This window comes from Panicum virgatum, chromosome 2K (genome assembly GCF_016808335.1).
Source record: "Panicum virgatum strain AP13 chromosome 2K, P.virgatum_v5, whole genome shotgun sequence".
Classification (NCBI taxonomy): Eukaryota; Viridiplantae; Streptophyta; class Magnoliopsida; order Poales; family Poaceae; genus Panicum; species Panicum virgatum.
Window position 1 is genome coordinate 55,497,567 of NC_053137.1, and position 118,420 is coordinate 55,615,986.

At 47.3% G+C, this 118,420-nt stretch overlaps 15 protein-coding genes, 1 non-coding gene and 2 pseudogenes across 21 annotated transcripts; 10 read left to right on the forward strand and 8 right to left on the reverse strand.

Moving 5' to 3' along the window:
• Positions 1-10,103: 10,103 nt before the first annotated feature.
• On the reverse strand, positions 10,104-13,766 carry LOC120686872 (probable purine permease 5). 2 transcript variants are annotated; one of them, XM_039969068.1, is made up of 3 exons: positions 13,433-13,766; positions 12,087-12,161; positions 10,104-11,356 (listed from the first exon to the last, which is right to left on the reverse strand). In XM_039969068.1, exons 1-3 carry the CDS (start codon positions 13,494-13,496, stop codon positions 10,275-10,277), a joined length of 1,221 nt encoding a protein of 406 aa, XP_039825002.1. In that variant the 5' UTR covers positions 13,497-13,766; the 3' UTR covers positions 10,104-10,274. The 2 variants fall into 2 exon arrangements, with proteins under 2 accessions (XP_039825002.1, XP_039825011.1); XM_039969077.1 differs by lacking the exon at positions 12,087-12,161 and having other exon boundaries at positions 13,433-13,761.
• A 1,062-nt stretch (positions 13,767-14,828) lies between these two features.
• On the reverse strand, positions 14,829-18,140 carry LOC120686790 (cytochrome b561, DM13 and DOMON domain-containing protein At5g54830-like). Its single transcript, XM_039968997.1, has one exon. It carries the CDS (start codon positions 17,881-17,883, stop codon positions 15,214-15,216), a length of 2,670 nt encoding a protein of 889 aa, XP_039824931.1. The 5' UTR covers positions 17,884-18,140; the 3' UTR covers positions 14,829-15,213.
• Positions 18,141-20,499: 2,359 nt separating this feature from the next.
• On the forward strand, positions 20,500-24,097 carry LOC120686830 (transmembrane 9 superfamily member 8-like). Its single transcript, XM_039969035.1, has 7 exons — positions 20,500-20,770; positions 21,420-21,584; positions 21,684-21,793; positions 21,875-21,980; positions 22,098-22,210; positions 22,297-22,450; positions 22,584-24,097. Exons 1-7 carry the CDS (start codon positions 20,657-20,659, stop codon positions 23,739-23,741), a joined length of 1,920 nt encoding a protein of 639 aa, XP_039824969.1. The 5' UTR covers positions 20,500-20,656; the 3' UTR covers positions 23,742-24,097.
• Positions 24,098-24,590: 493 nt separating this feature from the next.
• Positions 24,591-25,549, forward strand: LOC120686916 (mavicyanin-like). Its single transcript, XM_039969116.1, has 2 exons — positions 24,591-24,944; positions 25,046-25,549. Exons 1-2 carry the CDS (start codon positions 24,788-24,790, stop codon positions 25,375-25,377), a joined length of 489 nt encoding a protein of 162 aa, XP_039825050.1. The 5' UTR covers positions 24,591-24,787; the 3' UTR covers positions 25,378-25,549.
• LOC120686884 (probable protein phosphatase 2C 70) lies at positions 25,540-31,244 on the reverse strand. 2 transcript variants are annotated; one of them, XM_039969088.1, is made up of 12 exons: positions 31,065-31,244; positions 30,703-30,853; positions 30,192-30,255; positions 29,478-29,586; positions 29,227-29,380; positions 27,926-28,051; positions 27,720-27,843; positions 27,564-27,640; positions 27,431-27,483; positions 26,224-26,278; positions 25,963-26,141; positions 25,540-25,848 (listed from the first exon to the last, which is right to left on the reverse strand). In XM_039969088.1, exons 2-12 carry the CDS (start codon positions 30,817-30,819, stop codon positions 25,815-25,817), a joined length of 1,092 nt encoding a protein of 363 aa, XP_039825022.1. In that variant the 5' UTR covers positions 30,820-30,853; positions 31,065-31,244; the 3' UTR covers positions 25,540-25,814. The 2 variants fall into 2 exon arrangements, with proteins under 2 accessions (XP_039825022.1, XP_039825016.1); XM_039969082.1 differs by having other exon boundaries at positions 25,540-25,875; positions 31,065-31,238.
• Positions 31,245-35,140: 3,896 nt separating this feature from the next.
• LOC120686924 (hydrophobic protein OSR8-like) lies at positions 35,141-36,525 on the forward strand. The gene is made up of 2 exons (XM_039969126.1): positions 35,141-35,383; positions 36,089-36,525. The coding sequence occupies exons 1-2, from the start codon at positions 35,297-35,299 to the stop codon at positions 36,212-36,214; spliced, it is 213 nt and encodes a 70-aa protein (XP_039825060.1). The 5' UTR covers positions 35,141-35,296; the 3' UTR covers positions 36,215-36,525.
• Positions 36,526-41,898: 5,373 nt separating this feature from the next.
• On the forward strand, positions 41,899-45,660 carry LOC120686902 (trihelix transcription factor ASIL1-like). Its single transcript, XM_039969095.1, has 2 exons — positions 41,899-43,684; positions 45,216-45,660. The coding sequence occupies exons 1-2, from the start codon at positions 42,688-42,690 to the stop codon at positions 45,224-45,226; spliced, it is 1,008 nt and encodes a 335-aa protein (XP_039825029.1). The 5' UTR covers positions 41,899-42,687; the 3' UTR covers positions 45,227-45,660.
• Positions 45,661-47,142: 1,482 nt separating this feature from the next.
• LOC120686798 (cyclic nucleotide-gated ion channel 17-like) lies at positions 47,143-54,511 on the forward strand. 2 transcript variants are annotated; one of them, XM_039969009.1, is made up of 8 exons: positions 47,175-47,495; positions 50,236-50,740; positions 51,207-51,419; positions 51,769-52,058; positions 52,180-52,291; positions 52,589-52,630; positions 53,175-53,411; positions 53,605-54,511. In XM_039969009.1, exons 1-8 carry the CDS (start codon positions 47,440-47,442, stop codon positions 54,310-54,312), a joined length of 2,163 nt encoding a protein of 720 aa, XP_039824943.1. In that variant the 5' UTR covers positions 47,175-47,439; the 3' UTR covers positions 54,313-54,511. The 2 variants fall into 2 exon arrangements, with proteins under 2 accessions (XP_039824950.1, XP_039824943.1); XM_039969016.1 differs by lacking the exon at positions 52,589-52,630 and having other exon boundaries at positions 47,143-47,495.
• Positions 54,512-54,661: 150 nt separating this feature from the next.
• Positions 54,662-57,094, forward strand: LOC120686855 (BTB/POZ domain-containing protein At3g05675-like). 2 transcript variants are annotated; one of them, XM_039969052.1, is made up of 2 exons: positions 54,662-54,818; positions 54,963-57,094. In XM_039969052.1, exon 2 carries the CDS (start codon positions 54,970-54,972, stop codon positions 56,269-56,271), a length of 1,302 nt encoding a protein of 433 aa, XP_039824986.1. In that variant the 5' UTR covers positions 54,662-54,818; positions 54,963-54,969; the 3' UTR covers positions 56,272-57,094. The 2 variants fall into 2 exon arrangements, with proteins under 2 accessions (XP_039824986.1, XP_039824992.1); XM_039969058.1 differs by having other exon boundaries at positions 54,663-54,818; positions 54,966-57,094.
• A 126-nt stretch (positions 57,095-57,220) lies between these two features.
• TRNAR-UCU lies at positions 57,221-57,293 on the forward strand. The gene has a single exon. It is a non-coding gene; the product is annotated as a tRNA-Arg (tRNA).
• A 4,907-nt stretch (positions 57,294-62,200) lies between these two features.
• Positions 62,201-63,276, reverse strand: LOC120686907. Its single transcript, XM_039969108.1, has one exon. It carries the CDS (start codon positions 63,124-63,126, stop codon positions 62,614-62,616), a length of 513 nt encoding a protein of 170 aa, XP_039825042.1. The 5' UTR covers positions 63,127-63,276; the 3' UTR covers positions 62,201-62,613.
• Positions 63,277-64,233: 957 nt separating this feature from the next.
• Positions 64,234-68,402, forward strand: LOC120686930 (annotated as a pseudogene).
• Positions 68,403-68,533: 131 nt separating this feature from the next.
• On the reverse strand, positions 68,534-75,008 carry LOC120686814 (NADPH--cytochrome P450 reductase 3). Of its 2 annotated transcripts, XM_039969028.1 has the most exons (18): positions 74,624-75,006; positions 74,431-74,490; positions 74,256-74,332; positions 73,821-73,878; positions 73,648-73,731; positions 73,512-73,548; positions 72,954-73,023; positions 72,586-72,780; positions 72,411-72,503; positions 72,078-72,306; positions 71,916-71,999; positions 71,684-71,835; positions 71,495-71,591; positions 71,149-71,298; positions 70,980-71,057; positions 70,590-70,712; positions 70,269-70,382; positions 69,280-69,630 (listed from the first exon to the last, which is right to left on the reverse strand). In XM_039969028.1, the coding sequence occupies exons 1-18, from the start codon at positions 74,957-74,959 to the stop codon at positions 69,550-69,552; spliced, it is 2,118 nt and encodes a 705-aa protein (XP_039824962.1). In that variant the 5' UTR covers positions 74,960-75,006; the 3' UTR covers positions 69,280-69,549. The 2 variants fall into 2 exon arrangements, with proteins under 2 accessions (XP_039824958.1, XP_039824962.1); XM_039969024.1 differs by lacking the exons at positions 69,280-69,630; positions 70,269-70,382 and adding an exon at positions 68,534-68,767 and having other exon boundaries at positions 74,624-75,008.
• Positions 75,009-83,520: 8,512 nt separating this feature from the next.
• On the reverse strand, positions 83,521-85,375 carry LOC120696151 (probable E3 ubiquitin-protein ligase ARI5). Its single transcript, XM_039979293.1, has one exon. It carries the CDS (start codon positions 85,225-85,227, stop codon positions 83,620-83,622), a length of 1,608 nt encoding a protein of 535 aa, XP_039835227.1. The 5' UTR covers positions 85,228-85,375; the 3' UTR covers positions 83,521-83,619.
• Positions 85,376-85,506: 131 nt separating this feature from the next.
• Positions 85,507-87,282, reverse strand: LOC120696152. Its single transcript, XM_039979294.1, has 2 exons — positions 86,450-87,282; positions 85,507-86,310 (listed from the first exon to the last, which is right to left on the reverse strand). The coding sequence occupies exons 1-2, from the start codon at positions 87,173-87,175 to the stop codon at positions 85,705-85,707; spliced, it is 1,332 nt and encodes a 443-aa protein (XP_039835228.1). The 5' UTR covers positions 87,176-87,282; the 3' UTR covers positions 85,507-85,704.
• A 2,003-nt stretch (positions 87,283-89,285) lies between these two features.
• On the reverse strand, positions 89,286-90,139 carry LOC120696153. The gene is made up of 2 exons (XM_039979295.1): positions 89,792-90,139; positions 89,286-89,662 (listed from the first exon to the last, which is right to left on the reverse strand). The coding sequence occupies exons 1-2, from the start codon at positions 90,131-90,133 to the stop codon at positions 89,393-89,395; spliced, it is 612 nt and encodes a 203-aa protein (XP_039835229.1). The 5' UTR covers positions 90,134-90,139; the 3' UTR covers positions 89,286-89,392.
• Positions 90,140-92,004: 1,865 nt separating this feature from the next.
• LOC120686941 (mediator of RNA polymerase II transcription subunit 8-like) lies at positions 92,005-97,847 on the forward strand. Its single transcript, XM_039969141.1, has 12 exons — positions 92,005-92,389; positions 92,528-92,652; positions 93,444-93,568; positions 93,671-93,854; positions 93,981-94,085; positions 94,285-94,352; positions 95,116-95,373; positions 95,530-95,583; positions 95,707-95,913; positions 96,127-96,180; positions 96,754-96,814; positions 97,329-97,847. Exons 1-12 carry the CDS (start codon positions 92,151-92,153, stop codon positions 97,499-97,501), a joined length of 1,653 nt encoding a protein of 550 aa, XP_039825075.1. The 5' UTR covers positions 92,005-92,150; the 3' UTR covers positions 97,502-97,847.
• A 12,408-nt stretch (positions 97,848-110,255) lies between these two features.
• On the forward strand, positions 110,256-112,951 carry LOC120686953 (annotated as a pseudogene).
• The last annotated feature ends 5,469 nt before the right edge of the window (positions 112,952-118,420 follow it).

The following is a 118,420-nucleotide window of genomic DNA, read 5'->3' on the forward strand; positions in this document are numbered from 1 at the left end:
CAGAATCATAATAAGCTAGGTGTTTGTTGCAAGTTTTTGCTGTATAAATGGTTTTGTGCCACTAGGTAAATAAATACTAAATGTTTTATCTTTTTCTTATCTGATGATTAAAAGCTTGTCTTGCTCTGAAATTTTTATGGTAGTTTACACATGTGACACTAGCTTTGCTATAAAAATTTCATGATCAGTTCTATTGTGTAACTTTTTCTTTGATTTAAACTTTGTTTAGTACACTTTAATTATGGTAAATAGTTTCTGTTCATAATAAATCATGAAAATATTTCTGCATGTTCTTCTTGATTATCTTAGCTTGTCCAGGAAGTTTGAGCCTCAGTTCAGTGGCTATAACAGGAGCTAAAAATGAATCTTGCTAAACTGATGTCTGTTTTGTTTATTTTCTCAGAATAAATTCTGTGTAGTTAAACTCATGAAAAATTCACAGTAGCTAGATCATCCCTGTGTAGATCTCATGTTAAATTTTGAGCTTCTGATCTGCTCTAGTTTGAACTGTGTAATTCTTGCTTGTTCTAGATGTTATCTGAGTAAATGAATTATTCTGACTAAATGGTTAAATGTTTTGGCATGATTTTTACAGGGTAGATTACTTTGTTCATGTTCTGTTTAGTGTAATTTTGGTAGAATTTATTACTATTTGTACTCTGAGTTGTTGATTTATTTACAAACCATGACTTAATTGTATAGGAAATCACCACCCCTCATTCTATGAAGTTAGTTAACTTCTTTTGTACTGTTGATCATGATGCCTTGTGTAGTTAAATTTGGTATTTAACTACTCTATAAACGATTGCCCATGTATGTTTATAATGTTGTTCTTGCATTACATATAGACACGACTGCCTTATCGGACGGAACGTACAAGCTGATCCCGGAATCTGTCGGAGGTGATCTCGAAGCTCAAGCGAACACTGCTGAACTAACTGAAGCCCCGAACCAAAGTTCGGAAGAGCCTAGAGCTGAAATAGTTAGCAACTACCGAGAAGGCAAGCCCCGGACATAACCTATATTTCAAATTATTATCATTTACTGTTTTTATTTACTTGTGCATTTACAGTTCTTAGGATTTGAATTGAAACCCTAGATGCATGATCCTAGGAACCTATGTACTGAATACTAGACTTGAGTTCGACTACTTGCTAAGCTTATAGGACCGGTAAAAGTCGAGTGATTGCCTGTCACTCGCGAGCTTTATAGGATTTGCTTGTTTACTTTCTGTTATCAATATAAGGACGACGGACGGGGTTGTGTTCGATATCATGACCTTATGTGAGACCCCGTCTGTGTTGATGAACTTGCTAAGGTCGCGGTGTGTGGTAGCGGTGGTTAAGTTTTTGAAAGTACTAGCCACATGCCGTAAATATGGTACGCGGCAAGCCTAGTAGCCGATTGGACCGGGGAGTGGATATACCTGACACTCTCTCTTAGAGATAGGTTTTATTTTTATATTGTGCAACACTACGACTTCGAGGGACAAGGGTGGACCGGGCACGGGTGGACCTTGGAGCCCTGTAGTCGGGGAGAGTGTTCCTATCCACAAGCCGGAAAGAAAGGTCAACGGTTGTTTGGAAACGACCCGACGGTGTTCCAAACGTGTGTGTTAGGTTTGCCTTGCAAGGTTGAATTTCGATTCAGAATCGTCCGCCTCTCACGATGAAATGAGACTGCTTGATCCCTTTGCCACACAGAGTAATAAGAGCAACAATATTATTTATTAATCTTGATGTTTGCTTAGTTTTCTACCATGTTTGGATAGAAGTTGCTTACATAGAATGGTTAATCTACTAGAATCTTGAAGGCTAAAACTTGAAAGTAAGGATCTACTCTTTATTGCTTTTCAGCAAAAAAAGAAAACCAGAGCCTCACAAACCTTGCATAGTCTAGCTATAGTGGGCTACTTATACCCGTTGACGGTTAAGTCTTGCTGAGTATTAGAATACTCAGCCTTGCTGTTGAAACCCTTTTTCAGGTACGAGTCTTGAGGACCAGGTCGCTAGTTTGACCTATCCCTGCTCTTTGCCTCCTGGCTGGTCCGTAGAGTGGGACACGTCTTCGGCCGGCAATGACCATGACGAGTGATACCTTGCTTGGGCTAGCTTGGTATACTTTTGCGACGTGTTGTAGCTATCGTTGTCTCTTTCCGCTTGCTTTCAAACTCTGAAGTTAAAGTTATGGTTTGTATAACTGCTTTTTAAAGTTTGTACTTGTAATAATGTTTTAGAACTAGTTTGTAATAACTTTTATACCTGTGATGCAAAACTTGTGGTTGTAATATCTCTGGACTCGCCTTCGTGCGGGGTATGCTTGTTCGATCCTAGAATCGGTGGTTGTATCGGGACGTTACCCGACAGACCAAAAATTGTTCCGTTTGAAGTGCGTTTAAGCTAATGTTGCCTTTATGGTGATGGCCTGCGCACTTGAGCCGGGATAATTTAAGCGGTTCTGCCACAGCTGGTATCAGAGCTGCAAGTGTACACCAGGGGTGTTGGAACCTTGAAAACCATTTTTTCCGTATAAAATTGGAACAATAAAGAATTTCGGAAAACTACGTTGGATTCGTTAAGAGTTGTGCATAGAACGTAAAGTCCTAGGGAATTTATGGGAATTACTAGGTGGTTATTTCTGTATGGTTATGTATCTGACTTCCAGCACTTTACTTTTTGTCAAACCATACTCACAAGCAACTCTTAATTCCTGTAACGACGCACCTACGTTGAGGTAAGATGGTAAGGAACCTCAGTCAGCTGAGGGAGTCTGACCTTCCCGTCGGTGATGCGAGCCGAACGCTGCCCTCAAGCAGTGGCTTACTTGAGGTGCTTCCAATATATCGACGATTAGTTGACTATATTGGAAGTAAAGTGTGCTCAGTCAGCTGAGGGAGTCTGACCTTCCCGTCGGCGATGCGAACCGAACGCTGCGCTCAAGCAGTGACTTACTTGAGCTGCTGCCAATATACCGATCTCGGTCGACTATATTGGGAGTAAAGGGACTCGTGAATACGCCACTAAGTAGCGTATGTTAACGTTGGCCATACGGCGGAAATTGTATGGCTGCCACTTCTATAGTGAGCGGTAATGTTTGGGAACGCTTTCATGAGTGCTGGCATGAAAGGTTCATTGGATATATATATGTTTTGTCAATCTTCTGCAGGTACACTAACCACGATTCGATAAGTTAAGAACGGTTAGAATGTATCGACTAGTTATATAGGGAGAGCCGTATTTATGTATGCCACCGTGCTAACCACGTAAGCCCAACGATAGTTGGCAATTGTTTATCTTGTGAGGACGGTTAGGACGTGCATGCATATTGGTTGATGTTTACTTTGGTTCCTAGTCTGTGAAGTTGTTACATAAGCTTTGTAAGGAATTTCTAGTATGAATCCTCATAGATAAGTGTTAGTGTGCTTAAAACATGAGTGAGTGAAATTTTGATTTTAGGAGCATGCTTGTTAAATGCTTAGACTTTCTTGGTTGAAAAAGATGGTTTTTAGTCATGCCTTCATCCGAAGCCCCATCTTGATGTCTAGTGATCTTTTCATTCCTTAGAATCTCAAATGATGAAACAGTACCACTTGGACTACCAGTTTGGAAGATCTTAATCCTTTTCTACTTGCCAAATCTCTTTATTTGTGCATTTCTACGCTGTTTGATGAATACTAAAAATGTTGCAAATTTTGTGACATGGGTGCTCATCAAATTTTAGCCTATTGAATCTGTGAGACTATATTTTTAGTCCAATCACTTCTTTGATCTCTGCTGATTAGCAGCGTAGCACCAGAACCCTGTCTATTCAATCACCGAAGATCTATCTAGAAATCTGCCTTTCTATTGTATCTGGGAAAAACAAAATTAATTGGCCTAGTTTGTGACCTGATCTATAGTTGATCATGTGGAAAGTTATTCGAAAATGTGTTCCCTGGCTGCTACTAAATTTTTTTCCTAGTTAATGAAAGAATTACGCATTGCAGATGGTGCAAGGGACACACAATGCTCCTGCAGGGTTGGGAAGTGCTGGTGTTAGCGGACAGCCACTACTGTCCAACCTGGTTGAACTCGTGGCTACTCAGACCAAACTACTCCAGCAACTTGCTCAGAGACAGCAAGAGATTTATCAACTCCTACAGCAACAACACCAGCTAGGGGAAGGGTATGATGTCCCCCAAACTCTGGTTGCAGAATCTCAAGAGCTCAATGAAGGAATAAAGGAGATGAGGGATGTTTACTTAGACTCCCTAACGCCACCATCGCGACCTCCGATGGAACTTAAGGCTCGACAAGCAAAGCGTCGAACTCTCAAGCATGACCAAAGCGACATAGACTTGACTGGGTGGGAAATTACCTGCACGGATTTCATCCCACGTGGTGGTTCAGGCAAAATAAAATGTTGCTTCAATTGTGGGAATCCTAACCACTTCGCTCGACACTGCTCCCAGCCTAGACGACCAAAACAGGGTCAAGATTCTATGCAGAACAACAAAAATAAGGGAAAGAGACAGGATAGTTCACAAGGAAAGGTTGGAGGTACCCCACTATCCGATCTTCTTGAAGGTGCACCGGTTATGACGGGTATATTCTCTATTCTCAAACCGTCTAGCCCTTACTTTGCATATCAAAGGGAAATCTCATTACCCTCCTTGCTCGTATAACTCTCCTTGAAAACTAAAAAGAGTGGCAATCAAGAATACTAGAATAACACGCAGGATCATTACTAGCATGGTTGTTGCATGGCCATTACTTAAACATGTGCATCATGGGGCTCAATTACAATTAACATCATATGCATCTGGGAAGGGTTTGCGTTTATCACCTAACCCTCCGTCTTTCTTTCTAGCCATGCACATTATTTAGGTTGCAATATTTTTACATTGTCGTGTTGTCTGTCACTGACCAATGGTGCCGCGACGGGATCTAGGGCCTCGTGTGTGCTGCAGCCATACGTTTGTGCCACTAGAAGCGCGCTGGTATCTTGGTACGTGTAAGCAATACCCCGACAATCCATTTTTCGCGACCTGAATATTGTGTTAACTTGGGGTTTTGATTCGGCCAAAAAAAAACCGTGAGTTTTGGTATATCCTTCTGGGTAACTAACCAGCATTGCAATCATACATCTTGAGGATGCATCTTTCTCATGGTCATCGAGCATATGCATCTCGCATCATATTGTTTAATTTAATCAACAGTTTGAGCAAGAATGTCCTTGAGCAAAAACTCACCTTGTTATCTTTTCAATTAGATTCACCACCAGGTTGAGACCTTGACTCTCCCAGAACTTAGGTACTCTCTTCTTTGCAAAATCCTACTGTATGTTAGTACTAGAATAATCCACCGGTCTTTTCCAGCCGACTTTGATGGTGATTGTGATCTCATGTTTTATCCACCGACTCTTGCAGCAAAGAATGAAATCCTAGAGCCTTTAGTGTGGAAAAACGATTGATTAGTTCACACAATCGCATAGTAATTCCTCTCGCTCATAATATCATACCTTGTTTCTTGAACTTTCTCTAAGTTCTCAATCCTTATCTACAAAAGATCATATCGTCAACATCAACCTTCTCTATTGTGACTTAGTTCTGTTGGCTTTGATGGTTAGTCTACTCCTCTTCCCTTGAGAGTTTTTCGTTCGGAATCTCGGGACGAGATTCTTTTTAAGGGGGGTAGGCTGTAACGGCCCAGGGTTTTAAATAGCCAATTTTAGGGTAATTAGAATCAAATTATGCATCATGTGCTTGAATTGCTTGAAAAAGGATCTTTTTGTAAATATAAAGGTTATATGTGTAATTATGATTTTATGCAAGGTCCTTTCTATAGTTAATTTGAATAGGGTGTGCAATTATCGCTTTTGTGGAGGGTGTTTTTGTAAAATTCAGTGCATTTATTACATGGCAGCAAATTTTGCTTTTAAATCTAAAGTTAAAGTGAAATTATCTTGAATTTGACAAAATTCCTGGAATTCAAAATCCTTTCCATGTTTTCAAAATTAGCTCTTTATCCTTTGATCAAATAAATTTTTGCACAACATCAAAGTTGTAGATCTTGAAAAATGGAACAACTTTCATGTTGAACACTTTTTCATTTGAGCCCTATATTAAAAGTTATCACTAGTTTACATTCAGGTCCCTGGAATTTTCTGAAATTGCAAACTAATCCTCTTTCTCCTTCCTCCTGCTTGTTTCTCTGTTTCACCCCCGCCGACCGATAGCGCGGCGCCGCCCGCCGTGGAGGGCCGCCCCCGCGCCACCTCCTGCTCCTCGTGGCTTCCACGCGTCGCGCCTGAGTTCCCCGCTGCTCTACCCCTCGCGCTGGAGCTCCCTTCCCTCGCCACGCCTCCGCTGAAGCTTCGCGCGGCTGCCACCTCGCCGGCCGCCCACGGGAGCACGTCGCCGTCCCCAATTTCGCCTTCTCCTCGGCCGAGCTCATCCCCGAGCCCTTTTCCTTGCTATTCCTTCCACTCTCGGCCTAACGAATCGCTCAGCAGAACCTTGCTTCAGCATCTCGCCGCCCCTTCCCTCCATTTGCGTCGCCGCTCGTCGGCCCCCGTGGAGCGCCCACCTCGAACCTCCACTTCCCCAGTTAGACCCTTGAATCGAACCCCCTTGGTCCCCTGAGTCTCCTCGGCCCCACCCCTTCCACTCTCCCTCACCGGACCACCGCCCCCGGCCACAACTCGCCGCCGGCGTGCGCTGGCCGCCGCGGACAGCCCGCTATGGGCTACCCCTACCCCAACTTCGGGCACCTTCTGGTGCGCCAGGAGCCGCTCTAGCTCCCCAGCCCTTTCTCCCCGCCAATCCGTCGCCGGAGCGCCGCCTCCACTATCTCCGACCACTACCGGCCTCCGGAGCCCGCGGACCCGCCGCCATAGGCCATCCCGAGCCGTCCCGAAGCCACCTAGAGGTGCGCCTGGTCCCCCTCTTGCTTTCCCACCCCGATCCCCTCGCCGCCGGCGAGCCTAGCCGCCGGTAATGGCCGGAGCCTTTTCCCCTGTTCTTCTCTGCGGCCAAGGACCCCGTGTTAGAAGGAACAAAAGTTCCAGGGGGCTTTCTGCAAACCCCGTGACTCATATGAATAGTAGTAGCAAGGGCCCCTTTGTAATTTTTGCAGTGAACTTTGAAATTCCATAGAAAATCATAGGAAATTCAGAAAAATGTAAACTCAGATGTTTTGGAATCCTTGAAAGTAGCTCTTTGCAGCAGAATCATAATAAGCTAGGTGTTTGTTGCAAGTTTTTGCTGTATAAATGGTTTTGTGCCACTAGGTAAATAAATACTAAATGTTTTATCTTTTTCTTATCTGATGATTAAAAGCTTGTCTTGCTCTGAAATTTTTATGGTAGTTTACACATGTGACACTAGCTTTGCTATAAAAATTTCATGATCAGTTCTATTGTGTAACTTTTTCTTTGATTTAAACTTTGTTTAGTACACTTTAATTATGGTAAATAGTTTCTGTTCATAATAAATCATGAAAATATTTCTGCATGTTCTTCTTGATTATCTTAGCTTGTCCAGGAAGTTTGAGCCTCAGTTCATGGCTAGAACAGGAGCTAAAAATGAATCTTGCTAAACTGATGTCTGTTTTGTTTATTTTCTCAGAATAAATTCTGTGTAGTTAAACTCATGAAAAATTCACAGTAGCTAGATCATCCCTGTGTAGATCTCATGTTAAATTTTGAGCTTCTGATCTGCTCTAGTTTGAACTGTGTAATTCTTGCTTGTTCTAGATGTTATCTGAGTAAATGAATTATTCTGACTAAATGGTTAAATGTTTTGGCATGATTTTTACAGGGTAGATTACTTTGTTCATGTTCTGTTTATTGTAATTTTGGTAGAATTTATTACTATTTTTACTCTGAGTTGTTGATTTATTTACAAACCATGACTTAATTGTATAGGAAATCACCACCCCTCATTCTATGAAGTTAGTTAACTTCTTTTGTACTGTTGATCATGATGCCTTGTGTAGTTAAATTTGGTATTTAACTACTCTATAAACGATTGCCCATGTATGTTTATAATGTTGTTCTTGCATTACATATAGACACGACTGCCTTATCGGACGGAACGTACAAGCTGATCCCGGAATCTGTCGGAGGTGATCTCGAAGCTCAAGCGAACACTGCTGAACTAACTGAAGCCCCGAACCAAAGTTCGGAAGAGCCTAGAGCTGAAATAGTTAGCAACTACCGAGAAGGCAAGCCCCGGACATAACCTATATTTCAAATTATTATCATTTACTGTTTTTATTTACTTGTGCATTTACAGTTCTTAGGATTTGAATTGAAACCCTAGATGCATGATCCTAGGAACCTATGTACTGAATACTAGACTTGAGTTCGACTACTTGCTAAGCTTATAGGACCGGTAAAAGTCGAGTGATTGCCTGTCACTCGCGAGCTTTATAGGATTTGCTTGTTTACTTTCTGTTATCAATATAAGGACGACGGACGGGGTTGTGTTCGATATCATGACCTTATGTGAGACCCCGTCTGTGTTGATGAACTTGCTAAGGTCGCGGTGTGTGGTAGCGGTGGTTAAGTTTTTGAAAGTACTAGCCACATGCCGTAAATATGGTACGCGGCAAGCCTAGTAGCCGATTGGACCGGGGAGTGGATATACCTGACACTCTCTCTTAGAGATAGGTTTTATTTTTATATTGTGCAACACTACGACTTCGAGGGACAAGGGTGGACCGGGCACGAGTGGACCTTGGAGCCCTGTAGTCGGGGAGAGTGTTCCTATCCACAAGCCGGAAAGAAAGGTCAACGGTTGTTTGGAAACGACCCGACGGTGTTCCAAACGTGTGTGTTAGGTTTGCCTTGCAAGGTTGAATTTCGATTCAGAATCGCCCGCCTCTCACGATGAAATGAGACTGCTTGATCCCTTTGCCACACAGAGTAATAAGAGCAACAATATTATTTATTAATCTTGATGTTTGCTTAGTTTTCTACCATGTTTGGATAGAAGTTGCTTACATAGAATGGTTAATCTACTAGAATCTTGAAGGCTAAAACTTGAAAGTAAGGATCTACTCTTTATTGCTTTTCAGCAAAAAAAGAAAACCAGAGCCTCACAAACCTTGCATAGTCTAGCTATAGTGGGCTACTTATACCCGTTGACGGTTAAGTCTTGCTGAGTATTAGAATACTCAGCCTTGCTGTTGAAACCCTTTTTCAGGTACGAGTCTTGAGGACCAGGTCGCTAGTTTGACCTATCCCTGCTCTTTGCCTCCTGGCTGGTCCGTAGAGTGGGATACGTCTTCGGCCGGCAATGACCATGACGAGTGATACCTTGCTTGGGCTAGCTTGGTATACTTTTGCGACGTGTTGTAGCTATCGTTGTCTCTTTCCGCTGCTTTCAAACTCTGAAGTTAAAGTTATGGTTTGTATAACTGCTTTTTAAAGTTTGTACTTGTAATAATGTTTTAGAACTAGTTTGTAATAACTTTTATACCTGTGATGCAAAACTTGTGGTTGTAATATCTCTGGACTCGACTTCGTGCGGGGTATGCTTGTTCGATCCTAGAATCGGTGGTTGTATCGGGACGTTACCCGACAGACCAAAAATTGTTCCGTTTGAAGTGCGTTTAAGCTAATGTTGCCTTTATGGTGATGGCCTGCGCACTTGAGCCGGGATAATTTAGGCGGTTCTGCCACAGATACTCTGGGCATTCACTTTTGCGGTATTAAAAATGAGTTAGTGCAAGTAAAAGGTACTAACCTCGTTCAACAAATTGAAGACCATGCTCCCATAAGTTTTACTCGGATCATTCGAAGGGTTCGCTGTCATTGGCATTATGTTCTACCAGCACAAGGATTGTACTATGGTCCTCCCTCTTCTCCACAGTAAAGATTGTGGCCTAAATACGCTTTGTGGTGTACGTATGACCGTAGATGCACACTTTTGACAAGTTCATGCATCTATTTGTGTATTTTATAATTTATTGGACTAAAGTGATACAACCGCACAAGGATGGGTTGTTCCCGACTCCCAGAGCAATGTGCTTTGTTTGGTGTCAGTCTAACATCAGCTCGCTGCGCAGCGAAACCCCGTTTCCAATTGCCATCGCAAACCCTGCACAGTGTACTGATGCTTCGGGTCCTAATGGAGTCTTGATTGATTTACTTGATCAGGCCCTTTAGGTTCAATGGTTGTTCTTACTAGTAGCTGGTTGTGATGGTTACAAAGTGTACAACCTTTGCGCATTCGCAAAGGGAAAAAAGAATGTTCTGCAGCGAGCCTTCAACTAACGAAGTTTATGATATCAACTTGCTGACGTTTTCTTGACAGAGGTGTGCCCAACCATGTAGGACGCGAACCCCCACACCGTGATCACCAGAGCCAAGATCTTGAACCCGCTCATCGGGTCATGGAACCAGATCACCGCGGCGACGCTCGTCAGGGGCACCCTGACGGCGTTCAGCACGCCGGCGAGGACGGTCGACGCCAGGAACAGCGCGCCGGTGCCGCCGAGCACGCCTAGCTGGAACGTGACGGCCGTCCACACCATCACGTTGGCGTACGCGGCCTCGCCGCCGCGCGCGAACCGCGCCGCCTCGCGCCGCATCGCCGGGAAGCCCTCGGCGGCGGCGAGCCCCGCCGAGGTGAAGGCGAACGCGCAGAGCGACACCGCCGCCTGCTGCTCCAGCACCACGTGGAAGGACCGCCGGCCGAGGACCCTGGCGAAGACGAGCTCCGAGAGCGCGAAGATGAGGCCGTGGAGCGCCGACCCGAGCACGTCCAGGGCGAAGCCGAGCGCGTACTGCCGCGCCGTCACGCCGGGCGGCCTGTCCGACCCGGAGTCCAGCGCGACGATCGCCACGCCGGCGGTGATCACGACGACGGCGTTGAGGGAGGACAGGCTCAGCCTGTTCTTGGCGACGGCGCGGCCGAAGAGCGCGGAGAAGGCGAGCGACGACGCGGCGACGAGCGAGGCCGTGGACGCTGGGAGGTACGCGTACGCCCACGCGTACATGAGGTTGTCGGCGGCGCTGAGGAAGCCGAGGAGCGCGTACCAGGAGCACAGCGCCGGCGAGAGCGGCGTCGGCGACGCCTTGCCGAGGAGGTACAGGGGCAGCAGGACCAGCGCGGGCAGGGGCCAGCCGGCGACGGCCGCCCACGACAGGATCCACTTGCTCTGCCCTCCGTCGCTGTAGTAGAGCCGCGAGAGGAGGCTCGACGCCGGGAACGCGGTGAGCATCGCGCCGCTGCTCAGGCATAGAAGCAGCCAGAAGGAGAAAGGCCTGCTCCGGTAGGTCTCCAGCGAGGCGGCGATCACCTCGGCCGCTTTCTGCCTCAGCGACGGTGGGTCATCTGGCTTCGTGTTCTCCTCCTCAATCGCAACTTCTGTTGCACGCAGCAATGGAATTAGAAATTCAGATAGGCTAGCGCAAACAGCTTGGTGGTATGCAAAATGAAAAGAAAAGCAAGCTGGAGACTTGATGCTCATTGTAGTTACTGAACTGATGACATCTATGGAGTCGTTGCGAAGAGTTTGAAACAGAGCAAATCGAGATAATTGGGCGTGAACAGAGCAAACGATGACTACATAGTACATTACTTACAAATATGGCCAGAAGCCCAGGATTTCATAAGCAAACACTATCTGGGCTCTGGAGAACTACCGTACCATCTGCTTTCACATGAATATGTATTGTTCCATCCACGTGTTTTTTTTGGGGGCTTTGGTGTTTCTACTCTCGTTTTTAGCTCCAATGGTGATTTTCCCTTTTTTTTAACTTTGTATTTTTACCCTCACTTTTTCAAAACGAATGGAGAGTCTACCCCTCGTCTGTTAAGTGCACCTAACGGTGTTAACTTTTATACAAAAGGACAAGTCTACCTTATCTGCTTCCCTCTCTCTACCTTCACTAACATGTGGGCCTAGGGGGTCAGCGCAGCCCAAGCCGGGTCAAGGTAGGCCGGCGCCTTGACCCAGGACGAGGACGCGCCCACGGCGCAGTCCCGCACGCGCGACGCGGCGGCGACGGCGCGGCGAACGGCAGCACGGCCAGGCGAGGTCGGAGCAGGGCGGGAGGCGCGCGCACGACGTGTTCCAAGGCGAGGCGAAGCTCACCACGGCGGCGAACGGCAATGGACGACGCGCGCGGCGACGGTAGGCGGCGCCGGCGGGAGGGGCTCGCCGAGGCTCCTGCACAGCAAGGGAGGAGGCCGGTTAAGGGGCGGAATCGGCCAAGAGGAGGGAGGAGAAGCTCCCCACAGGAGGAATCGAGCCACGGCTCACCGCAGGTGACTAATCGCGGCGGCGCCGGAGCTCCAGGCGGCGGCGGCAATGGAGATTAAAGAAGTTAGGGAGAAGTTAGAAAGAAGTCACAGCAGGGGAGGGGCGCGCCGGCGCCTCGGCGGTGGCCTTGCACGCGGGCTGGCGCCGCGGGGAGGTCGCGCGCAGGCGGGGGTGGGCGCGCCGGCGCCTGGGCGGCGGCCCCACGCGCGCAACTGCGCCAAGGGATGGGCGCGACGCCGCCTGGGCGGCTGCCCCGCGCGCGACGGCGCCAAGGGGTATGCGCGCCGGGCGACACAGCCGAGACGGCACTTGGCGGCGGTGGGATGGGCGCGATGGGCCTGGGGAGGGAGGCGACGACAGCCTCCAATGGTGACGGGTTCGTTTCTTCCACCAAGTGAAAGAAGATAAGGTAAGGGGTAGTATTGTCTTTTCTCGTATGTGTTTTTTTTTTCCATTTTTTCCTCCCATTTAATCCTTGCAAATCTAATGACGCTACAGACCAGGGGTAAACGTTCCCATTTAATCCTTGCAAACCAAATGACGCTACAGACCAGGGGTAAACGTCTCGTTTATTTCAAAGTTACAGGGGTAAAATCATAAAGTTTAAAAAAAAGGGGTAAAATCACCATTGACATTTGGAATAGGGGCAGAAACGTTGGGTGGGTGGGTGGGTGGAGACCGAACCACTCCCACTCATCCTTGTACGGCCATGACCAACCAATTCTTTCGCTGAACAACTTATTTGCGGGGTCTACCATTAAATAAAGCAAAAAAAAACTTCCATCACTGTGCTCTACCCTACAGGTTCCTAGTGCTGCTGACTTTTTTTTTTTTGAAAACTGGAGCTGCTGATTGCAAAAGGAACCAATGGGAGACACGAGGTGATTAGTAACCACTTCTTTTTACCATACGCTTAGGTTTCACAGAGAAATTCAAGAAACCCAGATCAAAGACGCGGCGGGGGGCAGCAGAATCCGCCCGTCCTTCACTCTTTCAGCCTCGCTACTTGGCTAGCCAGTGAAGGCCCCCAGACCCTTGTGCGCAATTTCGGGGGGAGGCACCGTGGATCGTACTGGATGAACGGTGAGAAGGGGAGGAGGAGGAGGAAACCGACCGAATTTTCGCTGGGAGGAAGAAGCGGGTAGTGAAGAGGAGACGTGGGGGGGTCGGAATCGGACCTGGGGAGGACGACGCGACGACCCGGATGGCGTGGGGGCGGTGGCCGCTGTCTTCCTCGTCCATCCTCCGCCCGGCCGCGACTGCCCCCGGGGCGGGGAGATGAGATCTGAGAGAGAGAGGCTAGCTCCACCAACTGCGAGCGAGGCCACAGTCTTCCTTCCCGCCGATAGCGACGGCGACCCGCGCCGCCCGATTTTGCATCCCTAGCTAAGCTCTGACAGCGACCCTGCAACGGAGGCGGCTGTTTGGCGTTGGTGGGGGGCGTGCGCGTATCGGACGGCGCACGGGACCAGTTTGTTGTGTGGATCCTGATGTCTCCACGCCTGCTGCTGGGGTAGGAGTACCGCGCGAAATATACTAGCGCTCTCTTGTCCTTCCGGGACACGCGCCAGCATCTCGAGCTCGTAACGCCATATCATATGGGAGTATCATTCTCCCGGCGTGCGCTGCGTTTCGTCGACGGCTCCGGCGAGTTGTTTTGGGCCGCCACGAGCAGGGGCGGTAGGTGGCGCACGCGGAAGCCGTTGCGCGCCATCCTCGGCGCGGCGGGGTCCCCGCGCCACCGCACGCGAGTCCTCTCGCTCGTGTGCGCCGCACGGTACGCGCGGGACGGCGGGAGCCCAACCCAATTCGGCCGAATTGGCTCCGGAAGTAGGCACCAGGGCATGCCGCGCGCGCACGAACTACGATGGCCCTGCCACGACAAGAAGCTTCTACACTGACGCACATCAGAATTGAAGGAACGCAGGAATCTGTTACAAGGCTGCGTTTAGATGAGGTGAAAAGGGGAGAAAAAATCACATCAGTCACTGTAGCATACTGTAGCACTTTTCGTTTGTTTGTGGTAAATATTGTCCTACCATGACCTAACTAGGCTCAAAAGATTCGTCTCGCAACGTACACCAAAACTATGCAATTAGTTTTTTTATTTAACTACTACATTTAGTACTCCATACATGGATTATTTGCTATATTTAATGTTTCGATGTGATAGTAGATGTGATGGATGTGATGGAAAGTTTGGAAATTTGGTGGGAACTAAACACACCCCAAGTTGCAGATACAGTAAATATTTGCTAATGATGGATTGATAAGGTTTAATAAATTCTCTCGCAGTTTACATTCGGAATTTATAATTTGTTTTATTATTAATCTGCTTCAAATATGTGTCCGTATACTTCAAAGAGTATACACCAAAAGAACTAAACAGTGCACCCCTGTGATCACGGGATCGCGCTTCACTGACAACTTGCAAGTTGTAACTGACCTAACATGCAACAATCATCTAACACTTTCCAATGCTTGTGGAGAAGAATGGAAGCACTTTCGAGTACGCTACATCTAGGGGTAATCTATGGACACACTGAGCACAAGCAATCAGCACACATTTCAGGATGAAAATAAATATGACCTCAGATGGACATGGTACAAAATTCATGGCATTCTTTGGATGCTCGCACACATATCGCTGCTGTGAATCGAATGGGCACCTCAATTAATTCTTTTCCTCTATAGTAAAAAAATAATCACTAGGACAATGTGGCAAATCATACCTGTCTATTGTGAAAGAATGTACACTATACAGTGTGATGCACAAAATTAAGACAGAATTTGAACACCTTGTCTAGCCTGGAACCATTCTGCCCTAGTAGAACAACCATGAAAACTCCAGTCCAGACTTCTATGAAGCAGAAAATTGCCACACTGGTGGGACCTCACCATCCATATAAGAGAATTTTGAATGAACAGGTGTATTTGTATCTGACAGATTTGATCTACATCATCTAGTGAGAGGTTCAAGCTGCACCTCCATCACGGCAGAAGAACCAGACTCTGATGAATTCCTGGCTGTACCATCAGGATGCAAAAGATCAACTGAATCATCTTCCTCGGTGTTACCTAATACCCAGTGCCCTCTGACACTTCTGTCGCTGCTCCTTCGTTTGACCTCCTTGTATTCCAAGCACAGCACAATAACTATAACCGAAAGCACCCACAGCATTAAGGCCCAAGTGAGCTCCTCTACATTCTCACTGTCATACCTATGGCCTAAATGCTTCATTCCCGTGAACAGCGCCACGATCCCAACAATAATCGCCGACCTGCCTGTGATAACATGCAGGTACTCCCACAGGATCCGATTCCGAGATGGAACCTCCACATTAGCTGGTTTACTAGGCCGGAATTTAGCATTCAGTGGCTGCAAAACTGCCAATAATAGGGCCAGCACACCAAACTTAACATGCACTGAGCTGACAAAGAAGCCACGGAGCTCGGCTGCAGCGAAAAGGACGCCAAGAAACATTATAGCTATTCCTGAGTACTGCAGGTAGACATGTATTTGGTACCACCCATCACCTTTCAAGCTCTTCAAATACCGGGCAGCCATTATTCCACCAGGAAGCAAGATGCCCCAGGCAACAAACATCATAAACCCATGAACAGCCAGAACAGGACGCAAATCCTGTTCTGCCTCAGCCGAACCTCCCAACAACAAAACTCGTATAGGCCGACTGCTTGTGACTGAATGCATGTTACTGTCTGTTAGATCATCTCCTGACCAGCTTGCACCCATGGCCCAAACAACCTTAAGGGGTGTGGTTGGATCAATTATGTTCTTGCATTCTACCTTTCCGCTACAAGAAGGTTTAAGAGGGCGGGTAAATTCAAATGTAATAATGCCATTCTCTGACTTGCACCGGACATATGTTATATTCTCAGATGTTGGGTGGATACCTGCAGCGCTCTTCCCATCAATCCAATAGGTTTGTACTCGCCCAACCCCATCGTTGCCAATCCAAGCAACATAGGTGTAGCTATTCACCATCCCACTCCCAAACCCAATAGCAAGGTATCCACTTTTCTTCTCGCCTCGAGCTGCAATAGATATAGAATCCGCCGACAGTTTCCAAAACAAAGTAACCTGTTGATCATCTAAAAGAACGCTGTTATTATACATGTCACTAAGGCCTCCATCAACCACTTGAACCTTCCATCCCATCTTCTGTTCATACAGTGACTGATAATAGACTAGATCAGGTGTATTCCGATCAGGCAGCCAAACCAGCTCTTTTGGAGTCGCTAGTACACCATGAGCATCAGGTCCACCAGCATATATGACCTCAGTTTTATTCCTCAATGTAGCATTCCCACCAATTGGATCTGAAGTGATATAGAGTGCCACATCATGCCCAGCCTGCACTGAGAACTTCACTGGCACACCCCTCTCGACCTTCAGCAGTGGCGCCTCCTTCTTGTTGATGTAAATCACCTTGTCGGGGTTTGGTGGGTTTGGGTAGCGCACTGCTGGAGCAGATGTCACCACAAGTGGTGTTTTCCGATCTGCGATGATCCTCTCCTGATCCTCCTTATTGTCCGCATCCAACGGTCCAAGGCAATTGTCCACTGTCTCCGATAAATTCAACCGGACAAATCCAAAGTTTGTGTCCTTAGGACCCCCATGGTTCTGTGGGAGGTAGTGCTGCCGCAGTGTGTCCGGCGGCCGCAGCTTCCCAATGGCCCAAAGCACATCCATTTCCTCCGTGGCACCCACTGGCAAGTCATACTTTGTATCCTCAGAATCAAGCTTCCTCACATACCTCACGAAGGACACTCCATCCCGGCGGTGTCCATACACCAGGATTGAATCATTCTTCCCGTCCTCGTAAACCTTGTCTGGGCAAACCCCAGACACCGGCGAGTCATCCTTCCCCAGTGTGCACTCGGTGTAGTCGCTTATGTAGTAGTCCTCGGCAAATGGTGTACCTTCCTCTGTGAAGCCGGACACAACTACATCGGCGTGGATCATGGCGGGGGCGTTGGCCTTGGGGTCCGCCCACCCAAATGCCATGTAGTACTCGGAGCCGATGGCCGCCTCGAGGCCGATCTCGACGGTTCCGGCGGAGGCGTTGAGCGTCCAGCGGAGGCGGTAGGTCTCCGTCTCCGAGAGCGGGATGCAGTTGTCGAACATGGTGGGCGCCCGCTCGATTGCAGCGGCGGCGGAGGTGGCGAGCTCGGAGGCGGTGCCGTTGGGGAGGAAGACGTGGCCGAAGTCGGAGGAGGTTTCGGGGTCGTAGAGCGCGAGGAGGCGCGGGAGCGGGCGCGCGAAGGGAAGCTCGAGGGAGGCGTTCCGGAAGGTGCGGTTGAGCGGGAGCGGCGAGAAGGCGCGGCCGGCGGCGAGGTCGGCCATGGAGTGGCCGTCGGCGGCCCAGAAGCGCGCGGAGGGGGAGGCGGCGAGGAGGTCGAAGCGGGTGAGCTCGAGCGCGCAGGTGCCGTTGGCGGCCAGGCGCACCGTGCCGCGGAGCTGGTGCTGCAGCATGGTGAGGTCCGCGGAGAAGTTGGCCGTGAGGTTGGTGTGCGGGCACGACGCGGCCCCCGCTGCCGGGGCGGCGAGCGCCGCGGCCAGCAGCGCGCCCGCGAGGAGCGCGAGCAGGGGGGGATCGGCCGCCATGGCCGCGGCCGGGGCGGCGGATCGGGATCTGGGGGGGCGGCAGGTGGCGGAGGGATCTGGAAGCGGAGGGGGTTTCTGGGGAGGGGGCGCGAGGCGGGCGGGCGGCGATGTGGTGCGGCTCGGTGCGCGCGAGGCGTCCGGCGGATCTTGGCGGTCGCAGGGGGTGGTCCGGTCGCAGGAGGTGGGCGGCTCGCCGGCTGGCCGAGATCCACTTGGGTTTTGGGTGGTCAGGTCGGGACAGGGTCGGGCGCGGCGGCGGCGGCAGCGACTGGTGCGGGTGCGTCCGAAGGTGCGATGCCGGCGGGCAGGCAAGCACAAAGACACCGCACTGCAACTGCAAGGTGCAGGCTAGAAAATTCGTGGCACAAATCTTGTTAGTTTCTTCCCTTCCTTCAAATGGAGGCTTTAGAGACTGTATGGTTTGAATATCAAAACCTATCATTCCAAATATAGGTATACCTGTCCTTTTTATCCAAATTTTGATAACTTTGTAATAACATTTATTCAGTAATAGGTAGGCTATTTTTAATTCGAACCAAACAAGTGCCAAAATTTATAGACTTTGATTGGGCAGACCAGCCCAAAAAATACTCCTATCAGCTTTGGGACTTAGGCAGTTTTATACTTCCAGAGATTAAGGTAGAAGGACTTGTGAAACATTTGCTTAGACTACATGTAAGGCAAACAAAGGCGCCGATGCTTGGTGGGTTAGCTACCTGTATTTTGGCTGGCTAAAGGCATTCTTTGCTTGATCAGGAGGTAAGGAGGGTATTAAGAAACTTCTAGAGGATTGATGTCTTTGACTTTGACTATTTTCCTATTTCACTATAAGTTTCTTTTGACTGTTACAACAAGAAATTTTTGCTGGTTCTTCCACCATTATTAATTAGTAAAACAGTATTAAATACTCGAAACAATTTTCATTTATTAGCCAATTGTAATCGGATACGATTTTATTTAGGAGCAATCCGTAATTTTAGTATCGGTTTGGCACTCAAAGGTGTGAACCTTCCTCAGCACTGATAGTGGACACTTTCGGACTCGAGACACTTGGTGGTATGAGGATAAATTATCCTTTTACTATATGTTTGTTTGGGAAGTTGTTGATTGGTGTTTTTTTATAGATGTTGACGTTGTTGTTGTTGTTGGAGAAGTAGGACAAATAAACTACCTTGTAACACCCAGGTCATGTAAAAATGGCTAGAAAGGTGATGGACAAGCACTGCCATAAAAAAGAGAGGGGAGAGGAAAAAGGAGATGAGAGGAAAAAAGATACTCTATGCGCCTTCTACAGAGTAAAAACACATTAAACCTTTTGTTTCAAAATACTCTTTGTAGTACTTATATTTTCTTGCCACCTCCGCATGCCATTAACTACCTTAGTCTGTTCTTTTCTTTTTTTTCTAAAAAAAACAAAAGACTAATTCTATGACACGGATGTAATATATTCTTTCAATTTCATATGAATGAAGTCAGTGAATAGTACAATTTGGGAAAGTTACATATAGCTTTGAAGAGAATCATTCTCCTTTTGTTTTACCTCTTCTTCTACATTTTTATTAGGGAAATAAATGGTTCATATTTGGCAATATTGCTTGACAGAAAACTATGATATACTAGAACATCTAGTAGAACAAAAACTACGCACAAACAGACAAATGGCATGCCCCCCCCCCCCCACCCCAAAACACACACACACACACACACACACACACACACACACACACACCGTGCATTGTTCAAAAAATTCACTAGCATCTGGTTCCAATCAATTAGCACAAAGCAACAAGCAAGCATTATAGCACTAGGAGCTTGCAGCACATCACTTAACTCGCCACGTAGGATACGGTGTAATGTTCCTTTATTTGCTGTTTTTCTTGGCTGCATACTTTGCATTGCAATTCTAAGGGCTAGCTACTAGGCAAGCAAGAACACCAATCGGAACGTCATAAGATGTAGTCAACTAGATGGTCTACTAACTTTCCTTTTGGTAGAGGACTACGAGATGCTAGTTTGTTTCTAAAATAGCAATCCTCCACTTTGCATATTACTCAGCTAACTATGTATGTAATTTCTACGAAAATATTGATCGTAACCCCCTCCTGTTGGATCTGTGTCTGGCTCCGCCACTGTTACCATGAAGAAATAAGAAAACCGTGTAACATTTGAATCTATAGATTATGTATGTAAGGATAAAATACACAAACGAGCATGAAAAGGCCCACAGTTGGATTCATTAAATTAGTACTACATTTTTTTCAATCCAAAGTTCACTTATTAGAAAAAAAAAATTCGGAAGCAAGAACTAATGGGAAAAAACGTATTAGCACGTCTCAATAGAAGTGTAGATAAAACGCACTCACGGAATCTGTACAAGCGACACCAAATTACAGTCCATGTACCAGACCTAGTGTACACGTACGGGCAAACACCATGAACCCATCATCGCCGGGTCAAACAAGCATCACGCCCCTCGCACGTGCCACGGCATACGAGGTCAATTTTCGAACCAAACGAACCGACACTATCCGTGTAATTACATTTTTCTCCAGGGGTCTAGTCGTAAAACCTATTTGCCGATAAAAACCCCGGGAAGACCCACCGGTCGCCCGAAGCTTCTTCCTCGCAGCGCGCCGCGCGTCGTCGTCTCCACCCACCCGACCTCGCGCGCCACGCCGAGCCCGCGAGCCCACCACCCACCCACCCACCGCCTCGCCTCGCAGATCTCGGGAGCCCGATCCCCCGGGCGGTGACTCCCCCCGCCTCCTCATCGATGCGGGCGCCGGCGATGCTCCGGTGCGCCGCGGCGCTCGCGGTCCTGCTCGCCGTCGCCGCGCCGGCCGCCGGGTTCTACCTCCCCGGCGTCGCCCCGAGCGATTTCGCGAAGGTTAGTTGGGTCCCTGCGACTTGCCTTCTCCCACGTTGTGCTCCTGGGAATGGTTGTGTAACGGTGCTCGTGTTCGGAGGTGGATCTGGTCAACGCGGTGCCGCTACCGGGGCTGGGATCCAAGATCCAGCTGACCAGCTCGAGTGTTCGTCTGTTGTGTGCGGCTTCCACGATTGGTGATCCGGTTCAATTAGTTTCGTTCCGTACTTCCATAGGCGGGCATGCGATTCACATGTTTTACGTCAATTCGCATACTAGCGCAACCGTTCAATTTAGTTTGCTGGTCTGATTTTTCGTCCTGATATGAAATATAACACCTAGATTTTGATGTGATCAAAGCTATAACCTGCGTGGAAAAGTCAACATTGCGATCTTGTATCCGTACACTAACATAACCTAAGTGGGAACTGGAGTTTGGTGTTGTTTTTGCACTACAGTAAAAAAATAGATAAGGGAAATTTATTTAATTACATCTACTGTGAAATATTTGAATGAAGCATCCACTCACAAATCCGTAAATGAGGTGCTACATTATATAATCTGATATCTTGAAGAGGATTACTCATTGTAAAGAAGTGCCATTCATTGTGTCATCATACCATTTTATTTTGCCAGCATTTGCTAAATTGGTCTCATAATTTGTGCACAGGGTGATCCGCTTCAAGTGAAGGTGAATAAGTTGACATCGATCAAGACTCAACTCCCGTATACGTATTACTCCCTTCCATTCTGTAAGCCAGCTACCATAGTCGACAGTGCCGAAAATCTTGGTGAGGTTCTTCGTGGTGATCGAATTGAGAACTCTCCTTACGTGGTTAGTACTGCATGACGTAATAGATTAATTGAGGTTTTATGTCCTTGGGTAAGGTTCCTAACGGAGATTTTATCATTCTGCTTGTTATTTGGGATATAGTTCCAAATGAGAGAGCCCAAGATGTGTCAGATTGTCTGCAAAGCAACCATTGATGAGAAAGCAGCCAAGGAGTTCAAGGAAAAGATAGAGGATGAATACCGTGTGAACATGTAAGGACTATGATCTATTTGGGTAACATTACAATCGAGTTAACACAGTAATTTTCTAAAGCTGTATAAGTTGCCTCACAGGATTCTGGACAACCTCCCTCTAGTTGTACCTATTGCAAGGCAAAATAGGAACAGTATTGCTTATCAAGGTGGATATCATGTTGGTGCTAAAGGCCAGTATGCTGGAGTAAGTCTTTATGCCAGTTAATGCTTACTTTATTATGCGATCTTTATCTTTTATTAAAAACCTGTGTCTATTCAATATTTATTGGACTAATAAATTCCCATACAAATGTTTTTTCAGAGTAAAGATGAGAAATACTTCATTCACAACCACTTGTCATTTACAGTGAAGTATCACAGGGATGATGATTCGGAACTTTCAAGAATAGTGGGATTTGAGGTCCACCCATACAGGTTTACTTTCAACTTTGCTTGCAGGCATCTATTTGTCTTGTGCTTTATGAAATGTACCTAAGGTATTTTGGTACATATTTGGCCAGTGTCAAGCATCAGTTCGACGATAAATGGAACGGTGCAGACACTCGCTTGAGTACATGTGATCCTCATGCGAGCAAATTTGTAACGAACTCAGATTCTCCTCAGGAGGTTGAAGCTGGAAAGGAGATCATATTCACATATGATGTTCGTTTTGAGGTACTAGAGTGGGGGATTCAGAAGTTGCTTAGCTTAAATTTGTTTAGCTGCTTTAGCGTAAGCAGTTTCCTACAAGTACTGTTTGAATGCTTATCCATGCTGATCTAATTGGAACGTTCTACTACTTTTGCAGGATAGTGAAATCAAGTGGGCCTCCCGTTGGGACACCTACTTGTTGATGACTGATGATCAGATTCATTGGTTTTCTATTGTGAACTCTCTCATGATTGTGCTTTTCCTATCTGGTATGGTGGCCATGATAATGCTTCGCACTCTCTATAGAGATATCTCTAGATACAATCAGCTTGAAACTCAAGAAGAAGCACAAGAGGAAACTGGCTGGAAGCTTGTTCACGGAGATGTGTTCCGCCCTCCAACCAACTCTGACTTACTCTGTGTTTATGTTGGCACTGGTGTGCAATTCTTTGGCATGCTGCTAGTTACAATGATCTTCGCTGTGTTGGGTTTCCTCTCTCCATCAAACCGGGGAGGACTGATGACTGCAATGCTTCTAGTCTGGGTTTTGATGGGACTGCTTGCTGGTTATACTTCTTCACGTCTCTACAAGATGTTCAAGGGTTCAGAGTGGAAGAAGATTACCCTGCAAACGGCTTTCCTGTTTCCAGGGGTTGCATTTGTTATTTTCTTCATCTTGAATGCTCTTATATGGGGGGAGAAGTCATCTGGTGCTGTTCCTTTCACCACAATGTTTGCCTTGGTCCTCCTCTGGTTTGGCATCTCAGTACCTCTTGTCTTTGTTGGGAGCTATCTTGGGTTCAAGAAACCTGCCATGGAACCTCCTGTGAAGACGAACAAGATTCCACGACAGATACCTGAGCAAGCTTGGTACATGAATCCAATCTTCACCATTCTGATCGGTGGCATTCTCCCATTTGGAGCAGTTTTCATTGAACTATTCTTCATCCTCACCTCCATCTGGCTGCACCAGTTCTACTACATCTTCGGCTTCCTCTTCCTCGTATTTGTTATCCTCATCATCACCTGTGCCGAGATCACAATCGTGCTCTGCTATTTCCAGCTTTGCAGTGAGGACTACATGTGGTGGTGGAGGTCTTACCTCACCTCAGGATCCTCTGCTCTGTATCTCTTCCTGTACGCCGCTTTCTACTTCTTCACAAAGCTGCAGATAACTAAGGTGGTGTCTGGCATCTTGTACTTCGGGTACATGCTCCTCGCCTCCTATGCCTTCTTTGTGCTGACCGGCACTATAGGTTTCTGTGCCTGCTTCTGGTTCACAAGATTGATTTACTCGTCAGTGAAGATCGATTAGGTGCAAACACGACAGACAATGCTCATGTTTCAGTGATCGAGTCAAGAGAACTGTATGATTAATGTGGAGTGGGGAGTAATCCCCCTTTTTGTTAAGGTTTTCAGGAAAAGTTGCTTTTTAGGATTTAGTTTATGAATGATTGTGTTTGGTTGTTGTCAGATGATACACCTTAGTGATTTGAAACTGAGACGAATATAAGGGAGCACACATTGTGATGGAGTTGTACCTTTTGAAATTTTTGTGGGCCACTATATAAATTCAATTCATTATATTCGGTATGCTTGGTCCTGGTTGAATTACTTGTAAGGTTCCAGCAGCATCAGTATGAAATACCCTGATGGCAATCAGTTTGCTTCCAATCTTGTTTCCAGCAATGCGCATTTGTTGCGCTGTAAATCTAGTGTTTGACATTTTTGTAAGTGCGGTGTGTTGTCATCAAGTCATTATGCTGCTTCCAGAGTTTGCTCGTAGCATCAGTAATTCGTTATCAAACTGCCCTGCATGATTCAACAACGGGTGTAGCGCACCAAGGGGGAAATGAAATTCTGGGGGTGCTATAGTTGTTTTGTTGTTCAAGAGTAGGATCGCAAGAGAGAGACCATCGGATGGAGAAACTTAGCAGAGCCGCATCCCTTTTGGCGGACACCTGCTGTTTTCCATTCATCCAGCTGGGAGAATCGCCAGAAAATGGAGGCCAAAGCGGGTGGCCGCTGGGCGCTGGCTCTGGCGCCGGGGCATATGGGAGGCTGGTAGCCAGCCGTGGCGCGAAAAAGATTCAGTTCCCGCCAACTGTGCTGAAATCCCGTGGTGTCCCGGCAAAATAAGTGGGCCACAATCCACAGAAAAATCATACACATTCATTCATTCATACTACTCGAGACTGACACCGGCAATCTCATTGGTGCTGCTGCTGTCTTCTCTCCTCCTTGCACAGGCACTGAGGCACAGCGCTCCAACTTGCTCTTTCTCCTCCTCGTCGCTCTCGCTCCTATTCTGAACACACCACCAAGGCCGTCTTCCTGACGGTGAGGTCGCCCACAGCCACAATGTCGTGGCTCCTGGTCGTCGCCGTGCTCGCCGGATTCGCGGTCGATCCGTCGGCGGCGACGGACCACATCGTGGGCGCCAACCACGGGTGGAACCCCAACATCAACTACTCCCTCTGGTCCGGCAACCAGACCTTCTACGTCGGCGGCCTCATCTGTAAGTCCACTCCTTCGCCCTCGCCCTGGCGGAGCAAAGTGTAGATCCGCTTCAGCTCCCATTCGAGGCCTCACTGCTGACGACGCGACGTGGCTGTGCAGCGTTCCGGTACCAGAAGGGGACGCACAACGTGTTCGAGGTGAACGAGACGGGGTACGACAACTGCACCATGGACGGGGTCGCCGGCAACTGGACCTCCGGCAAGGACTTCATCCCCCTCCCCGAGGCCCGCCGCTACTACTTCATCTGCGGCAACGGCTTCTGCATGCAAGGCATGAAGGTCGCCATCACCGTCCACCCGCTCCGGCACAACGCCTCCTCTAATGGCTCCGGCGCGCAGGGAGAGGCCTCCGCGGCAGCGCTCAGGACGAGGAGCGCCGCGTGGCTGGCGGCAACCGCTGTCGCCGTGGCTGCCTTTGGTGCATTCTGCTAGGACTTTGATTCCCAGATTTCTCTGAACATTTTTTATTTGTTCTATTTTTTATTTGTTCTATTTGTGTGCTATGCTCCCGTTTCATGGGTCTTCATCAACTTCTCTGCAAGCGAAACTGCCTGTGTCTCGAGTAACGTTGAGCTGAACGAGAACTGCTACAGATTCAGCAAAATATGGAATTATCCGGTCCCAATGCCATCTTTTTTGAGAGCAATGCTTATCTACTGACAACTCATCCATGCATTTCACAAAACCCGGTTTAAGAAACAACACGCCATGTATTACAGATTGCGACGACTCTGAACACTAGAAAGAAGGAACAAACCCTATAGAGATTGTCGAATAGAATCCCTTTTCTTATGTACACCACTCACTATCCTTTTCGTTGTCTATTACCCACCGGTTAGAGCTCCACCAGCATGGTGTGCTACTTGATCCTACTTCTGGGGGTCGTCTGGGCCGCCGAGCTCGCTGTTCACAAAGGCAAGGACTCAAATTCTGAAAGAGGAACTTTGGATTTTACAACACTGAGGCTTCAATGACTGTTGTGTATGATGTAGTTGTGTCAGTCCAAGGAAAACTTACTTTGGCCGCATCTCTTCTGCAGTTGCTGCAGGCTGCTCGGTACTAGTAGTAGCAGCTGAAGAGAGTGGTTTATTAAACTGAACAATGATAACAGTCATGTTATCACATCCTTCGCCACCAGATGTAGGTGCCACACAGCGGTTGAGCAACTTCTCACACACATCCGATAGCTTATCCTCCTGTGGAATATTTTTGGGGGGTGGATGAGGGAACGAATTTTAAACTTAATGGTACCCAAACACAGTTATGTGCTAAACTTACAGTGTTCAAATGCTTATGTACAAAATCAACCACTTCTTGACTTGTCATACAGTCCCTGTCATAAGGGAAATCAGGTTACAAATCAATAACAATAATACAAAAAAGTGCCAATTAAATTTAATGCAGAAGTGTTAATGCCAAACTTACCTCAAGCTAGCAGGATGGAAAGCAAATGAACCAAAATATCAGGACTACAGCCTCAAGATGATTATGCTTGTCTATCTAGGGTGCTAGCTTTATTTTGTGGAACCACTAATGCCTTACGGACAACTGCGATAGAGCTCCAGTACCATCTACCTAAATTTCTCTAACGCCGCCTGTTCAATGCATATTATGCATAATATTTGGCCCTGATGAAAGTTTGAGATGATTGCCTTGTTTAACAAATGCCCTCGTATCGGTCTAGGCATATAGCTCACGTAGGTTGAACAAATAAGGACCCCAATACAAATTAAATTAATACTGCCTCCGTTCGAAATTATAAATCATTTTAGCATTTCTAGATACATAGTTTTTTATATATATCTAGATATAGTGTATATCTAGGTGCATAGCAAAAATTATGTATTTGGAAATGACAAAATGACCTATAATTGGAACGGAGGAAGTAGTGTACAATATGGATACATCCATTATCCATCCATCTAACTATGCTAGAAAATTGCAGTTACATATCAGTAGCTGCAAATCCTGGTGCAACCTACCTCCCAAGAGATATTTGCTCACATCTATGTATGATCTGAAGATGGTGTAAAAAATGTAGATTAAATATACATGTAGTGATATTTTGCTTTTAATGTTCACATCTACTCATGCACTAAACTTTGCTTGTCTAATTTTCAAAAGCAGCATTTGTTTGAACAATAACATTTTCAAGGTAATAGGTTCATAAACACTTTTGCCAGACAAATCATTCTCTAGTTATGGGCTTCTCACAAATCTTCATGATAAGTGTGCTAGGAATGATCCCTGTGATGATCATTGTAATATGTGTTCAAACAAAGTCATGGCAACAGAATGATTGCATTATCTTTCTTCTCTGGAGTTATGATACAATGAGAACTGGTCAAGATTGATTATGGCATTCTCTCAAGGATTTTATTATCGCAAGCAGACAGTGCACGCAAATAAAATGGATGTAAATGTATATAACAAAGTAACTGAGTTATAGTTCCAAAGCTGCATTGGGTAGAGACTGAAATCATACCATATGCCATCACATGCTAAAACAATGAATTCATCATCCTCAGAAAGCTTGACCTGATCAGAAGCCAAGCAATCCTGAGTAAATTTTATTTAAGAAAAGGAAGTATTGATAGAAAGGGACCGACAAAACTCACTGTTTTCAACTCAGGTTCAGCAGTCACAATCTGTCTCTCAGCTGGCAAAACCTCATTTTGCTTCAGTTCCATGTCACCTAGAGGAAAATCCAAAAATAAATAAACATGATGTATGTGAAGACAAAGCATTTCATGCTTGTGAAAGAGAAGAGACACCTATCGCCCTTGACAAGTTCAGACTTCCATTGACCCGCCCAGCAACAACAAATCCACCGGCACTCAAAATCCTCTCCTTTTCTCCCTCAAGATCCGGCTTGTGATCCGTGGACAAATTGAACGCCTGCACAACAGATGAGAACAGAACTCATAATCTGGTATTTATACTTTATGTTTGGAGATTAGAACGTGGAAATCTAACATACCTGACCTTTACGCGAGATAACACACCGGGAATCCCCAGCATTTGCAACAATGAGTTGATCATTTCTTATGACAGCCACACAAGCTGTGCTTCCAGATGTTGGCCCAGGAAAATTTGAATTCGGACCCTGATATAGTAACTTTGTTAAAAGGGTTAAGATATGCCCTAAGTTTAACAGAACTAAAAAAAACATAGGGAAAAAATAAGGGTAGGTAAAGGTCCACTGGCCTGGCAGTGCAAATCTTGCGATTAATGCAATCAATGGTTTACAGTCGTCTAGTCGGACCTAGTCGCCATGGCACCGATAAGGTGATTAGTCGAGATTAGTCGTCGATCAGGACGATTAGTCGAGCCTAGTCGTCTGTATAGTCGTCCTATCATGCTAGGACCGAAATGATATGTATACTATACATTACATAGTGTATATCAAGCATGAACACCGCAATGATGGTCAGTTCATCACTCACTTGTGAGATTTGGGTGACAGCGAGTCTGAGGCACATGCATTTGTGCATATATACCTAAAACCTAATGAGCCTAATGCCAGCCTAGCAGCCCAACCACACAGTTGACGCGGCCCATTACTGCAAATCTGGTCGTTTTCCTACCTAGTCGAACGACTAATCTGACGACTAGAATTCTAGTCGCTCATACCTAGTCGTTGCTCCTTATCGGTGCCAAGGGAACGATAAGCCCGACTAATCGCGACTAATCGCGATTAGTCGGACGACTGTAAAACATTGAATGCAAGTAACATCCATGCTACAAAAATATATTAATTTTATTATATGAAAGGACTTTGTATTGGAACATCACGGTGCATGAAATTTTTAAATAAAAGTACAAAAAATTTCTCTACTGTAGTTGTTAAGTCTGTCGCCGAATGACCTAAGCTCATCAGATGTTCAGCACTTCAGCCAGCTGAAAAGATGGAATATTATCCACTCATGTTTAACCTTGGATCCAAGTCTGAGAAGCAAAGATCTTCAGCAATGAATCAATTTGATTTGTTCCTATTGTTTTCAGGATATCCACTTGAGAAAGGTATCCTATCAGTCAATAGGGCAATGATATTAAGGGCTTACCAATCAGTTTGGGTGATGAACACTGAAAGTACCAGCACAATTCAAAATATTGGTTCCATTAATAAGCACCAGAGAAGATTTTGTAGTGGTACCATGAAATATGTATTCTAAGATAAACTACTTCAAAGCTTCGCGCAAAAAAAAAAAGGTAATGACCACAAATCCACACACCAGAGAAGTAATGCTTCTTGATGAAAAAACAGAAGAGCCATTTTACCTCCTCGGTTTCCCATCCATCCCCTAGATTATCTGAATCTCCACCCTTGGGGGACCATATTATGCCCTCTAGCATACCCGAAATCTTGTTCCCCTTTTCTCCGAGCTCAGTCAATTCTCTCCACCCCCTCTGACCTTTCATCATCTCATCCATTCTGAAAGATCAAAATGTTGTTAAGGTTCACTACAACAACAGAAATATGTCAATTTTCTAAAACTGACTGCATTCTAAACAAGGAGCCTGAAACTTACCTTAAGAAAGCTTTATAGACAGAAGCAGGTAGATCACCCGATGAATTTGCATCATTTATGAGGACTTGTTTATGCAAATGTCTTGCGCAGAATTTAGATGCAGCTTTTCCTGAAATAAAAAGGGGGTGCTACGTCATGCGACCAGAGAAAACAATTGCTCATCTGATGCATAACTACACGATAGAGTACACAAAGATTATTGACCTGAATTAACATGTGATATTTACAGTTTGACTACTTCCAAGTTACAAGTACTCATTAAAACGGAAATGCAGAACAGTTGGATTGTTGGTTTGTAGAGCCACAATAGGAGCTTAATATTTTGTACAACCAAAGTTCAGAACAGAAACAAACCAGTGCTATGTTGTTAACAGGTTTAATTGAGATCATCCACTCATTAACATTTTAATTATTTAAGAAAATCTATTGTTTTCATCAATGAATTTCACAGGCAGTGTCTTCAGTTAGAGCGATAGGGCACCTAGCACAATTGACAGGCTAGCCAGCAAATACAAAGCTTCTATGCGGGTGGATTTTTCAAACAGTATGGGAACGGTACTTTAGAAAATTTCACTCTCCTTCAGTTAACTGGACATAATTAGAAAATCCAGTGTACCATATTCTCAAGGAAACTCAAACCAATACAGATTTATCTAGTAATAAATGCAACTGAAAACAGTATCATAACCTTGATAGGAAACGATTGGGACTTACCTCCATGGCCATCATAAACACCAAAAAAGGAAGTGCAGTCATCAAGGTCCGGCAAAGCAGCATGCTGTGACGCATTATACAGTGGATCAGTTTTCAAAGCAGAGTGGACATGCTTATGAAGAGTGACGCAAACTCGTAAACAACTCATATCGCAAGCGGGCTAGCGCGTGCCAGCTTTCATCATAACAGCTATCTCAAGCTTTTCGCTCAGATGGGAGGCGCCATTGGCCGATCAAATCACGACAGATTGCTTCTAGGTTGTCGCGTTCCCGGAAGATGGAGAACACCAATTGGGGACTCAATTCATTGGGAAAGACCAATTCATAATGCAAATTTACACATAATAACAACAGGTCGCAACCTCTAATGTAAGCAGCCGCGAGCATCAACACCTACAGATCCCATCTCGCCCAAAATCGCCCCCCAACCCAGTGGCGTCAGCATCGAACGGAGCAGTAGGGAGGCAAATCCCACCCAATAGGAGACCGCGAGGGGATCAGACGCAACTCACCGCGTCCTCCATGGTGGCCCGCCACCCCTGCATGGAGGAGAGGCCGAACCGTACGCGGTCGTTCTCCCCATCGGCGGAGACCTTGTCGGTCTTGGGCGTGCTGAGGTACACCCCCATCCGCGCCTCCCCGTCCCGACCCTGCGCAGCAACCCTGCAACCGCAGCAAAACGCAGGGACCCGTCGTCAGTCGCCACCGCCCGACACGCATTCCGCCCGCGGCGGTTGATCCGCGAAGCAAGCCCAACCGCCCGGGCTGCCGCCGCGCGGGACGGGACCGCCCCGACCCTGCGCAGCAGCGCGATTCGGAGGGGGAGGGGACGGGCCGCGCGGTTCGGGGGGGGGAGGAGCCGGGATCAACTTACGAGGATGACGGGCGGTGGCGCGAGACGACGTCGGCAACGGCGACGAGGAGGAGGAGGAGGGGGAGGGAGCCGAGCGGCGCGGCGATGCGAGAAAGAGACGGTCGAGGTGGGGTGGGTCGCGTATTTGTAAGCGGTGTGGTGTGGGGGAGGGAGGAGATGCGTTTCGGTGCGGTGCGGTGCGGGGGCTGCGGTGGGGGCGGCCGCCCGCAGGAAAAGAGAGAGAGAGGAGAGGAGGGAGAGGGAAGCGAGGAGGGACGGGGCCGGGCCGCCGGGGTGGGGTGGCCGGGTGGGGGATTCGGGGAAGATTGCGTATCTCGTTTTTCTATTCACCGCCAGCTCCCAACTTATCTCGCTGCCCCCTCCCTCCCTCCCTCCCTCCCTCCTTCCTCCCACCCTGCCACCGCCACCGGCTCCATTCCATCCACCACACGCCCTGGCCGTCCATATGGGCTGATCATCTCTCGATCTCCCGCTCCTTCCATGTGATTTGGAGGTGTACGGCGGCCTTTTTTCCCTTTTTCGCATGATGCGTCGTGTTCAGAGTCATTTGAATCTTGTAATGTTGATAGATTCCGCACATACAGTTGGATTTGTGGTCGTGTTTGGAAGTACGTCCTGTGTGCTTGGCAAGCGCAATGAAGAGAAGGCTTCCTCTAAAGAAGCTGTATCCAAGTGGAATGATCAAGAGATAGGAGTCCCGCGCATCGCTTTGATCGGAAGAACTAAAAAACAATCTACCAGAATGACCCGCGTTGAATCCGCGCCACTGGACCTCACGTCGAGCAAAACGTGAGCTTCTAATGGGTGTCAAGCAGACACGAGAAACAGCTTCTGAGTAGCGTTTCACTATGAAATACGTGTTAAGACACGTTTTTAAAAAAGTAGTGTTTCACTTTCTCACGCTATGTTTATGAGAGACGTAGATCCAAACAGAACTTGCGTGTAGAAAGGAAGCGTGTGTTTCTATTCACCGTGTTCGGCTGCACCACTTTAGGCTGTTGGGTTGATTCCGGCTGGGCTGAGCAGCCCAAGCCGTTCCGCTGCCCTCCACCATCCGTTCGGCTGGTCAACTAGCACAGTCCCCTCCACTTTTGGTGCAACGAAGCACTGCAGCTGCCAGCTTGAACCAGGCAGCGGGGCTGCTGCGGGGCTACTGCTGGCTGCAACAGCTCCATCCCAAAGCAGCCCAGCGAAGATCAGCCGAACAGAGTGATTTTCTGGTTCTTTCTCTAACCTTTATATTTTAATAAGTCGGAAACCTCTCCTACCTTTTCATGTTCATTTCTCCATCCCCTAGCAAAGCTTATATGTCCACCATTAAGCTAGCCACCATATATTGTCACCAAGTGGCACCCACATCCTCCTAGTTGTGCCCAATAGTAGTAATGTAGCGCTGACATGTTATTGCTTAATTAACACCTTGTATTTTGGACCAGAACAAAGGTTGCCAATCCTGTGTTTTGATAGCGTGCCAGCCGAGCGATTCAGTGAAGTTTGAATATCTAGCATATTTCGGACCGAGCCTATCAACCAACAGTTTGGCTGGCCCGAGCCAAGCATGTCGAATCTGGAATTTTGGGAATGGGTCAGATTTTAGTTCAATATTGGAGCCCAAGGTGGCGTAATGCACTTTTTTCATATACATGAAGCGTGAGTTTAAACATTTGGTACTAGATTCCACATCGAATTTTGGAGGACAATTTGAATCAGTGGAGTTGGAATTCAATTTTGTGATACATTCTTAAAGTTCCATGCAATTCTCCCCCAACAACTCATGTATGGATGCGGACATTGCCAAGGACACGTAATAGAAAAAGGAAACGCAACGCAACGCAACGCAACGATCACAGCGATCAGGGTGTCAGCACACCAATCCCTGAACCACATGGAAAAAGATCTCGTGCCCTCGGGTCGATGGCAGCAGCCTCCGATCGGGACCTCGCACGCCTCGCGAAATCTGGACCACCGAGAGATCTCACCGAGACCGTACTCCCGAGATAATTCCACACAGGCCAGCAGGATCCTGCCCCGTCGCCGTCAGACTTCCGCGCCCCAGGTGGCCGGAGCCCCGACGACCACATGCCACGCCGGAGATCTTTCTTCTTGCCTCCTTTTCTTCACCGTGACCGGAAAAGGCAGCAGGCTGTGCACGGCGGAACGGAGATCAAAACAGCCGCAGGTCCTTTCCGTGGCACCTTCGGTGAGGCCACGTCCTATTCCATCCGCAGCAGACCTTTCTACTTTCTAGACGGGGAGAAAAAAAAAGGGGGGGAAAGGGCTAAGCGTACGCAGTTGGTGGACAGCGCGACGAGGTCGTCGACGTCGACACCTGGCAGCGGCGCGCCGAGATATAAAGTTATAAACGGCGGCGGCGGCGGCGGCGGCGGCTTGGCTGGGCTGTACGAGCGCCGCTCCGGGGACGGCACCAAAGCCAGCATCCGGTGTTCTTAACTCGCCATAGAAGATTGGGGAAGAAAGGAGCACGTCAGCTGCTCCCCAACAGTATTCTACGAGCAAAGTTGGTGCACCCGTGGCATCAAACTAGCAACAGAATCTGCCGCGGACACGTCGACGCCCCGAGGGGGACGGTTTGGAGCTCGAATTCTATCAACATCTCCGGGCCGGCGGTGCCCGCTGCTCGTCGCGGATAATTTAATTTGGACCCTCAACTTGGCCATACAAGTCAGTGCAGAGCAAGAATCTTTGTGAACACCACGCCGTCGCCGCCTCCAAATCCTTCGGCGCCGGCTCTCTCTCTCGTGGCATGCTCGGATCCTGGGGGCTTGGCTTGTCGCCACGCCATGTGTGCGCCACCAGCGGCCGGGAGATCCATCGATCAATGGGGGTCGACCGGCCATGGGCGATCACGCAGGTCGCGTTGCCGAGCTAAAAAAAAAATAAGGTGGCCACGCGACGCGACCTGACACCATGATTCGGCGATAGATATCGGATCAGTATCACCATGGGCTGAACTGCTAGGCCCGGCCGGACCAGGACCGGGAGCGGGAGCGGGGAGCCCACCCACGCGGGGGGGTCCAGATTCCGCTGGATTTGCCTTGCCAAATCCGGTAACTCGCGCCCCCAGCATGCGGATTAGTTAAATCCATTCATTAGTTAGTTGGGGGCTGTGTGTGACAGTAGGTGCGGGTTCGGTAGGCTGCTGGTCCCCCAGATTCTCCTCCCCACCCCGGCGAACCGGAATGTGGGCTTGTTGTACGACGCATTCCTGGCCGAATCGTCCGGAGAAAAGGCCAAGGCTACCACCGGAGGCTGTAAACATTCGCTCCCAGCGTGCGTGCGGGGCTCATGTGCGCGCAAGCTGCTGTTAATTAAATTTAACAAAGGAGAGGGCAAAGGGCAGATGGGTATCCGTACGCGATCAGGTACACGGTACACTAGGCGTCTCGCGCTCGTGATCGTGCATGCTTTTTTTAAAAAAAGATGGGGGTGCAAGCGTCTACTGTTTCTTTTTTTGAAGGTTTAAATAACAATCATGTAGTGCTTCTCTTCATTGGATAATAACACCATTACACCACAATATCACTTCCTCTTCCGCTTGAGTGCTTGACATATCGCTCAATACTTAAGTCTAGGCCCTGTTTAGTTCCCTTCAAAATTTCAAAATTTTACAAGATTCATATCACATCAAATGTTTTAACACATGTATAAAGTATTAAATGTAGTTAAACAAAATAACTAATTACACAATTTGTCTATAATTTACGAGACGAATCTTTTGAGACTAGTTAACCCATAGTGGGACAATAATTACCAAATACAAACGAAAGTGCTACAATATTTTACACCTAAAAGTTTACGCATCTAAACAAGGCCCTAGTAATCCTCTACCGTGAGGATTAACTTATTGGTCCTTTCAATTCTTTAGCCTACTGGTCCTCAAACGGCTCTGCCACTGGTGCTTCCCACGGAAAATGAGGTGAAAGTTCGGAAAAGAAAGGCTTTCAGATTCTGTCCAACCTCCCCAAAGTCGGCCCAGAGCCCACCTGCGCGGCCCATTCCCGCAGCACCGGCCGGCAACGCTGCCGACACGTGTCGGTGCACGGTAGAGTCAGCGCCTCAGCGGCATCCCCATCCCAAATTCCCAATTCCCTGCCCGACCGGCGACCGACCAAGGAAACGGAGACGAAACGAAACCAGGGGTGACGGGAGGGGAGCAGATCTCCGGTCTCCATCTCCATCCCGCTTCCGATCCGATCAGCTCCGAGGCCGCCATGGCGAACGGCTGCACGTTCCTGGAGGTCCTCCTCGCCATCGTCCTCCCGCCGCTCGGCGTCTTCCTCCGATTCGGCTGCTGCAGCGTAAGCCTCCCTCCCCTCCTCTGCCCCTCCCCCATGTTCCTATGCCCCGCCTCTGTCTCTGCGTGCGTACCGTGGGCTCGTGGCCCTGATTCGCGCTACGGTTCCTATCTGGCTGGTCCGAGATCGAGAACCCGTCCCCCGCGTCTGGCTACCTTCGAGCTAGGTTTGGTTTGCTAGGCGACTTTTGCGATTCGAAGCTGCTGGGACGGTGCCTGGTCTGAAATCCAAGCACAGGAGCGTCAGACGCTGTGCTGCGTTTGAATCTTGTGCCTCGTCCTCGCAGATCTCCTGCTTTCGTTTCATTCCTGTAGCATAGCGCCATAACGGCGAATCACCTCTTGGGGATTCAGTTTGGTTCACTGCTGATGTTAGGACTGGAGCATGGGTTCGTGTTTAATGCCCCCATCATTCTACTCCACTGCTGTAACAATGTTACGGTCAGTTTCTTCAAAAAAAAAACAATGTTACGGTCTGTGTCTAAGACTAGTCAATGCCTCAATGGCATTTCATCGCACTGCTACGTTCTTCCTATTCGAAGAGTGAGCACATCTAGTAGTGCCCTAATTTGACTAATATGAATCATCATTAAACCCTTTGGAAAGAAGTGTTGACATGGATTTCTGCATTATCGCGATAGCAATATTGATTTTACCAATCCCTTTATTATTAACATACTAATAGCGAGCCTTTTTTGCATTTCAACAGATGGAGTTCTGCATCTGCTTGCTGCTCACAATCCTTGGCTATGTCCCTGGAATCATCTACGCCATTTATGTCCTTGTTGCCCTCGACTCTGACAGGCACGAGAGGGAATACTATACCCTTGCGTAGCCCGTTTGTGTGTGCGTCAGGCCTAAGAATTTCACAGAATCACAGTGCACAGTGGAGTCGAGTTGCTGTTTTCATGTGAATTATTATCTGATAGTTCATTACTGGTGTAACCAAGTGGTCCTGTCTGGAGTCTGGTGGTGAATCTTTCTTACCCATCTTGAGGTCTCTCGACGTTGTATTTCAGTCTGTTAAGTACTTGAACTGCGGTCCAGTTTATCCATTCTGTAATTGTGATATACTGTACGAAAGAATAAGATGGACTCCTATTTCTGGGAGCATTTATGATTTATGATCGGTGCTTTTCATTGATATAATGGCTGATAATTTTCTTATTACTTGAGTTGAGATGGATGGTGTCTACGTGAGCGGTGAGCCAATGTTCACGCTTTGTCAGTCTAATTTCATTGTCTAGGAAAATGTCCTATACTCTGTAAATCATGATTTGCTGGACTGCATTGTTGGGTTAAAGTTGAGTGTTAAACCTTATCGCATATTGGCACTCGTATCATTGCTAAAGTTTTTGAGTCTTGGCTAAAATTAGCATGGCAAACACCGCAGCACTGGTTTTACTTTTAGAGCTGTAATCAACATTTTACGCTTGACGGGCATTCAAATTTGAGGTTATATTCTGCCGTGGTGTATCATGTATGGTGAGCCAATGGCAGTAAATTTTACTCCGTTCTTAATAGATGAAGATAATAACTGAGTTAGAACGATTGACCACTGAACTAATTAGGTTGTCCTGAACGTCGTATATATAAGAACGGAATGAGTAGAATTTTCACAAAAAAAGTACTAACCAAGAATGCTCGTTACCAACACCTCGAATGAGTATATATGCCGAAAGACACATGTGCTGTGCAGAAATTCGGGTTCGTCTGCTGCTCCGACACCCTTGACTTTGCGCACATATCATCACTGGCATAAACTATCAAGGGTCGTGCCTCGTCTCAACGGATCATATCTTGTGGCTGATACGGTTCATGATCCGTGCGTGTGCTGCGAATGCGAGCCGCGTGCTTTTTCTGAACGACATCTCCGTGCTGACGATGGCTGGACGCGCAGCCTGAAGATAAGAATTGATCGAGCCGGAACGCCTCGTTCCCGGTGCTGAACGCTGGCGCCCATGTGCCACCCGGCGACGGGCGATCCCACTAGATCCGCCAGCAGCCGTTGTAGATTGTGTGCGGCCGCTGCGGGAGCTTTGTTTAGAGCATGGTTAATAATCTAGCCGGCAGCCGGCTGCAAGCTCATGCCATATCATCTATAGCCGGCTACTTAGCCTGTTAGTATTATGGATAGTTTAACAAGCTGCAGCAGAGATGATGAGTATTTAATATTTTCATCTCATTTGTATTCAGCCTACTAGTATTATGGTTTCTCGCTAGTACGGAGGCTGGGAGAGTAGCTTTTTTCTCGTATCTTGTGCACAGGGTTTGAAATTTCGGCGAAATTCGCCGAAAAATTTCGTATTTTTCGGGAAATTTCGGTATTTTCCGGAAAATTTCGGTTTTGAAATTCAAAATTAAAAAAAAATCGGATAAAATTCACCGAAATTTCGGAACGGAATTTCGTTACCGCCGATCACTGGGATTCGGAAAAAAAACGAAATTGTAAACCCTGCTTGTGCATCAGCTCGGCGAGAAGGAAATCGCCCGCTCCGGACTCTCTCTCCAACGTGGCCCTTTTTCTATTGACGTGTCCTTTTTCGCCGGCTCCCACCCTTTGGGCTGTGTTTAGATCCGTAAAATAGTGGTAAAAAGGATGACATCGGATATTGTAGCACTTTTCGTTTGTTTATGGTAATTATTATCCTACCATGACCTAACTAGGCTCAAAAGATTCGTCTCGTCGTGTACATCAAAACTATACAATTAGTTTTTTTATTTACCTACATTTAATGCTCCATGCATGAGGCAAGAGATTTGATGTGATAGGTGAATAGTGAAGTTTGGAGAGAGAAATTTTGAAACTAAACACAGCCTTAGACCCTGTTTGGTTTCCATAAGTCTCTAGCCCATCCAAAAGACCCTGGGTCTAAACAAAAGTCACATCTTGTTTGTTTTCAATAATTAAAGGGACTAAACCTCATTAAATGGTGTGTTCAAAAGACATTTTTACCTCTTCTCCCTACATGCATGCGGATAGGGTAGGGGGCAGTAGGTGGAATTGTAACCCAAAAATTCCTAAAAGCTCCTCATGAGGATCTTCTTCAAAAAAAAATTACCCTAAAAAATCTCTAAAAATCCCACCTGTTTGGTTTTAAAGTCCCATAAATCCTAGGGACTCCAACCAAAGTCCCCCAAATCAAAGAGAGCCTTACCATACTATGCTCTTACCGAGGCTTCGGATTGCAAGGATCCTGTCTGCGTCGCTGTACGGAGAGGGGATGCCCCTGTCAGGCTGGCACTCACCTTGATAATCTGCTACGGTGATATGCTGGTCGATTCAGGTGGACAATACTGTCACACTGTTTCGCTGCATTCAACCAACAATATTTTTTTTCTTACACCAAACCAACAGCAGCCACCAGCCACCAGTCAACTAGCAGTATTTTTCTCTCACAACAAATCAGCACCAGCCACCAGCCACAGCACAGCGAACACAAGCAGTATACATCACGCCTGATTCTCTCCTGCATTCTTTTAAACAGCAACGCCACTGATTCGGATTTTGTTTTCGGCATTTGGGGCTGGACTGGCGTCACCGGTGACCTAGTAGAGGTTGAGGGGAGATCGTCGAGGAGATTCGCTCGCCCTGGTTGGTAGCACGAACCACAGAGCCACCGGGCTTGTCGTCCCAACAAGGCAACAAACCCCAAGGACGGTCAATTTGCAGCCTAATTATGTTAGCTACCAGCATCCGTCTTACAGTACATCTCTATTGTAAATTTGTAATCCACCGCGATGCCACCGGCCGCGATGCTGCTGATTCGTCCCCGAACCAGCCAAAGCCTGGCTCCTGCGTCTGCGCCATTGCTCTGCCGGCAGGGTGCGTTGGGGCGGGACACCGAGACATGGAGCCAGCCGGACGGAGGGAAGACGAGGAGTCAGAGCGCTGGGAGGAGAAACATGCCCCCCCGCGGGCCCCGAGCGAGCTCTGCAGAACGAAACGTGCTGGGCTTTTTGCAGCGATGCCGGACCCAGCCCAAAACTTCCACTTGGTTTCTCAGGCGGCTAGAGGCCCAACCAGATCGCCATCTACCCGCGGTGCGGATCAATAGGATTTCGGGAAGTTGAGTGGAAAATCCCGCTGGATTTTGAGTAGGGCGGGCCGTCGCGGTCGGCATCTCATCCCGGGGTCGTCGATTGCGGCGTGGAGGGCGCGCATCTGCTCTGATTGGGTCCGCCAGGCTACGGGTTTCGAGTTTGACGGTCACCAACGCCCCGCGCGGTCAGCAGTTAGGTCCCGTATGTCACCAGCGAGCGACCACATGAAAAAGGCCGCGTTGTGCGGGTACCATGACTCCATGAGTAGCAGCACCTCTGACAGGGTCACAGATGCCACGCGCAGGATAGTAGCAGGCCATTCCATTCCATCCATGGCATCGTCGCGTCCGATGTTCCGCGCAGCGAGCACTTGATCATTCAGTGGAAGTAGGGCAAAAGGACCGGAAAACGCTCGATGGGAAGGGAACAAAGTGCCGCTACTGTTCGGTGCCTTTTTAAAGGACGGTCGGGATCGGTGCTCTCCGTAGCTTTTGCTCGTCAGGCGCTGCCCTAGATGGCGCCACGCTAGCGTGGTCGGCGGGTTGTCTGGGGCGGTGCCTTGTGCCGCTGCCCGTCGCCCGCCGGAGTGGAGCTCGACATGGACTTGGCGGGCAGCAGAGCGCAGAGGCGTGTGGTGGCTGCCGCTCAGGCTTTGTTTCCGCGGATTTTTTTAAGTCTCTCTCATATTAAAAGTAATTTTAATATTTTGGAGTATTAAATAAAATTAATTTATAATTTTTTTGGCAGCTGAGTGCTAATTCCCCAGACGAATCTAATGAACCTAATTAATCTATAATTTGCTATAGTAATGCTACAAAAACCATCCGCTAATCATGAATTAATATACCTCATTAGATTCGTCTCGCAGTTTAGCCCAAGGATTCTACAGTTAGTTTTATAATTAAATTTTATTTAATGCTTCTAAATACTAAGATTCTCTTTAATATGAGATGAAATAAAATTTAGCTCCCGAACCAAAAAACCCTACTCAGCCGCTCAGGTCGGGCAGCCTGCTGCCACTGTCCGTCTTGGAAGAGAATGAGTGTGTTTTGATTGTGCAGCAGCAGCACAGTCGCTCCAGTATTAAGCAGTAGCATCCTGTTAGTGTTTTACCTAACATAATCGGCCACAAGGCCACTTCCATGTCCCGCAGCGCAATTCCCGTGGTCAAGGCGGACAGGCGCGGGCGCGGCCGCGGCCGGCGGGCTGGGGGAGAAGAAAAAAGATGCCGAGGCGCCGTGCCACGCCAGCGGCCACCAACCGCGGGCAAGTGGAAACCGAAAGCGAGGTGGGCGTGGCCGCGTGGACGGCCGGGCGGGCGGGATCATGGATGGAGGTCGCTACCACCAACCGCGCGCGGCCCGCTGGCTGCCGTGGAAAACGACCTCTCCCCCGCACGCGGTGGGTTCCACCACGGTGACGGCCCCCACCCGCCACCCCCGCTCCTGCGGCGCGGCACGGTAGATCAGTCCACCGCGCTGCCGGCCAGCGCCAAAAGCCGCCGGCTAGGAGCCGCCGCGGCGCTGTGATTCGTGAGCCGCGACACGGGATCCCCTCCCGTGATCTCCCCTGCCCGCGCCGCGGACGCGTTCGCTCCCCTTCCCACTCCCACGATGGCGCACGATTCCTTACCCGCCCCGGGGCCCGGCCGCCCCGCGCGCCCGCGGTCTCCGCGCCGCTGCGCTGCGCCGTGTCCGGCGGATCCGGTCAGCGCTGGCGTCACGCCCCACTCCGCGACCGCCCCGCCCGGCCCCCTGCCTAACCCAGATGCGGTCCGACGCGCGCCTCCACTGCCCCCCGCGCCGCCTCGCTGACGCGCGGGGCCCGGCGGCGCCCACAGCTGGCGCGGGGCGGCAGTTGGCGCGCCGGGCGCGCGCCGGCGGTGGGAGGCGGCCGCCCGCGCCTGGAAGAGGACGACGGGCCGACCCTACGGTTGAAAACGACCCAAATATTACCGTTCCGACTCGTTCATTTTTCTATTTTTGTCTGTTCATTTCTGTATTTGTGGGATTCTGTTTCCGTATTTACAAAAATAAAAATGAGGTTTCTTCGTCCGTTTCCGAAGAATCCCGTTTTTACATGAAATTAACCCGTATTTATTTCATTTTTCATCACGTTTTAATCTACATAAAATATGTCTAAAAAGTAAAAATTGATATGTTCAAAAACATGCCAATCATTAACTATGCATGTTAACATGTTAACATATGGCATACTAGTGAATATTGGACTAATAACTTCGTATATGTATATTATTTTGTGATTTTGTTAATGTATACTCGAGAATATTTGATCGTGTTATTCTTTCCGGCTCAACATCCGTATTGGTTCGTTTTTTATTTTTGCGTAACCCGATCCCGTTTCCGTACCCGTATTTTTCGAAACTGATCTCGTTTCCGCCAAAAAAAAAAAAAACATAGAAACGGAAGTACATCCGTTTTCATCGCTAGCCGAGCCGGGCGGGGGCCCGCCGCCTCCCCCGTTCCGGTCTCCCACTTTCCGCGGCCGCGCTCCCCCACCTCGTGCTCCCTCCCTTTCCTCCGCCCCGCACCCGCCAAGACGATTCCCTCTCCTCTCCTCCTACCCAACCGCGGAGGGAGGGAGCCTGCGACGAGCACAGGCAGCGCACTCCCGTGCATTTGGAAGCTCGGATCCCGCCGCTCCCGTCCAGGTCCATCCACCCTGCCCCCTCTCGTTCCGGGCCCCGACTGTTCTCGAGCGTCCCCCGTCCCCAGCTCGGTCAGCTCACCAGCTCGGTCTCCTCTTCCTCCCCGTGTTCCGTCCGGTCGGTCCTCGGCTTGCTTACCTTACAACTTGTTCGTCCCGCTTGCTCGCTGAATCTCTCTGCCGTGGTCAGCCCACCTCCGTGTCCCGGGCAATTCCCGCTCGAGCGCGCCATCTGCTGCCAGCGTGCGCGGTGGGAACAGACGGGCCTTGCCTTTCTGGTGTAAGCAAGTTTTCACCTCCCGGAATTTGCTTCTTTTGGTCAATCTTTCCTGGGCTTTCAGGTCTCAGCATCACCTTTTGCCGCGATCTTTCCGTCTGATCGGGCAGTTTAAGGTTGGAGTGCCTCCTTTTTCTGCGAATTCAGTCTGTGGCGCAGCTGTTTGATCTCATGCGGCAGTAGCTTCAGCAAAGATCCCCGCATGCCGCGATCTCCCTCCGAGCCGTTCGCCACGGCGTAGCTACAGCCTCTCGGTCGCTCAATCATTTGGCCTGCGCGGGCTGCGAGATTCGGGTTTCCTTCTCGGCTTCCACGCCGCCATGGACGGGCACGGGCTCCCCGACGCCGACGCGGCGCCGCTGGCGGCCGCCGCGCCGCCGCAGAAGCGCGACGAGTGGAGCGAGAGCGGGATCGTGCGCCTGCTCGAGGCCTACGAGGCCAAGTGGCTGCTGCGGAACCGCGCCAAGCTCAAGTGGAGCGACTGGCTCGACATCGCCCGCGAGGTGTCCGTGCATTGCGCCGACGACGCCGCCGCCGCGGGGAAGCCGCCCGGCGGCGGCAACAGCGCCAAGACCCCCAACCAGTGCAAGAACAAGATCGAGTCCATGAAGAAGCGGTACCGGGCGGAGTCCGCCGCGGTGGCGCGCGCAGGCCCCGCCGCCGCCGGCCCGTCCTGGCGGTTCTTTGCCCGCATGGACGGGCTGCTCAAAGGGCCGGCCGTCTGCTCCGGTCAGGTGCAACAGGCAGACTTGAGTAACAGTATAGACCTGCGAGCTCCGGCCAAAGCAGAGGCCGAGGTAGAAGCAGATTTTGCCGTGCAGTTGACGGATGCGGGTCCAGGTGCATTCTCTGATCTGATGAACATTGACACAAATGGCGCTGCCCCGGAGAAAGCCGAGAAAGTTGGCAACAGCGTGCAGAAGGAGAGCAGGGCTGCAGATAGCGACGCCAACGTGAGCTCTCCAAGGAGTAAGGTGGCGAACGAGGACGTCGAGGAGGTGGACAAGGTCTGGGACCGGCCCAAGAAGAGAAAGAGCACAGAGTTTGATATAGCAAAGAGCATCGAGCTGCTGGCTAGCTCATACTTGAAGATTGAGCACGCCAGAATGGAGATGTACAGGGAGACGGAGAGGATGAGGGTTGAAGCTGAGATTAAGAAGGGGGAGATGGAGCTCAAGGGAACAGAAATCATGGCAAAAACGCACTTGCAGATCGCTAAGCTTTTTGCAAAGAGGTTGAAGGAGGGCAGTGGCAAGACTGGTGGCAGTTCGTCAGTAACAGCTGAAGTGGACACCCATACAAAGAAAGGCGAGAATGGTTAGTGTCGACACAACATCCTGATAACATGTTTATATTTCTTCAAAAATTCCTAAAATTGGACCAGTGTGTAGTTTTCTCTCTGTGAGAGTGCTCCATTTGCTAAGTCTGTACTTCTACGTCTGTTCCTGAAATTCATGGATAGGATGGAAACTTCAGCCTAAATTAATTATGGCAGTTTTCTCTGGGAGAAGTTGATTATTATGTAAAATTGTAGGACACCTTGAGAGTTTATGTAGTGGTAGGACTGTAACATTTCTATTTCACTGTTGTTACCTGCCTTTTCTTATTCTTATATCTGAGTGTTAGCAATCCATTTGTGGGTCATCATTTCTCCATCAAAGACTCAAACTATCCGTACAAAATATCATCGTGTCTGTAAATAGTTGGGCAGGCATATTAAGCCGCTGCAATATGCACGGAGCCTGATTGGTATTTTGAGTTGAGACCAGCATAGTACTTGGACATATGTGCTAAGTTTAAATCTTGTTCCGGGACCGCATTTTCTTTACTTGTGATGAAGGGATTGATTGCAGACTGATATAATGGGTGCATGCAATTTTGTTTCAGAATGAAGATTAAGTGTAATGCATGGAATAGAATACAATTTTACCTCCTTCACAGCCCTAAGAACAACTTGACCTATTATCACATATGTTCCAAACACATGGTTCCAATAAAATGATCTTGCAAATCCATATTTTTTATTCTGCGAAGTAAAATGTAAATGTGGAATACCATCTACTTACTTCGTATACATGCTTTAGCACACTTGATTGTTAATGATTTGTATTCAAGTGCAATTCTGTACATCCCGAAAGTATAATTGCAAGCGTGATCCCATCATTCTGACAACATTCTGGGGCTATTAATAGACTGAACTTAGTGGCTGTGTACTCTAGGAACCATTGATGTGTCGATAATGGGCTTAAAACATTGAAATTTCGGATTACTTTTTGTTTCCTCTACATTCAGATGAAAATTTTAACTTTCTAAGAAGAATCCTCTGATCCTCTATGTAAACAAGATTGACCTCATAAAAGTTGAGCCATACTTCTTTTTTGATGAAGCTGTGCATTTGCTAGCCGATATGCAGAATCAGCCACAAATGTCATATTGATAGCCTTGTGCTAGCGCTATGATGTTTTACTGTGTTTCGATATAGCAAACATAGGGGCTTCCAAGTTCCTGACGGATTTGCATTGAGAAGTTGAAACTGCCCTGAGTGGTTTTTGTTCTTGTGTGCCTCAGTCATTGTTGTGTTGTATCAGGGACTCTGCATTTTTTATATCACAACTCTTTTACTGTTATATATGTATTCAGATTTCAATTTGGATGAAAAGAAATAAAGAATTCTACAGGTGTGCTTGTTTCGTCATAGAACAAATTTTGTTTGTACCAGAAGCAATATAGTACTCTGCTTTTCAAAAGAAAAAGAAGCAATATACTGGAATTGTGTAGCTGCATTGTTCCCTTATATTATTTTGCTGTGGCCAATTATCTTCTCACCCTTGGGCTTATGAATTTTCAGGTTCAGGGTGATGTGCTTTGAGAAGCACACCTAATATTCAGGTTCAGGGTCATGCTCAGCAGCTGATTCTATTGCAGGCCTTAGGTGTCCTTCGTACTGCACTATTTCTGGGCACCAAATGTATGTGTCTGATTGATCCAACTGGGTGGAGAAATAGTTAGCTCTAGAATTAAACTACAGGTGCAATAATGGGAGCGACGATATGGTTGTTACCCCATTAGTGGGACTACAAAAGCAAAATTTTGAATCAGTGATTTACATGTCTGAAAGCTATCTATCCCCTTCTGTCCCTGAAGTAAGCTACTGACAACCGCCATTTGACAAGCCCATCCCCATATTGTGAAGAGATGAAGCAGCATTCGCGTGATAACCTGTATCTTGCTGAGACTTCCCCCCTTGACTATTATTAACTAGTTTTTCGGAGAGTTTGACTATGCGGATCCAATTCAAAAGGTCGGCTTAATGAAGAACAAAACTAAACATGAACCGGACTGTGTTTTTGTGTGCGTGTGAAAGTTTGAAAAATGATGTCTTTGTTGCTGCAACATAAAGAACTGCTTCCTACCTCCGTTCCAGAAAATAGTTGCTGTCCGATCTTCTCCGAGGGGGATCATGGATCCAAGCAGGGGCCAGAAAGCTCGCTGCTCTCGGCTGGCATTGTAGCGTGACGACTAGAAGAATCCTTTCTAGCTAGGGCCTCGGTGCTTTCTTTAGGTTGTAATCTTGTGCTGTTTAGTCCCCCGTGAGCCATCTAGTGGTGTGTGCGCGTCCCATATGGCCCGCCTTGTAAAAATAATTATCATTCTCTTTTTAATGGAATTATACATAGTACTCCTACGTATTTTCAAAAAAAAAAAGTTGCTGTCCAATAACATAGAGGATAATCTTTTACTCTCTTGAGTAAACTTCAATTGCTCTCAGGTGTCCCTTTGGAGGTTGTCACCTAAACTCATGAACTTTTAGTGTCATCGTCTTTCGGTGATTACATAGCTTCTTCTCCGCGCGCCCGACGATGTTAACAGTTGTCTTTAGAGGTAAGACCGCTACAGAAAACTAGCCTGGCACCGGTGGCAGGACTCAGGAGAGCCGATGATCGGTCACTCTATTCCACTAGCTGCTTCTGTAGTCAGCCAATAGTATTTATCTCTCACACCAAATCAGCACCAGCCAATTAGTAATAATTTTTTCTCACAACAAACCAACACCAGCTACAAGCCGCAGCCAACAAAATAGAGTATGCAAGCAGCATGATTGAGACAAGGCGGTGACAAAGAAGCTGCCGTGCAGGGTAGGGCCTCACAATCGTTAAAGGCCGTGTTTGGTTCAGGGGAGAAAAAGTTTTCATGAAAACTTTTCGCCCCTTTGACCATTAATTAGAGGTATTAAATGAAATCTAATTACAAAATAACCTCCACAAGTATGTTACTGTAGCATGTGTTGTAGTTAATAAGGTCTTTGACCGCATGATTAGAGGATAATTAGGCACGGTTACTGTAGCATCACTGTAATCAACACATGGTGGAACTTGACTCATTAGATTTGTCTCGAAAAGTTACACTCATCTGTAAAAAGATTTCGCAAATAAATTTCGTTTAATACTCCATGCATGCATTCGTCTTTTTTGAATTTTTTTTCACCCTATGAACCAAACATGGCCAAAGAACAGAGAAGCAGCAGTTAGCAGGAAGAACACAAAGGAAAAAAAATAAGGCTGGCCATTCAACAGCCGAATAAAAACTAGAGTGCTTGGATGGGTAAACGAATTTTGTCTCGAATTTATGTACGTATATTAGGATTCTCCCCCCAGAAATAATATTGCTACTGTAATGGGAATATTAGTAAACTAGACACACCTGTCCCCACATGTCAGTGGCCGCGTTGCACAGCCTGTGTGGGCTTCTTGTGTGGCCCAAGCTTTTGACAGCCGGATGTACAGGCAGCATGCGAACTGCAGAGTCGCAGCGGCAGTCACCACTTGGTCCAACCCCCCTTTGGGCTCTGGCTAAAGAACTGCAAAAAGATCGCATTTTTCTTTTCTATATCTCCGTCCTTCTACTCGAGTTCTTCCGTTCTTCGGAATCGTCAAATTGAGTGTCTCGAGTTTGCCATGGTGGTGATTTGGAACCGGAAGCGCTGCGCTCCCCCTCTGATCCCCTGACCGGCCTCGCTGCAGTTCGGCGCCAGATTTGCGCGGGTGGAGGGTGGGAGAGCAGACGCGGCCGCCATGTTTGGGTCCAAGGTACAGGATGAGGTGGAGATGCAGAGGAGGCCTAACAACAGGTGAGTTTCTTGATTCCGCGCGGCTTCCTGTTCCTCTGCGAGTATTTGAATTTTGACCTTGTGCATCGGCCTGCCGGAGTCGATGAGTAGCTGTTACAATTTTGCTGAATGGGTTGACTTTGGGTTGATTTTTGGGGAGCAAGAGAGTGGAGGCGGGAAGATTTATGCTCGATTCCAACCGAGAGGGGATACGAGGTGCTGGCGTATAGCTTGTGCGATATGTCCTCTCTACCTCGAGGAGTGGGAGAGGACTAATTGAAACTTTGATCCGATTTGACTCTGGATTCTAGTTGCTTTACTGAATAGAGGGTAGAGATAAGTCTTAAGATTGAAAGCAAGAGGGGTTTGTTGGAGATCAAACCAAAGTTCAGAAGAGCCCTTTGATGCTAATTGGATTCGATGGTTTTGTTGGGCATGGCAGAATTATATGTGAAAAGTGACAGTACAAATTGAAAGTGATGTAGTTCTTTCTCCTTTTCAAGGAGAGTTACTACGGTTATTTGTTTTTAAAGATTCATGTGGGAGTTTCTAGCCCTTAAAGGGAAGGAAGTGCATTTAATTCGACCAATCTTTTGTGAATATGTAGATGTAGCAATATGAACAAATGGTTATAGCCAATAAGGAATGCTGTCTTCAGATGCTTCATCAGCTGTTAGTCTCAATACAAGCAGGATGCCCATGCGTTTCCACAGAATACGAAACCAATTGCAACCATGAAAAAAATGATAACAGAGCTTTCCATTGCAATAGACAGCATTAGTTATCACATATAAAACTCCGATTTTGTTGTAATCTACATGCATTGCATAAGCATTCAGGACGAAGTTCCATGATACTTGAAACATTTTTTTTTTTGAGGAACAGAAACATCGCATCGAATTTAGGCAAAAATCAAAACATATTTTCAGAAATGCCTACCACAACAAGGTAAGCACTATTGTATTTGATTGTTACAGTCTCCGCAACCGAACATGGAATCATTACCTTCGCCACAATTAACAGTGTTCGCCTGATAATTAGATGCCTGAATGCCTGATTCATAGGAATCTGGTAAAAGCTGATGGCATGTAAATTGCATCCAATGAAAAGAGAACTACCCTGTTACAGAATACAAATCAGGACATTAGCTCATTGGCCTTTTTGGCCAACCCAACTAAATGTCACAGACTGGCATATTGAATTTGCTGAACACCGACCATAGACAAAGGACAGATCACTGGCTTAGCTTGAAAGCAGATGTGAATCACCATCCAGGTTGGAGTGTGCCAACCATGGAATGTTGCCAGCAGTCTGCTTATATGCCCATGCGCCGCTCGATCCAATCACCGTCGCAAGGCCAAATCTTGCGGCATCCCGGATTAGCCCGCATTTGTGCTGGAGAGAGGTGGTGGCGATGTGATTTGTTGCTTCACTGCAGCGGAGATGTGCATTGCCGTGGTGGTGACTCCAGTGAGGTAAATGGGAAAAGGCAATGGCATTGGTTTTGGTTTTGGTTTTGGTTTTGGTGGGCGGTGCATGGTGGAGATGGCGATTATCAGAGTTGGCGGTGGATGAGGTGAAGGAGCTAAGGTGGGCACCAAGAGAAGTCGGCACTCTGATTGAGTGGGCTGCAAGATGGGAGCGGAGGACAAAGCAGAATAGCAGATGGTGAGGCTTGGCTGTGGCATCGAATAGATGATCACCACCTCTCAGTGGCTGCGGAGATGAATGGGACCGGGCATTTGGACCCACCTAGGACTGGTAGAAAAGCTCGTGACTTGTTAGCTGGCTCGGCTCGTTCATAGGTTCATCTTAGTTCAGCTCGGCTCGAGCTCTCAAACAAACCAAGCCAAGCCTGGATTTCAGCTTGTTTTCTTAATGAGCCAGCTATTGAGTTGCATGCACCAACCAATTCAACTCAAAAGCTTAACCTGATAGGGAGAGGTGGGCAATTCACTTATACTTCAACACCAGCTCGTAAACCACTCGTGACCTATTTGATTGGCACATTAGACTTACTAAATGTGATACTGTTTATCAACACAGTGGTATTGTTATTTGGCTAAAAATTGTCATTCAACTTAAAGTCAAATCTAGTGCTAATTAAGTCTATTTTGAGTCTCCACACATCTATTTATCTCAATTTATTGATTTGTGATATTTATTTCTGTAATGTCATCATCATGAGCTGCACTTTTGGATATTATTAGCATCCTGAAATTATCATATGTTTATTAATGTCACCTTTGATCTTACCATTAGTATTGAACAATGCTCTGCTCGTGAGCCGGCTCGAGCTTTTCGAACGAACCAAGCCAAACTCGATTTCAGCTCGTTAGCCTTAACGAGCTGACTCGTTATCAGGGGCGAAGCCAACTGAAAATGGCGGCTGGGCCTTTCCTATGGCATGCTGAGGTCTTCGCCTTTAGAGAACAGTGCCAAACAGCGATTCTCACTGATTTTCACAGATCCATCAAGGTCAGCTGACCCCGACATCCAAGCCTAGCTCTGCCCGTAGTCGTTATCAAATGAGTCCTAAAGAGCCGAGCTGGCTCGTCAGCCACCCACTCACCTGTTTGCATATCTGAGAGGGTTGGAGATGGATGAGGATGACGTACCATCATCACCAACACAAAATGAAAATTTTAAAGCAGTGAAGATTTGAAGCACATGTATTTTTTTTCAAAATTATGGGTCTTCATGTGTTAATCATTTTGACACTTCGCTTATTCTTCTGACTAAGTTTCTATCCTGCCTTTAGGATCTTTCCTGACGAGAGACAAAATCAATCTAAGCCATTATATCAAGCTGCACGTGCTGACAGATTTGGTGCAAATAGACTAGATGTGAAGAATCCTGAGAAGCTTAAGGTGTTAAATGAAGGCAACATACCATGGCACCAGCGTATTCTAGATCCTGGAAGTAATATTTTACTGAGATGGAACAGGGTGTACCTTATGGCATGTTTGTTTGCTCTTTTCATCGACCCATTTTTCTATTACCTTCCATTGGTTAGAAAAAATGATAATGGATCTTCATGTGTCGCCAAGGATCAGGGACTGAGCATAGGAATCACTGTCCTACGATCACTTGCTGATTTGTTTTATATGTTGAACATAGCTATCAAGTTTCACACTGCATATGTGGATCCGAAGTCCCGGGTCCTTGGTAAGGGAGAGCTTGTTGTGGATATTAAGAAGATTCGACGAAGATATATCAGAACTGATTTCTTTGTAGACATACTTGCAGCTGTGCCACTTCCACAGGTAAGGACCTCACAGAGTTATGTTGCTGCAGTTCTCGCTGTATAATTTAAATGCTTATATTACAGCCATTTTTAGTGGTACCACAATCAGCTCAGTTCATGTCAGTAACTATAACAAATCCCGCTAGCATTGTAAGGGCTAGCTCGTGACTTCAAAAAGGTGGACCCAGCTAACATTCAACCTGGAAGAGCAAAAAAGATAGTTGCCTTGACGTTTCAAAACTCAGAAGTATTCATGTCTGATATCATCTGAGCTAATTCAAATCCACTTTAGATCATAAGCAAACATTCAAAAACAAAATTCAATTGTGATCAGCAAATTAGCTTAACTAAATTCTTGTAGAGCAATGTTGCCTGTGCAGCTAAATGTTTTTTGAACAATGGTTAGCCCTAATGTTGAATAAACATACAGCGCAACACTTCTGTAGTGATGACTTGAATCTTTCTGGGGTGCCTTTGTTTTGCAGGTTACTGTGTGGTTAATTATGCCTGCGATCAAAAGGTCAGATGACAATGTCCGGAACACTACATTTGCTCTCATAATTGTGATTCAATATGTCATAAGAATGTATCTCATCGTTCCTCTAAGCAATCAGATTATCAAAGCTGTTGGAGTAGTTGCAAAGTCAGCTTGGGGAGGTGCAGCATACAATCTTCTGCTCTACATGCTCGCAAGCCACGTATGGTCATCATATTTGCCTTTTAAAATTATTTTATAAAATTTATGGGGACGCTAATTTGCACATCACAAGCCATGATTTCTTTGCTTCTGATGTTGTTGCCTTGTCTTCTCTTCATATGGGATCTAAAATATTTCTTTCTGATTTGACAAATATATCCATTGTCCTGGAATGCACTAAAATTCAGACTTATGATGTGCATAAAGAAACAGTACTGTTTCAAGTAGGACATTCATGTGAGCTCAACTATGTGAAACAATGCTATTACTAAAATCTTGAATCGTTTCATTACACTTTGTATGTTTGATACTAATATAATGTTACTTATGACCTGTGTGCATCGCTGCAGATTACTGGTGCAATATATTATCTTCTCTCCGTTGAACGGCAGATTACATGTTGGGATCAGCAGTGCTCCAACAATACATCTTGCAGCCTTAGATTTATAAGTTGTGAGAATATTGATTCGAATGGTTATCAAGAGTGGCGAAATAATACAGAGATATTTAACAAGTGTGATGCCAATAATGATACATTTAACTACGGAATGTTTTCTAGTGCACTGACTAAAGGCGCTGTCTCATCTCCACTCGCTGAGAAATATTTTTTTTGTCTATGGTGGGGCTTGCTGCAGCTTAGGTAGTGACCATCATGTTACCTTGTGTTCTTTCAGTTGCCTCTTAGATAGGGATGGGTTTGTATGTCTCTTAATACAATTACTAATGTTAATCTTATTCTGTGTCTGTTGTCACCTTTTCAGTTCAAGTGGAAATCCTCTACAGACAAGTGCATTTATTGTAGAGAACACATTTGCAATAGCAATTGGTGCTATCAGTCTTATACTATTTGCTCAGTTGATTGGCAATATGCAGGTAGTTTGATAAATTCTTTCTTCTGAACTGCAATAGGAAGTTTTTGAGTTGATAGTTCTTACGTATGCTTGTCTTACCTTGTTAATCCTAGGATGAACTTGACATGAGTAATTGCACTACTTCCTAAGTCCCAAAAAACAAGTCACTCTAGGATTCGAAATTTGTCCCAAAAAACAAGTCATCTTACCCGATTTGGAAAGTGCTTGTGGGTGCAAGAATCAAATAGCACCAAATATGGATAATAAATAGGGGCAAACATGGTCATTTTACCTTGTTAATTTGTCCTAAAATTTGTAGGATGACTTGTTTCTTGGGATGGAGGGAGTATGTGATAAACTGGTAAGCAAATTTTAAAAGTGAACTAGTTTGGCAAAATTACCATGTTATAAGTTTCATTGTGCACAACAAGTGTTATGCTATCGTAGCTTGATGTGCTCACTGGTTGACCGGTGCTCCAAGTATAGAGAAATAGCCAAATAGGGAGATATGAGAGAGGAGCTAGAGCTTCTGGTTCATCCCAGCTTTTACTCCAGCTTTCTTTCTGTTTTGCTTGTGCTTTGTGTTTGTGTTGTTTTTATTTCTTTCCTTTTTTGTTAGCTACTTTGGTTCCCTGTATACTTTCAACTTTATTCCTTCTTAATATAGTGACGGGCAGTTCTCCTTTCGAGGAAAAAAAAGGTGCCAGGCTATCATATTTTTTCTGTCATTTGCACAATGGATGCATCAAATATATGAAGTATGAATATCCATATTATGGTTTGAAAATCTGATAATAAAAATAATAAATCGATTGCTATTTTTTTGTTCAGTAAGCCACTTTCCACATTGATAACAGCCCACTTAGATTGCGGAGATCACTTACTTCCTATTCTTCTTCATTCAGACATACCTGCAGTCTGTCAGTAAAAGGCTTGAAGAGTGGAGACTGAGGCAAAGGGACACGGATGAGTGGATGAGGCATCATCAACTCCCAGCTCACCTTCAAGAACGTGTCAGGCGGTTTGTTCAAGTTAAATGGCTTGCAACACGAGGAGTAGAAGAGGAGTCCATCTTGCAAGCTTTGCCTGCTGATATACGTCGGGATGTGCAGCGCCATCTTTGTTTGGACCTTGTTCGACGTGTAAGTTGTGGTTATACTCTCTCTTCCCAGCTGAATAAGTATAATTTTTAGTTTCTGAAAGTTTCTGATGGAATACTTACTGTATTTGGATGGAAAGAAACAAAATGACGCTCTATTTGCTGTTGCTTCTACTGCTAGTTGAAACTTTATATCCAATTCCCCGGCATGTTTTTTACTCCTTTCTGCGATGCAGGTCCCTTTTTTCTCTGAGATGGATGACCAACTTCTTGATGCCATCTGTGAGCGGCTGGTGTCATTCCTGTGCCCCGAGAATACATATATCTCTCGTGAGGGTGATCCGGTGAACGAGATGCTTTTCATCATTCGTGGCAAACTAGAGAGTTCAACAACCAACGGTGGCCGTAGCAACTTCTTCAACTCCATCATCCTGCGCCCAGGTGATTTCGCAGGTGAAGAGCTGCTGACATGGGCTCTGCTTCCGAAGACCAATGTCCACTTCCCGCTTTCGACAAGGACCGTACGGAGCCTCACAGAGGTTGAAGCCTTCGCCCTGCGAGCTGAGGACCTCAAATTTGTGGCAAACCAGTTCCGGAGACTTCACAGCAAGAAGCTCCAGCACACATTCCGGTTCTATTCGCACCACTGGAGAACTTGGGCTGCCTGCTTCATCCAGGCAGCGTGGCGGCAGCACCAGAGGAGAAAGCTTGCTGAAAGCCTCAGCCGATGGGAGTCATACTCATGGTGGTCAGAGGATCACCAAGTTGCCAATAAACCCAGACATGAAGGCACCTCAAGCGGTGGTACGACGATTGCTGAGGGTGCCATTGCCCATATGCATAAGCTCGCATCTGCTTCCAGAAGGTTCCGTGCTGATGACACAGCTATTCGCAGGCTGCAGAAGCCTGATGAGCCCGACTTCTCGGCAGACCATTTCGATTGAACCTGATGCTTTGCAACTGGAAATACATGTTGTACAATTACAACCTTAGTACTCTACTGTAATTTTGAATTTTTACTGCACAAGAATTTTAGTGGTGTTAATTGTGATAGAAAAGTTGTATCTACATCCTTAACTCCAGAATCTACCCTGATAATGTATAGACTTTATCTTTGCAGTGCATACTAACTTTGAGAGTTCTGAAGCCTCATATGCTCAGTTTCAGAGATGCCACTACTTCAGTTCAAATTTTCCAAAAAAAAAAACCCTACTTCAGTTCAGGGACAGCATCAATGACTTTTCAGTACTTGGACAGCACCGAGTGACAAAAGGTTTAGCTCAAGCACCGTCCAATGTCCATAGAGATTCGTGATCCTGAGGCTCTTGTGCATTTTGGCTTTGCTCTCTGCCCCCGTCTTGCTCACCTGCCCTATCCGCTCCGTCGGCGTCGCGCCGGCAAAGCCTCGCTTTCGTTGGAGTTCTTCCTCGCTCAGTCTTCACAGCGGAAAGTGAGATTGAAATGAGCTTAAGCTGCTAATCTCCTCCCTCTTCGTTCGATTCCGATTTTGTTTTGCGTTTTTCTCTTGGCAAAGTTGTGTGCTCCGATAGCTGAGCTACGCTGTTGGTGATGGTCGTTTCGCTCCCCAATCCAGCAGTGGCATGAGGGCGGGGCGGCCCAAGATCGGCGACCAGGCGACCAGCGACGTGGTGGTGCGGCTACGGACACCGGAGGGCCGCGACGAGTGGCTCTACTGCCACTCCGCCGTCCTCGCCGCGGGCAGCACCTACTTCGCCGACCGCCTCTCCGATGCCTGGCCGACGTGCCAGATCCTCGGCTCGCGCTACTGCGTCGAGGTCTACTGCCAGGAGCTCGACCTCAGCTCCCATGTCACCGCGCTCCGCTTCCTGTACGCCGCCGAGCCCTGCTCCCGATTCGGCGTCCGCGGCGCGCTCGGTGTGCTCCAGGCCGCGGTGAGCCTCGGCTGCGCCCAGATCGCCGCCGCCTGCGCCGGCTACATCGAGTCCGCCCCCTGGGACGAGGCCGACGAGGAGGAGATCCTGAGGACCGTGCCCTGCCTCGGCGCGCAGTACGAGTGCATCCTTGCGCGTCTCCGGCCGATCGATCCGGCTCCGGTGGCCCGCATCTTCCTCTCGGCGTTCCGGCACGCCACGCGCTCGTCGGCGGCTGGTCCGGCGCGGGAGCTCAAGTCTGCGGCTCAGGAGCAGCTTGAGTATATGCTCACCGAAGACGACGACGCGCCATTGATAGCCCTTGACAACGTCAATGTCAAGTCTCAGGTGAAGGATTGTGTCACTGGTCTGCTGAGCAGGTTCAGTGATTTCCTGGCTTCTGTACTGACGAAACATAAGGAGACGTCTCTTGCTGGTGACATCGGCGAACTTCAGCAGGAGCTGCATACTTTTGTTTGTGACATCTCCTGGGTCTGTCAGATCTTGAGCAAGCTGGAGATGATGAAATGCATCGTTCTCTACTGGGTTGGAGTGTCGTCTGATGTGGTTGAAGCTGTCGGAGCAGTATGCCCTGGGTACGACTATCTGAAGACCAGTCTGAAGGTGGTAGAGGTGTCTGCAAAGGTACTGGAGGCTGTTGCGTTTGGCAATATTGTTCTTCCAACTGAGAAACGTCAGCATATGGTGAATGTCTGGATTAGCTTTGCAAGGACTACAAAGTCTTTGATTGTCCAGACCGATCACGATGATGACGACGAGACACCAAAGGCAAACCTGGACAACGAGGTCTGGCAGGGCCTGGAGTCAGCAATCGTTTCAATTGTGCTGACACTGCCGTCAAATAGTCAAGCTGAGATTTTATCAGAATGGCTGCAGTCGAAGCATGTCCGATATCCTGACTTGACGGAGGCATTTGAAGCCTGGTGTTATAGATCGAAGGTTGCCAAAAGAAGGCTCTCTTTCTTGAGCAACATTGATGGGGTGTCTTGATTCTTGACTTGTTGAGTCGCTCTGTAGAAAATGCCTTTTTGTTCATACTCCTGCCATCTGACCGTCAGACTTGTCCCCCTGAAAGGATTGAGTGTCTGCCTTTCACTGAAACAATCATCATGGAGTTCCATTGTTATGATTCCAACTCACCACTGATGATCAGATTTGTTGTCAGTTAATTTTTGGTGGATTGTCTCCCCTTATGAACTTACATTGAGCATGTCTGACGGAGTGCACACCAGTATAGAGATGACAGAATATCCTGGTCAGCATTCCGAAGTCATGGTCTATGTCTACGTGTGATTGAAGCTATGCTGCAAAACCGGAACAGACACTACTGTGATTGACAAATGGCCACAGCAAACCAGATATACCTGAACTGAACGAGTTCATATGCTTTCGCCAATCGCCATTTTTGTTAGAAGACCAACCAGTTGATGCGCCCTTCGCTCAGATTTCAAGCGAGATGTTGAGGCAGAGCTGCATGTGCTGTGCAGAAAAGGGTTCTTGCTGGCGGAATGGGATATCTGTGGTCACTGTTGGGATTGGCAATATCAGTATATCACAGTGTATGACCTGAATCTTGATAACATCAGGTGGCCGACTCTTTGAGTCTTGACAACGCGGGAGGGCAGCCATATAGGAGATTACACAGAGTCCCTTGCTGGACTATGCAACAGTCCGTGATTGATAGGGCATCATTTCCTGCTCTTGGAAACGAAGCTTGTAATAAGTTGGTGTGATCAGTTAACCTGTCTGTGAGAAAGGATCGGGTGTTAATCCTGAACTATTGACATGCATCCATGTGTCTGCCTCTTTTGTTCGTGAGGGCTTCTTTTGTTCAGTCACCACTTAACAGCATGTCCTAGGCGTAGTGTTAGCACTCTGCAGCGGGATTGACGGAAACAACATAATGTAACAAATTTAACGAGCCGTACTGCAAGTAATAGCGCCCATGGCCTAATGGATAAGGCGTCTGACTTCTAATCAGGCGATTGTGGGTTCGAGTCCCACTGGGCGTGAATTACATTTTAATTTTCGTTTTTTTTTTGCCCAAGCGAAACTTCACAAGTCACAACGGACTCGTGTGTTGCTACTAGTACCAGGAATGAGCTCGCGTCGTGGTCGTGAACTCACAACTGCAGCGCGGCGGCGCCGGACGGCGACGGCGAGAAACGCGGCCGGCGGGCGTAGCTGCCTAGCTGGTGTCCCTTTTTTGTTCTTTTTGGGAGGGGGAGCTGGTGCCTGGTGGAGGCCACAGCCCACAGGCCACGTTTTCTGCTCCATAAGCGCGGTATTCGGCCCATACACGAGCCCATTATACTCCTCTCTCTAGTGGACCATTTCCTTTTTTTTTTTGAGAGAGAGCGAGAGAGGAAGGGGGCGCGGTTAGGGCGTGGCTATCCATCGCTTCGGCAAATCATCACCTTAAGCGGACTGTAGGCGTCGGCATAATGGGCTATAATTAGGCTCATGCTAGGATGTACTATTTCTGCAGTCAACACTACTCAAAGGAAGAAATCAAACGAGAAAGATTCCATACATGCAAAAAGGACAATGATGTCACGCAACTCGGATGTATACAAATTCAAAACTAAAAAAAGTTATAAATATTAAACCAAACATCCAAATTAAATTTGGATTGCACCATTTTTTTATGACAAGATCTTCAAAATAAGACTACACTTGCTTATGTTTGCATGATATTTTTTTTTAAAAATTATACTCAATAATGTATTTTGGCTACTGGGAACAAATATTTTAACAACACGAACAAATAACTATTTTCTACGAACAAATAATAATATATAACGAACAAAATATTATACATTACAAACATTTAATTTTATAGAACAAGTAATAAAAAATAAATATCACGAACAAATAAACCAATATCACATAATACTTTTAATATACAAAGCGAACATATAATTTGGCGTTGCGAACAAATTAGTTACACACAGATAAATATTGTATATGAAGAAAAAATGTATAGTGAATAAATGAATCATCATAGTAAATAAAATCAGCAATAACTAGTCATCATATTGAATAAAAGAGAAGAACCGAAAGAAAGAAGAAAAGAGGAGAGGAGTGACTGCAGCTGCCAACACATGTGTACAGAGGTAGCCTAGTAGCAAAGGATGATCAGTCGATGTTCCAGCGCACCCCAAATTAAGCAGTGATCGATCACCTCTGCAATCAACAAACACAATGGATGATGGATCTGCGACTGAACCAATTAATCCTCCGATGATCAATCAATCGTCAGCCATTCATCTAGATATGTCCCCGACGACCCCGATCGACCAAACCAGCAGGTAGATACACCGTGAACAGAGAGAGAGGAGCCTGCGCGCGCACGGCACGCTCATCATCGCTCATCGCTGCGCGCGGCGCCCCCCACTGTACTGCAGCTGGGTTTTCCTTTGCCTCGTCTGGCTCCAACACGATGTCCTCCCTGAGATTTCCGTCTCCTGAACCCATCGCCGCTCGAGCTGCCGGCCGAGACATCGCGACGGCACGGTTCGGCAGACGGCAGCGCAGATACGACGCACGATGCTTGCCCGAGCGTGTGCTAAGCAAGCTCATGTCTCGTCGCGGATCGCCCTGCTGGATCTGTAGCGCCGCCTTCGATTGACTTTTCCAGCTGCCGTGCTCGGGATGGGGAACGTACGTGTGTGTGCTAGCTCTCACCTGGATAACCAGGAGGCAATTAAACATCAAGGACGTACGGGTTGCTGCTAGTGCTAGCTGCCAGCGAGTCGATCTGCTGCAGACGACCAATCAGCGGCGGCGGTTTTGGAGTCTTGCTCTGCCTGGAGAAGCTGCCGGTGGTGGCTTTAGCAGGTAGGTGTGTCTTCGATCAGGACTGTGATTTTCTCTCTTGTGTTTGTGTTAGTCACATGCACTAGGATTAGGCTATGATTGTGATTGTTCAGCAGAGGGAGGAAAATAATCAAGCGAGATTAGAGCAGCAGCTGCAGCTGCAGCTGGGCGCTAACACATGCCATTGTCGCCATCTTATAGCCACCTAGATAGCTAGCTACATGCGTAGTCCAACTCCAAGAAGGCAACATTGTGCTTTGATTAAGCTATGTGCTAGCTTAATTATTAGGGGCAGTTGTCAGCTGCTTGCAAGCATGCATGCATAGGTTACTTAATTACTTTGCACCAGCGTAGTACTAGTACGTGCACTACCTGGTGGCTAGCTAGTTTAATATGCATACGCCAACAGGGAAATCTTTTCGGAAACGGCTTAGGTCCAGTTTAGTTTCCACTCATAAACACAAAAAAACCATCACATCGAATGTTTCGACACATGCATGGAGTACTAAATGAAGTCTATTTACAAAACTTTTTGTATAAATGGGTTGTAAATCACGAGACGAATCAAATGAGCCTACTTAATTTACGATATGCAACAGTGATGCTACAGTAATCATCCACTAATTATTGATTAATCATGGATTAATTAGTATCATTAGATTCGTCTCGCGATTTACAACCCATCTGTGCAAAAAAAAATTTGTAAATAGACTTCATTTATTACTTCAAATTAGTAAGATTCCAACGAATTTTTTTTTGCACTCGAACTAAACAAGGCCTTAACCTATTGCAAATTACAACACATTATTGACAAGTTGAAGGCGACTAACTGTTTACTGTTGATTCATTCCAAGTTTCAAGTGTTTTCTTTTTGACGAATCAGTTTGATGGCCTGATGATCATCAGCTGGTGATAGATGCATCAGGCTGCTATTACTCTATTACTGCACTGTTCTGAGAGATTTTTTCGTTATATAATGTGTTCCGAGAGATTGTTGACGCTATATATACGTGATTAATCTGAACTGAAAAAAAAATGTGAACTCGCATTGGTGCGGTGCTGATATGGCTGGGCATTCGGTAACCGAAAATTTCGGATCGGGTTTTTGGGTTTTCGAAATTTCGGGTTTTGATAATTGATACCCGAAATTTATCCGAAAATATAGAAAACCGACATTTCGGGTACCCGAAAATTCGGGTTCGGGTAACCCCGAACTACCCGATTTCGAGCCGGAGCATTGCAGCCTGCAGCAAGAGCGGTGGCGCCGGATCCGTCAAGGCGCCCCGCGCGGCAGGAGGCGGGGGCGTCGGCGGTGCGACGAGGGCGGGGGCGAGGAAGCGCTGCGGCGCGGAGACCGGCGGCGGCAGCGGCGCGGCGGGGTCGGGGGCGAGGAGGCGCAGAGACTGACGGGGCGGGGGCGGCGGGGCCGATTGCTGCGGCCGGTCGGGGGCAGGGGGGCGTCGCCACGTCGAGGATGCTCCGCGGCGGGGCTCGAGCGCCGTCACGCCCTGCCGCAGTGCTGCACGGGCATGGGGCACCCGCCGCTCGGGGCGGCGCGTGGACGGTGGCGTGGTCAGGCTGGGCGTGGTGGAGATCCAGCCATGAGCCATCCAGGACCAGGTTGGGGCTCGCGGCCGCCCTCCTCACCTCGCTGCTCCTGCTGGGTCTTGGGCACCTGCTGCTCGGGGCCTAGGGGGCGCCTGGAGAGCCCTGGACGGTGGCGTGGTGATGGAGAATGGAGATCTAGGGGGCATGGTGGACTGGTCACTGGTGGGTTGGTGGCGGCTGTGGGGAGGGGGTAGGGGTGTTGCCGTGTTGGGCTGGTGGGCTGCTTTTAGAGTTAGGGTTGAGGGGTTTGGTGGGCTGGGCTGTAACAAAATAAATTTGGACTGGGCTATTTCGGGTAGTTCGGGTACCGTGGTCCGATACTCGAATTACCCGTAATAATTTCGGGTACCGTGGGTTGGAACCCGAATTAGTGTTCGGTTTTTTCGGGCTCGAGTTTTTTGAGTTCGGGTTCGGGTTTTTCGGATACGGGTTTCGGATTTCGGGTTTAGGGTATTTTGCCCACCCCATAGGTGCTGACATCTAGTTTCCTACTTGGGCGGTACAAAGGGCTTCAAGTGAAACTACTTTCTTGCCAGGCACTCAAACACTCTGAAGATGTACAGATAAGCAGCTCTCAATCGACCGTTTACTAACTTTTTTTTTCTTTGCGGCCGCATTAGTCTGTAGTCTGTACTTGTCATCACACTGCCATGGCAAATCAACTTTCAGAAAAGGAACACCAAAGTCTTGCTATCCAGCTTCGTTTCTCTGTGACAGGCCACATGCTAACCTTGTCCGAAAACGTCAAATTTCCACTGTCCATGTCCCCCCAAAGTGGTGGGTGTTCCAATATGGCTCATCACCCTGGATGCGTGCGGGGTCACAACTTGTGCAGAACGAGTAAGCCCTTCTGCTTCAACATCCACTCATGCATGTAATAAGCTTACTATGCGTATACTCCATAGCTTGTGTGTGTTCAGTAAACATCTAATCGGCCGATGCGTCTACACGCATCGTGCAACAGCATTGCAGTGTGATCTCATCTAGGTCCTGTAACTACTGAAAGATCCTGAACCCCGGCCGGCCCTGCTGTGCGTTTTCCATTCAGAGTTGGCGAGCTATCAAAGACTCTTGCAGTCTGGCAAAAGCAAGTTCCGAGATGAAACCTATAGCTGGCCACAACTTTACCAAAGACCCAAGCAAAGGCAAGAACAGCACTACCAAACCAACAGCAATTATAAATGGAGCTGCTTATACTTGTTTGGTCGTAGCCTTGAGACTTTGACATATTGAGTGATTTCTTTACTTGGTTAGTTTTTTTACAGCACAAGAAAAACAAAAATAGAAGTGGAGCATATTTAACTTGTTAATTCGCCCTGTAATAGCCATTTGATACATTTTTCTTCTTCTGGGTTTTGGCATCTGCTTAAACCAGCCGACAGCTGCACTTTTCCAAACATTTGTGCTCTTTTAGTACTTGTATAATAATGACGTGCAAAGCTTTCATCATTTCGGAAAACAAATGAATTGTCTCGAGATACATTTTCGTGGCTTATTCTCAATTATTAATTGATAGCTTTATCTGAGGACCATATAATAATATATGCTAGCCCATCAACTGTTAACACAGGTATGCAAACAATTTTGAGCATATGCAGGAAACATAGAAGCATGATGTCCATGATACCTATAGGTAGATAAATATAAATATAAATGAGACCATATATATGGAGAGGCCTAGCTATATATAGATTGAGGATTATCAGCAAGTCGACTATATATGCTAGCTTAGCTAGTCAAAGCTTAGAGCACCTGATCATCAAAGAGTGGGGTAGCAAGCAATTAATTAGCTAAGGCGACTTGCAGCGAATTGGCCGGAGAGAGAGATTAATTGGGCGGCTTACGACAGATGCAACAACTAATGAAGCAAGCAGCATCTGATCTGAATTGAATATATCTAATCGATCAGAGCTTGAGCGACAGGTCGATCTCCTCGCCGTTCCGGCCGTGGCCGAGGCCGAGGCCGAGGCGTCCGCAGCCGCCGTCGGCCGCCTCCGCCCCCCAGCCTGCCATGTCCATCACGACGCTCTGTGCCGCCGGTGGCGCCGCCTGCAGCGCCGTGGCGTCCTCCGCGCCCACGGACGACCACGTGGTGGCGCCGTACGCCGTCGGCAGCGGGAAGCCGTCCCTGCTGCTGCATTCCGGCGTTGCGGGGCGGAAGACGACGGCGGGCGGCGGCGCGGGGGCGGCGAGGATGTCCCGGCTGCGCTTGGCGAGGGTGCGCTCGAGCTTGTGCGCGTTCTGGTGGCCGCCCAGCGCCTGCGAGCTGTAGAACCGGCGGTGGCAGTAGTTGCAGGCGAAGGCCTCCCCCGGCGGGCGGCGGTCGTCGGCGGCGGGGGCGGGGGAGGAGCGGCGGCGGCGCGGGGAGAGGTCGTCGAGGCTGACGCCGCCAGGCGCCGGCGGCGGCTCGTTCTCCATCGACCGGCCGGCGGAGGAAGCGCCGCCGCCCAAGCCTCTCTCTCCGCTGTGGCGTTGGGAAGGGATCGGAGGCGAGGACGGGGGAGAGCTAGTAGCTAGTATCGGGAGTTCGGAGGCTCGAAGCCGATGAGAGGAACGCAGCAGCGTGTGGCCGCGTGCGAGCCCCGGCCCCGGTATATGAAGGCCAGCGGCGGCCGGGGTCCGATCAGCTACTACTCTACGCGTACGCGCGCGGCTGTACGTACGTGGCGTACTCGGAGGTGTACGTCTTCCTCCCTCGTATACGCATGCACACGTTGGAGGTCGAGGTCCGCGCGGTCAACTCGGGCGGGCCGACGTGCAGGTGCAGGCCGGTGAAGTGAAAGAGGCCGGCGCACGTGCGTGAATGCGTGGCGCGTCGAGCCAGTAGGCGCCCGACACCGCATCCGTGTATCTCCCAGATATTCATTCAGGTGTGGGGGCTACGGCTACCCTGCTTCCCTGATGACTGAGAAAGACGTACGAGTGGTCACTGGTCAGTCACCTCACCCGTCAGTGATCGCCGCTGGCACGGGTCGTCGATACGAGCCCGTGCCCTGCCTGCCGTGCTCTCCCTAGCATAGCAGCGCTAGTGTACGTGTTGGCTGACCACTCGGTCCTTTTTCAGCTGCACCGTTTTCCCGATCGATCGCATGCGAGAAACTGAAACGCGCCTGGGATTTACTGCATCATCCATCGATGAACAAAGAACGATCCATTGAATGCCTAGATCAGTTGGGCGCGCCCAATAATTATATTTATTATAAAATATAATAATACTAGTATGAGCTGTGCTGATGCTGTTCGGTGTAGTTTGGTGCCGGTGCCGACACACAGCCGACGCGGTTTCTTCCTCCTCCCTCTGCCCTCCGAGTTCACCGTGTCGGATTGGATCATGGGGTCCCAGTCGAAATTCACCAAGGGGATGATGGCGCTACCGGGATTGGGCTGAGCTCCTTTTGGGTTCCCAAATCCCAAACCAATCCCGGCCCTAACCACTAAACCCTCCACCGCGAATAAATAAATAAATATAAGGGGGAGGCAGAGAGAGCATTGGGAGATTGATTGTTGCAAGAGCAGATGAGATCTGATTCCGGAGAAAGGTGAGACAGGCGTGGGCCTCCTGAATCTCACGCGCCACACGTCCATGGAGCGGCAGCCGGACAGCCGGCGTCGGCAAGTCCAAGCCCCTGGTTAGCAGCAGCCCCCCTCCTTCTGTTCATGCCCAGCCGCAGTGGCTTTGTTGCAGTCTTAATTACTAATCTCTTAGCCAACCATTACTCCATAGTATGGAGAACAAAAAAATGTCTTTTTGTATCAGGCTCGCTGTTTAGTGGTTTCATGATGGATTGGCCAATGCCAATTACTACTAATTGTTTGAGTAGGCTAGGTTCTCTGCCTATCTTTTTTTTTTTTTGAAAAATTTGCAGGAGCACTGCTTTGTCATTTAAGATAGGAGAAGCAAATTCGAGTTCCTACAAGTTCGATATTACATGAAATGAGATGAACTCAAACTCTAGGAAAACAAACTTAAACATTAAACGAGACCGATAACTCTGGGCCCCCGCAGGCTTGCTTCCTATCATTGACTTCGCGCTTTACTTCCTGCAAGACCTCCTGTGGTGTGCCATACTTCTGATTAAACACCCGGCGATTCCTCTCTTTCCAAATATTCCATGCGGCATAAATCATCAAGGCTGCTTTTAATTTCCTTGTCTTCTTTGGCAATTGAGCTAGCTCCTTCTCCCACCATTCGGTGATCTGAATTCCCTGTGCTGGCTGTCGAACTAGGTTCCCTGTCCACCCTTCCATTTGACTCCAGACTTGCTGAGCGAAGTTGCAGTGTAGGATTAAGTGTGCTGCTGTTTCTTGCTCCTGATTACACAGTGAGCAGCTCGGATTGCAGGGCCATTGCCTGACCAATAACTTGTCAGCTGTCAGAATCTTGCTTTGCACTAACAACCAGGCGAAGAGGTTCTCTGCCTATCCCCTTGTTGTTTCGATGTGAATCTAGAAAAATAAAGTCTTCCTAAGTAAAACCTGAGATGAGCCTTGTGAGTGACGAGATGAGAGGCGGTATATCTAGGGTATGTTGATCGATCGCACTGGCTGATGGTTTCCACTGTTTTGTTCCATTGGCTTGAACTAGATGGACGAGATCTGGGAGAGGCTGCTATGCTCTGCAAATAGTATGTGTCAAACAAGTTAAACAAATTGAGCGTGCTGTTCAACGAAGTGAAACAAGAGACAAATGGATTCCTCTCTATGTGTTGCTTGGCTTGTTGCACTGCTTTGTGCCTTTCCTAACCATGAATGGTGTTCTGTAGATGGGTTGATTGCTTCACGGGCTAAAACAATGGGCTCACACTGCTCGCAAGATGACGACTCTCAGAGCGGTGAAATACAAATATATTCATGTCCAAGCCTTCCAGAGGTATGGCATGGCATTTTGATAATGAGAGACTTTGTGCAAGTGTGTCTATCTATTTCTTTAAAAAACTATTTGTCTATTTCGCGATGGCTGCTGGAACTGCAGGAATCAATTAACCCGTGCTTGCTAAATAATAGATTATGGTCTTATATTTTGGTGCTGTGATCTCCTTCAGTCATGCTGCACTGATGATAACTTCGTTTTTTTTGCAACTGTGTGTATTAAATTTCCAGTACAGATGGTTTTCTCTAAAGCATAATAATGTTGCAACCTTCTTCTGGCCTTCAATGCATATAAAAGATGGAAATTCTTGGAGTTTGTAAAAATTACCATCAATGATGAGGACTTGCAGTTAATCTCCATATCATCTATGTGTTCCTTCGACTGAACTACAAAAGTATTGTCTTCTAGGCTGGTGATTGTTCATGTTTTTCAAGGCCAGTCATAGTTCATGTCTTGTGTTATCGTTTAGTTCTACTTCCCATGAAGTCTAACAAGTGACACTTTTGTCTGCATTAGACCTCGCAGACAATACATTGTAACTTAGAGCTGTATATCCTAGTAGGATGGCATGTTTTCAACCAATCAGTTTATTAAGATTTATGTCACATTTCTTTTAGCTTTCAAAGCTGTTCAATTCTACTATATGACTGCATTTGCTGTTAAAATTCTGATGCACTATTGTTACCCTGTCCAGAAGTGCATGTTCTTTCTGTCAAATCTACCGTCAACTAGCACACTAGTGTACAACATGACATCATCCCATCCATCTTAGTTGGCACAAAGCAAAGAAACCAGTATTGTTGGGCCCTACATGCCTGATTTGGGTAGTAACACATTCTATAGTAAGGAAAAAGGTATGGATGGATTTTGTAGCAGCTAATCAGCTCTGACTTCTGATGTTTTTTTAAGTAGCCACCAAGAACACTTTATGTAATAATGTGCATATCAGTTGGATTACAGTGTTATATTTTGTTGTTTACCTCCTTCATTTGAAGTAACTGTTTGCCTTTACAGTTCTAACTAATGCTGAGCTTCTCTCCCATGGCTTCTGCGTGCAGGATATCTTGTGTTATATACACTCCCTGATGCCAATGCGAGATGCTTCCCAAGCCGCCTGTGTTTCTCGTGCTTTTCTACATTCCTGGAGAAGCCATCCCAACCTCGATTTCAGTAAGACAACATTGGGATTGAATAAAAAACCATATGGAAATGATGAGATCGCCATAGATTTCTCTAGTAAAGTTGACCACATTCTGAGAAAGCACTCGGCCATTGGAGCGAAGAAACTCAAGATTCACATGTTCAAATTTTGCAATGCAAAAGGACTCGTGCCATCTCAACAGTTGGCTTCAGATTGCTGTTACACCGGGAATCGAGGAACTCACACTAGCACTGCCATGGAAGGCAAAATACAACTTCTCGTACTCACTTTTATCTAATGGGTGTGGAGACTCAATACGATGTCTTCACCTTGTCAGTTGCTCCTTCCATCCTGTATCTGAACTTGGTTGGTTAAGAAGCCTAACAAGACTGCATCTTTCTCATGTCTCTATCAAGGGGGGTGAGTTATGGTCCCTTCTTTCTACTTCTTTGGCTTTGGAGCAATTGGAAATCATGTATTGTGGTGGGATAGTTTGCCTGAAGGTACCTTGCATGCTGCAGCGTCTCAGCCACCTAAAGGTGTATGAATGCAGCAGGCTTCGAGTGATAGACTGCGAAGCTCCAAATATATCCAGCTTTTCCTTTACTGGGGGTCATAGCATTAAATTCACCGTGTTCGGCTGGTGGGTAGGGCTCCAGCCCTACAGTAATTCCCTCTCACACCACTTCAGCTCCAGCCTGCTGAATGCGGTGATTATCACTTGGAGAAACATTGCAAATGAAGAACCTATACATGTCCTTCTCCGGCGCAGTCCTTTACACTCGTGCTGAACTTCCATCCAGCATGCCAAACCTTGAAACTGCTACCGTACATTCGCGAAGTGAGGTATACTCTAAACTTTTGACTGGACTACTGATATCCATATACTACAGCATGCAGTCATACCTTGGAACTAATTTGACATCTTTATGCAGATAGCCAATACACCAATGCTCCATAGCAAATATGTCCACCTCAAGAATCTAAGTATTGATCTCGCCACTGTAACATTTCCTCCGACCTATGATTATTTTTCTCTGGCCTCCTTTTTTGATGCTTGTCCCTCCTTGGAGACTTTCTTGTTGGATGTAAGTTGTCGCTATTCATACCTCGTGACATTTGTAGCTACCACAGCGAAACCATGACTAAGAATTTTTCTCTTGATCCTAGGTCTCGCAGCGGAGGATGGAGCATTTCTCAATTCTTGAAGATCCGTCAGACCTGAGGCAGATGCGAGAGCAGCACCACCACAAGCTCAAGAGTGTAAAGATACTCGGGTTCACGTCTTCAAAGAGCCTGATTGAGTTGACATGCCATGTTGCTGAGAATTTAACATCTCTTGAGCGTCTTACGTTGGAGGCCCATCAGAGTTCTTTTAGGTGCTATTTGCCTGACCACAACTGCAGCAAGTGCTCTCCATTGCCCATTGATGTTCTCATGGAAGCTCAGCGGGCACTCTTCGCCATCAGTGCGTACGTTGAGCCCAGAGTCCCCTCCACAGTGAAGTTGGACATCGTGGAGCCTTGCCGCCGGTGCCATGCTTCAGAACTCACTTGTTTAGGATGATTGACTAGTAGTTTTCAGACATGCCGTGGCTCCTTGAATACATCTGTCCACAGCGACTTGTGCTGCTGTCGTGCCGTGGCGGCACGCGACAAGCGATCGAGCTGGCTAGTGGGGTTATTCTGTTCGCTCAGACCACTCCGTCCTTTTTCAGCTGCACCGATCGATCGGGCCCCATGCACGGCGACGAACGCGTCTGAATTTACGGCATCCATCGATGAGCAAACAATCCATTGATTGGCTAGCGGGCGGCCTCTGCATCTGAATCACTGAAATGCATCGATGCTGGTGGCAGGCTGGCAGCAATTACGGCATGGTACATTGGGACTGCCCCTGCACTGTTCCCCACTGAGATTTGTCCGTGGCATTCTCTCATCCTCCGAAGCAAGCACGAGCCTGATGACTTCACGGGCTTCCACCGATGCGGCCAAAAGACGAAGCATGGCAGGGTTAAAACGTGGGCTTTCCGCTCCCCTCCTGTCCGCCTCGACATAGCTAAGTTAGGGGCTACAGGGTGCCATGCCGTGCCGGATTCTGTCTGGGTTCTTGCAGTCTGTCTCGACCGCACGCGTGTGCCAGGCCAGGCCAGGCCTCCTGCGCCCGCATCACGTTTGTCAGGACAAAGATTGAACAGCGAAGATCTGATGGCTTCTGATGACACGTCAGAACGCGAAGTCATCTTCATTCTACGCATCAATCAACATTCAGCGTCCAGTTTTTATACAGCACAGCCCAGCGTCTGTCAGTATCTTTTGTCCATGTCTCCTAACAGCCCCATACCGTTACCTCCGTTCACCAATCGCACTTGTGCTTGACGCACCGTACATTACAATTTCACCGCTCCAAAACTTTTCCATGAGATTCACATACATCTTTCATCAGCAGTTTGTTTCCTTTCTGTATGTAATAGGGAAATTCGAAACAAGCAACTACATACAGGAACACGGTCCACAGCTACACAAGTCTGCAGATCAAAGAGTTAACCGCGATGCCCAAGGAGACAACATGATAATATGATGGCTGTTTTATTTAGTATCAGAAATCACAACAGTGATTCCTTGAATAAATAATAGCTCCCTGCACTCCTATACATAGACAACCCTGCTATGCTTCATATTAGTGATGATTAATCTGTATATTTCAGATCCTTGTATACCCCCTACTGAAATGGATCCCAGTTGGCACCACTAGCTTCCTACACGAACACATTCTTTTGTATTTGTGGGGAAACTCGCAACTACAGGCTAGTTTCTGTGTGTGCAGCACGTCACCAGACATCTCTCAAGTATCTCCCTTCCGTCTGTAGGCTCTTCACGTAGCTTTCTGTCTTTGAGTTATCCAGTGACCCCTGCAGAGCACACCAAGGTAGCACGTTCAGCAGAAAATAAAAGCGCTGCACTGTACATGTTGTGAAACAATAGCAGTAGCAAAGATTCATCGAGGTGTTACACGACAAAAGTCAAGCAAGCACATGTTCAAGACCAGTGAGGTAACCTGGCACCCCACTGTATTTGAGTCAACAGCACCAAAAATCGCAATTAAGAGGCTGGGGGCTCAGCAGATGAGTTGGCACTACTCAAAGCGAACGAAATCTCAGGATTTTTTTAAAATTAATTGGCCAGAAACCACAGCTTTCTACATGATTTGATTACCCTTACTTTGATGTTACTTTCAGGGAAGGTCTGTGAACAAGGGATAAACCATCAGTAAAAAATCCCTATGCATGTTATGTGTAAGCCTTTAAATCATACTTAGTTATATATAGAAACTAAGAGTAATTACATGGTAGACCTAAAACAGCAATACTCTGACATTAATATGCTAACATTTGTCAGCCATGCTTTGCAGTACACATGTGTGGTGGTGGTTCCAAAAGCTTGAATACCAGAGTGAGCAGTCTAGCTGCCAACTTCTTAGGCCCTTGGTAAATCTAGAAAGCACCAGGCACCAGTGATACAATGACAAACTTTGTGAAACTAGACATACCTGCTCCTGGATGATGGTATGTAGTGTGCGGTGCACATCTCTAGCCATGCCCTTTGCATCACCACAGACATAAATATAACCACCCTGAGAAATGATGCTCCAAAGCTCGGCAGCCTGGGAAGATACAGGAAAGGTAAAAAAGGGGGAAGTATACTAGCCTTTTTGTTCTGTTGGGACTTAATATCCTTGTAAACCTGCTGTATATATTCTTTTTTATATTTATATAATATGAAAAGATCATGCTGTGGGATACTCCCCCACAGTTTCCGGTCAATAGTATTCTTTTGAACAAAACAGGATTCAGCAGTGAAATCAGTTTACCTTCTGTGCCATTTTGTGCTGAACATACTCTTTTGTAGGACCCTCGCGGGAAAAGGCTACAATCAACTCAGAAAGGGCACCAGTATCAACAAAGTTATTAAGCTCATCCTCATATATGAAGTCCTGAAAAAAAAACATGAATCAGTAAAATTTTGAAGAGGCTAGGAAGTACATCCAAGTCGAACATGTAAGATCTGCATCTATGTATGCAACAGCAATGCGGAAAAATTCTTGGCAGATAAGGATCTTTGAAAGAGGAACAGTAATCACATGATGGCTTGGTGTTTTCTATGTAAGAAGCGAGACTGAAAGATTTCAGCAATTATAGACATCTGCAAGCTAACTGTCAACGGAGATGAATAGTGTTTAAACTTGAAACACAAGCCATACCATCTTCCGATTTCTGCACCCAAAGAAGAGGATAGCACGGCCTAGTTCCACCCCTGCCTCTTTTAAAGCTAATCGTTCCTGCCAGTGCAAAAAACATCAGCATAAAAAACTTAAAGAAAGACATAGCTTGAAGAACAATGAACAATGGCAACTTAAGACAAAAACAAACCTGTAAGAACCCCCTAAAAGGTGCCAGGCCAGTCCCAGGGCCAATCATTACAATGGGCACATTAGGATCAGCAGGCAGTTTGAAGTTTGACTGCCTGACAAAAATTGGTGCCCAACTACATTCTTGGCTCTCTTCTAAGGGAGTTGAACGCTGTAAGTAGGATTATCAGACCAAATGTTTACTGGATGACATGATGAGTGATACAAATAACTTCAAAGGATTCGTAATTTATGCTTGAATACGTGCATAAAATTATACTAAAAATATTTATATCCTCACTTCAGGATTCACCTACGAAGAAAGAGAAGAAATGCCATCTAAACATGAAAGAATATATAACATGTACCTTCATCCAAGTAGAACAAACTCCTTTGTGGATTCTTCCAGTAGGGGTTGGCCCATATACTAGTGCACACGTCACATGAATCCTTGTTGGTGCCATTCTGCAGCAATATAGTAGCATCAGTCCTAACTGATTAATTAACTTGCCCAGGTTAAATGAGGTATTATATAAAAGCAATGGCCCAAAGGGTACCTCGGTGAGGAAGATATCGAGTAATATCTTGGCTGCAGGCGAGGAGAAATAGCTGCAAAGAAGACACCAAGTGGAGGCTTTGCTGATGGAAACTCCGACATAACTTCTAATAGACTTCTTTGGCTCGTGACTACCCATTGTGAATACTCCTTCTGCCAATGAAAGTCATGTGAGAAACTGTGAATTAGAACACCAATGTCAGAAAGTATATTGATCTATATCAGAAACCAACCTTTCCAGCAGGAGATGCAAGGTGTCTAAGCCGCTCAGCTTCTTTGGGATCAGATGCATGAGTGGCCAAAGCAAGCAAAGCACTCTGCAGCAACCATTGATGAATAATATGAATGTGAACAAAAACATCAGATATGGATGAAAACAAAAAACACAATTTTACCTTCTTAGGCGAATTCAATAGATCTGCATATCTGGTAAGTGCAGTCCTGACTGTGCAGGGGGATGGGAAAGGAGGTGGCAAAGAACCCCCACAAAGCGGGGTACCATCCTCTTGGTCAGCATAAATTGAGAATAAAGTATCCGGTGAATAACCTAGCAGCTTTTCTGCCTCTTCAACAATTTCAATGCAGTTTTCAGCGTAGACACCAACATGGTCTCCAGTCTCGTATCTAGTAAGGCAAAATAGGACTTATTAGCGTATGTCCATCTAACAATAACATATGTCTACTCTTATTTTCAGAATTAATGAATCCAGTTTATTGAATATACTTACTTGAGTCCAGTTCCAGAAATATCGAATTCTAAATGAATGCAGGATCTGTCAGAAGCTGGTGTATGAAGCTCTCGCCGCACAGCCACATTTGCCCTGCAAGGAAAGCATTGTTGGCATTAGCTCACCCTATGGGCAGCTCAAATTTCCAGGCATTTGAAAGCAAATAAAAAATAACCTGCAAGGATGTTGAATGTCATAGACAGCATGACCATTACTGAGACTTAAAGACTTGTTGATGTTTGTGGCATCCTCTGGTTTGACAAACACAACTCTATATTCCGGAATAGCAGCTGTGTAAGTAGTTGCTGCTGCTGAAGAATCATCTTCCTGGCGGAGCAATTTATCCAATTCTGGCCATAGAAGTTCCTTCCTTTAATCGAAGGAACCAACAGAAGGCATCAGCTTCAGTGTGCAAGTATTAGTTTATTGTTGAAATCAAGTTGACGTGTCCATAAACAAAAGCAATATACGCAAGATAAGCCAGATGAATCATCAGAAAAGGGAAAAAAACATCCATGCAACTAAGTTCATTGCAACTCATACCATGCATTGAAGTCATCCTCAATGCATTGATCGTCATCTCCAAGACCAACAGGAACAATACGTTTGCCACCTAGAACAGATGTGAAAATGGACATGAGTTAATTACACTCGAGTGTATCAAGAACACAAGAAAACTCGGAAAAGCATAATGCATGATGTAGAAGATTCAATGCATCTCACTGAGAAAAAATAATATTGTGAAACAATTACTCAGTACTTCATGAAACTGAGAGCCGATTTGGCTTATATTTATATAAAGTTTAAAAGTTTGACTCAGGCAGCAAAAAAAATTGATGGCGTTCAAGCATTATTACCAAATAACATAACACCAATAAAAAAATGCAAAGCGCTTATAGTGCAGATGGATGTCCACATATGTATTTAAGATAAGATGCAGCACTTAATATGCATTCTAAAAGAAGAAGTTCTGCCCTATGAAGGAGTGGCGTGCAGAACAACTCAGTGAGAATACACATAAATACTGTATGCAAGGTCAAAAGCTTCAAATCAATCTGAATTGAGATAGAATCAGTGGTGTGGCCACTCTAATTTAGTTACCTTGTTCTGCAAGGAGCTGATCAACCACCTTTCCAATCTTCAGCACAAACAAATTGACAAACAGAAAATGAACAAAATTAGTATGCGCTGTGCAAACCAGTATACACATTCAAGCAATGTAGACGCACCAACAAACCTTGTTAAAGTGCTCGTACTGTCTATTTCCAAGGCCAAACACCCCAAACCGAAGATTACTCAACCACTCACCTCTCTCATTCCCCTGCAGACCAACCAGACAATGAGACAATCAATAAGAGGGAATTGGACCCATACATAAGTGCATTCATAAAAGTACATTTGCATTCCAACCTCCGAGAACCATTTATAAAACCTCGCCACGTTGTCAGTTGGCTCCCCATCACCATAACTACAAAGGCCACAAGAAGACATGGGCTGTGTTTAGATGAGGTGAAAAAGGGGAGAAAAAGTCACATCAGTCACTGTAGCACACTGTAACACTTTTCGTTTGTTTGTGGTAAATATTGTCCTACCATGACCTAACTAGGCTCAAAAGATTCGTCTCGCAACGTACATCAAAACTATGCAATTAGTTTATTTATTTAACTACATTTAGTACTCCATGTATGAATTATTTGCTATATTTAATGTTTCGATGTAATAGGAGATGTGATGGAAAGTTTGGAAATTTGGTGGGAACTAAACACACCCATGTTAACAATTAACTAAAAATACACTTCCTCCTGTCTTTGATCGACAAGTAAGGTAGGTACTGGCAGTTCTTACGTCGCCAGGAAGAACAACGCAATGTTCTCCTTCTTGAGCTTCTCCTCGTACTCCTCGTCCTCGGCGGCGTAGTCCTCCTATTCCCAACGAAGCACGCAATCAATCATAACAGTTGAGCTGCTAGAAGCACGGAATTTATAAGCAGCAGCGCAAGGATGAAGCCTCTGCAGCATACCAGATCGACCACCTTGAAGACGGCCCTGTCGTACCTCGCCTTGGCCTCTTCCGCGAGCGCCTACAAATCCACGCCAAACGCGCCATCAACTCCAATCCAACCAGCAGCGGAAGCAAGAGCAGAGCACCGAGCTCTGCTTGTGTCAAAAAAAAAACAATGAAAAAAAAAGCTAACAGCACAGTTGAGTGGGAACCTTGGCGAAGCCCTCGGCGGTGCCGGTCTGCGTCCCGAAGAAGATGACGACCCTCTGCCTGCCGTCGTCGGGGTCCGGCTCGTCCCTGGGCTTCGCGGCGAGGGGCCGAGCCGCCGCCGCGGCGCGGGGGGCCGCCGCGGCGGAGCGGCGGGCGAGCAGCGCGACCCCGCAGCCGACGAGCACGGCGAGGGAGGTGGTGAGCAGCACGAGCAGGTGGCGGTTCTCGGCGAGCGAGAACGCCCAGGGCGCCCCGCCCCCCTCGGGGCCCCGCCCCGTCAGCAGCGCCGCCAGCAGGTCCAGCGCCGAGGGCTTCAGCCCCGCCGACGCCGAGTCCATCGCGCGGGGCGGGCGGGGGTTGCGAAGGGGAGGGGGGGAACCCGAGACGTGCCCCGCCTCGATGGGATCGAGGCGGTGGAGTGGAGATGCGCGCACGCGAGAGGGCCACAGAGATTTGCTGCTCCCTGTCGGGTCGGGACCAGGGTTAACGTATCCGACCGGTGACCGGTAACCGCCGGCCTCCGGTTCCGGTATACCGGTCCGGTTTGGCCGGTTACCGGTCGGAACCGGTGGAATTCAAATTTGAATTCAAACTTCCTCGTTCAACCGGTTCCTACCGGTATACCGGTCGGTTAGACCGGTATACCGGCCGGTTTGGCCGGTATACCGGTCGGTTTGGATGATAACCGGCCGGTTTGACTGGTAACCGGTCAAATTCAAATTTTTTTCTTTTTTTGTTTAAATTCAAATGCCCACAAAGTATACTAAATAAATGTTTGTACAACATATTTTAGTCTAAATGAACCATCCAACTCTTTTTTATACTACTTTTACATTGTATTTGTATACTTTCGTAAGCACATTTTTTTATTTAACTTATAAATTCCGCAAACCATACTAAATAAACGAATTTTTGAGAAAATTTGACACCATTAGATTCTTTGCATCTTGAAATATTTTTAGGAATTTTTTGGGAATTTTTTATTTTTTTGAATTTAAATTTAAATTTTGAATTTGGACCGGTTTCATACCGGACCGAACCGGAACCGGTCCGGACCGGTTTGACCGGTAGTTACCGACGGTTCGGTTAACCCTGGTCGGGACAGCTCGCGGCCGCCGGCCGGGCACGGGGCGGAGGATTTTTTAGGGCGTGATTGGTTGCCTGGACGGAGCAGAACCAGGCTCATCGCATGCACCGAGCGCTAGTTTTCTTTTTTTTTTGAGTGGAAGGTAGGAAATATATTAATTGTGATTCAAAATGTTTACATCCAAGAATACAGGAGGAGCACCAAGCCAAAGATGACGACCAGGTTCAAGAGTACAAGCATGTTTGGCAAGATAATGAGCCTCCCAGTTGCATTCCCTACCTTCATGTGCAAACCGCACACTATTGAAATATCTCGATCTTACATTAATGTCCTGAAGAATCATCATATAAGGACATCTAGACATTTCCCTGATGTTCTTAATGACACTTAAGCAATCAGAGGCCACTGTGATTTTCCTTAATCCACAATCTTCAGCAAGAGCTAATGCTTCTGAACATGCCATTGCTTCCAAAGTTTCTGGTTCAATTATATTGGGTAGCACCAAAGCACTTGCTGCAATGAAATCACCATGATCATCTCGACATACTACTCCAACAGTGCCTTTGCCGGCGGTGTGGTTGACAGCTGCATCTGCATTTATTTTGCATCGTCCATTTTCAGGTGCTAACCAATGTCTAGATTTTACTTTTTGTTGTTGTTGGCACTTCCCTTTCTTTTGAAATCCCTCCATAATTTCTCATTCTTCTATCAGCCTATTGACCATTGCCATTGTAGATAAAGGGCTCTGATATATCCCATCATAGATTGCTTTCCTTCTTGCCTGCCAAATAGCCCAACAGGTGACAAGAATGCGTATAGAATCAGCTTGCGAAATATTGCTGCACATAAAGAAAATCCAATGCTTTGGGTCTGAAATATGTAAACTAGCGATCAGCTCTGTTACTTCCTCATCTAGCTGAGCCCAAACACATTTAGACATTGAGCAATGCAGCAATGCATGGTCCCATGTGTCCTCATCTGCACCGCAGAGTTTGCATTCAGCTGTATCACACATATTCCTACCTTTGAGCATACTGGCAGTTGGAATTGAATTCAAAGCAAGACGCCAACAGAATATTTTGACTTTAGATGGCAATTTCATATTCCATAGTTGTTTCCATTCCTTTTGTCTTTTAACAAAATCAGAGCATGATGCCGTTCCTTCAAAGTAGTCATCTCTACTCTTCTTTGCTTCAATCATCATTCGATATGCTGAGCGCACAGAAAATATACCATTTCTTTCATGGTGCCAAGCCCAACAGTCTTCTTGTTTACTCATACTTAATGGGATCTGCAATATTGCTTCACTGTCCATTTGATTGAAAAAATGTTGCACTACTTCTGTTTTCCAAGTCATAGAAGTATGATCAATCAATTCAGAAACAAAAGTTGGAGGGTTTCTTTTTTCAGAATAGAGAGGCCTAAACATCCCAGTTCTTGGAATCCAATTACATCCCCATATTAGTGTGCTTTTACCATCACCAATGCGTTTGATCAATCCTTGTTTCAGCACCTCTATTCCATCACATATGGCTCTCCAGGTCTTGGATGGATTATTCCCAATAGGAGCACTGAGGATATCACTAGAGGGACAATAAACTGATTTTAGTACTTTGAAACATAAAGATTCCGATCTGATCAGCATGCGCCAAGCCTGTCTTGCAAGCAATGCAAGGTTAAAAATTTCTATGTCTCTAAACCCCAAGCCTCCCATGTATTTTGGCTGGATGATTTTATCCCAAGCTACCCAACATGATTTCCTTTTCCCACTATCACTCCCCCACCAGAATTTTCGAATCAACGAATTTAAATGCTCACAAAGCCCTCTCGGCAATTTGAAACAACCCATGGTATAAGTAGGGATAGCTTGTGCAACAGATTTTATCAAAACTTCTTTTCTTCCAGCTGATAATGTTTGCTCTATCCATCCTTGAATTTTATTCCACACCTTATCTTTTAGATATTTGAATGCATTGTTTGTTGACCTACCAACCTCAGTGGGTAAACCCAGATATTTTTCATTCAACGATTCATTCTCTACCTGAGTAATAGTTTTGATATTATCACGTAAAGTTTGTTTGCACCCTCTATTGAAAAATATAGATGATTTTGCAAGATTTACCTTTTGGCCTGAAGCGTCACAATATTTGGTGAGGGACTCTTGCACTAACTGAGCATTGCTTGCATCTGCTTTCAGAAATAGAAGACAATCGTCAGCGAACAAAAGATGATTAATCTTTGGTGCTGTGCGCGCGATCTGAATGCCGTTGATAGATTGATCTGCTCCTACCCCTTTAAGTACACATGACAAGCCTTCAGCACATAGCAAGAATAAATAAGGGGAAATAGGATCACCTTGTCTAATACCTCGAGTTGGCTTGAATTCTTGTAGTCGTTCTCCATTAAACAGGATAGAGAAGGAGGCTGTCGTTACACATTTCATAATTTTATCCACCCAAAGTCGGTCGAACCCCAATTTTAGCATTATTGCTTCCAGATAGCTCCACTCCACTCTATCATATGCCTTCATCATATCCAATTTCAAAGCACAATAAGCATTACTTTTTGAACGGTTCGTGCGCATGAAGTGTAGACATTCATAAGCAACCAGAATATTGTCACTAATAATTCTTCCAGGGATAAATGCTGATTGCTCTTCGGAGATGATATTTGGAAGGACCCTTTTCAACCTATTTGCCAATGCCTTAGAAATTATTTTGTAAACCACATTACAAAGGCTGATAGGCCGAAACTGGTTCAAACTTACTGGATTCTGAACTTTTGGTATTAGAACAATGAACGTGCTATTGATTTCAGTAGGTATCTCATCACCATTGAGCACCCTCAGCACCATCCTTGTTAGATCCTCACCACAAACATCCCAGTTGCGCTGAAAAAAATGTGCAGGAAAACCATCCGGACCCGGCGCCTTAGTTGGGAACATTTGGAATAGAGCATCCTTAACTTCACTTTCATCAAAAGGAGCACAAAGAAACTTATTCATCTCATTTGTGATCTTACGGGGAACATGATCAAGAACCATGTGCATGTTGGATGTGCCCTCCGACTTAAACAGATTGCTGTAGAAATCCGTTGCCATTGCATGCATCTCCTCCACCTGTGTGCACTCAGAACCGTCGGGTCGATTTAGCTTAATAATTCTGTTCCTGGACCTTCTTCTACTTGCTCTTTGATGGAAAAATCTGGTGTTACTATCCCCTTCTCGTAGCCATGTAATACGAGATCGTTGTCTCCACATTATCTCCTCTTGGTAATTCAGTAAAATAATGCGTTGCACCACCTTCTGTTCCTCCTCCGAAACATTGTTCCTTGCTGGGTCAGATCGCAATTGCTCCAGCCTTTTCTTCTGTTCCCGTATCTCCTTCCTCACAGCACCAAAGCTTCTTTGACCCCAAGACCTAAACTCTTCTCCAAGATGGCAGAGCTTGATTCTCATATCTTTAACTGAATTACAAGGTTGCCCCTCTTTCCAAACTTGCTGAATTAGAGAGGGCAGGCCATCATTTGTTTCCCACATAAGTTCATATCTGAAAGGCCTTCCCAACCCATGAATATTCTCACTCTTTTTCTCTGGCTCAACGGATAAAAGAATAGGACAGTGATCAGATTTAATTGCCATGAGATGATGAACCTCCGCAAGAGGAAAGCGAGCACACCAATTAGCTGAGGCTAGCACCCTGTCAAGGCGAACACGAACAAAGTGTCCTCCTGTTACTTTTTTCTCAAATGTCCAGTCCAAACCAATGTACCCTAAATCACAAAGCTGACACACATCAACAGCCTCTCGAAAACCTGCCATAAGGTATTCTTCCCTAATGTTAGGTCCCAACTGTTCTTCCCTTTTGAGAACTTCATTAAAATCACCTATACACACCCACGGCAAATCTGTATCACTTTTCATCTGCTTCATGATATCCCAAGTACGGAATCTTAGCGACCTATTTGGTTCCCCATAGATAAATGACATGCGCCTTTCCCATGTTCACTAACTATTGAATCAATATGGTAATTTGAATATTTTTTAACTGATAGAATCACATCATTGTTCCAGAACAGACCAAGGCCACCGCTCCTCCCATCACTTTTGACTGCAAAACTATTATCAAAACCCAAAGAAAAGCGCAGATTCTCCACTCGATATTTATCAATTTGAGTTTCCATGATGAATAATACCGAGGGGGCATAATTCTTCGCTAGATCGCGAAGTTCCCTTACTGTCGCGGGGTTGCCAATCCCGCGACAGTTCCAACTTAAGGTTCTCATTGCTCTCGGCGGTACTCCTCAAGGGAGCCCGCCGTTTTCATTTCAGTGTCACCTGAGTCATTATTTTCATTTTGCATCTTCAGCCGTTTATTGACTCTCCCTTTCAACTGGCCATCCCTCTCAAGTTCACTTTGATAGGCATCTGATTTCTGCCAAAGATCAGAATTGTTTCCAGAAAAATCCAGGACATCATCCACTTGTTCAGAAACTGAAACAGAAACCAAAGCCAAATTGTTACTATCTCTAACATTCCCTATTGAAAGGCGCTTACGAGCCCCATTTCCATCTATACTTGTATGCTGGTAACCATCTATTTCTATTGTACTTCTTGCATCATCTTTCAGCTCAGAACGGTTATCAACAAAAGCAACTTGATTGTTATCTCCACTCCTAGCCTCAGGTCTTATTGATGGGACCAAGCTCTTATCAGGCTCCTTAGAATCTGACCCCTTAGTGTCAGCCAAATTTGATGGTCTAAATCCCTTCACTCTTCCTTTCCTCTCAGTACTAGCAACCAACCAATCCCCATATTGATAGGCCGCCTTGTCATGCACTCCATCACCACACTCAGAATCCACATGACCCAATAATCCACAAACTGCACAAAACTTTGGCAATTTCTCATATTTAACACGAAAAGCTAAGCGATTTCCTTTTCCTCCAGCAGACACATAGACAATCCTTGTCAAAGGCTTCTCAACATCTAGCTTTATTCTAATGCGTAGATAATCACGCCACCCATTGGTTTCGTCATTCAAATCCACTTTCAAAAAATGACCAATTTTATTCCCAATTTGGCGCCCAATATTCTCAGTTCTGAAACCGGTTGGCAGATCATAAACACGCACCCAAACAGATAGATCCTTGAATTTCACTGTCGAGGGCTTTGTGATACCATCATACTCTTCTAATAAGACAGCATTCCCCCTAAATAGCCAAGGCCCATCATCTAGCACCTTTCTCCAATCCCCTAGACATGAGAATTGGAATACAAAAAGATTTTCATCTATGGCCTTAAAAATGACATCCTTTGCCAAACTCCAAGCATACTTCATATTGGCTAAAAAAGCTGCATGGCTGAAAGGATTTGGAGACATAACCTTGGCCAGAACAGTCCATCGAGCCTCAGCCTTTAACTCCTCTAGGTTCTCTTCCAACACAATGCCTTCATCCTCATCCTCACGTATCTTCAGATGTTGAAGCAGTCTATCTAACTCGGGATCCATAGAATGCAAACTTGGGTTGTATTCAGCCATCTCCCCAAACTAATCAACAGACCGCTCACAAGTGCCCCCAAATCGCAACCAAGGCCGAGAAACAAACCCAATGTTTGCCCTTTAGCCAGCCCGAATCGCGATTGGGAGACCAGAGCAAGAATAAATCAGATTAGATTAGAAGGGGAGAATGAGAACTCACACTGGATTCAAGTGCGAGTACGAAGAACCCTAGAATCGCCCAGGGGAAGCTTCTCGAGCCACACACACACGTTACCGAGCGCTAGTTTGGTTAGGTGCACTAGCCATCAGGCCAGGCCCATCGCATGCAAAAGCAGCACCGCGGCCAGGCTCCAGGGAAACGCGGAAATCGGCCGTTTCCGGCGGGCCTGGCTCACGCGGGCGCAGCGAGAGCACATGCATGTACAAAAACTGCATCCACATGAGCCCATCCATGCAACCAATCGCCGTCTCCTCCAACCAGGTTGCGCCGGCTCAATCAACCAAACATGCTAGCTGTGCACGCGTTGGGCCTGGCCAACCGCGGCCTGGCTGTGTCGTGCGAGCCTGGCTCGGCGCAGATGTGAACCAATCAGCCCCTTATGTGGCGCGGGCGTGCGCCGCGGCGGCGGCGTGCGCAAGGCAGCAGAGGCCTCACGAGCGGCCGAGCGGGGGGTGCTCCGGTTCTCCTCGTGCGTTTTTTTTTTTTTGATGAACTCCTCGTGCGTTTTGGCCGCGCGATCGGGGCAAAAGAAACTTTGGGGGTTTTGTTTGGTTGGTGGCGACTGGCGAGCGATGGCGAGTGGTGGTGGGCGGTGGCCTTTGCCTGCCTTTGGCTCGCGTTGTGGCTGGCGTTAGGCCACGGGTCTCTGTGCCCGGACCGGTGCCGCCGCGCGGTGACACGCCGAGTGCCCGAGTCGAGCCAAGTCCATCGCGACCGTCACGTTAGCCAGCTTCGACGCGCCCCCCACCACCAGCACTTCGTCCGGTCCGTGGCCCCTTCCCTCTCGCAAGATCCCGGTTTCTTTCGCCGCCTCTCGCTCTCCAACCATAACGATTCGACGACTAGAAGCGTGTAGGCTCGTGCTCTCAACACCACCGGAAACAGCAAAGGGAAGCCGGGGCTCGGCGTCTGACCTGGAACCCGGAGGCTTCGACGCATGGCGTGCGTGCTTCTCCCTGTTTGGTTTTGTGAACTATCCTAGGAAATTTTGACCACTAATTACGGTATTAAATAAAGACAGTTTAGAAAACTAACTCTAGAACCCTGCGCTAGGAACCCTGAAGAATCTAACGAGGTCTTTGATCGCATGATTAGAAGATGATTATTGTAGCATTACTGTAGCCAATTAGATTCGTCATGAAAAGTTATACTCATCCCTAAAAATATTTTACAAATAGACTTCATTTAGTACTCCATGCATACGAGATTTTTTTCTCGGCTTGCGTGCACTAGAAACTTTAGTGGGAACCAAACTAAGGCCAAAAACCTTCCAGTTGCCACTTGTTGCGTGTGGTAGAAATTGACGGACGGGTGCCGTGCAAGTGCACCAACCAGGTCGGTATCGGGAGATATATGGGGGCAGAAAACTCCAGAACGGGCGTCGGAGCTGGGTGGAGGACGAGTGCACGACGTCGAGGCGCACGGCGCTTTCGTGCAGGACACAGCTGCAAGGTGCGTGTCCGTTTCGACCGTGCCGCGGAAGCTGGTGTCACGACTCGCGAGCTCTGACCTTTGGAGCAGGTCCAGCCATGTTCAGTTGTACGAGTATCCAGAGGCTCGAGCTCGTCAGTTCTGGCTGCCTCTGATTGACGGTGATTCAACTTTTCAAGTTTGCTGCTACTCCACCCCTCGGTTGGAAGGCCTGATCTGAGAATCAGACGGTAAAAGCCTTGTTTAGATCTAAAGTTCAAAATTCTAAAAAAAATTGTGGCACTTGCATGGTGTATTAAATGTAGTTGAAAAAAATCGCATTACACAGATGGACTGTAAATCGCGATACGAATTTAATGAATTTAATTAGGTCGTGATTAGACACTAAATTGCTACAATAAACATATGCTAATGACGGATTAGTTAGACTTGTTAGATTCATCTCGCGATTTACAATCCATCTGTGCAAAAATTTTTATAAATAGACTTTATTTAGTGCTTCTAAATAATAAGATTATCTTTAAAAAATTTTACGGATAGAGACCTAAACATGGCCAAAATCCAAGCGTTCGTGTTCTTTTCACAGGAAGTTTCGGACCGGGGCGAATTCAACTTTGGGCAGTGTTGTGTGCGAGAGGTGTTTGCGTTTTACGCACCGGATTCTGCTACACGGCGGATGCGCCAAAGAGTTTTCCATTGTAAAAACGTGCATGCACACACACACACACAAAGTAACACACCACTTAAACCCCCACGAAATCACGACACGACCTCGGCCATGCCGGACTCGAACCCCTCCACGAGCTTGCTGAAGTGGTTCCGCGTCACAAGGTTGAGGTTGGAGAGCTTCTCCCTGAACTCGGCGAACTTACCGGCGGCGTACCCGGCGGGGTAGGCGACGGCGTAGACGGCCACGTTCTCCCTGAGCTTGTTCCTTTCCAGTTCGGCGCAGTCGTGCAGCTGCTCCAGCGACCGCTCGGCCTCGCCCTGGAGGTACTCGCAGAACTCGACGTTGTCGCGCGCCGGGTCCAGGTGGTACACGTGCGCGTACGTCCACCGCAGCACCCGGCGCCCCTCGATGACCTGCGCGTACGCCTCCGCGAGGAAGTCCAGCTCCGTCGGCGGCACGCCCACGGCGGCGGCGAACCCGTCCAGCCCGCCGCCGCAGCGCAGCCCGTCCAGGTCCTGCCGCGCCTTGGCCAGCGACGCCGCGTGCGCCGTCCAGCGCTCGTAGTAGTGCAGGAACCGCACCAGCGACGCCCGGCCCTGCCGCCGCTGCGCCTTCTCGCCGGTGAACTCCGCCCGGTCCGCCGCGTAGCGGTTGCAGTGGTAGTTGTTGCCGGCGTGCTTGTCCCAGTCGCCGAGGCAGAGCCAGCAGAACTCGTGCAGGCACGGGGCGCCGCACGTCATGTGGTTGCACCCCTGGTTCTTCTCGATGGCGCGCCGGCACCGGGGGCAGTGCTTCGTGTTGGCCAGCACCCAGCTGGTGGTCTCCCCGTCGGCCCGGCACTTGGCCGCCCACGCGCGCGCCGTGTCGCACGACGCCGGCCGGTGCGCGTCCTCGCCGCACCGGAAGCAGAACACGTGCCCACACCGGCACGACACCTCGTAGGGACGGGACCCCGGCCGGGACCGAACGGCGAGGGCGCACCCGGGCCCCGGGCACCACCGGACGTACTTGCTCGTGCCCTCCTCCACGTACGACCGGACCACGAACACCGCGTACCGGGCCCGGTCCGCGCCGGCGGCCACTGCGTCGACGAGTTCCCGCACGACGGGCGCCGGGCAGCGCGGGTCCGGGCACCGCAGCAGCAGGCACCGCGGGCCGTCGCCGACCGCCGCGGCGATGTAGCCGCGCCAGCACCCGTGGCAGTAGTAGTGCGGGCACCCCGCCGACCGCATCTCGCCGGGGGCGGAGCGGTCGAAGCAGATGCCGCAGTCGAGCGGCCGGTCGTTGAGCGCCGTGGGGACGGCGCCGCGCCCCGGCGCCAGGCCGACGGCGCCGCGGATGCGCCACTCGTCGGAGAACCACTCGTTCTGGAGCTGCTCGGCGTCCCACCGGCAGTGCCGCAGGAACGCGGCGGCGAAGCCCCGCGGGACCGACAGCAGCTCCGACATCCTCGCCGTGACCTCGTCCTGGCACCTGCGCACGTCGTCCTCGGTCTCGAAATCGTAGCCCTCGCCGCGCTCCTTGTCCTCGTCATCGTTGGTTTCCATGGCCTGCTGGTCGCCGTCGTCATCACTGACGCCGCCGCCGCCGCTGCCGCCGTACTCGCTCTCGCTGTCCTCCTCTGTGCCGTAGTAGCTCTCGTAGTCGTCGTCATCGGCGTCGCAATAGCAATCCTCCTCATTGCCCTCCGGTGCCATGGCGGCGCAGCTGCGTGGCAGGACCAGGAGCCCGTCCGGGAGGATTGATTTGGCGAGAGTTACTCACGCTAATAATATTGTCGCGGGGATTTAGGGTTTCTTGTTACCGATCGGACTCGTTTAGCGGATTGATCTCGTGTTCGCGCGCGTGATTAATATTAAGTCGGTTCGAAGGGGATTTGGACCTGCGTGGAACTAGTCTTCGATCTCCTTTCTCGTCGCAAGCCCTAAATACGCTACACGTCACCGCAACCAAGGAAATTAATGCCTCTTATAAAATTCTATAAATAATAATGGACACCAAATATATTATATGAAAAGAAAGAGCAACACTAGTGTTACTGACATGTGAGGTCAGATCCATGCACATCCAGTGTTATTTGCACCGTTATTATTGAACAAGGCAACTTGCTCGGTATAACAATACCTTGATAGCCTTTGATCAAAAAAAGAAGCACCTTGATAGCCTGATGATCTCTAGCGTTGGAACACACGGTTCGGATTCCGAACACAAGTGCACCGGCAGCCGTCGCCATCGACTCCGCCGCCACCGCCGTCGTGTGATCTCCTGCACTGTCTCAGAGAAGCGCTCCACATGATGCTGATGCACCTGCCATCCCTCGGCTTCCTGTTGACGAAGCTGATCCCGGCAGCGTGCAGCCCCCGCATCTCCTGCTTCACCGCGCCATCCTTCCTCTGCAGGGACGCCTCGATGAGCCCGATCATGGGGGCCCCGACGGCGGCGTACCTTTCGCTCGGATCCCTCAGCTGCACCAGGACCACGAGCACCATGCAGCCCTTGCCCACCGCCTCGTCGCGCCTCCGGTCGGCGGCGACCGTGGCGGCGGGTTCGGTGGCCGGCGGGGACATCTGGATCTTCAGGCCGTCCAGGACCAAAGATTCCAGCTCGTCCGTTGCTTCGAAGACGAGAGCTTCCAGGAGGTCGTCCCCCGAGCTCAGCCTCGCCGTCCGGCGGACGGGCTCGCCGGATTTCCGCTGGCCGGTGATGTCCTTCAGCGGCATCATTTTGATCAGGAACTTGTACAGGTCCTCGGCCCTCATCGCTGCCATCTTGTCAAGAACCTGGCGAAGGCGTCGCATTTGTGAGACCAAAAACAGGGGACAATGGATGCATTTGTTTGTGAGACAAAAAAAACAGGGGACAATGGATGATCACGCGCAGCACAATTCAACGATCACGAGGTTCATTCATCAAGCTCACCTCTGACGCGCTCGACGCGTCCACGGGGACGACGGGCCGCGACACCTGCACGGCCAGCCTCTCCCATGGCCGCCCGACCCGCACCCTCCTGACCTCGCGCAGGTAGCTCCCGTCCTCCAGCCTCACCATATCCTGCACGCTGCTGGCGCCGTGGCCGACGCTGGCACACCTCTTGGTAGCCCCGTTCCTGGAGCACTCGGTGGCGGCCGAGCCGGTGCCCTCCTCCCCGGCCTTGGCGCCCGGCGGCGCGGGCCTCTCCTCCTGCCCCCCCAGCCACTCGCTCAGCCTCCTGATCTCCTCCTCCAAGAGCTGCATCCTCTTCCCGTACCTTTCCGCGTCGCTGCTGCGCAGCGGCGCGTCCTCTGCCCCCCTCGGCGCCGGCTGCGGCGGGCCGCGGCGGTGGATGGAGAGGCAGGACATGAGGCCGGAGCAGCCGGTGGAGGCCATGGCCGGCGCCGGGGCCGATGGCTTCTTGCGGGACATGGTGGACGCTCGGTGCACTTTCGAAGTTGCAGGAGCTCTGCTACGAGCCTTTTGCCGGTTCTTGTAGGTGCGGCGGCGGTGGAGCCGTTGGGGTTTAGTTGCGAATTGCGATTCGTGAGGCGGCAGTTCGAATTCGAAACTTGAACTCGGAGGCCGTCGAGCTTTTTGCGGGCGGCAAGTGTACTTGCAGAGCTCGACGCGGCGGCGCCGGTCGTGGTGTGCGGCGACGGGGCGCATGCGCATCGGATCGTGTGGTACTTGCCGATACGAACCGCAATAACTTCGGGCTCAAGAGTAGACTTTGCAGTGCTACTGCTGCGCTGCTTGTTTTGCATCATACTACTACTGGTGAGTACTGAGTGCTGTGCTGTGACGTTGCGATCTGAAATCCGTATTTATATCTGCTGAAATTGTTGATGGTACCAATGCTGATCGTAATGGTGCAATGATGTCTGAATTCCTTTCCTGAACCGCAATTGCAGGCCTGATCCATGATCCATGTATTATCAAAAAGAAAGAGAGGTTCAGAAGTAGCAAATCTTTGAAGAACAGTATACTACTACCGAAACAAATTCAATGTGGTACTCTGGGCACAAGTGTTTGAACATACTTGGTTAATGCTACTTTATAAGGTACATTATGCTAAATGAATTACCTAGTTGAGTCAATGTTCATATGGTCAAATGACCCATTGAATGTAACTTGACAGTAAAGAGAGGTTTTCATGATGAATATAGTTATAATAGATAGAAAAGAAGAATAACAACTTTGAACCCCCAGTTTTCCTGGTTTAGTAAAACACAAGGAGTAATAGACTCATTGAAATGTAGGAAACAAATAAATCTTTGATGGTTGTGAGTTACTAGTTTTAGAGTGGTTTAAATGCAGTGAATCTTATCTTATTATGCTTCTAAGTCTTGGCAATAAGATAACGAAGGCATTGAAGCCAAAAAAGAAGAAGAAGAAGTGACTGCTTAATTCTTCAAAAGATTGCTTCCTCAAGCTAATATAACCTCAATAATCAAGATCCTAATGTATACAGAATGTAATAAGTGCATGGACTAACTACTTAGGATTCATTATAATAATTAGTTAAGTCAAAACACCACAAAAGCAATACAATTTGTTGCTGCCATCTGCAAAAGTCAAAAGGGACTCCACTTGGAGAGGACTTTCTGGAGACGGTGCCTAACAGAGAAGAGGTCATCATATAGAGACCAAAGAGTGTGCACAAAATACTGCCAGTTCATAATGATTAAACTAATGATTAACTTGAACTGAAACAAAAGCTTCACAATTACAACTTCATTTAAGAATTTAGGCCAGTCTCAGTGGGAGTGTCATCGACACAGTTACCTAGACTGGAATCTTAAGAACTGTGCCAGTGGAGGGTCATGGTAATAACACTCATCTCATATTTCATGACACTCTTCTTTTCTCTCTCCTCATACTATTGGTACATGTTATCAAATTTAATGTCCATGACACTCTTATGACCCTCCCACTGAGACTGGCCTTACTGATAATGAGTGGTTAGTAATAAATACACCCTTTTCTGATTCTATCCTGTAACAAATTTAAAGAAGTTTGGCATAAGATTCATATGTGATAGTAGATGAACTTGTAAAAACAAATGAAATGAAACCCAGAAAAGGAGATATGGCCATATTGAAATCTGAACACAAGTGTAACTTTTATCCAAAGGGAGATTCAAATTGAAAAAAGAAAGTTATTAAGAAGTGAAGGATGGTACAACAGAATCCCAATGGAGAAACACAATTCAGTTTGTAAGAAAAATCATGGTAAATACACCCACAAGTGCTTCAGAAGTCATTGCTGTTCTTGAACGGGGTAGAACCATAAAAGTTGAAGCCTAATTTTGTCGTGATCGTGATGTATCGAGCATATATACCACTTAATTGTTGCAGAGGCGGCCGCAAGACAAAGATAATACTGCTTGTAGTAAGTATCTAAACCAAGCGCAGATGGCTCTCTAGCTGAAAGATTTTTCACCACGACAACACCCTTAAAAGAACCGGGAACATATGCGACATTATGGGAAGTCAGTCAGCTGATAATGTAATGGTCAGTCAGGGGGAATCTACTAAGTATTTGATTGGCTACTACAATATTTTCTTCGTACGTGGGATTGCTTTACTTTTTTTGTGGGTTAAGTATTGTTTTCATAATTAGATGGATCTCATTACAAGCTAAAACAACACTCCTAATGGGATAAAATTTGAATGCTAAAATAACACTTATTTTGGGACGTCGAGACTGATATATAGATGATCAAATAATGAAACGAAACTGATTCCGAGCAAGATCAAGATGGACAACGTTGCAATGTGCCATCATGTAAACGGTTATATTCTTAAGCATAACATAGGAAAAAGAGTTTAACAACAATGCATAACTTGAGGTTTCGATCAGGCTAAGCCTAAAGATGACACACATTCGTTACACCCAGATGCATTTGATGGAAGCATTTGCCTCAAGGATGCTGCAGAACTCCTGGTACCCTCTGTCACTTGGTGACACCTCATTACACTGTTTAATGGTCACTCTCTTTAGCCTTGGCGCCGACCTGAATATAAACTTCAGAAAATCGACTTCATTATCAGCAGCCCTGAAGATTACAAATTCTACCACTTCAAGGTTTGGCAAGGAGATCTGTCCATTTCTCCAGCAGCCAGCTTGATCGCAGTAACAATTCTCTGATGAGCATTCCTAGAAAGTACAGAAGCACGTTTCGTTACGAACACTTCAAAGAGTTAAGGGACTAGATGTGTAAAGAATGTGCATGCATGGATTTGCTGATTTGCAGAAGATACATGAGAAAGCTAGGTGCATGGTTACCTTGTTCTGCACGGGACTAATTATCTCGAGCTCGCGCAGTCGCGGGCAACGGGAAAGGAAGACACTGTGGTTGACGGAGCAGTAACCTCTGAGTACAAAGTGCTCGAGCTTGTCGAAGTTGCCAGCGGGAGGTAGGCTAATGTCGAACCTGTCGATGAACAGAGTGATCGAGGTGGCGCGTTTGAATACTGGCATCTCGATTAGGCCGCGGTCGTAGCAGTCATAGTCCACCGAGACTAGGAGATCAGCTGGCGCGAGCTGGGCTGCAGCGCGTAGCCGCAAGGAGATTCTCTTGGAGCCAAGCTTGCCGAGGCGGAGGCGGTTGAGGTCGGGGCGCACCATGGCGAGCGCGGCGGGGGGGGGGGGGGGGGGGGGGGGGGGGGGGGGGGGGTCCGCGCCGTAAAAGGTCAGGTCACGAAGCTCCGTCCAGAGGCCGCGCCACCGGCTCGAGAGCGCGCTGGTGCGCGCAGCCTGACGTACACATCCGAGACGGGCGAGCACCTTGAGGAGCAATTCATCGGGGAGGCCGCTGAGCCGGTCCTCCCCAGGCGCACCTCCTCTCGGCGCCGGCGCCGGCGGCGTGGCCAGGCGGCGGGCGGATCTCAGCTGCATGCTCTTTCGGTTTAACTGCGATGCAAAGCAAGATGGAGAGGATGATGAGTGAAACAAGAAAATGGAGCGGAGGATCGGAGGCAGCATGATGCTTATGGTGCTGAAGGAAGATCTAGAAAGGGTGAGGCCGCCGCCCGAACGTACCACCGGGCGGAAGCCCGCGCGGGCGTAAGGAAGGCGGCGGCGGATACCTCTTTGTTTTCCTCACCCGGGTGGGGATGCGTGCCGCCGCCGGCCGATGACCCTCCTCCCTCCTCGTAGACGCCGCTCGCCGGATCTGCACCGCAGGATGTAGGCCGGCGCCGTCGACCGGCAGAGGAGGAGAAAAACCCCCGGCGATGATGACTGCAGGTAGCAGCGGAGAAGGCGGGGAGCGGCGGCTAGCTGGCTGCTGGCTTTTGCAGCGAGAGGCGAACCTGCTTGCACTCAATGCCTTTTGCCGGTTCTTGTAGGTGCGGCGGCTGGTGGAGTGGTGGAGCTGTTAGGGTTAATTAGTTGCGATTCGTGAGGCGGCAGTTCGAATTCGAACTTGAACTCGGAGGACGTGATGTGCGGCGATGGGGCGCGCATGCGCATCGGATCCTGTGGTACTTGCCGATACTGTTATGCTGTATGCTACTGATATTGGTGATGTGATACGAACCGCGCGCAATAACTCAGGGCTCGAGACTAGACTTTGCAGTGCTGCCGCTATGCTGCTTGCTTTCATAGGTTGTGTTTAGATCCGCAAAAAGTGGTAAAAAAAGTTACTGGGATTCTGTAGCATACTGTACCATTTTTTGTTTGTTTGTGATAAATATTGTCCTACTATAGATTAACTAGGCTCAAAAGATTCGTCTCGCAACGTACATCAAAACTATGCAATTAGTTTCTTATTTACCTACATTTAGTACTTCATGCATGAGGCAAAAGATTTGATGTGATAAGTGAATAGTAAAGTTTGGAGAGAAAGATTTTGCAACTAAACACAGCCATAGTATTGGTGAGCACTGACTGAGTACTGTGCCGTGACGTTGCAATCTGAATTTAAATCTGCTGAAATTGTTGACAGTGCCAAGGCTGAGCATAATGGTGCAATGACGCCCGAATGTCTGAGTACCTTTCCTGAACCGCAAACGCACGCCTGATCCATGATCCATGTATTATCAAAAAGAAAGAGAGGTTCAGAAGTGGTAAATCTTTGAAGAACAGTGTACTACTACCGAAACAAATTCATTGGAACGACAATTCTCCCTGAACAAAGCGAGCAATGTGATAACATTTGATTTGTTGAGGTGCATCATGAATACCTCCACCTTTAGAAAGGATTCATCTAATGTTTTCCTTCGTCCACGTGCCTTTTCCCACTAGTTTGCTCTAACTGAGATTAAGAGGTCCTGCATTTTGAAAAAAAAATAAGAGTAGGCCTTGCAGAATTATTTTATAGCACCTCAAAAGGGCAGTATATATGCACTCCTTGAAGAAAGACTCGTACAATAATATGTTTTGTTAGATTTCAATTATTATTCAAATCTTGAATTTGGAGGCTTGAAAAAATTGGATTCGGTTTAGGAGCAGCCACACGGTTTAAGCTAGTGTAGAGCACTGACCTGACCGGTCCACATGTCAGTGTAAGCCAGGCACGGAAACTGAGGCTTTCACAGGTATCGACCCCCGGTTCCCGGAGATCCCGACACCTTCCGATTCGAGGCCGCCTCCCCCTTCCACTCCGCCGCACCACCACCGCTCCCACGCTAGTGCTCCGGCGATGGACGCGGCGGCGGCGGCGCTAGGGGCAGCACCCGGCCCTGGCGTTCCGCCCCCGGGCGCGGCCGCAGGGGAGCAGCAGGCGGCTCCCCGCGTCGAGCGGCTCAGCGCGGGGGTGCAGCAGCAGCTGAACCTTGAGGGGATGCGCGCGCGCGCGGTGGGGCTGTACAAGGCCATCTCCCGCATCCTCGAGGACTTCGACGTCATCGCCCGCACGAACCCCACCGCCTCCCCAAAGTGGTAAGCCCCAACCCCCCCGGCTCCCGATTAATGTCCACAGGGATTCTAGGGTTTAGTTACGGCATCTCTGCTGGTGTTGTGTCGCTGCGAGATTGCTGACTGGTATGGTTTGGCTTCCTGTGGTATGGTGAATTGCAGGCAGGACGTCCTCGGGCAGTTCTCGATGGTGAGCATGGAGCTCTTCAACATTGTGGAGGACATTAAGAATGTGTCCAAGGTGTTTGTAGTGTACCCCAGGAACGTCAATGCCGAGAATGCTCCAAGTATGCTGTTCCGAAATATCCTTCAATTTGCCCCCTTTATGGATATGCATATTTCTGTTTATCTTTGTGTCTACTTTAGTTAGCACATAGTAGGATTAGTTTTGCTAGAAATCATAACTAGTATGTAGTTTTCTCTAATATATAGGATACTTTTCCTTCTGTCAGCTATGTTCTAGTTCAATCTCAGGGTTTACTGATTCAGTTGTGCAATGGAGCTTCTTCCTGTTCAGGGATAGCAGTTTCAAGAAACACCTTTTGGTAAATCGAAGCATGTAATTTTAGGAAGACATTATCTAATATAAACCCTCTCTGTTTACGTCTTAACTTAAATGTTGATTTTAATGAGTTCTGTTCAGTAACCAACTGTATTGAGTTTAAGGGAATCCATCAAACAAATATTGTCTTATTTGACTGAATACCAGGTAGCCTTTGGCTGCTCATGGTTCAGCATTGCCCAACTCTATGATTCATCTATGTTTCAATGTATTTGGAGGAAAAAAAAATCTGGATTCTTTGTTGTTGTAGTAGGGATTAATGACGTCTAGAAGTATGGCCAGCTGAGCTAATGTCGTTATATTTTGGTATGCTGTTTCTTTGTTTATTTCTCACAAGTTGTGTTACTCATGAAGAGTCAATCTAAGAAGATGTTGGAAAATGGTTGGTTGCTCTAACTGGTCATGATGCCTTGCAATTTAGTGTTCACAATTTGTATAATGTGAATACTCAGTTTGTACAGTAATTTGCTACAAGTGGTGCAGCATAATTCTTACTTCATTGTGTGAGTGTTGCAGTACTACCTGTAATGCTGTCATCAAAACTGTTGCCTGAGATGGAAGTTGAGGAAACTACAAAAAAAGAGCAATTATTGTCTGGAATAGCAAATCTACCTGTTCCTACACAGATTGAAAAGATAAAGGTGAGCAATTCAGTATGAAGAATGAAAAACTATAGCAAGTGGTACCTGATTGATTTATTGGCTATCTAGAAAGTAGAATGGACTTGTTATTATTCCTTTCAGGTTAGAATAGACATGATTGGGAGTGCATGCGAAACTGCTGAGAAAGTAATTGCTGACTGCCGTAAGAGCTATGGGCTAGGAAGTCGTCAGGGGACAAATCTTGTTCCTACATTGGACAAAGCTCAAGCTGCAAAGATACAGGAGCAGGAAGGCTTACTTAGAGCAGCAGTAAATTATGGTGAAGGTGAAAGACATAATGCTTTACCAATGTTGATAACAAATACAATTACATCTCCAAATAAATGATCCTTTTACTTCCATTCTTGTTACAATTCAGTACTTTGCCCTGCTGAAATTATTTGATTGCCAGGATTACGGATATCGGGAGACCAGAGGCAGCCACAATCTCTTCCTAGCCATTTAGTGGAAGTACTTCCTTTTGGGGATGGGGCACAAAATGTTGGTGATAATTCTGGTACGTAAATTTTGTTGTGCATCTGAATTGTATAAATGATCATCTCCCTGTTCTGAGTTATGATTTGTCGGGTTGTTCTCATTTTTTGTGACATGCTCCATAAAAAAATCTTTATATGCCACTCGTTGACACTTGCATTGAAGATCTATTTCGCAGAAAGGCTTCAATATCAGCATCTAATTGCTATTTTTGTTCGCAGGTGGCTATCCCAAAAGTTCCTCAACATTTGCACCTAGTAGTGTCAACACCCAGGGAAATCCGATTCAGGTTTCTGACTTTCTGTTACGTAATTTTAACTGATTTGTCATCATGATATTAGGAGAGGTCTATCTTATTGCCCTTTTGGTTGAATACCTCTTCAGAAAGAGGCAGATTGAATGGCGTGATTCATTCTGTTTTACATGATATCAATCATCTCCCCATGGTGTTGTTAAAATAGTTTTAGTTCATAAGCAATGGCAATAGCCAAATACAGATAATTGTTTTACATGATGTCAATCATCTCCCCATGGTGTTGTTACTCAGTGTTCTAAATCTATTTGTTTTTTTTGGCTAAATGCTAAGCTAAGGAACCTCAACCCGCTAAGCTAGCTATGGCTGCTATAGTGCCGATAAATGGTGTGCAGTGGAAAATAGTGATGCTATGCTTAGCTCCAAGTAGACGAGCCAAATGAGCTGGGGCCGTGTTCAAAGTGGTCTTTTCTAGGGGGACCCAGTTTTTCTTGGTGCACATATATATGAATCTTAAGATCTTTCTAATGAACTCGATGAGGATTATATCCGTTCTAAATCGAGTCTAGACTATGCCATTATCAGATTTTGTGATGGTCTTCTGAACATGATTCATTGTATTAGTGTCGGATGTGATGTATCAGCATGTATTAGCACTCCATTTGGACTTATATTGCACAATTTTTATTGTTTTATATATTTTCTCAATGAAGGATAGCTTCGATGATAGCTTTTATAACATTTTTTAACGTCGTAAACCTGTGAAAAAAATGATTTGAAACCTTGATACTTCTTGCAGGCACCTGGAGGGCAGTTACTTGGAAGACCTGCGCCATCACCTGGAGGCACAGGAACCCCTAATTTTGAGAATGTGTCTACTCCTCCAATGCCATATGCTAACTCCCCTAGGTCTGGCACCAATATGATGAATACCCCTTCACCCCAGCAGCATCTAACACCACAACAACAGAGGCAGAAGCTGATACAAGCATCTCAACAGCACCAATTGCATGCTCAACAGCAGCTAAGGCCATCAGCTGCTGGGATGTTAGCACAGGTAAAGACATGTTTACATTTGGAGCTATGGATGTGCTTTAGTTTTATAGATTTTCTTTAGTACATGTTTTCCTTCTCGATTCCTTCTTGATTGTGTTACATTCGTTCTGTATGTGATTCCATTTCATGTGCTTACTCAATCCACACTTTCCTGTAGAGCGCACTTCCTCAGCTACAAGATTTACAGGGGCAGGCTCAACAAAAACTACAGGCAAATTGATAGCCTTATTTTTCTGCTGAAATAGTCCCCCCCCCCTCCCCCCCTCCCCCCCCTCCCCCCCCCCCCCTCTCCTCCTCCTCTGAAAACTTGAATTTCTAAAAATACCTTTTGCAGGTCCCTGGTCAACAACAAATGCAGTACAACCAAGCCTTGTCACAACAGTTTCATAACAGGCAGATGCAGCCTGGACGTATGCAACCAGGCATGGCTCAGAGTCAATTGAACCAAGGAACTCAGCTACGAAGTCACTTGGGCCAGTTTGCTGGACCTGCAAATAGTGCAATGTTCACTGCTGCACAGGCTCCATCAAACTCACAAATGGTTAGATATGCTTTCTCCTAATAATTTAGTTTGGAAAATAAGTCCATTCGGTTTCCTTAACACATTGTTGGACTTTATTGATATGCATCTACGATGTCATGAAGGACCTAACGAGAAAAACTTTTTAGTTTGTTTAGTTGCTAATCTGATCTATATACTTTTCTGTACATGGTCTCATGGTTGATTAATCTTGCCTTTATTTTTCCATCTTAGATGGCAAATATGCCTGGAACAATGCAATCACAGTCGCTTATGCCTCAAATGCAGGTCAGTGCCTTTATATTGTTTCGCTGTATCCAGGTTTATTCAGAAATAATATTCTGAATCTGTTTGAAGAAAATAGTTCTCTGCATGCGTGGTGTATAATTGACCATCACAATTACTGGGCGATGACAGTCTGTATTTCCCTTTACCCTTGTAAATCTTCTAGAAAGGAGGAGTTTATTGCTGTATTGTACATGAGTGTTTGCTGTAGGGGGGTCTGATTATGAAGGCCTATTATTTGCCTAGTTGCATGATTCATATTGTCAATGCCGAAGTTGGGTTTCCCAAGCAAGTTCAGCACTAGATTCTCTAATTGATGGACTGGGGCAGTAGTTAAGTGCTAGTTTGGGCAGTTGACTTCTCTAACAATAGCTAAGGTTACCATTTTATGTTTTCCTCTTATGCTAATGGTATCTTGTCCATCATCATGAACATGATTTCATGATTAGTGAAGAAGCTGCGTCATGTAAAGATTCTAGCATATGTTGCCTTTTTTTTGGCTGTTTCTGGAATGTATGCTGTTCTTCACACATAACATTTTGTATTGATTTTATTGTTTTGATGATTAATAATCAGTATGGTATGGCTGGTGGGCATCCACAAAGGAGTCATCCATCCCAAATGCTGACTGACCAAAGTACGTACTGTTTCCTTCCTCTAGCTTTTGTAAGTTACCATTGTCAAGTGGATAAAATTGTTGTTTCAAGCCATGAATTCGAGACATATCATATACCACTATCAACTGTTTTGGTAGCATTGCTGGCATGTTTGGTAGAAAACTGGCCCTAGAGTTAGAAGAGACATTTGTATGAGACTGATGGTGGAGGCACGATCACAATTCAAAAGGGTAAAATATATTGGAAATTACTTTCAGGCAAAGGTAGGACGCCATTACAAAAACATCAGGAATAGAGTACCAAGGAAAAGTCAGAGCACTGTCCTCTTTTTAAGTTTTTTAGCATTTGTCCGGTGCTAGTATGCTGCTTTGGCCCCATAGTGTTGGAAGCATTGCCAGATGCAAAGCTTTAAGTGCCCTTGATTTTGAATTGTTATTGTGGCACACACTTTTGACAGTCTATTTTACCTTTTGACCAAATAATTGTCTCAAGTTTCTACTTCTGAGCAATTCTCTGCAATGTTTTCTGCTGCAGTGTTTGGTATGGGAGCCACAAATAGCAGCATGATGGGAATGCAGCAACAGCAGCAAGGGGTATACGGGAACATGCAGGCCGGTGCTCAGAACATGCAACAGGGCATGGTAGGACTTCAGAATCAGGCACAGAATCCCAATTTCCCTCAGCAGAGACAACAGAACCAGCAATGATCAACAGCTAACGTCAATTTGCTAGAGCATGGGCACATGGGGACAATTGTACACACCACAAGATAGAGCAAGAGCTACCAGTCTACCACCAATTCCTATTAATCTGTGTGTCATTTATAGTTGTCAATGACTCAATGTTAAGTTGATAGCCTTTTTTTTTGGCTGTAAATCGATGTAGATGTATCACCACTGGTGAGATGCAGGCCAAGTGTTGCATAGCATGATACATTCTGCGTTGTGTTTGTCTAAGATATCTGCCTGCTGGTGTATCTCTTTTGTTGGAATCGCCTAACGTGCGTGCCTGTTGTTAAACTGCATACGGCTATCAACTACGATCCAGTTCTCAGACCAAATGAGCCTCATGCAATCCCTTCAGGAACCTTCCTGGCGGAAGGTATGTGGCACAGTGGCAGATCATGCGCTCGGTTAATCTTATGCTCCCAAAGGAGACCTCTGAACGCTCTTTGTGAAGGGCACAAGTGCACTCTTGTGAAATGAATTGAAGAGCAACAGTACCGGTGTTTCTTCGTATGGTTGTCCACGGGAGCCCTGCCCGCCGAAGGCTGCACTCATTTATTTCAGCAAAAAAAAAGGTCCGCACTCACATGAATTTGGTAGATCATCCAGCTAAACTCTCTACTATACAGAATCATGTTGTAACATGAAGAAGGAAAACTGTTCTGGAAATTATCAGATGTTCACACAAAATACACAGATGGTAGGCAGCATCGTAGTAACAAGGAACACATAGCATTGCAATGCTCTTATTAAGCCGACGAGCGAAGAGAGAAGCACACCAATCAACAAACAACCATGGCACCCCATCTCAAATAAAAGGAAATGTATACAATCATGGCACTCAACAAACAATGAGCAATCTTCCACGGGAAAGCAGAGCACACAATTGAACCGGGAGCAGAGTAGGCCGGGGGCACCCAAATAAATGACCCCGACGAGCAAGCATCTATCACCCGTCACACCTCGCCCTCCATAATAACGATCTCATCAGTAGTGGTCGGTGCGCCGCCGGCGTGGAGCTCGCCGGGAATCCGCGGAGCAGCGCCGGCGTCTCCTCCCGCACTGGGAAGCTCCGCCCTTTGCATCCTCTCCGCCAGGGTCTCCATCCCCATGTACGACATGAGGAGCCAGACGTAGTTGAGGAACTCGCCGCCCGTGCCCAGGGCCTTGGCGTGCAGGTACCCTCGGCACCTGCCGCCGGAGAAGCAGAGCATCTCCACCCAGACGCCCTCGATGACCTCCCACATCCCGTCGTCACCCAAAGCCAGCAGCGCTTCAGCGAGAGCGCGGGCGTCGCGGACGAAGCCGCCGCCTCCCTCCCCCTCTGGACCCACGGGCTGCGGGAGCTCCACCTTGGCGATTACTCTCTGCGCGAGCTCCTTCTCATCCTTTGGTGTGCTAGTCTCCTTCCCCAAGGTTTCGCAGAGGTCTTCATAGGCGTCCTTGAACAGGTGCCACCTCGCGCCGACCATGAGCATCTGGGGGTTCTCGCACAGCAGGTGCGCCATGTAGTTGGACATCTCCCTGCACCGGGCGGCCTTCTGGCGGAGACGAGACGCCGACGCCGTGCACCATGCGGCGGCGCAGGCAGCCCCAGGGGCAGGGGCGTCGCCGTGGTGGTGGTAGCCGTAGAAGCACAGGTCCGTGGCCATGTGCCAGAGGAGGATGCTCTCGTCGAACGGCACCACCAAGCTTGACCGCAGCAGGCCGGAGTCGCATCCATGGCGCTCGAGGGCCATACGCCCCCTCCGGTCGTTGAACGCCCTGTAAGTGGCGGCGCTGTGTATATGCTTCTCCCAGCCAGCCTCCAGATGTGATCGGACTAGCGCGATGATGCCGCTGGATGATGGGGCCCCCACTGGATCCATGCTGTACAAGCCCTTGAGGTAGCGGTCTCTGTACTCCGGGATGCGCACAACGAGACCGACTAGACTGCGTGCAAGTATCCGTAGCGGCTCCCTGCAGCCGTCGTGCCTTTTCATGAAGAACCCAATGAGGCTACATTGGGCGACCTCCTGAGGCCACCATCCCAGCTTATATCCCAGACGATGATTCATGGAGGCGAACAAGTAGAACGCACAGGTGCAGCCGAACAAAGGCATAGGTGAGCTTGACGTCGCCACCACTGTAACTTTCTGTGAGGAACCGCCCAAATTATCTCAACAAAACCAGGTTATCGTCCACTGACCAACCCAGTTTAAGCAAAATAGTCCCGGTAGTCCCTGGTATGCGCCTCGAGCATCGCCCAGGAACAACTCGCATACCGTTTGTTCATGTCATAGCAATCATCACAAAAATATATGAGAGCAGAAATTTAAACTTTTGATTACAAGTCTTAATTAACTTACAAACTTATGAATTTTAACCATAACATAAGCACTATACATGAGTGTTTTCAGCCATTAATTTTTTTTACAATCTAAGGTGCATCCTATGTCTAGGTGGATATCCTATCTTGTTTTTCTTAGTTTCAGAGCTAAAACGCAGCGGAAAATTAGAGAGTATTAAATGACAATAATGATGTTCTTGCCCAAAACACCACTTGCATAAGCTTTGAGCAACTTCCACCATCCATCCACATTGCCGGCTCCGGCGGGATGAACGTGGTCATCACTCCTTAGAATACTACCTGCAAAACAACTTAACGGCAACACCGTAAGTACATTTTGTACTTGCAGGGCTTATCCATAATACTATATATTTGGTGGATGCATGAGGCTTGTCTAATTTTAACATTTATATATAAAAATGCTAGCATGATTTATCAAGTGAATAAGCAAAGGCATGGCATCTAATATCTCTATATAAAGCACCAATACAATCGCATAAGTAAAGTGATCATGTAACCATGAGCTCAATCTTCCATAAACTCCATCACGAGACTTTACATTGGAGCGAACCTCAGAGAGCGTGTTCAATGACCGAGAGCGCGGCTATTGCAATAGATTAAAAACCCTGCAGGGGTGTACAACTTTTTCCACACGAGAACAAGACCAACGACCATACCCACGACCAAGGATAAGTGTTGATTCATACCTCAACCTTTCACACAAACACTACCGGCTATGAGCGAACGGTCGGGAAAGACAGGTGCACCGGAACCGCCGATCACACTCCATCACAACTCGCACCGAATTCGATCAAGGCAAGGTGTAACTTATGCTAGTTGGCTTACCGTCCCATTATTAAGCATGTGGTTTGTATGAAAAAGTGCTCAAGAGACCGACGACCAAAGAGACGGCCCTTAACCAACTCAAGCAAGTCTAAGCCATTTGGAATCCACTCCCAACATGGCCCTACCATTCTTGCTCAAGTCCGAATCATCATTCTTAGTTGCTCCACTTTTATCCAGCACTGACTAATTATGTAAAATTAATCAAACATTTTATAGCTCGCGAGTGATGGTGACCTTGCCATCTCTCGACTTCTACCGCAAGCTAAGCATGGCTAAGCAAATTAATTCGAGAAGTCTAACATACATACTTCACTCAGTATAAGTTATTCTAGAGCTAGAGGAGAACATGCCAAGTGGGTTCTACACATATCAAATGAACTAGATAGGGTTAAGCCCATGCACAAGCAATAGTTTATAATAGCAAATTAAGATTCAAAAATAAGCTTTGAGATACATAGGTGCCTGCCTTGATTAACAATGGAAGTATCGTCTCTCACGATCTCCGGCTCAACCTCCTCTTGCTTTGGCGTCACGGTCTCTACACTAGTGCAATGATGCTTGATAAATAATTATGCCATGAATGATTGCAATGATATGCAAATGATATGAGAAAGTTTGCGTTAACATTGCAAAACTTTGCTAAAAAAGGCTAGACATATAGTACATATGTGAATTAGGCATAGGTAAGTGCAAGACAATTCAACAACTAAAAGTGGGTTGTGTTCTATGGGCGCCCGGATACTCTGGATGTGTGTTCGGATAGTCCGGACAGTTAAAGCCCGAAAACTCCGGGTTTTGGTTGCTGGCCCGGATACTCCGGACATTACTGCGTTTCTTTGTGTAGAGAAGAAAAATGACCATTGCCGGTGATTCCGACCACGGTTTGGAGTACGGTTTGTTCCTAGAGGTTCTTGGGAGTGTGTGTGTGGGGGGGGGTCTATCTTGGTAGCTAAAACATACATGCATTAGGGTTTCAAAGCTCTAGGTCATCCATGGTGAAAAATGCTCTAGAGGGCTTCATGGCTTCCAAATCTAGGGCAATGGGAGTATATCGGTGATGGGATAAGCTCACCGGCAATGAGTGGAACACCAGCAAGAGCTTCAAGATGGTGTAGAGGGTTTGGTGAAGCTCGAGGTCGTCCTTATTTCTTGAAGCTTGAGGAAGAGGAAGAAGAAGATGAGGTGAAGCATGGAGAAGCTCCTAGCTCCAAGGAAGAAGATGAAGTCGAGGTGGTGCAGCTCGTCGGCGTCGTTCTCCGGTGTCCTCCGGCGAGGTGGATGGGCTTCAATGGTGGTGGAGATGGTGGAGCTCCTCCATGGCTTGAGTGAGTGTGTGTGAGAGAGAGAATTGTGGAGTGAATGGGAGTGAGAGAGAGCTGGGAGGGTGCTCTGGTGTAGGTGAGGCTCGGGCTGATGCGTGGGCCCGAGCGGTGTACGTGGCATCCAAATTCTGCGCATTTGACACGCACCCGTCCTGGCAAACACGGAAACTCCGGGTTTGACAACCCGGGTACAAAGCATAAGTTTCAAATTGTATCAACAATTCAAAATTAAATTCAAATGCATTCAAATGAAGTAAAAAAAATTTATAATTACAAACAAGGATGCTCATGATGCAATGCTTAACATGATAATTTCATTTGGGTCGTTACACTTTCCTTGTGGCTCTTGTGGAAGAGGCCCAAGGCTACGAGAGGCATAATGGTGCCCCCCATATCTAACAGAATCCTCCCTAGCATTATTTCCATTATTTTCAGCGTGTACAATGATGTTTTCTTTCCGTTGTAGATAGCATCAAAGGTGTTGCAGAGCTCTTTTCTCAAGGTGCCGCATGCCGCCTCGTCATCAAGGACCCAGAAGGATTTCAGGAGTTGAAGCCGGACAGGGGCGTACGGGGATAAGATGTCCACAGCCTGTTTTAGAGGATGAAGAAGCTTCATCTCATTGTTATCAGCATCTGCAGGAGGAGCGTCGCCCCTCTTGGCACCAGAAACATAGCCCCTTACGGCTTGCACGAACTTGTCGAGAGGGCCATCGCTATCGCTGATTGTGATTATTGACGACGTCCTCGGTGTGCGATCCAAGTTCATGACTTGGTCATCAACGGTGCCAAAGAGAAGGCGCCATGGCTTACTCCAGCATTCGCCGCCCCCCTGCAGGAACAGCAACACCGCCGCCCCCAGCAGCAGCTTGTCGCCGGCCAAGGCTGGCCATGATTTGCAGAAGGCGTAAACGGCCACGGCGATCTGGGAGGAGGCGGTGACCGCGTGCCGCAGCCACAGCTCGTTGTCCTCGATGGTGTAGGCGGTGACCACCCCGTGCCCGCCGATGTGCATCAGGAGGATGGGCGCCCAGAGCAGCACCAGCAGGCTGCTCTGCTCCTCCTTGCGGCGGTTGAAGAGGGTCGCCAGGGCGTCGCTCCCCAGGTACGCGAGCCATATGAGCCTGAGGCAGGGGTGGATGGCGCGCTTGCGCAGGGACGTGGAGGCTATGAGGAACAGCTGGGTCACCACGCTTCCCAGGACGAGGATGCGCAGCTGCTCCTCCTGCCACCATCGCACGGCCTTGGTCAGCTCCACCATGATGATCTCCTCCTATCCTGGCCTACTATACTACCTCTGTGTGCGTTTCTTCTCTTTTTTATTTGGATAATCTCTCTCTCTCTCTCTCTCTCTCTCTCTCTCTCTCTCTCTCTCTCTCTCTCTCTCTCTCTCTCTCTCTCTCTCTCTCTCTCTCTCTCTCTTCTTTCGCTAGGATCGGACGAGGTAGGTAGGGATGGTGGAGTGACAGCCTGCTGCTGATGGCATGGCGAATGAAGCCGGGCATCAGGCGGGACTTGCGCTGTGATGATACGATAATAATGTGTATACGCCCCGACCACCAGACAAGATTCCTCGTCACATTGCTGCCATGCCATGAACCTTCGAAGGTACGACGATGCCCCTGCATGCTGTTCCTTGCGTGTTCGTCGTTAGCTGGTCGTTTTGTATTCGTTCCTTGCTTAGTTTGCATCATCAGGTGCTCACGTCACGTGCATGTGGGTGATGATGATGCCCATCGTCTTCAGTTCACTTTTGTGTTTTTGCTTCTAGGGTTGTTCCTGCTGCCCCTTTGCTTCGGGATGGAGCAGAATCTATAAAACTTATATAGTCGACCCCACTACAAACCATTAATTTTTATTTCTCTCAACTCATATTGCGCCATGTCATCATCAAAATTCTGATGTCTATTCCTTCCCCTACAGCAAGTGCTCCACTCAATAAATGATCACAAAACTCATATACTTTTTACACCAGCTCGCAGCAATCAATGTATATAATCAAGACTGAAAGTTGCACGTCGATTATTCACAGTCACACATGTATCATCATGCATGCATGCAGGAAGCAAAGCTTTAATTACCTTACACATGAACATCACGTCACACTATCCTTATACCGTTTTATTTGTGCGCGTAGTACACACATCTTCTATGCTACACTCAAAATAAATAATCACTTTGATTTAATTCTCATGTCTTTCTTATCTCCTTCCCCTACAGCAAATGCTCTACTCAAAATAAATTGATTCTCATGTCTTTCTTTCTTCTTGCCCTACATCAAGTGCTCCACTCACAATAAATGATCACAAAGGCAACAAAATAGGCCGTTGGGGTCGAGAACCATCCGCCTTTCCAGCTCTAGCTCTCTATAACACGTCTGCATCGGTGGAGGAGGATCGGAAACCATCCGCATCCGAACCATTCTACTCCGCCTCCAATTTCCTCGTGTTGCGCCTCACCATGGCAACACTGACTTACGAGATGCTGTTAGTGGCTTTTGCTGTCTTCCTCACCTGCTCCATTGTTTTGCTGTTCTTCGACACAGCTATGCCCTCCCTCTGCAGGGGCGGAGACACGGGACGGGCAGGCGCCTGGCCCCCTAATCAAGGCGATTTTAAACTATAAATTTTCAAATTTAACCAAAATTATACAAGCTTTTTTTATTAGAAAAATCTATCATTTTTTGTTTTTTTAGTAAACTCGATCTAAGTGCTTATTTGCACTGTATAAAATAGCGGGCTATGATAATTAGCAGAGAGGTCTTCTCAGCCGCTATAGTGCCGCTGTAGCGAGCTATTTAGTACAACGGTGTTGTAGCTGCAGTTATTGAAAAACACTATAGTGCGCTATTTTGTACATTGCTTATTTGTCTTACTGCATACTCTCCATAGTGTTTTATTTAAAGAATTATTCTATCTTTTATCATAGTTTATCACAAATCTCTCTTAATTAAATTCCGTAGCAACGCGTGGAGAATCACCTAGTATATATAATTCCTATACGCACACTTTATCGTCTTAGAGCAAGTATTATAGTGGGCTGTAAGTAGGCCGAATACTACGTTGAGAAGAGAGGGAAGAAGAGAGAGAAAAAAGCCGGCTAACATCTGCTCGTGGGCCTGACTTCACCCAGTCGCTGGCTTGCAGCCTGTTGCCGGTGTCGAAGCAGGCGCATGGCCAGTCGGCTGGGTTACCTCACTCTCACATGGGGTGGAGTTGCATCCATGGGCCGCGGCTCTCGTGCTCCAGCGATATGTGCATCACGCCTAATTAATATCTCTGATGATAGATGTTGGAGTTCATATCGAAATGTTGGAGTTCATATCAAAACGTATTTTAGTGTGTGTGTGTATATATATATATAAGGACCAAGGGAGGTCCGCTTGGATGACGAGTGATTAAAGCATTACGTGGATTTGATGTCTTTTGGCTCGTGATGGGCAGGCTGCGGGTGCAGGCTGCGACATGACAGTCGACGGGTGCAGTGGTGCAGTGAAGGTCAGGCGAAAGGTCCACACCGATCGACCAAGGGTAGTGAATGATGGATGTGAGTAGGCTTGGATCGAGGGATCGAGGAGTCCGGGCGAAGTCACGGGCGATCTACGTGGTGCACTGAACAACGAGAGTACATGGACGGATGAAAACGATGTCGGTCGAGTCAAGCGGGACGGAGGCGTCAGAGGGGCTTGGCTGATGCTGTACATGCGTCAACATCGAGGTCTCGTGGCGGTCAAGCGGAGGTGGACAGTCTGGGTGATTTGGACCTCAAAACCACCGTGCGGGCAGATTTTCCAGTTTGGACCTCAAAGCCGAGGGTGCGTCCGGTGCGGCTCGGTGGTGGAGATGGAGAGCACATGGAACCATCACAAATTTTGTGTCAAGGCAAAGCAAATTCGTGAATGTGGTGTGTCCGTGCAATGCTTCTTCAAAAAGATAGACCGTTTTGCTCTGCGTTGACATGTATTTTAGTTATTAGCGTAGAGGTATTTCTATTTTTTTTCATGGACCAATAGACATAGACATAGCTGGTTTGGAGGTAACTCTGGAATCCTAATTTCATCTGCTCTAGTCTAGGGGAGAGCTTCGTGGGAGGGGATGAGAGGGAGAGAGAGTGATTGCTCTTGATTTCTCGTTCTCACCAAAAGTGGGAGGTTGAGGGAGGTTCTTAGTTAGGTTGCTCATCTAAAAATAATCTCTTGAATAATTCATCCTTGTGGTGAAGATCCCGCGCCTCTTTCTTCTCCCTCTAGCATTTTTCTTATCCGCCAGATAGCGTTTATAACTCTTATTCGATGATTTAATATAAGGCCAGTCTTAGTGCAAGAGTCATATGAATGTCATAGTTATTAAATATTGTGACACATCAGCAAAATTGCTGATTTGGCAATAGAGTTAAGAGGAGAGAGATGACTAGGGTCATCACCATGACTCTCTCGTGGCACGGTTGCTAAAACCATGACACGGGGATGGCACTCCCACTGAGAATGGTCTTTGTTGAGTTCTAGTGCATTTGATCACACAACTATTGTACTATTTTAATACTGTAAGGTGTCTATGAAATTGTGCCATGACATTGTGCACTGAGAGTGACTATGTCATTCCAGTGTCAAACTTACGTGGTACTCTTGGCAACTGTGCGATGACACTTCCCATTGAGACTGGCGTAAGTGTCGAGTCTAAAAAAAAGGTAGGTGGCCTCGGCGTTCCCGCCCCGGACAGGGAGACACGGCGTCCGAGCTCGGCGACGGCTGCATACTCCTACGGCAAGGCTCTTCGACGTCCCCATGGTCGGAGGACGGACGGTGACCGCACGTAGCAGCGGCGATGGAGGCCATCACGACGGGCGTTCTCCTCCCCTTGAAGACGCGCACAGCGCACTCGGACCTCTGGTTCTGGGCGGCGACGCGGCTGCTGATCTATCTATGCAGGCTCATCCTCGCCGCGTACCCCTCGGAACATGAGCCGCTTCAATTCTGCAGCCGTTGTCCGCCGCGCCGCCGTGGAATATAATCTCGGTCCTGCGCGTCCGCACGTTTGGTCCAAGACACGACACGAGCACGGGCACGTCGACCACTTTGCCATGGAACGCCGTCCATGCGTGGGGAGAAGGTCCACCAGCAGGCGCTGCACCTCTCCGTCGGCGCCGAACCGCCGCGCCATCCCGGATTCCCGACGCACGGCGTCCGCCTCGCGGACGAAGGGCTAGCTACTGAGTATTTACCGCGCCGCCCCCCAGGAGATCCGGAACACGCCGCGCGCCAGCAGCTGGGCCTCTCGCCGAGGTGCTTCTCCTCGACTTCCACGCCGTTGACGACGCGGATGGATCCCGCGCCGCCGAGGTGTCGGTGTCGCGGCCGCGCGACGGCCTCGGCGAGCATGGTCGTCGTTTGCCTGTTCCGGACGGGACGGGCTGCATGCAGCGAGGAGCACGAGGCCAGTCTGGCGGCAGCTCGGCGGCGTCGAGGACCTCCTGCCTCTGCGCGGCATCACGTGAGAAGGTCACGGCGGCGTGGTTGCCGCCGATGGTGATGGCGGCCACCGGCCAGCGGGCGGCGGAGCACCCAGGGTGTGGACGGGGCTCGAATACCGTCTGGGGTGGACGGTATTTCATTTACCGTCCACCCTTAGGCGTTATTAACCGTTGGATCAGGCCTGACCGGCCGAGATTGGCGAGGGCTTATCGCGGCCCAAGTCCGCGCGGCCGCCCACGCCACGCACCGGTCGCCGCGCGCCGCGCCGCCGCCCGCATGCCTGCCGCCGCGACAGAGCTCGTCGTCGTGGCGACCTCGACGTACGGGCCGGCTAGGCGCCGTTGGTGGCGCGGGTGAACGCCGCAGAGGCGGGGGCGTACGATGGCCTTGGTGGTCACTCGGCGAGCGCATGCATGGTCTTGCTCTTGCGTGAGGATGCCGGGCGCGCGGTGGAGCACACGCTGCCGGAGCCTGCGTGAACGCTTCCGGAGCCGGAGGCCCTGGACGGTCGGCGAACAAATAGCCTGGGAATCGATGCTGCCGTGGCTTGTTGCGAACCTCCATGCCTTGCGCGAGTCGTCTTCTCTCGTCGAGCAGTATCTCATCGTCGTTCTGGAGCATGACGATCGAGCTCGATATCATCGCAGGCTATCTACAGATAAGAGAAGAGAGAGATCCTCGCTGGAGGCGGGCAGCAGCTAGCAGTCAGGAACTCTGGACGACGGAGGTGGAGGTGCAGCAGGTAGAGCATATGCATGTATGTAGTTGGATCTCTCTCTGGATGCAGTCGCACTGCCGTTCGTTGAGAGACTTCCTCACGGCCTTGGATTATTCCCTGACTTCCTGTCTTGGAAGGAGGACAACCAACGAAGCACGGGCACTTCCATTATTACCCCAAAGCTGTGGCAAGCGTGGAGGCGGCTGCAGCTTGGATATGAAATTACTCGCCTGAATGTCCTCTGATGCAAAGTATATCATCGTCAGATCAGTTGTGGCTACTACAGTTGCGTCAGCCAATTAAGTGCAACTATAAACGGCAACTTTTGTTTTCACACTGCATTACTGAAAATTAAAGCTTCCGGGTGTGCAGTGCCAGTGCCACATTATTATATGTTTCTTTTTTAATAGTAACTTCCAACTACCAAATTCAAGGACCGTGTACTAGCTAGTATGAAATCAACTTTAGGGACGGGTATTATTGTAAGAATAAGCGAACAAAGCTGCCACCCACTTTCATCAATGATCAGATATTCAGATGTAGTAGTAGTAGTAATAAAGCACGGTAGTGGCAGCTTGATCATCAGAGACATAGCAAAGAAATAAATAATATATACTCGTGAAATAGCATCAACACAATCATATATATTACATCCGGACGAAACCATTGAAACTTTGTGCATTTTTTTTTCATGGAGGGGGTAGGTTGAATCGAACTTTTCTGACCAAGTCGAAGTCTCTCATATACACATATATAGTACAGATTTAACAATGCTAAGAGTGAGAAAAGAAGAAGACATCATTACCATCTACTAGTAATTTATCTAAATAATGGATCAGGACAAGTTCGGTAGTGGTGCAAGGTTTGTCCGAAGTCAAAGTATTAATGTTTTATTTTTGACCAACAGTATATCTTGTTCGTTATTTCAAATAGGAAAGGTCACATGTTATGATAGCTAGTGACCTCTTTTTTTTTTACTTTGACAAGTAGTAGAATGAAGTGTAGAACGAACTTGATGGTTCGTTCAAAAAATAAAGCTCGAACAAATGTAGAAGCACAGGCATGATCGATCGAGGCACACCGGCCAGCAGCGACATCCCACATGCATTGCCATTGCTTCTCTCTTCTGTGTGTTTGTTGGAAAGAAACAATAAAATCCTCAAATTTGGTTCAGGGTGTCATCCCGGTTCTCAAACTCTCAAAATGCGGATTAGATTCTCAAACTTGATAATCCTATCACGCGAGGTCCAAATCATAGCTTGCTTAAGCTAAACTGAAAGTTATATAATTTGTTCAAAAAATTATATACAAAATGTACAAAAAAATAATACATACCAATTTAATTGTACAAATATACGCAAATACAAAAGATTTGTATTAAAAAATTTGTAAAACAATAAACTAATACGACCAAATTTAAAAAAATTGAAAACAAAAAAAACAAATTTTAAAGGGAATACTAGGGAAAAAATATTTAGCATAAAATTGCGAAACAAAATTTTGTGGAAAACATAGAAAATATAAGAGGTAAGTAGAAAATTTCAAAAATAAAATTTTGACCCACATGTAAAGTCCACATAAGTTAAAACACTTCCACCTTATAGCTTAAAAATGACGATTTCGATTTTACATGATGCGATTAGCAAGTTTGAGGATTTCATTGTGCATTTTGAAAATTTAGGGAGCTAGATGACAGTCCAAACCAAATTCGAGAACCAACGATGCATTTTACTTGGAAAGAAATGTGTTCTTATTTGATGAATTTGTGCCGCCTATCTCTAACCAACTTTTGTGTCACCGGCCATCTGGCAACCACCATATCTATCCATATAAGCTAGCTAGCTGTGTGCCTGTGTTTTGAGTAGTACTGCCTTCAGTGCCTTGGGTATGGGGTTACTATGTACTAGTACTATCTACTGTACTCCCGTACTCATACTACAAGTCTAGTAGTCTACAATGAACGAACAGCCACTAGCTGTTGCACCATCCATCAGTCTGAATATAATGGAAGAGCGGTTGTATGCAGATTCAGGACAGGCAGAGAAGCCACGCGCCCGCCCTGCCTCTGCCTCTGCCTCTATGCAACTGGCATCGCGAGACATGGAGACAAGGCAAGGACTCTCACTACTTGCGTACTACTACGGCAGTAGGCATGGACGCTGCTAAGGTCGCAGGGTGTTTCAGGGACAGGACCATCCTCATCACCGGCTCCACCGGCTTCCTAGGAAAATGTACTTCACACGCATATTGATCTGTCTATATTTGCTTCTAGCTACTAGGCAAATATACATATATACTATCTGATGTGAGCTATATGCAGTACTGGTGGAGAAGATCCTGCGAGTTCAGCCGGCGTGAAGAAGCTCTACCTGCTGGTAAGGGCGCCCGACGACGCGGCTGCCCACAACCGCGTGCTCCAACTCCAAGAGGTAAACACCCTTCGTTTCCGTGCCTGGTTTTATCGTTCAAGGTTTTTATTTTCGCTCGTCGTCGTCTACACTGAATTTTTAAACGGCAAGACGAAAGCCAACAGTGGCTTAGGGAGTATATATTTATTTGCACACGCAGATACGTACGTGTGTCGTTGACTGCGTCCCATCTCCTCAAAGTGCTCGGTAAGACGTCACTTCATTTTTTTTAATTTTTTTTCCATTGGGGGTGTCGATAATTGTAGGTCGTAGGGCAAGAACTCTTCAGGACTCTGCGAGAAATACACGGCGACGGGTTCCATTCTTTCATTCAAGAGAAAGTATCACCTGTAGCCAGGGACATCAGGCTCCACAGCTCCCAGGCTAAGCAGCTATCAGAGGAGATTGACATCATCGTCAACGGAGCTGCGATCACCAATTTCTACGAGAGGTACGCCCATGGAGTGGAGGAAAGCTTGAACGTTTTCTGAATTCTCTGCTCCACGCACTATCTACGGATCCATCTGTGTGCAGGTACGACGTCGCTCTGGCATCCAATGCCTTGGGAACCATGAACGTTTGCCAGTTTGCAAAGCAGTGTGCCCGTCTCAAAATGCTCCTCCATGTTTCCACCGGTGAGTCAAACAAGCAAAGCTAAGCATGAACTTTGGTGAATTTAGCTACTTATTAGGATGTTTATTAGCGTGCTGATGATCTTAAGTTTCTTGATGAGTAGCTTATGTCTTAACCGGTGAACAAGAAGGCCTGCTACCGGAGAATCTGATCCAGATGGGCGAAACACCCAAGCCAGACCGCTACTTGGACATTGAAGCAGAGCTCGAGCTAGTTAGTGAGGTGAAAGCAACACTCACGGCACACTCTGCTGCTGAAGATACCAGCTCACAACAGTTAGAAAAGAAGGCCATGAAGGAGCTTGGCTTGAATAGGTATATGCATAATACACACACACACACACACACACACACACACACACACACACACACACACACACACACAAACATATATTAGATACTTTATGAAATATCCTTTTTCTAAATCCTCTGATCAAGTGAATAAATATGTCGTGACCTGCGGCTAACCAACCAATTTCTCTATTAAAGGGCCAACAATTTTGGCTGGCCCAACGTCTATGTGTTCACCAAGGCTATGGGGGAGATGCTGCGGGGCTCTGTAAGAGAAGACCTCCCGGTTGTCATAGTACGGCCAAGTATGTGACCAGCACTTTCGAGGAACCGTTCCCTGGATGGATAGAAGGAACTAGGTATGTAAAACTGACCATTATCATTATCAGCAGAGGCATCATTTGATCTTCAGGAACAAAACTGACCATGTTTCGGTTGCAGGACAATTGATGCCCTGATCGTTGGCTACGACGAGCAAACCGTTCCATGTTTCATAGGTGATCGTAGTGGCGCAATCGATGCGGTAAGTACTGTTCGGTACGATATTGCACAAAGAAAGCACAAGTAAAAATGTTTAAAGATCTTTTGTAGATACCTGGAGACATGGTGGTCAATGCTGCCATGGTAGCCATGGCAGCACACTACGGTGAGAAGACTCAAATAGTCTACCATGTGACTTCAGCCCACCAAAATCCACTGCAATGTTACCTTCTAGAGGAATCAACATACGGCTACTTTTTCATCAACCCTCGCGTGAGGGATGACATGAGGACCACATCCAGCATAAAAAGCTACTATTGTTCAACAGATACCCTTATTTCCACGCATACATGGTTCTAGCGTATAAAACACCGCTCCAGGTACACATTTTGACATTTTGCTTCAGGGCATTTTTGGACCCCAATACTTGCAATGGTACCGAATAACTTCTGCTCTCTTAACTGAATCATTTGTGAAGCTTTGATGACACAAACCTGAGGAAGTTGTGGGGGACGACGACAGGCGCGGCCCAGGGAGATGGGTACACATTTAACTTTGATCCCAACTGCATCAATTGGAGACTGTATTTGTTCAACGTCCACATCCCGGCTGTTCTCAAGATTTCCCGCGGGAAGAAAGATGGCAGAGCCTGAAACAAATTCACCTCTACCCAAACAAGATATATCTACATGCCAGCTGCCAAGATTGTACTAGTACTTAAAGGAAATTAAGATAAGATAAAATTAAATAATGACGCGCAGCACGTACCTGATGCTGCATAGTATGCTAGAAAATACCTGTATCTTCTCCATTTACAATGTGTGGTATGTACCAAATGTGCTGGCTGTCTTCTGCTATCTAGCTAGTACTGCAAAGAAGCTGCAGTCGTTTGAAATGAATGGAGTGAAGCTTTCGGCCTGCTTACAGTCCATTTGGCCCAACTGCAGCCCACCAGAACTCGATCTATATCTAGCTAGTGTTGCTAATCGAGGCAGTGCAAAGACAGTCGATTGGTTCTGTGACAGAACCGCCAAGTGAAACGATTTAATTGAGCGCAATGACCATCATTTGAATGCATCAGGCGCATTAGCTTAATTAAGTGTAACCTGACAGTCTGTTTCCAACCCACAGGCCGATCGAAACACACCATAAGTCTTGCGCGACGGCGAGCGCAGACGGTACCAGCATGATACAATTTTACAAAATAGTAAATAATTTTAAGATATTTACACAATGACTTTTACAAATTAAAGTTCACATAATAAATAACAGCAGCGGTAGAGAGAGTCTAACCTGAGGAAGATTTTTATTAGAAACCAACTGAAATAAAATGAAATAAAACGATAACTATGGAGACGTGAGGACGTCACATCGAGCCCACCGATATTAATCCTGGTTAGCTTCTATACCTGAAACAGGGTAAACAACAAACCCTGAGTATACTAATACTCAGTAAGACTTACCCGACTAAGGGTATACATAGCCCTCTATCTAGACATGCATGGCTTTGTGGCTGTGGTGTGTTTTTGCGGAAAAACAATTAAGAGTGGGTCCTTACTTTCAATATTTTAGCTCAAATTAGGAATGAGTACCTATTTTCTATGGTTTGCATTTCTACACCAATCAGTGTGGAAAAACAATTGATTAGGCACAACCATATTGATCATTTCATTCCCTTCCATGTTCTTTCTACGATGTGACCCGGAGATCAAGGTGCTCATGTTCGAGAGCGACTGACGGCGAATCGATCCGATTTAATCTTGCAAGGTGGATCTAACCTTGAAAATCTTGTAATATTTTGACCTACACAAGGTCCTTTAATGAAATTCAGGTGGGGACCTCCCCCCGGTGACCCTAAAAAAAAAGGTGGACCTAACCAACACGGCACGTATTAGCCCTGTCGGACCAACGGACCAACCATTCCCCTCCCCGCCTCGAACTACAGGAACCAGCCCAACGACATATGGTCAGTCGAGCTCAACGTGAGACCACCAAAAAGTAAACATATGCATCCCCATTTCTCCGCGACTACTCAACTACCCCAGAAGTTGGGTGCGGGTTCCTATACTTTTGAAGCAAGGCAGTACTAGGCTTACCGGTTTCGACTACCTCCTACTCCCGGCATGCAGTTAGTACAATTCAAACATGATCAGTAGGGCCAACAATCTGGTTATTAAAACGACGTTTAAACGTCGTGAAAACGACGTTTTCACGAGAAAACGTTCTTGTGAAATCGACGTTTAAACGTTAAAACGTCCGTTTAAACGATAAAACGTCCATCGTTTCGTTAAAATCTACCCTCTATTCGTTTCGTCGTTTTATCGTTTTAATAACCTTGGCCAACAACGGTACGGCCCTCAATCGACACAGATGAGGCTAAGACACCAGGAACCATGTCCTGTTGCCATACCTATATCTCATCATCATTCCCCCGTCCGGTCTCAAATTTCCATTCATTTCATATTGCATTCCATATCTCATATACTGGAATATAAAGATAACTATAAATCTCGCGAGTAACCGGAAATTACTGATTTTTGCCCTATAGCTCGCGAGTGACAGGAAATCACTCGACTTCTACCGAGACTTATTTAAGCATAGCAGTGCTATCGACCTATCTATACTAGTATAAGACCAAGGGAACCTAGGGATCATGCAATTAAGGTTCCAGAGAACTCCTAACAACATAATGCACAAATAATACACATATAATAATTCATAATTTAAAATAGTGGGTTATGCACCGGGGCTTGCCTGGGATTAACACTAGGTCAATGTTTGTTAGATGACACTCGTTTGGCGAGTATTCTGGTCCAAGCATGTACTCCTGGTTTTTGCCTCTTCTGGATATGTCCACCAAACATCGTCTTCATTTTCGGTTCCAATATCACGTCCTTCACGTGGTTCATCTATCGTACCTAAATGAGGTGCAATAATGCATATGTATAAATGCATGAAAGTACAACGCGCAAAGCATTCATAAAAGTGCAACACACTATACAATATATCATTTGATATTAAAGAAAAGATGAATCACACTTCGAAAAGAGCATAATTATCATAAACAAATGTATCAATAAATGATCATCTAAAACCAGCACTTACAGACATTGCTCTGAGCTATAGCACTATTTATTTTGTCAGAATAAAATAAAGTCATATTTACTACTACTTAACGGTCATTTTAATTACAAAGCCAAGCTAGAAAATTTGCAAACATTTCATAAAGACAGGTGCTTTGGTTCAAAAATAAATACTACTACTACTCTAAAGTGGGGGTTTTAATTATAAATACAGAGCCTATATTTTGGATGATTTTTAATAGCTTTTATAAAGTACTATTGTTAAATACAACATCGTTGATGCAAAAAGGAATGAAATGCACCGGATAACACTTATAGCTCCTATGATCCTGTAAAGATGCAAAACTGATGTAAAGATGCAAAACTGATGTATGTTACATAATTAAAGTCTTGAACTAAGTCTCATGATTTTTATCCATAGGGATTTATTTCTAATAGAAGAAACGTTAAAGCATCAACATTAAATCATTAACTCATGTATACATGCACCAAATAAATCTAACACCTTTACCACAGCATATGCATCACATGAACGGCCTACCATAAAAATTTCATAGCAAACGGAGCAATATAACTATAAATATAAATTTTATCCCTAACAAGCATGAATAAAATTCTAGGAAAATATTTTTCTACCAACCCATGTCATATTATAGGTTCATTGCATAGATCTGATCACAAGGATTCCAAAACATCTTTATTTTCTATTTTATGATTTTTCCATGATTTACTATGCATTTTCAAAGTTTACAGTCTCTTAAACTAATATTTAAACTAGAGCAAAAACTATTTAGAAACTGAAGATTAACCTATAAGAAAAGTTATAGATATTAGAACAAGGAATCCAACAAATTTTAGTTTGCATTTTTCTGATTTTTCTATGATTTACTATGATTTTTCAAAGTTTCTGCCAATTTATTGCAAAATAACCCTTCGCAGCACTATTCATATGAGTCTATGGTTGTGGAGATAGGCCCCTGAACTTGTTTCAATTGTCGCACAAGGTCCCTGGTCGCGATTTTGAAGTTGGGGAGAAAGGGGAACGACGATTCCGGCCATGGAAGGGCTTGCTGGCGGCGAGGGAGGGGTGGAGGAGCATGAGGGCGACGAGGACTACCTGTAGGTGGGCTTGGTTGGGGTTGGGGTTGGGGGCGACCGGAGAGGCGCCGGTGGCGGTAGCAGCACCTCGGCGGCGGTGATGGCGGCGTGCGGCGGCGCTCCAGCGAGGGAGGACGATGGGGCGGCCATGGAAGGATTCAGCAAGGCCGGGCGGAGTGGGAGCGCTCGGCGGCCCAGTGCAGGGGTGCGTGCACGTGGCTTGCAGCGAGCAGCAGCATGCCGGCGGCGGCATGGCTCGGGAACGAGCGCGGAAACTCGCGGGACGCGATGGAACGAGGAGAGCATGAGCTTCAGTGAGTCGAGGGAAGTCGATTCTAGCCTTTGGTTGTCAAAGATGATGACCGGAAGTGGGATTTCACCGCCAAGTGGATCTCGGTGGCCATGGCAGCCAATGGTGGAGCTCGGGCGCGAGCAAGAGAGGTCGGCGTGGTCTGGGAGGGAGAGGAGGGAGTGAGGCACCTGGGCGAAGGGATAAGGGCGCGGCGGGATGGGCACGGCATGGGCACGGGATACACGTCGCGCGCAACGCTTGCGGGCGGCGTTCGTGGCCAACTTGACCACGGCGACGACGAGCAGCAGACAGTCAAGCCAATTAGTTTTGGGTTAAGCACGTTTAGGTTTTACTAATTTTGTAGTAACCCCTGGGGTGTTACAGGTTCTCTCTCACCTCACTCTCTTCCCCGCATCAGCTGTAAGGCTAAAATCAGCTTTGCTGAGGACTGAGCCGTAGCTCAGTTGGCAAGGGACGCCAGTGTGCTCCCTGCCCGCCCATGTTCGGAGCCCAACTTCGATGTGGGTTGCTCACCTGGGGATTTATTCCCCATTTTAGTTGTGGTTTCCTCCGACGCCTGTGTAGCACAATAGGAGGCGATGCTCTCATCGCTAAGCGAAGCTCTGGTCTTCGTGAATGTATTGCGGGCGTGTTGTGTGTATAAGTTTAGGTCTTAGCATGTGCCTTAGGGTGTGTATGGTGTGCGTGGGTAGGGTGTAGTATGCTACAATTTGTACAGGAATAAAAAAAATCAGCTTTGCTACCTTACAAGGGTCACTAAATTTTATCAATAAATTAAATTTTCGGCCTCATAGTTCTTGCTAGGTAATTTTATACACTGATACACACAACTACATACAAAGGTGTGTGTGTGTCTATATATATATATATATATATATATATATATATATATATATATATATATATATATATATATATATATATATGATCATTGCCACAGACTACATCCGTACAGTACATACTTGCTGAATGAAGCTGCTAGCCATGGAGTATACGTTTACCTATATACGGTGTTGTATCTATATATGCAAGTGGAAGTACATACAGTAAGTAGTACATCATGGGCCGATCGATCGACACGATCATCGATCGGTCAGTTGTGCGGGATCGGCAGCGCCCGCCGCCAGCGCCACCAGCGCCAGGCCGCAGGCCGCCACGAGCAGGAGCAGCCGCAGCCGCGTCCGCGTCCGCGATGACGACGCCCGCATGGCGTGGCCACTAGCTAGTTAACAATTAATAAGCTTATCGATCGATCGATCAGCCGGCCGGCGCCTGCTGGATCGTCGTCGTCATAGGCATCTGGCTGCGGCAGGCTCGCCCGTGGCCGGGGCGGCACGCGCGGCGCGGCAGCGCTATCTATACGGGCGCGCGAGGCGAGCGGGATGAGGCGGCCGGCGACCGGGTTTCGGTTGGCGTCATGGGAATGGCGTGGCGTCGCTAACCTACCAATCGCACCCCCCCCCCCCCCCCCCCCCCCCCGCGCCGCCGAATTGAAACCGAAAGAAAACACGCGCACGGGAGGGGAGAGCGGCGGAGGGGAAACCGGGAAAGCCGAACGGCGCGCGGCGGGGTGCTGTTACCCGGCCGCGGCAAATACGGCGGGGGCTCCTGCCATTTGGCGGCAAACCGGACGAGGCGTGACCCGGCGCGCGCTGAGCTCCCATGCCTCTCATGGCCGGTGGCCAGAGCCCGGACGTCACCTAGTACAGACGTGTGCGTGCGTGTGCAGGTGGCCGACTAGCTAGCTAGCCAGCCATCCAATCAGCAGGGTTACGAGCAGCGTGTGGCTGAGAAATTTTCTTGGGGAATTAATGAGCTTTGCAAGACAAGTCAACGGTGATCGGTACAGTGTACTGCTGATGATCTCATCTTTCGCTCGGTTGATTGTTGACCTCCGGTCCGTGCGCCAAAC

Excerpts from the sequence above, each read along its gene's own strand:
- LOC120686941 (XM_039969141.1), top strand. The coding sequence starts at position 92,151 with ATGGACGCGGCGGCGGCGGCGCTAGGGGCAGCACCCGGCCCTGGCGTT. Across the intron at positions 95,914-96,126 it reads CTCCATCAAACTCACAAATG|ATGGCAAATATGCCTGGAAC; the intron begins GTTAGATATGCT and ends TTTCCATCTTAG. Across the intron at positions 96,815-97,328 it reads CCAAATGCTGACTGACCAAA|TGTTTGGTATGGGAGCCACA; the intron begins GTACGTACTGTT and ends TTTCTGCTGCAG.
- LOC120686798 (XM_039969009.1), top strand. The coding sequence starts at position 47,440 with ATGTTTGGGTCCAAGGTACAGGATGAGGTGGAGATGCAGAGGAGGCCT. Across the intron at positions 47,496-50,235 it reads CAGAGGAGGCCTAACAACAG|GATCTTTCCTGACGAGAGAC; the intron begins GTGAGTTTCTTG and ends TCCTGCCTTTAG. Across the intron at positions 50,741-51,206 it reads CAGCTGTGCCACTTCCACAG|GTTACTGTGTGGTTAATTAT; the intron begins GTAAGGACCTCA and ends TTTGTTTTGCAG.
- LOC120686790 (XM_039968997.1), bottom strand. The coding sequence starts at position 17,883 with ATGGCGGCCGATCCCCCCCTGCTCGCGCTCCTCGCGGGCGCGCTGCTG.
- LOC120686814 (XM_039969024.1), bottom strand. The coding sequence starts at position 74,959 with ATGGACTCGGCGTCGGCGGGGCTGAAGCCCTCGGCGCTGGACCTGCTG. Across the intron at positions 72,307-72,410 it reads ATTTCTGGAACTGGACTCAA|ATACGAGACTGGAGACCATG; the intron begins GTAAGTATATTC and ends TTGCCTTACTAG. Across the intron at positions 72,000-72,077 it reads TATTGAATTCGCCTAAGAAG|AGTGCTTTGCTTGCTTTGGC; the intron begins GTAAAATTGTGT and ends TGGTTGCTGCAG.
- LOC120686902 (XM_039969095.1), top strand. The coding sequence starts at position 42,688 with ATGGACGGGCACGGGCTCCCCGACGCCGACGCGGCGCCGCTGGCGGCC.
- LOC120686907 (XM_039969108.1), bottom strand. The coding sequence starts at position 63,126 with ATGGAGAACGAGCCGCCGCCGGCGCCTGGCGGCGTCAGCCTCGACGAC.
- LOC120686924 (XM_039969126.1), top strand. The coding sequence starts at position 35,297 with ATGGCGAACGGCTGCACGTTCCTGGAGGTCCTCCTCGCCATCGTCCTC. Across the intron at positions 35,384-36,088 it reads TCCGATTCGGCTGCTGCAGC|ATGGAGTTCTGCATCTGCTT; the intron begins GTAAGCCTCCCT and ends GCATTTCAACAG.
- LOC120696151 (XM_039979293.1), bottom strand. The coding sequence starts at position 85,227 with ATGGCACCGGAGGGCAATGAGGAGGATTGCTATTGCGACGCCGATGAC.
- LOC120696152 (XM_039979294.1), bottom strand. The coding sequence starts at position 87,175 with ATGCGCATGCGCCCCGTCGCCGCACACCACGACCGGCGCCGCCGCGTC. Across the intron at positions 86,311-86,449 it reads ACGCGTCGAGCGCGTCAGAG|GTTCTTGACAAGATGGCAGC; the intron begins GTGAGCTTGATG and ends CGCCTTCGCCAG.
- LOC120696153 (XM_039979295.1), bottom strand. The coding sequence starts at position 90,133 with ATGGTGCGCCCCGACCTCAACCGCCTCCGCCTCGGCAAGCTTGGCTCC. Across the intron at positions 89,663-89,791 it reads TTAGTCCCGTGCAGAACAAG|GAATGCTCATCAGAGAATTG; the intron begins GTAACCATGCAC and ends TGTACTTTCTAG.
- LOC120686872 (XM_039969068.1), bottom strand. The coding sequence starts at position 13,496 with ATGGACGAGGAAGACAGCGGCCACCGCCCCCACGCCATCCGGGTCGTC. Across the intron at positions 12,162-13,432 it reads CGTCGCGTCGTCCTCCCCAG|GAGCCTCGGCGAGCCCCTCC; the intron begins GTCCGATTCCGA and ends CTTGCTGTGCAG. Across the intron at positions 11,357-12,086 it reads CATTGCCGTTCGCCGCCGTG|AAGTTGCGATTGAGGAGGAG; the intron begins GTGAGCTTCGCC and ends TGCGTGCAACAG.
- LOC120686830 (XM_039969035.1), top strand. The coding sequence starts at position 20,657 with ATGCGGGCGCCGGCGATGCTCCGGTGCGCCGCGGCGCTCGCGGTCCTG. Across the intron at positions 21,981-22,097 it reads CTAAAGGCCAGTATGCTGGA|AGTAAAGATGAGAAATACTT; the intron begins GTAAGTCTTTAT and ends ATGTTTTTTCAG. Across the intron at positions 22,451-22,583 it reads CATATGATGTTCGTTTTGAG|GATAGTGAAATCAAGTGGGC; the intron begins GTACTAGAGTGG and ends CTACTTTTGCAG.
- LOC120686884 (XM_039969088.1), bottom strand. The coding sequence starts at position 30,819 with ATGGGGGTGTACCTCAGCACGCCCAAGACCGACAAGGTCTCCGCCGAT. Across the intron at positions 27,641-27,719 it reads GAACTTGTCAAGGGCGATAG|GTGACATGGAACTGAAGCAA; the intron begins GTGTCTCTTCTC and ends ATTTTCCTCTAG. Across the intron at positions 26,142-26,223 it reads TACATAAGCATTTGAACACT|GAGGATAAGCTATCGGATGT; the intron begins GTAAGTTTAGCA and ends AATATTCCACAG.
- LOC120686855 (XM_039969052.1), top strand. The coding sequence starts at position 54,970 with ATGAGGGCGGGGCGGCCCAAGATCGGCGACCAGGCGACCAGCGACGTG.
- LOC120686916 (XM_039969116.1), top strand. The coding sequence starts at position 24,788 with ATGTCGTGGCTCCTGGTCGTCGCCGTGCTCGCCGGATTCGCGGTCGAT. Across the intron at positions 24,945-25,045 it reads CTACGTCGGCGGCCTCATCT|CGTTCCGGTACCAGAAGGGG; the intron begins GTAAGTCCACTC and ends GTGGCTGTGCAG.